We start from the raw sequence: 144,179 nt of genomic DNA on the forward strand, positions 1-144,179 counted from the left end.
TATCCCACCCCCCCTCTCCCAAACCCCCTCCCCCCATCAACCCTCAGTTTGTTTTGTGAGATTAAGAGTCATTTATGGTTTGTCTCCCTCCCAATCCCATCTTGTTTCATTTACTCTTCTCCTACCCCCTTAACCACCATGTTGCATCTCCTCTCCCTCATGAAAGAATTTCAAAACCCAAACTCACTTTTCAACTATCATGGAGATAAAAAAGACCCTCAAATTGCACTTACAATTTTGAGAGTATGATTTATTGCTATTTACATGCATTTTGTGTTTACAATATATATTTGTAATATTTACAAAACCACTTAACATAAAGTCATTGCTTCCCTAAAATCATGAGAGTATAAACTGTTTTGAAAGCTGACAGCTTGTGATGATAATTGTGCAAGCTCCAGTTGTACTAGCTTTATGGTAAAAATAAACAAAGGCTATTGGTGTCTGTTTATGCTGGATTTTATGTTTCTATCTGAACACTAAACTCTCATGGAAGATACACAAAATGAAACAACAGTTCCAAAAAAGGCCTATAGCAAGACTTCTAAGATGTTACATAATTGTGGAGAAATAGAATTTCTCACTAGTTTATCTATGCTGTTGCAAAATAAAGGTATACTTGTAAATTTTTACATGTAACACTATCAGATGCTTTATTTGAGTGGAAAGAAGGAGCATGTTGCATAACGTTAAGCAACCTTTGTCATGACATGGAAATGGCATGGAAGGTATATACACCTATGTATACATATCTGGTTTTTTTTTGTATTTGTTTTGTATTTCGTATTTATCTCAACTCTTTATCTCATCTTTGATAAGGGAAATTGGAGAATGTAGAAATTATTTTCTCTTTTTCTGATGGTTTCTTTTAGTGCTTTAAACAGCACACTTAAATCTATTTCATGATTTGTTAGCTTTGGAAAAGCTATAGTAACTATTTACTGTTGCCACAATGATGGGGATTTAGTACTCTTAACGTGCCTTTATATGTAACCTGTCTCTACCTTCATTGCCAGGCAGGGCATAATATGTAAATAACCTCAGCAACAGATACAGTAGCCTGTTCTCCATGTCCAGAATTTGTTTCTGGGCCTTTTATTTTTATCACAGTCAACCATGTTGTATTATATTTTACATACCGTAGGCTTTATGTCATTTTTTAAAAATATGTGTTTTGTTCCTAGAACTACAACAACTACTAAGCCCCATTACTATATCTTCGTGGATTCAGTGCTCAATGGCATTTCTTTTATAGTGTAACTCTGTATTCCTGAGCTTTCTTATTTGATAAATTTCATAGTTGGTTGGATTCTGGCCACCAAATAGCAGTATTTGCTTCTGTTCTCACTTTTGATTGTCAAATTGTCAAGTCTGTGTACATTGTATAATATTTAAAAATACATATTTATACAAGAAGGACAGTTTAGCTGGAGATCATATTTTGGGAGGCTATATATTCTCCCATTAGTCATTTTAAAGATTTTTTTTTTTTTTTGACGGAGAGAGATCACAAGCAGGCAGAGAGGCAGGCAGAGAGAGGAGGAAGCAGGCTCCCTGCCGAGCAGAGAGCCCGATGTGGGGCTCGATGCGGGGCTCGATCCCAGGACCCTGAGATCATGACATGAGCCGAAGGCAGGGCTTACCCACTGAGCCACCCAGGCGCCCCATCCATTAGTCATTTTAATCACCCTCTAATATCGAAAGGAGTTGGCATACTTCGCTATTTAAATTCCATTTCTTGTTCTTTTTAATGTATTTATTTATTCTGTAATAGTGTAGATGTATGATTAAGTTCCTTTCATAGCTCTGAAATATTTCTTTTATTCCCTTATGTCGTAAAGAAAGTTTACCTTTCTAGTAGGTTTACCCTACTTTTTTTTTTAAACTTTCTTTACTCACTTTTTCTTTCATAGATTTATTTTATTTTATTTTAATGGTACATACTTCTTGAAAAAAGGTGACCTTATTTTTCTTGTGGAAGAGATTTCCAGAGTACCGTGTTCATCTACTTTTTTTATTTTATTGTTTTCTTTAAGGGAGAGAGGATCCTATAATTTAGATTATATTGGAAACATGTGGCTACAGCTTTTAAAGCTATATTTTATGAACTTTAACTGTACTTGCAGCTGATGTCTTTCTTTTCCTTTATAAGCATCTTAAGATTCTATTGCATTTTAGAAGAAGAGCAGCAATATATATATTAACTTTAGAATTTAAGGGTAGTTGACAGACTGCATTTATGGAGTGAAACTGAGAAAAGCTGAAGATAACTCTGCTTATGGAGACAACTCTGGAAAAAAGGCCACTTTGGTTTTTCGGAGACCATATCATTTCCTCACTCATTTTGTCTGTCTGACAGGGATGGTGAATATTCATGGAGAGCATGACTCTGTGGTTAGTGTCATGACTGGGGCAGAAGGATAAGAGCAGAAATGAAATCCAGGTCTCCTGACTAGCAAGCAAGTATACTAAGTAGAGCCTTGTTAAGTGTTGCACCCAATGAGTGAAGATAAATAGTTTTAAAAAGGTTTTTACTCTGTAGAAAGCTGGTGTTTTACACGTACTTAATTATATTTTAGGTCTGAAGATGGATTTTAGTTCTGAAGAAATAATGTAAAAACACTAACAACCCACTTTTGATATCAAGAATAACGCTTCCCAATACCTGTATTATCTAGGTGTAATAGTAATAATCAAATAAGAAACTGAAATTAAAATAGAAAAATGCAAACAAAGAGAACCTCAACATTATATGTAATGTTTTCTTTTTATTCTATTTATTTTTACAAAATAATATATACTTTATATTATTCTAAAACTTGCTTATCATTTTCTATCACATCACTTTCTCTTTGGGGGAAATACTTATAGATTGCACTCATTACCTTTAATACGTTCGATAGCATGCAATAGCATGTATATAGCATAAATCACTCAACTGTTGCCCTATTGATTTATGTTTAGGTATTTATAAATTTTTTACATTTCAAACACTACTTTAGTGTCTTTTTATTCACACTTTTATGCTTAATTGTACCAACAACTTCACTATCATATGTACTGACAATATTTTTCCTAGTCTTTGATTTTTTTCCTAGGGTGAATTTTGTCATACAAAATTTTATTTTAGATGGTGAATTTTTTCAGCATTTTGTTTTATGACATCTGAGTTGCCCATACTTGCTTTAGGCAATGTCTGATACTTGTGAGATTCCAAAATATTTTCCTGTAATATATTTTGTTTTTACTTATTTCATCATATGTCTAATATTTACCATATTCTATTCTTGCATCTCTATTGGATATTTGTAAATATCTAAAAGGTATGTATTAATAATGTATATATATATATACACAATTTTTTCCATCTGGAACTTATTTTGGCATTTTACATGATATTATATATTTTCTTCTTCATTTATATTCAATTACGCCAGCACCATTTAAAACAAACCATCCTTTGGTTTAAATTGCATATCTATCAGGCTGCCTAGGTGGCTCAGCGGATTAAGCCTTGCCTTTTGGCTCAGGTCATGATATCAGGGTCCTGAGTTCAAGCCCCACATAAGCACTCTGCTCAGTGGGGATCCTGCTTCCTCTTTTCTCTCTGCCTGCCTCTCTGCCTACTTTTGATCCCTCTCTCTCTGTCAAATAAATAAATAAAATCTTTTAAAAATTGCATATCTAGCATAAGCATATTAACTCATATTATATCCTCATATTAACTTTGGTGAATTTCTGTACATTATTTTATTCTATTGAATAGTTTTTATACTACTGTGTCAATGCCATAAAGTTTAGTCACTGTAGCACTGTAATGAGTTGTAATATTTGGTGGGATAGTCCTTTTTAATCATTATTTTTAGGAGCAGCATAATATTCTTTTATATTTTGTAATAGCCTTATTTGATGGACATTTAGGTTGTTTCCCATTTTTCTTTCTTATTGTGAATTCCCTTTCCATTGCTCTTTTCAAATTCCTGTATTTTAAGTTTTCCTTTTTTCTTATTTCCTCACTGTTAGAAATTTATCTAGCCTTTCTTACTGAGCAGGTCTGCTGGCAAAAGAATCTTGTAGTTCTCTTTCTGCTCATGATGTTTTTATCTAATGTTCATTTCTGATGGATATTTTCACTAGTTATAAAATTTTAGGTTGAGAGTTATTTTCTTTCAGCATTTGAAAAATGTGCACTATTCTTCTAACCTCCAAAATTCCTGATGAGAAACCCACTGTCATTGCATTTTCAATTCTTCTGTAGCTAGCCCAATGCTTCTCTGAATGCTTTTCTTTTTCTTTCTTTACTTTTAGTTTTCAGAAATATGATGATGTGTTTGGGCATGTATTTTTCTTGATTTATTCCTGTTTGGGATTGCTGAACTTTCTGAAACCTGTGAGTTTTTGTTTCTTATCAATTAGAAGTTTCCAGCTATTATTTCTCAAATAATTTTTGGGCTCCATATTATTTCTCCTCTCCTACTACAATTCTGATGACATATATGTTATATCCATATTATTGTCCCACAGGTCCCTGGAGCTCAGTTCAACTTCTCTCAATTTATTTTCTCTTTGTTGTCCAACTTACATAATTTGTTACTTTGTTTTTTGAGCTAAATGTTTCTTTCCTTTGTTATCTGAATTTTGCTATTGAGCCTGCCAATGTAATTTTATTGCGGTTGGTTGTATGTTAGTTCTAATAATTTCCATTGGTTTCTTCTTTATATATGTCTGTGTATGTGTGTGTGGTTCCGATATAATATTAAGACACACACACACACACACACACACAACTATCAGTTGGTTTCAGGAATGGGACTCTTAGGGATCTGGCTAGGGTTCATACACAGATTTTTTTTTTTTTAGATTTTTTTATTTATTTATTTGACAGAGAGAGATGCACAGTAGATGGAGAGGCAGGCAGAGAGAGGGAGGGAGAAAGAGAGAAGCAGGCTCCCTGCTGAGCAGAGAGCCCGACGCGGGACTTGATCCCAGGGACCTGAGATCATGACCTGAGCCGAAGGCAGCGGCTTAACCCACTGAGCCACCCAGGTGCCCCCATACACAGATTTAATGGATTTCTTTCTCCAACCTCTACTTTTCTATTATCCTTCCCTTAAATCTATAGCTGGGGAAGGGAAGTGCTTTTGCATGCATTTATTTGCTTAATTCAGTCAAGAAATCATCAATATGGTTCCATCCACAATTACTGTTCCACCCAGTTGGGGAGGCAGAGCAGTACCACCTCTACTTGAGTTAGAAAAGGCAGTAATGGTTTAATATTTTATCAAAACTAGACCTGGGGAAAATCTTTCAAAAAGATAGGACTTATTAAATGTGAGTGTCAAGATATATACATAAACAAATATTTATTAAGCATCTACCATTGGGTAGAAAATGTTCTAGGCACTGGGAATATTGTATTAAGCAAAACAGAAAAGTGCCAGTCTCAGTGAATCCTACACACTAATTGAGGGGTCAAAAAATAAACACATGAGTGTTTCACATTTAATCGGTACTATGTATATATATCTATATCTATATCCATATCTATATATATATATTTAAAAAGACAGAATCAAGAAGATTAGAAGTTCGGGGTTGAGGAAGTGTTCATTTTTATAGGGTAGCCAGTGAATACCTCATTAATGTTAATGTATTAGTAGAGATAAGGGAAGTAGGAGAATAAGCAGAGAAAGGGAGTGTATGTTCTAGACGCTGGTTAGAACAAATACAAAGTCTAGAACTGGAAGAATACTTGATATATCCAAGGATTCTAGGAAACAAAAGTGACTGAAACATAGTGAGCAGGAACATAGATAATAGAAGATGAAGTCCGAGAGGCAGGAGGGGACAGGTATATCTGGAAATGGTAGCTCATGTTGTCTTTGGGTTTTTCACTGGGTAAATGGGAAAATACTGAGGTGTTTTAAGAAAGGGAGTAGTACTACCTAGCTTAAATTGTAAAGGAACATTCGTTTTGTGCTGGTGGGGTATCTTATAGAGTATAAGAGTATCTTGAGTTTTTACCCATTCAATTGGAGGTAGAAGTGATGGGAAATGATCACATTTTGGACATACTTTGGATATAGAACCATAAAATATGTTAATGGAATAGGAAGTAAAATAGAGAGAGGTTAAGGATAACAAGTAATCTTGCATGAATAAGAGAAAGAATGGAGTTAGTATTTACTAAGATGGAGTAGACCACAGGACCTGATTTGTGACAGAGATCAGGGGATATTTTCAGAAGTAGTTAATGGATATACACGAATGAATTAAGGGAAGGAAAAGCTGAAACTGAAAATTTATGATTATCAGTATAATAAGGCTATTTAAAGCCAGAGATTAGATGCATTTACTTTCGGAAGATTAGTTTAAGAAAATGCCAGCTCTCAGAATTGATTTCCAGAGCACCCAACATTTAGAACTCTGAAAAATAGAGATTGGCAGGTAAAGGAATCTTAGAAGTCTTAGAAGGTAGTCTAAAAACAAGGAAAGAATCCAGGAAAAGTAAAGTGGTTTCCTACAAGTCAAGATGAATAAAGTATTTTTGGAAGGAGGAAGTGATCAACCATGTCAAATGTGCTAGAGGCCAAATTAGAAGAGGTCTATTAGTTGAGCATTTTACTTGGCAAAATAGAAGGCACTGTTTACATTGACTATGATCTATTTCAGTGGTGGAGATGAAAACAAGTAGAATCAAGAAAAGCAAGAATAACACACAGATCAATGGAACAGAATAGAGAGCCCAGAAATAGACCCTCAACTCTATGGTCAACTAATCTTCGACAAAGCAGGAAAGAATATCCAATGGAAAAAAGACAGCCTCTCCAATAAATGGTGTTGGGAAAATTGGACAGCCACATGCAGAAAAATGAAATTGGACCATTTCCTTACACCACACACGAAAATAGACTCAAAATGGATGAAGGACCTCAATGTGAGAAAAGAATCCATCAAAATCCTTGAGAAGAACACAGGCAGCAACCTCTTCGACCTCAGCCGCAGCAACATCTTCCTAGGAACATCGCCAAGGCAAGGGAAGCAAGGGCAAAAATGAACTATTGGGATTTCATCAAGATCAAAAGCTTTTGCACAGCAAAGGAAACAGTTAACAAAACCAAAGACAACTGACAGAATGGGAGAAGATATTTGCAAATGACACTATCAGACAAAGGGCTAGTGTCCAAAATCTATAAAGAACTTAGCAAACTCAATACCCAAAGAACAGATAATCCAATCGAGAAATGGGCAGAAGACATGAACAGACATTTCTGCAAAGAAGACATCCAGATGGCCAACAGACACATGAAAAAGTGCTCCATTTCACTCGGCATCAGGGAAATACAAATCAAAACCACCATGAGATATCACCTCACACCAGTCAGAATGGCCAAAATTAACAAGTCAGGAAATGACAGATGCTGGCGAGGATGTGGAGGAAGGGAAACCCTCCTACACTGTTGGTGGGAATGCAGGCTGGTGCAACCACTCTGGAAAACAGCATGGAGGTTCCTCAAAATGTTGAAAATAGAACTACCCTACAACCCAGCAATTGCACTACTGGGTATTTACCCTAAAGATACAAACATAGTGGTCTGAAGGGGCACGTGCACCCGAATGTTTATAGCAGCAATGTCTACAATAGCCAACTATGGAAAGAACCTAGATGTCCCATCAACAGAGGAATGGATAAAGAAGATGTGGTATATATACACAATGGAATACTATGCAGCCATCAAAAGAAATGAATCTTGCCATTTGCGACGACGTGGATGGAACTAGGGGTATCATGCTTAGTGAAATAAGTCAACCGGAGAAAGACAACTATCATATGGTCTCCATGATATGAGGGAGAGGAGATGCAACATGGGGGTTAAGGGGTAGGAGAAGAGTAAATGAAACAAGATGGGATTAGGAGGGAGACAAACCATAAGTGACTCTTTTTTTTTTTTTAAAGATTTTATTTATTTATTTGACAGAGAGATCACAAGCAGGCAAGAGGCAGGCAGAGAGAGAGGAGGAAGCAGGCCGATGTGGGACTTGATCCCAGGACTCTGAGATCATGACCTGAGCCGAAGGCAGCGGCTTAACCCACTGAGCCACCCAGGCGCCCCCCATAAGTGACTCTTAATCTCACAAAACAAACTGAGGGTTGATGGGGGGAGGGTGGTTGGGGGGGGTGGGGTTATGGACATTGGGGAGGGTATGTGCTGGGGTGAGTGCTGTGAAGTGTGTAAAGCTGGCGATTCACAGACCTGTACCCCTGGGGATAAAAATATGTTATAAAGAATAAAAATTAAAAAAAAAAAAAAAAGAAAAAAGAAAAGCAAGAATGCATTTTGCTTAGCCCAAGATGATTGTAGTGATAGAGTGTTTGGATATCTCCAATCCTTCTGAAAGGAACTGTAAAAGCAGAACCTAACAATAAAATATAATTTCAAGGAGAGCACCTTCAAAAAGTAGGGACACCAGGTAGATGACTATTGAAATAGATTAAGTTAATAGATTTTTGTGGCTGGAATCTAAATGGTAACAAGGGAGATGATGAGTAATGTTTTGATTCTTGATATCTTTTTTAAGAAGAAATCAACTAACAGAATTTTCTGAAAGGTTGGATGTAGGGTTTAAAGAAAGAGAGAAGTCTAAGATTATCCTGATTTTTTGAACAGAGCATCTGGAACAGTACAGTTACCTTAATTGAAATGATGATGCTCCCTCCCCCCTTTAATGCCCCCCACCCAAAGCAAGTCATATCATAGCAAAGCTGCTTAAAGTTTTCAATAGTTTTTTTCAATTCATTAATTAATGCTACCTTTCCCAAGATTTATCATCAATAGCATATATCAAGATTTACATAAATCTCTTTTAGCAAATAAGGAAATAATATAACAGAAACTCTTGCTTCTATATATCTGGCATCATATAATATGGAAGTAATTTTTAAGTTCAGTGAGTTCTAGAAAGGTAGTGATGTTTCTCTAGACATTTGGTAATAGCTAAGAGACCAGTTTATGTTCTCAGAATACTGGCCAATACATCATTTTTTTCTGACTACAAAATTAGTTTCACGTTTTAGATTTTGACATACAAAGTAGATGAATAAACTAAATGTGGTGATGGGGGAAAACAACATAAAAACAGCAATATATTGTGTTTCCAATGTTATGAGTCACTTGCTTATAGCATGAATAGCAGCATTATAGAAGGTCTCAGTGCAAAATGGGATGAACGAAAAGACACCAGAAATATTTTCATAAGGAGTCTAAACCATTTGCACTTTATGGGACAAAAGCTAATAGGAGGAGATTGCTGATATAGAAAAAAGCAAATTCTTGATTCACCATTCATTTGAAATCACTTATAGATTTATATTTTTATGAAAGAATTGGAAACAAAGGGAAGATAGGACAGTTTCAGCTGGAATAACAAAGGCTCAAAAATCTTATATAGAATTGTCAGATGTTTTAAACATAAAATCTTGAGGAATTTAGCTAAGAGTTGTAAAAAGCAGTTGTTTGTTCTAAAACTAGACTACCAGAACAATAAAACTTCTAAGATAAAAATTAATGAAAGGAAAACTCATAAATATGTCACAAAAAGATAATTATTATCTCAGATATAAGCCAGATGCACTCCTGTGAATTGAATATTAATATTCACAGATAGAAGGTTCTGTTTACACAGAAAGTTTCCATTTGATGGGTTATATATGCAGTTGGTAGAGAAGTTGGCTTGTTGAATTGATGATAATTGGACCATAACAGAATCAAGAGTTTAGATTGGAGATTTATTTGGAGTTTGTTAATCCAATCTGGCTGTAGAACTTGCTTTCCATTTTCAACCATTAATAACCAATCACAGTTTGTGACTTTTGTAAATTATATTTCTGTAGAAGTCATTTCCCCGGTAATGCTTTTAATTTTTTTAAAATTTTTTATTTTTTAAAGATTTTATTTATCAGACAGAGATCAAAAGTAGGGCAGAGAGGCAGGCAGAGAGAGAGGGTTCCGGAAGTAGGCTCCCTGCTGAGCAGACAGCCTGATGCAGGACTCGATCCCAGGACCCTGGATCATGACCTGAGCCGAAGGCAGAGGCTTTAACCCACTGAGCCACCCAGGCGCCCAAGTTTTTGCTTTTTAAACTGAGTTATGACATGAACAACATATGCATATTCATATGGCCTTGTAGTATCATCTGGTTAAAGGAAAATATGTGATCCAAATTTTGCGATTAAATGTAAATAAACTATTAATTATTTAGAATTAGATAAATTCTTTAGAAAACTAAATTCCATTCAATTAAATAGCTCTTTAAATTTCTCAGTATGTGGCCTGAGAAAATGTTAAATAACAGTAGCTCTAGATCAAGGTAACTGATCAGTGATCCTAAGCAAATTAACCCATCAAAAATGAACAAGCTCCCAAATACTGACCAACCAGATGAACATGACTCAATCAACATCAAAATCAATGAGGTGAAAACAGTCTGCCTTCAGTGAAAATCAATGGTGGTGAAAATGGACTTCCTTGAACTTGACTTTTACAGATCTGGTGCCTGTCTTGAATAACAGAAATGTATTTCCATCATAACAGACTCCTGCCTCTTTCTAGTACCTATAATCGGCTAGAATATAGCAATAATTCTATGTTATAGCACCTGGAATCTTTCACTTTAAAACTGAACTAAAACTAGTAATTTCAGATATAAGGAATAAAAATCACCCTACCAGCTTTGGAGAATACATTATCTAAATAGGCACATCATTTAAGAGTCCCTAAATAAATAGTTTACTTATTTAAACTCCCCAGTCACTTACCGCTTTTATGTAGTTCTGGGAAAATGCAGCAAAATATGTTTTTGCAAGGTGGTTCAAAAAAAGACTGTTAGATGACAAGGCCATGTAGAACCATTCTGTACCCTATCTTTGTGCCAAAACAGAATAACTTCATCCAGTTTAATTATAGCACTGATTTTTTAATATTTATTTTAATTTTATTTTATGTTTTAATCTTCATTTAAATTCCAGCTTGTCAACATATAGTGTAATACTATCAGGTGTACAATATAATGAGTCAACACTTCCATACATTACTCGGTGCCATCACAGCAAGCTCCTTCCTTAATCCCATCACCTATTTAACCCAACCCCCAGCTCACCTCCCCTCTGGTAACCATCACTTTGTTCTCTATAGTTAAGAGTCTGTTTCTGGGCTTGCCTCTCTCTCTCTTTTTTTCCCATTTGCTTTCTTGATTTTAAATCTGGACCCTTGAAGAAGGCTTGTGACGGAATGGGGTAGAGGATCTGTGTCCAGTATTCACTTCTCAGCCTGATCTCTTAGCAACTCTGTACCATTCACTCAACTTTATCATTGTCTCCCCTAAAGTCAAACAACACAGTTTTTAAATTTCCTAATACTAAAACCCTGTCATTTGCATACCATGAGAACTATACTTCTTTGTAAAGGCACATACTTTTATATAAGATTTCTAGTTGTCCCTAATATGCAGTCTTGAATAATATTAAGGTCAAAATATAGTACCCCAAATAATGTACCTCTTCACTGGAGTTCTTTGAAAATATGGCTTATAATTTATATTTCCCTAAAGTAGAGGTCAGGAAACCTTTTTCAGTAAGAGGATAGTAAATATTTTAGGCTTTGTTCTATATGATCTCTGGGGAACTACTCAATTTTGCCATGGAAGCTTAAAGATAGCCACAGACAAAACATAAAAGAATGAGCACTGCTATGTCCTAATAAAATTTTAAATTTTATGTAATTTTTATGTATCATAAATTGTTATTCATACTTGATTTTTTCTGCTATGTGAACTATACAATTAATTAGTTGTAGGCTATACAAAAATAGGTGACAGGCCCTATTTGGCCAGTAGGCCATCGTTTACCAACTCCAACTGTAAACATATGAGGTATTTCTATCTACTGATAGGCATACACATGTTTAAGTCCTTGTTATAAATGAGCAAAAAGCCCAAAACCCTTACTTTTTCTGCTTCTATTAAATTTCCTTCTAAAAAGTTTAGAAATTAATATGACATATCATTTTTCCATAATTAGCTACCATTGCTGGTTTACATTTTCTTCAGTGGAAACACTGACTATGTTTTATCATATATTAATCACAATACATAACAGTTATCTAGATAAAGCCAAATAAATAGTTATTATCTTCGAAGATTTCCTATATTAAGCTTTGATATTTCACAATAGATTTATTTCAGATAGATTTTCTGGTCACTCATTGTAATACAACATTAATTAAGCACACTGTAAACCAGCATGACTCCATTTTCATAAAGGTTATCAATCTCTTTTTTTGTGTGTGGTTTTACAGACTGTTGAATTTTTAACAAACCCCTTTTCTAATTAAATATACAACATATAACTGTCAATGACTAGTGTATCTTTATGTTCATTTATCACAAATATCGTAAATTTTATAAACCTTTATTTTTTTACTAATAAGTCATAATTACTATCTCTTCTGCTTAATTTAAAATATTTCTTTGGGGGGGGAATGGTACCTTAAATAAGAGCCTCAGTTGCAATTCTATCCTTTTCACATATAGTTACTGATTTATTCATTCAACAAATATTTTCTTGGTTCCTACATAGCTAGGCGCTATTTGAAGAACTTAATGAAAGTGGCTCTTTGCTCTTGCAAATGGTTAACCCTTTCACTCTGGCAGCTAAGTAGAGGTGAATGAATATTCACAGATACAACCCCAAGGAAAATTTGTGAGAGTTCACTTTTGTGTATAGTGCTATGATAGGGGAAGATTTTTGCTTGTAATGATTTGCAGTTATTTTTGGAACTTTCCTAAAGGGAGTGAATTTTCACCTGGGAAATGAAGAGTTCCTGTATAGATAAGATGTGTTAGGGCCTAGAACGTGAATATTTCTTTTCTTTTCTTTTTTTTTTAAGATTTTATTTATTTATTTGAGAGAGAGTGAGAATAAGAGAGAGAGAGAGCAGGAGAAGGGGGAGGGTCAGAGAGAGAAGTAGACTCCCTGCCGAGCAGGGAGCCCAATGAGGGCCTGGATCCCAGAACTCCAGGATCATGACCTGAGCCAGAGGCAGTAGTACAACAAACTGAGCCACCCCAGATAAATATTTCTTCAGACCAATAAATCACAGGGGTGCCTGGGTGGCTCAGTCAGTTAAGCATCTGATGGCGTTGATTTCTGTTCAGGTCATGATCTCAGGGTGGTGAGATGGAGCCTGCTTAAGATTCTTTCTCTCTCCACTTCTGTACTTCCTGCATCTCTCTCTCTCTCTCTCTCTCTATTAAAAACAACAACAACAACAACAACAACAACAAATCATTAACTAAAGTAGAATTAGAAGTTAATGGTTGGGTGTCACCACAAGACTGCAAAGGTAAAATGGAACTAAATTCTTGCTTTTAGCCAAATGTAAAAGGAAAGTTAACTCACACTGGTGTAAATCATTACAAGGATTTATTTCCTTAAAAAACTGGGAAAAAAATTAAGAGCAGCTATGGTCCAATCAGCCCTATTTCTTGTGATTTTCTGGATTGCTTTCCTTTATGTGTTATTAAATCAATGTGATCCTCGGCAATATATAAAGGGCTTTTCAAATGATTTTCTCTGAAGAGAAAGAAACATGATTTTCTGTAATTCCCCAGTAAAATTCTGTTTCACCACCTCAAACCAGACTAGATAACTCTCTTTAGGAATCCCTGCAGCCATGGGCCCCTGTGATTGGCTTAGGCTTGGGCTTTCTGAGGCAACCACTGGCAAGGACACTGTTGCAGGTGGGTCCTGCATCTTCCTAAGAAAAGGGACTGTTTCTTAGGTAACTGGACGGTTACCTGTAGCCAAATTGGGGTATATCCCATAATGGATAAATGGATGTTGAGGGTTCAGTAAGTGGTAGCCATTCTAAAGTGTCTGGGTTTTTGTCTTCTGAACTAAGTGACATTAAAGGATATCAAACAGAGAGGGATTCAGTATACATAATCATTTTTTTTGTTTTATTTTGTTTAGTATTTTATCTTACCTCCTTTCTTTGCTGGCAGTAAGAAAATATATTTTATATAATCTGATTTCATTTTTTTTCTTTTTGTAAGTAGTTTTTTTGAGATCATTTATATGCATATGATTCACCCAGTTAAAGATGTACAATTCAGTGGTTTTTAGTATATTCACAAATATATGCCATAATTACTGTGGTCAATTTTAGAATATTTTCACCAACTTAAAAGGAAATCCCCTATACTTCAGCTATCTTGATGTCCTAATTATTGACATTTCATATGAATAGAATTTTGTATGTAGTGTGTGATCTTTTGTGATTGGCTTCTTTCACCTAGCATAATATTTTCAAGATTCATCTAAATTGCGGCATGTATCAGTACTTCATTTCTTTTTTTTTTTTTAAGATTTTATTTATTTATTTGAAAGAGAGAGGGCATGCACAAGGGAGGTAAAGGGAAAAAGGGAGAGAGAGGGAAAAACAGACTCCCCGCTGAGCAGGGAGCCATAGGGCTTGATCCAAGGACCCTGGGATCATGAACTGAGCCAAAGGCAGATGCTTAACTGACTGAGCCACTCAGGTGTCCCTTCATTTCTTTTTTTGACTTTGTATGGATATCCTAATTTTATATATATATTTGATCTTTGATGGTCATTTGAGTTGTTTGTACTTTTGGCAGTTGTAAACAGTGCTGCTATAAACATTCATGCACAGTCTTGTTAAAATTGCCCACCTGTTTTCCATTCTCTTAGGTATATATCTGGGAGTGCAATTGCTGGAACATTAGAACATGGCACCTCTATGTTTACTTTTTTTTTTTTTTTGAGTCTTCTCCACACTGGTGGAGCCCAGTGTGGGCCTTGAACTTGTGACCCTGAGATCAGGGCCAGAGCTGAGATCAAGAGTCAGGTTTTTAACCAACTGAGCCACGGAGGTGCCCCTAATTTGAGGAACTGCCCAACTGTTTTCCAAAGTGATTGTATCATTTTATACTCCTATAGGTAGTTTGTGTGGGAGTTCTGATTTCTCCATGTCCTCTCTAAAATTTGTTATCATCTGACCTTTTGATTCTAGCCATCCTACTGGGGATGAGGTAGTATCTCATTGTGGTTTTGATTTTTCATTTTCCTGATGACCAATGAAATTGATCATCTTTTCATGTACTTGTTGTATATATTCCTTGGAGAAGTATTTACTCATATTTTGTTCATTTTATAACTGTATTATGTGTCCTTTTAATATTGAGTCCTAAAAATTCCTCCTATAGTCCAGATATAAGTCCTTAATCAGAAAATACAATTTGTAATATTTTCCCCACCTTCTCACTTTCTTGATGGTCTATTTTAAATCACAAATGTTTTTAATTTTGATGAAACCTAAATTATCCATGTTTTATCTTTTGTTCATCCTTTTGAAGTCATACTCCATGTTTGTATTTCATAAAGATAAATTCATCTATAAATTCTGTATCCATGTTTACCATGTTCTATCTTTTTTTTTTTTTAAAGATTTTATTTATTTATTTGACAGAGAGAAATCACAAGTAAGCAGAGAGGCAGGCAGAGAGAGAGGAGGAAGCAGGCTCCCTGCTGAGCAGAAAGCCCGATGTGGGGCTCGAACCCAGGACCTGGGATCATGACCTGAGCCGAAGGCAGCGGCTTAACCCACTGAGCCACCCAGGAGCCCCACCATGTTCTATCTTTTATCCATTCCTGTATATAAGAGAAATAAGGAACATTTTTGAAAAAATAAACTTATGCATCTTTGAATAGACATTACTTCACAACTGTATCAGTGAGCTTACCTTACAAAAAAGTTAAAAATAAGTTAAGCAGATGTTAGTATCCTAATAGAGAATATTTTAGGCAAAAGAATTATCAGGATCTAATCAAGATACCAGTCTGTAAATATTACATGCACTGATGCCACATCTAGTTTAAGGCAATTAATTGTATAATAAGTATTAATTCACAACCTGTTCACCCTGTCACTCCTGCTTACATAACTCGCTTTATATTTTTTAAATTTCCCTATGAGAAAAATAATAGAAAACAGGCAGAAATACGGACAAGAAAATATAGTAATATTGAAATTGAGTTTTTTGTTTTTTATCTGAATTCAGATAATTATTATTTTTTGGTGGTTTAAATTATTGGAAACCATCACTGAGGAAATGATCATAGTAGTTTGTGTGTGGTGGAGACTTCAGCAAATATTTGTCTAAAAATGATTTTTCAAAATAGTTATGTGGTTGGTTCCTGGGGCTCTAGATAGACGAAGCTGACCACCGGACTGACTATAGCAATTCTTTCATATCATGGAACAATGATTGTAGAAATGAGGTAGTCTACTGAGATAACTATTAATCCAAGCAAGGATAATAATTTAAAAGCTGAGTAAATTTTAAATTTTCAATCAATATAAATCAAAGCCACTTAAGTCATCAACACAATGCCAAAAGTTGTTTAATATTTATACAACTAGCACAACATTTATTCAAAATTCTAGAGTGATACGATGTTGCAATATAATGAAGTTTTCTCTGCTCACCCTGAAGATAGAACATAGACTTCCAGAATAAATACTGCTCTAATGTCAAGATTGCTGATACCATACTTGTAAGATAGCATAAAAACATTTATTGTTTATTTCATTGACATCTCTAGGGAGATCAGGGCAGTCCTCTCAAAACAGATCCAAAATGGTGTGAGAAAGCAGGGAAAGGATACCAGCTCAGGGCTTTCATTGTAGCTTCAAAGGGGTTGGGTTATTGGGTTGCCATGCATGGACAAGAGCTTGAGTCTTCAGAATCTCCTATTGGCCCCAATGGAGAAAGCATCCAGGCTTTCTTGTCAGTTTGCCCCAATGTAGGGCAGAAAATGAGGAGGAAAGAATGTGGCTTAAAAGTTGTTAGCTGGGGACGCCTGGGTGGCTCAGTTGGTTGGGCAGCTGCCTTCGGCTCAGGTCATGATCCCAGCATCCTGGGATCGAGTCCCACATCGGGCTCCTTGCTCATCAGGGAGCCTGCTTCTCCCTCTGCCTCTGCCTGCCATTCTGTCTGCCTGTGCTTGCTCTCTCTCCCTCTCTCTCTCTGACAAATAAATAAATAAAATCTTTAAAAAAAAAAAAAGTTGTTAGCTGTCAGACATCAAAGATGTCTGACAAAGATCAAAGATGATCCAAAGAAACTGTTCTGTCATGTGACCAAAGCAACAGAGAAGACAGATTGTAAAACTTGGATTTGAAACCAGCTCCATCTTTATTTTTAAACCAGTCCATATATAATTGTGCCTCTCCTTAGATGTTCTCCCACTTCTCTTCAGATTTTCACATTTCCTATGGAATTAAGCAGAGATACCTTGGTACAATTTATATTTAAGGTGTGAAGATGTGGACTTTGTCTGAACTTTAGGCTTATTTTAGTCTTCAGTTATGCTGATCTCTTTCCTATCTCCATTTCTTGGTCTTTGTTTCCTCTATTTCAAATCTGCTGGCTGCCTGCAGGACCAGCTACATAATTTGTGGGGCCCAGTTAAAATATGAAAATGCAGGGTCCCTTATTCAAACAGCAAGAAAAAAAGTGCTGTTAATAATACTAAAATATAGGGGTGCCTGGGTGACTCTGTGGGTTAAGCCTCTGCCTTTCGCTCAGGTCATGATCTCAGGGTCCTGGAATCGAGCCCCAAATCAGGCTCTCTGGAGCCTACTTCCCCCACTCTCTCTGCCTGCCTCTCTGCCTACTTGTGATCTCTCTCTCTGTCAAATAGATAAATAAAATCTTAAAAAAAAAATAGTACTAAAATATAAAGCCTTTTTCTTTCTTCTATGGTCTCTCTCTAGACTAGTGTTATATTATGTTATCATTTATTTAGCCTCATAGATATAGCAAATGATATATAATATTTTCATTTGCAAATAATAATATATACATATTATATGTAAGTATTATATATAATATTCAAGCTATATAAATTTGTGGAGATAAATATGGAGATAAATATCCTATTAGGTGGATGTTTCTTTCTATAGACCTGGAGATGAGTGATTTTATTTAATTTTTTACTAACATATAATGTATTATTTGCTCCAGGGGTATAGGTCTGTGACTTGTCAGGCTTATACATTTCATAGCACTCACCACAGTACATACCTTCCCCAATGTCTATAACCCAGCCACCCTATCCCTACCCCTCACCCCCAGCAACTGGCACTTTGTTTCGTGAGATTAAGAGTCCCTTATGGTTTGTCTCCCTCCTGATCCCATCTCGTTTCATTTTTTCCCTCCCTACTATGACCCCCTGCCCTGCCTCTCAAATTCCTCATATCAGAGGGATCATATGATAATTGTCTTGCTCTGATTGACTTACTTTGCTTAACAGAATACTTTCTAGTTCCACCCACATCATTGCAAATGGCAAGATTTCATTTTTGATGGCTGCATAGTATTTCATTGTGTATATATACCACATCTTCTTTATCCATTCATCTGGTGATGGACATCTAGGTTCTTTCCATAGTTTGGCTATTGTGGCCATTGCTGCTATAAACATTCAGGTGCATGCACCCCTTCAGATCACTACATGTGTATCTTTAGGGTAAATACCAAGTAGTGTGATTGCTGGGTCGTAGGGTAGCTCTATTTTCAACTTTTTGAGGAACCTCCATACTGTTTTTCGAGAGTGACTGCACCAGCTTCCATTCCCACAAACATTGTAGGAGGGTTCCCCTTTCTCCAGAGATGAATGATTTTAAAACAGCTTACTCATTTTGCCTAAAAGCCTACTCTACCTTGAATGACGCTTATTTCCCACATGTAGTTTTACACTTATAGGCTAAGTGTAAATATATAATCTTTTAACAGATTGGATATATTTTTCATCTAAAATATTTATTTTAGCAGGAAATCCTATTTCATAGTAAAAGAAACTCTCACCATATTGTGGGAATACATTTTAAAACAGTGTCATACAAATATTTTCAAAACACATCAGGCTGTTAATTTAAAATTAGACCTGGCCTGAAAAACTGAAAGAAAACACAGCTCTCATCATTCAGCTTGGTGCAGTTCTGGCCATAAGATGGGTTGTAGTTAGACCAACTACCTTGCCACTTCAGCCAAAGCCTTACCACCTTCCACCTTTGACATGGAGCAAGTCCCTCTGCTCAAATGGAACTAATGTATGGATTCTTCTAAAACAAATTAAAACACATCAAAAATGCAGTGAACACTCCTTTAACTGGGTTGATCGGTAATTGAAATCGTTTTCGGAAGAACTTGCTACCAAGTTACTACAGGAATAGATAGCAAAGAGTTACTTGTTAACTTTCCTCTGACTTGCATAACAACTAGTTCTGACCTAGATGAAGTTGGAGATTGATTTACTTCTTTATAAGACAGGGAAATAAATACTTAAGATGGAGGGGGAAGAAAGGTAAAAATATATATAGTCCTGGGGTGCCTGGGTGGCTCAGTCAGTTAAGTGTCCAAGTCTTGGTTTTGTTTCAGGCCATGAGATGGAGCCCCTTCACAGACTCCCCATTCAGCAGGGAGTCTGCTTGGGATTCCTTCTCCCCACCTCCCTCTCCTTCTGCTCCTTCTCTTGCTCATGCATGTGCTCCCTGTCTCTCTCTCAAATAAATAAATAAAATCTTAAAAAATATATACATTCCTATTAGCATCATATAGATATAGAGAAGTGTTATTGGTGTTTTTCTACTAATAAAGTAAAGCAGGACCTTTCAAGTAGCTGAAAAGAATGAAAACAGAATTGGGTCTGGCAAGTTTAGATAGACTCCAGGCAAGTGAAACAAGTGACATAAGCAGATAGAAGCCAAGAGCTCTAAGTCATGGATCTTGACACTCCTGATATCTTTTCAGTGTTCCTTAGCTGATACATTGGTGGAAGACCCTTCCTAAGACAGCATTTTCCTTTAGGTATTCAAATACCAGTGGTGACTTTACCATGTTGTCAAATGTCCTCAGCAGTGTAACCTAATCAGAACTGTAGCGAAATCTTGTTAAATGAATCTATTCAGATTTGGCAAGATAAGCAATTCCACGTTATATCTTAATCTAGCCGAGAGTCCCATCAAGCTGTATTCAAGCATTATAATATTTTCATATTGCCCTAAACTAATTAATGCATAAGATGAAAGATTGACTCAATTAAAAATTCTGAAATAAAGTTTTGATTATTCCTTAAAGTACGATCAGATTCTATTCAATATAGCTTTAGCATTAAATTTATTATAGTTTATTGTAGTATGAATATAGGAAATTATCAAAGACAATATTGCATTAAATAGATGTTTTCTTACATCTTTTTACATTAAAAATACGTATATGGTGGATACAAGAACAGTTAATGATATTCTAAACATTATACTTATCCAACTTAATTGAAACCTAATAATACTAAATATTAAGAATGTCCAAGTACATTGAAACATAATGTTAACATATGTGGGAAAAAATAACTTGGTACAATGATAATACATATTATTGGGATGAAATGCCAAATCCTTCTGTGATTACTATTCAAAGCCTTTGGAAAATTATAGATCTGAAAGGTATTTTTAGTTCATTTTCAGTAAAAATATATCTTCACACCCACACATCATTTTTCTTCTATCTAAATGTTTCTTGAAATTATATGGTACAAAAAAATTATAATGGTAAAATCTCAGGTTCATGTTTTAATAGAAATAAAATCATAATATAAACCATATTTGAGAAAAAATGTTAATTTTGTATAAAATGCTGAAATGCTATAAATTATTAGGCAGAGCTCAAGAAAGTCTATGGATTTAAAGTATTTATATATGTGTCATGCATGTATTCATATCAGATTTAAACTCATTTGAAAATTAATATTCACTAACCTACCATAAGATTTTTCCAACAAAACAGATTAATAGCCTTGATTAGAATAATTATCTGATAAAGTAGTATAGAATGATTTTGATATACTGTATAAAAATTTGCATCTCAAAGAATAATATAATAAGGTATTGCAGAATTTTGCATGATATTTATCTTTTATTACAGGCTTTTCAACTGGTGAACAAGGGGAAGCTTCTTTAAAAAAGAGAATTTCTTAAGATAACATACATGGAAAATACTTCTTGTCCATAACCCATTTAAGCCACCTGCTTTGCACCATGGTTTTCTTTTAGGAATGAAACCACTCTGCATTTGCTTTAAATTATTCTGAGGGCAAATGCTCTTTTCATGAAAACCAGCTGTGCTGAGTAAATGCAAATATGTGTCATATCACAATTTACTGAAGGGACAGAGCCAACAGCAAAACCTTTTGCTATACTAATTAATTGTGAATCAAAGCTTCATCAGAGACTATTGTCTGTTACTATGTGAAAATCTTCTAGGTACAAGGAATAGTTTAACAACATGCCAATTATATGAATCTAGAGATATGTGAGAGTTAATAGAGCTCCAGTAAACCACAACCAACTTTAAAAATAGTCATTTTTAATGACTGAAAATACTTCAAATCAAGAGCTTGCATAAGGGTAGATTATAAATTAGTTGTACATCATCCTTTTGGCCTTGAGTGGTGACATCATTAGGAGTACATATCCATGTAAATGGCTGGTAAACACACTTCCTTGTATTTAGCAAGTCATTTCAGCCATACAAAACAAAACAAAACAAAACAAAAAAGCATTTCAGGAAATTTCTATTTTAAGCAGGTTTTACAAATGGATAAGACCGTTCTTTCAATGGCCAGTTCACATTCTTTGAGAACATACAATGTCAAGGTTTCCACATTGCAAAGATTCACCACTTATATAGGTTATGGTTATCATTTCTTTAATGATAACACATACTCTTATGTGAATGGGGTCCTCCAAGGCTGTATGGTACATACTTTGTGTAGCCATATCTGGTGGCTTATTGCAACAGGAACAAATAACTGCTTAGAGACGGCACCCTGAGAATGCAGGAGTAAGAAAAAGAGGATCTACTTTTTTCTGAGAAAAGTAAAAGAAAGCTTTATAAAGGAGGTTATCTTTTTTGCTGTTCTTGAACTGCAAGAAGAGAGTTTTTTCCATACTAAGATGGGAAAGACATTTCAGGCAGAATGTACATTACATGCAAAGACAAGGGAGCTGGATTTATCATATGCTTAAGGCATGGTCTAATAGAGAAGAGTGGGGATAGATAGTGGACTAAGATAGGCAGGGGTTAATTTTGAGGGACTTCTGTAGAATATAACTGGGAGAATGAGGTCATCATTTTTGCAGCCTGGACCAGATATATATATATATATATATATATATATATATATATATATAATCAGTCTGGCCACAGTGGTAAAATGGAATGAAGACACTAGATACGATTAAACAAATCAGAAGGTTTGTCATAGTTGAAGCAAGAAATGAAAAGGGCAGGAACCTTGTCTGTCTTTTTCATCATTATATTCCCAGTAACAAGAATAACAAGAATAGTACTTGGGACATAAAGTTGAGCTAATGAGCAGACAGGAGGAAAGATCCAAGATGTATTTAGAAAATAAAGCTGATAAGACTTGAAATTTCAAAGGATTGGATCAGAACATTTCATACCACATTTTATATCAAGCAATATTAAGTATAACTTAGATGTTACTCAGAATCCAGTCACCATTTTTTTTTTTTTTTTGGTCAAATTATAGTGGCCTGAACACCCAAACTGTTCACTGCTCAAATGTGTTCATTTCACACAAACACATTTAGTAGGTATATCTGAAGTAACCAAAAAGGGCACTCTGATGTTCCCTTATTGATCATCAGTTCCTCTAGAATTAGAGGGCAACTGCTAGCACTTGCCCTGCTCTGCTAGCAGGAGCTTGTACTGACTCACATGCTTTGTTTGCAGGCATCTCTTCCACGTTTTGTTTAACTACTTCATGTTGGTGATTTCAAATCACCCACAGTGCAAGTATTTACACCACAATAATTGGCAAATGTTACAAACCAGTTATTTTTTTCCCCTAAAAGTCAGTTGTAAATATTAATCAGCACACCACTGACAACATGAAATCTGTGCTTCTCTTTTCCTGTCCCTCTTGCTTTCTTCCCACCAGCCACAGTATATGAAAATCCTAGCCAATCCAAATCTTTGTCAATGTTCTTTATTTTCAACATTTCATTCTAGAAACACCTGATTGTATCTTTTATCAGTATTTCTCTAATGATCAATGAGATTGAACGTCTGTTTATATATATTTTTTTGACCAATTGTTCAACCTATTTTTGAATGGTTTAGTCAAGTCCCTTGCTTTTTTCTTACTAGTCATTTCTGTTCGGTTATCTATATATATTTTTTATTCCAGGTCTTTTTTATTAAATTCCAGTTAGCATATAGTATAATATTAGTTTTAGGTGTAGAATTTAGTGATTCATCACTTAGATACAACACCCAGTGTCCATCACAACAAATACCCTCCTTAATACCCATCATCAACATATATTTTTGTTATATATTATTTTTTATGTATTATAACTATCTTTTCTGACTCGTTTCAGAAATTCCTATACTTACCATAGTCCAATTTATCAACTGCTTCCCTTATGGTTAGTGCTTTTTGGAGTCTGACTATCTCATAGTTACGGAGACAGTTCCTCTATAGTCAAGGAGATATTTCCTGTTCTAGAACATTAATTATTCTACTTTTCACTTTTTTTAAAAAAGATTTTATTTTATTTATTTATTTGACAGAGGGAGAGAGATCACAAGTAGGCAGAGAGGCAGGCACAGGGAGAGGAAGGGAAGCAGGCTCCCCGCCGAGCAGAGAGCCTGACGCGGAACTCGATCCCAGGACCCAAAGATCACGACCCAAGCTGAAGGCAGAGGCTTAACCCACTGAGTCACCCTGGCGCCCCTCTACTTTTCACTTTTTGATCAACGATTACCCTGGAACAGTTATTCAAAACAGTGTAAAAGAGAGGTCTGGTTTTATTTCTTCTCTATGTATCCCATCAGTTAACCCAAGACCAATTAGAGAAGAAACTTTTTTTTCATAAATGCTTTACGTATCCACCTATCATCATTATCTATCTATTATCTATTATCTATTTATCATTTATCTACCTGTCTAAATCTGTGTGTCTGCCTATCAGTTTTTGGACCCTCTATTCCATTCCACTGGTCTCTCTTTGTCTCTTTCTTTCCCTACACTATTTGTACTAGTGTCACACTGAAATAATTACTCTTGATTTACTCTTTTTCGATATTTTTTCTTTTTTTTTTTTTTTAGCATTTTAACATTGTTTAACATTTTATATACACAAACCTTCTTTAAGGCTGCACAGTTTTATTTTGCCACATAAATTTTCAAGTTTGCTTTTTTTTATGTCCATAAAAAAACCCTGCTGGTATGTAATAAATCCGTAAATCAATTTAAGAAAAAATGATATATTTGTAATATCAAGTCTTCACAAACATTGAGAGAGCATATCATGTCTTTATTAAGGTCTTCTTTAATTTCTTTAAAATAAATTCTACAACAATGTGTGTAAAGGTCTTACACTCTTCATTAGATTTATTCCTAGCTTTTTTTAAATATTTCAAATTTTTATTTAAATTCTAGTTAGTTAACATATAGTGCAATACTAGTTTCAGGAGTAGAAATTAATGATTCATCATTTACATATAACCCCCAGTGCTCATCGCAAGTGCTCTCTTTAATACTCATTACACATCTAGCCTACCACCCACTATCTCCCCTTTGGTAACACTCAGTTTGTTCCCTATAGTTAAGAGTCTCTTTTATGGTTTGCCTCCCTCTCTCTTGGGTCCTAGCTTTTAATTTTTTTTTTTTATTCTGGCATAAAACCTATTTTTAGAAAGTCATTAACTAATGATCCGTGCCTAATATATAGAATTTTATATATTGATCTTATATCTAGCAAACTTTTAATAGTCAACTATTATAATAGTTTGATCATAGATCTTTTGAATTTTCTACTAGACTCTCAAGTTATTTGTTTATTTTGGAAGTTATATCCTTTCATTTCCTATTGGTGAACAGTATTCCATCAGATTGCACTGTGAATATTCTCCAGTAAAATCTAACATATAAAGCATGGTAGCAGACCTTCTTTTTTATTTTTATTACCTAGGGAAAAACATTCAGATTTTACTTTTAAATATGAACTTTACTGTAGGTTTTTTTTTTTTTTCCTAACATGCTTTATCAGATTAAGAAGAAGTTCCTTATATCTCCAATTTGGTAATGATTTTCATGATGTAGTGTAGTTTATTAGGTGCTCTCTAAATCTGTTGAAAGTTAAATGTTTTCTTTTTGTATTGTGTTAATGTGATTGATTTCTAAACTTACACCAACCACATCTTCCTAAAAAAGGAAAATTGTAAAAACTGACACAAGAGGTTTTAAAACTAATGAGAGCATTAAGATAGTCATAGAATTAAGTATTAGTACTTAGTTATCCTAATAGTTTTAAGTATTGCTAGTATTAATAAAATTAACAAATATGTCTGTAGTCCAAAGCACGAGTTACAAGTATCTGACAAAACATAGTTCAGAATGAAAAGTATATTGAAAGGATGACTCTGCTCTTCACTTTTCCATATAAGAGGCTATCCTAACAGACTATACCATTCCAGGTTTGGGAATTGAGAGATGCTAAATAAATATGATAGTTAAATGTAAGTATCTATAGAAATGAATGATTAATTACCTGCTAAGGATGCATGGAAAGGAGGAACATGCAATATTTCCTAGGCTTCTACTTTCAGCAGCTGTGAAAAAAGTAAAGACATGGTTGGGTAGGAAGCAGAAAGGAAAAAAAAGATAATGAGTTCAATTTGAACATTTAAATTAAGGTGGATCTGAGATACTAAAGAAGTTATCTTTTGCTAGCAAACATACAAATAATTTTTCATTGTTCTGTATTTCCCACTACTCAGAAATTTGCAATGAGCGTATTTTATTTTTGCAATCAGAAAAGGAATTAAATTGACATCAATTAATTGCTTGTCGAATTTCTATGAAATTGTCATAATTCATTTATCACTAAAATAATTATTTTGTTAGGAAAATTATTGACATAGACAAGTAAATAGTGCATAAGAATAATTCTAAGCAAGGGAGAAAATTCTGCCTTCATTACTTACTGTCCGTGTTGTCTTGGAAAACTCCACAAACTTCTCAAAGCATTCTCATCTTTAATATCAGAGAAAATAATAATTATACTACCTCTTTCTGAGAGTGATTTTGAAGGCCAGATCAGCTATACACATAATGATAAGTAACTTATTGCCTGATTAGTAGTTAATCAGAAGAACTATAGAGAAAATGTATAAAATAAAAAGTAAGTTTCCATTTTCCTAAGAAGCATTAAAAGTTGTAAGAATAATTGCTTAAATGTTCTTTGAATTCTGTCATTTCCTTTTCTTAGTAGCATGAAGGGTGTTGGTATTCTATTTTTTCTCTTTAACTATTTTCTTTCCAAATCCATCTAATCTTAAGAGTAATTAAGATGGTAGGAATATTCAGTTTCCATTGTATAAAAAAAAATATATCCCAACTTTGATCTATTATATATATACTCTCAGGTTGTCCCATGAGGTATTTTTTAGCTCTAAGATTTAAAACACTAGGGGCAGGAGTTTATTTAGCATTATGTACTATCCTTCTACTTGTCATGTTGAAAGAAAGTAGTAATATGTTCCCTAAGCTACAGAGACATATACTATTATAAAACAGGTCCAAGGAATGTGTGTTGTATATAAGCAAATATTATAAATAATGGAAAATTATTTTATTTCAAATGTGCATTAATAATTTTCAGAGAATTATAATACTAATTAGAATACTAAATTAGAATACTTAAATGTGTAGCCCCATAACTACACTGAATACATTGTAATTTCTTTGCCTCTCAGAGGATACCTCTATACCTTGGGGTTATCAAAATAATTATTTTGCGTAACTGAAAGAAAATACTAAGGTATGAACATTTTATAGAGTACCATAAAACTAGGTTTACCTTATTTTGTGATTTGGAGAATATATTTTCATCTTGATTTTGGAATCCTAAAAAAAAGTAAACAGTAGTACTGAGTTTGGGGAAGAGTGTAATGTAGTCATTGAGATGTTAGGCTTTGGAGTTATATGGTCTGGGCTTCAGTTCTCACTTCTCTATGTACCAGCTTTATAGCAAAGTTACGTAATGTCTCTCCTCAATATCTCTATTTGTGAAACATTAACTAGACCAGGATATGTGCTTAGCACATTTCTTGGCACAGAATTGAAGTTAATGTTTATTAATCAGATAAATATAGTATATTCTAACTTCTGGGTCTCCCCTTAATCTTCTTACCTAAAGTGGAAAAAAGTATTATATAATAAGAACTTAGAGAAAGCATTTTTTCTTAGGTATTTTTATGATTTTTGTGGTATTTTATGATATAAATGAAAATGTTTTTATTAAATTTTCAAAATTTATAAATTTTATAAGAATAGTACTATATACTAAAATATTTTATATGCATTTTACTCTTTAAAAGATTCCTAACATAAAGTGTGTTTAGATTGAAGATTTAGAACATATGCATGTTATTGCATTTGCTTATTATTGAAGATTTAGAACATATGCATATTATTTAAGATTACAATAGTGAAAGGATGTTGGGAGCCAAATTAGCTACGAAGTTGAAAAAGATCTTCAACACCTAGTAATATTGAAATTCAGAAGTGGAAAAATCAAAGCTCTGTTCATGCATCCCATGGAACTATAACACACATTAATAGAACCCATGTCAATACTAATATTTAAGTTTACAATACATTTATTGACTAAACCTAATGCCAATGTCATAGTGTTGTTATTTTAAGTTGTAAATGTTTCATAAGTGGTTCAGGCCTGGAAATGATTGGAAAGAGATAATACTGCATAAGGGAAAAATTTACACCACATTGTGAAATCTCAGCTATAATAAACCAGTTTGACCCATTACTGAAAATCATTATATAAGGAAAATGAAAAAGAGCAACAACTTAATACATTTGTCATATATAGGGGGAGGTGTAAGTTAGAAAATATGTTATGAAGTTTAACACTGCCCATTTTCCTGTTGTTATTTTGTGGCATTTAATTTTCACAACAGTTTTGCATTTTATTCTATAGCATAAGGTGACATTAAAAATTACAAAGTATCATGTGGATTAAACTTATGTATTCTTGACACTAAATGTTGTTTCATATGCTTTTGTGTTTGTAGTAGTATTAAAGAACCAATAAAAATTCTATAGAGCCACTAATAGTACTATATCTCCTTACGTATATACACATACATTTATTTTTTATTCTTAGTTACTAGATTATTTGGCCAGTGAAAGCTAAAAATAATATCAGATACCATATATCTGATGCCTTCTATGTCCCAAGCACTTTATGTGCATTTTTCTTCACATAGTATCACAAGTAGGAGTTATGAAACGTAGCTACAGATGAAAAAATACGCTATATGATAGTAAGCAATTTGACCAGAACACATAGTTTCTAAATGGCAATGACTGTTATTTCCAGGTAGCATATTCTTTCTCTAAGTAGGTGCATCAAGTGAGATCATGTCATGAAATTTATGACACATTCAAATTAAGTAATTTAAGGACATTTTAATGAAAGGGTTATTTACAAATGTATGGATGGGGTGAGAAAAATTATAGGGGATGGGGGGATATTCTCAGGCTCATAACACAAAAGAAAGCTGTGTGGTAAGAGCCATCAGGCAGAAGCTATAGTCATTAAAAGATGAATGTTATAAACCTATGGTCACCTGCTGGGGAGGCAGCTGAGAAAACAAATATCCTGAACTCCCTCTTCTGCTGGCCTCAGCACCTCCTTCTGGTGCCTCATATTTGCCAATCTGTAGTATAAGGCAGCCCACTGCTAAGTGTATCTAAGGGGACAAAGGATAGCTATTTAATATAGAGGGACAAGTGATAGCTATTTTGGTATATAGTCTATATATAATAATTCCTGTAGAATGAGGATTTTTAGTGAGAAGGTACTCTGTTCTTATGTCATAAGCAAATTATCAATCATGCCTATTTTGGTTCCTGAGATTGTGAATAAAAGGGCTAATCACATCTAAATGTCATATAAAGTACTGGACTTACAAGTTAGCAAATACAAATTAAAGTCCATTAATATAATTGGAAAGAAGAAAAACCACAGACAGCAACAGATTTCAAGTCACATTCAGGAGGGGCACCTGGGTGGCTCACTCATTCCGTGTCTGCATTCTGCTTGGGTCCTGACACCAGGGTCCTGAGCCCACTCAGCGGGGAGTCTGCTCCTCCCTCTCCCTCTGCCTGCCGCTCTACCTACTTGTGTTCTCACCTCTCGATTAAGTAAATAAAATCTTTAATAATAATAATCTGTTAAGAAAAAATCATACCCAGGAAATCAAGAGATGTGCCTTCTGCTTTTCTGCACTAGCTGCCCTTTCTATTCATTTCTCACTTCACTCAAAAACTACAGTTTTACAAATCCCAGAATACATTATTATGTTGGGATGAGGTAGTAAAGTTCCCAGACCTTGCATTCTGAATGTGTTTTTATTTCAGGAATGTTTATAAACTTGGTTAGATAGTAAGGGGCCAGGGGTCAATTATGCCAGTATGTGCATCTTTCATGTACTGTGTTGCACAGTGAAGACCTTCACATTCAATATGACTTTAAAGAGTTGTTAAAGAATCTAACAGCTTAGAGAGTGATCTTATCATATTGTTGTAGCTGCCAACAGTATGACTATATATATATATATACATGAGAAGCAGACAGATGAACTACTAATGAACTACCCGAAGGCTCTAGTAGTCCCAGTGTTTGCTGAGAAAAGGCAAATTGCAAAACATATTTTGTTGTTTGTTGTTGTTGTTGTTGTTTAAAACCTAAGCAAATCTCAACTGTCTTTGAAAAGATTCTGCAAGGAACAGAAAACATGACTTTTTGTCTCTTGGATACTGAGAATAAAATGTTTAGAGTATTTCTGCCATAGAATAGAGTAAAAACTTAGAAAAAAAATAATTATCTTAAAAGTGCAAACTCCTATACCTTCTATAAACTGGCACAAAAACACCCCAGGGTGACATGTATAATAAATGGATGACCGAAATCAAAAGGAGAAAATTAAAGTAGTAGTAAAATTTAATGGGAAGATTCAGATGTACATTGGAGGCAATAAGAGAAGGCACGTCATGGGATGAGGAAGATAAATATAAGTTTTCATATAACAGATGAAAAGAGAAAGAAAATTTTAGAAGTGAAAAAAGAATTAAAAATAACACTAAACTAGGAAAGAGAGACTCGTGTTAAAAATTATAGGTGTGCTGGGCGCCTGGGTGGCTCAGTGGGTTGAGCCGCTGCCTTCGGCTCGGGTCATGATCCCAGGGTCCTGGGATTGAGTCCCGCATCGGGCTCTCTGCTCAGCAGGGAGCCTGCTTCCCTTCCTCTCTCTCTGCCTGCCTCTCTGCCTACTTGTGATCTCTGTCTGTCAAATAAATAAATAAAATCTTAAAAAAAAATAGATGTGCCTATAAAAGATATCAGATAATATGAAAAAAAATTTAAGATGTTTTGAAGAAAATATTATTAAATTTAAGAAAATGGCTTAATTAAGATAATAGCCCTAAGCAGAATAATAGCTTCAGTGAATAAGAATTATTTAAAAAATGCAGATTTACTTATAACCTTTAAAGTTAATGATGAAAGTACAATGTGCAAATATCCAGAAAGAAAATATTTATGTTAACTAAAAAATAAGAGCTAGTCATCCAGCTCTCTTAAATTGTAATGAAAAGTAGGAAGACAGATTCTATGTGTTTTTAAGGGTCACAGATTTTTGACTACAGAATTCTGAACTCACGTAAGTTTTCACAAATAAAGACATCATAATGAACAATGATATTCGCAAAAAATCAAGAAAAGTAACATCATGTTTGTAAAATATATTTGTATATTATAAATAGTGATACGGAATTTAAAAGTCATACTATTTTTTAAGTTTTTATTTAAATTTCAGTTAGTTAACATACAGTGTAATATTAGTTTTAGGTGTACATTTAGTAATTCCACACGTCTATATAGCACCCAGTACTCATTATGAGTGCGCACTTATTTCACCCGTCCCCCCACCCACCTTCCCTCTGGTAACCATCAGTTTGTTATCTATAGTTAAGATTCTGTTGCTTGGTTTGCCTCTTTCTCTCTCTTTTTTTTCTTTTGTTTTGTTTCTTAAATTCCACATGTGAGTGAAATCATATGGTCATAGTTTACATGCTGCTGTAAGACTTGAAATCAATTAGGTACAGGTTTAAACATTTACAATAATTATGAATGTGACTAAAATTAGGTATATTTCTAAAAATGTTTTATAAATAAATATATTTATAAAAATATAAAAATATTGTAAAAGCCTAGGGATGCCTGGGTGGCTCAGTGGGTTAAGCATCTGCCTTCAGCCCAGGTCATTAAAAATTCTGTTGATGCACAGTGGATTGTCACAAAATACCGTGGAGGACAAATAATGCCCTCAGAAATGTATGCTTTATGTGGTACCATCATCTTCATTATTTTAACTAAAACAATGACAAAACTATTGGTATTGAGGGGGGATTGAAAGAGTAGGTGAGTATGTGTTTTTAAAATTCATGGACAGGGGGCGCCTGGGTGGCTCAGTGGGTTGGGCCGCTGCCTTCGGCTCAGGTCATGATCTCAGGGTCCTGGGATCGAGCCCCGCATCGGGCTCTCCACTCAGCAAGGAGCCTGCTTCCTCCTCTCTCTCTGCCTGCCTCTCTGCCTGCTTGTGATCTCTGTCTGTCAAATAAATAAGTAAAATTAAAAAAAAAAAAAAGATTTAAAATTCATGGACAGATTAAAAAATAGCCAAACAAAAATAGGAAGGAGACTGACAATAAATAATGGGGAAAAAGTATTTATTAAGGTAAATGAGGCAATTTTTATTTGATGAAAATTAAAATCTATAACAAAGTAGAAACAGTGATCAATCTCCATTTATCTGTATTATCACCTCAAAATATGAATTAAAATTTTATGAGGATAAATTCATAGAAATGTGCTTTTTTTGACACTTAAATGCACTTCTATGAGTTTATACAGAAATTCATAATTAGTGAATAAATAATTTCAAAGTAGAGAGGCATAATATATCTAACAAGATAAACCTAACAGAGAAGAAATGAGGCTGGTCCCCAGAGGCTTGGTTCCCTTTCTGCATAGGAGACTGCTCAGTCACAATTATTTTCCTTCATTAAATAATTTTAATTCTAGATATCTAAACAAAAGCAATCACTAAAAATGTAGAAAATTTACCCAGCATTGTCAGTTCTAGCATTATTCACATAGCAGAAATTGGAAGCAGTATAAAAGTTTAACATTAATGAAATGAATTATGGTATACACACACAATATAATAATATTCATTAATATTATCACATAGAAACAAAAAATGTTGAATGGCCTGATACTATATTAAAAATAATATAAAGTGGAAAATTAGGATGTAAGCATAATTTCAGTTACATAAAGACAAATTTATAGTTACAAAATCTAGGTTGAAAAAACATTGTACTGGCATATTAATAATGATATTCTCTAGATGTTGTGATCTTAACTTTGTACTTTCTTAAGATATTTCCTAATTTTCTATAACAAATGGATCTTTTATTTTTTTTTTAAGATTTTATTTATTTATTTGACAGAGACAGAGATCACAAGTAAGCAGACAGGCAGGCAGAGAGAGAGGGGGAAGCAGTCTCCCCACTGAGCAGAGAGCCCAATGTGGGGCTTGATCCCAGGACCCTGAGATCATGACCTGATCTGAAGGCAGTGGCTTAACCCACTGAGCCACCCAGGCACCCCGGACCTTTCCTTTTTTTTTTAATTTTTAATTTTTTTTATATACATATAATGCATTTTTATCCCCAGGGGTACAGGTCTGTGAATCTCCAGGTTTACACACTTCACAGCACTCACCATAGCACAAACCCTCCCCAATGTCCATAACCCCAACCCCCCCTCCTGACCCCCCTCCCCCCAGCAACCCTCAGTTTGTTTTGTGAGATTAAGAGTCACTTATGGTTTGTCTCCCTCCCAATCCCATCTTGTTTTATTTACTCTTCTCCTACCCCCTTAACCCCCCATGTTGCATCTCCTCTCCCTCATATCAGGGAGACCATATGATAGTTGTCTTTCTCTAATTGACTTATTTCGCTAAGCATGATGCCCTCTAGTTCCATCCACGTCGTCGCAAATGGCAAGATTTCATTTCTTTTGATGGCTGCATAGTATTCCACTGTGTGTATATACCACATCTTCTTTATCCATTCCTCTGTTGATGGACATCTAGGTTCTTTCCATAGTTTGGCTATTGTAGACATTGCTGCTATAAACATTCAGGTGCACATACCCCTTCGGATCACTATGTTTGTATCTTTCGGGTAAATACCCAGTAGTGCAATTGCCGGGTCATAGGGTAGTTCTATTTTCAACATTTTGAGGAAACTCCATGCTGTTTTCTAGAGTGGTTGCACCAGCTTGCATTCCCATCAACAGTGTAGGAGGGTTCCCCTTTCTCCGCATCCTCGCCAGCATCTGTCATTTCCTGACTTGTTAATTTTAGCCATTCTGACTGGTGTGAGGTGAAATCTCATTGTGGTTTTGATTTGTATTTCCCTGATGCCGAGTGAAATGGAGCACTTTTTCATGTGTCTGTTGGCCATCTGGATGTCTTCTTTGCAGAAATGTCTGTTCATGTCCTCTGCCCATTTCTTGATTGGATTATCTGTTCTTTGGGTGTTGAGTTTGCTAAGTTCTTTATAGATTTTGGACACTAGCCCTTTGTCTGATATGTCATTTGCAAATATCTTCTCCCATTCTGTCAGTTGTCTTTTGGTTTTGTTCACTGTTTCCTTTGCTGTGCAAAAGCTTTTGATCTTGATGAAATCCCAATAGTTCATTTTTGCCCTTGCTTCCCTTGCCTTTGGCGATGTTCCTAGGAAGACGTTGCTGTGGCTGAGGTCGAAGAGGTTGTTGCCTGTATTCTCCTCAAGGATTTTGATGGATTCCTTTCTCACATTGAGGTCCTTCATCCATTTTGAGTCTATTTTCATGTGTGGTGTAAGGAATGGTCCAATTTCATTTTTCTGCATGTGGCTGTCCAATTTTCCCAAAACCATTTATTGAAGAGGCTGTCTTTTTTCCATTGGACATTCTTTCCTGCTTTGTCGAAGATGAGTTGACCATAGAGTTGAGGGTCTATTTCTGGGCTCTCTATTCTGTTCCATTGATCTATGTTTCTGTTTTTGTGCCAGTACCATGCTGTCTTGATGATGACAGCTTTGTAATAGAGCTTGAAGTCCGGAATTGTGATGCCACCAACTTTGGCTTTCTTTTTCAATATTTCTTTGACTATTTGAGGTCTTTCCTGGTTCCATATAAATTTTAGGATTATTTGTTCCATTTCTTTGAAAAAATGGGTGGGATTTTGATAGGGATTGCATTAAATGTGTAGATTGCTTTAGGTAGCATAGACGTTTTCACAATATTTGTTCTTCCAACCCAGGCACATGGAACATTTTTCCATTTCTTTGTGTTTTCCTCAATATCTTTCATGAGTACTTTATAGTTTTCTGAGTATAGATTCTTAGCCTCTTTGGTTAGGTTTATTCCTAGGTATCTTATGGTTCTGGGTGCAATTGTAAATGGGAATGACTCCCTAATTTCTCTTTCTTCTGTCTTGTTGTTGGTGTAGAGAAATGCAACTGATTTCTGTGCATTGATTTTATATCCTGACACTTTACTGAATTCCTGTACAAGTTCTAGCAGTTTTGGAGTGGAGTCTTTTGGGTTTTCCACATATAGTATCATATCATCTGTGAAGAGAGATAGTTTGACTTCTTTGCCGATTTGGACACTTTTTATTTCTTTTTGTTGTCTGATTGCTGAGGCTAGGACTTCTAGTACTATGTTGAATAGCAGTGGTGATAATGGACATCCTTGCTGTGTTCCTGACCTTAGTGGAAAAGCTTTCAGTTTTTCTCCATTGAGAATGATATTTGCAGTGGGTTTTTCATAGATGGCTTTGATAATATTGAGGTATGTGCCCTCTATCCCTACACTTTGAAGAGTTTTGATCAGGAAGGGATGCTGTACTTTGTCAAATGCTTTTTCAGCATCTATGGAGAGTATCATATGGTTCTTGTTCTCTCTTTTATTAAAGTGTTGTATCACATTGATTGATTTGCGGATGTTGAACCAACCTTGCAGCCCTGGAATAAATCCCACTTGGTCGTGGTGAATAATCCTTTTAATGTACTGTTGAATCCTATTGGCTAGTATTTTGGTGAGAATTTTTGCATCTGTGTTCATTTAGGATATTGGTCTGTAATTCTCTTTTTTGACGGGATCCTTGTCTGGTTTTGGGATCAAGGTGATGCTGGCCTCATAAAATGAGTTTGGAAGTTTTCCTTCCATTTCTATTTTTTGGAACAGTTTCAGGAGAATAGGAATTAGTTCTTCTTTAAATGTTTGGTAGAATTCCCCCGGGAAGCCGTCTGGCCCTGGGCTTTTGTTTGTTTGGAGATTTTTGATGACTGTTTCAATCTCCTTACTGGTTATGGGTCTGTTCAGGCTTTCTATTTCTTCCTGGTTCAATTGTGGTAGTTTATATGTCTCTAGGAATGCATCCATTTCTTCCAGATTGTCAAATTTGTTGGCGTAGAGTTGCTCATAGTATGTTCTTATAATTGTCTGTATTTCTTTGGTGTTAGTTGTGATCTCTCCTCTTTCATTCATGATTTTATTTATTTGGGTCCTTTCTCTTTTCTTTTTGATAAGTCTGGCCAGGGCCTTATTGATCTTATTAATTCTTTCAAAGAACCAGCTCCTAGTTTTGTTGATTTGTTCAATTTTTTTTTGTTTCTATTTCATTGATTTCTTCTCTGATCTTTATGATTTCTCTTCTCCTGCTGGGTTTAGGGTTTCTTTCTTGTTCTTTCTCCAGCTCCTTTAGGTGTAGGGTTAGGTTGTGTACCTGAGACCTTTCTTGTTCCTTGAGAAAGGCTTGTACTGCTATATATTTTCCTCTCAGGACTGCCTTTGCTGTGTCCCATGGATTTTGAAGCATTGTGTTTTCATTATCATTTGTTTCCATGAATTTTTTCAATTCTTCTTTAATTTCCTGGTTGACCCATTCATTCTTTAGAAGGATGCTGTTTAGTCTCCATGTATTTGGGTTCTTTCCAAATTTCCTCTTGTGATTGAGTTCTAGCTTCAGAGCATTGTGGTCTGAAAATATGCAGGGAATGATCCCAATCTTTTGATACCGGTTGAGACATGATTTAAGACCGAGGATGTGATCTATTCTGGGGAATGTTCTGTGTGCACTAGAGAAGAATGTGTATTCTGTTGCTTTGGGATGAAATGTTCTGAATATATCTGTGATGTCCATCTGGTCCAGTGTGTCATTTAAGGCCTTGATTTCCTTGTTGATCTTTTGCTTGGATGATCTGTCCATTTCAGTGAGGGGAGTGTTAAAGTCCCCTACTATTGTTGTATTATTGTCAATGTGTCTCTTTGATTTTGTTGTTAATTGGCTTATATAGTTTGCTGCTCCCACGTTAGGGGCATAGATATTTAAAATTGTTAGATCTTCTTGTTGGACAGACCCTTTGAGTATGATATAGTGTCCTTCCTCATCTCTTATTATAGTCTTTGGCTTAAAATCTAATTGATCTGATATAAGGATTGTCACCCCAGCTTTCTTCTGATGTCCATTAGCATGGTAAATTTTTTTCCACCCCCTCACTTTAAATCTGGGGGTGTCTTCAGGTCTAAAATGAGTTTCTTGTAGGCAACATATTGATGGTTTTTTTTTTTTATCCATTCTGATACCTTTTGTCTTTTGATTGGGGCATTTAGCCCATTAACATTCAGGGTAACCATTGAGAGATATAAATTTAGTGCCATTGTATTGCCTGTAAGGTGACTGTTACTGTATATTGTCTCTGTTCCTTTCTGATCTACTATTTTTAGGCTCTCTCTTTGCTTAGAGAACTCCTTTCAATATTTCCTGTACAGCTGGTTTGGTGTTTGCAAATTCTTTCAGTTTTTGTGTGTCCTGGATGCTTTTTATCTTTCCTTCTATTTTCAATGATAGCCTAGCTGGATATAGTATTCTTGGCTGCATGTTTTTCTCGTTTAGTGCTCTGAGTATATCATGCCAGTTCTTTCTGGCCTGCCAGGTCTCTGTGGATAAATCGGCTGCCAATCTAATATTTTTACCTTTGTATGTTACAGACTTCTTTTCCTGGGCTGCTTTCAGGATTTTCTCTTTGTCACTAAGACTTGTAAATTTTACTATTAGGTGAAGGGGTATGGACCTATTATTATTGATTTTGAGGGGGGTTCTCTGAACCTCCTGGATTTTGATGCTTCTTCCCTTTGCCATATTGGGGAAATTCTCTCCAATATACCTTCTGCTCCCCCCTCTCCTTCTTCTTCTGGAATCCCAATTATTCTATTGTTATTTCATCTTATGGTATCACTTATCTCTCGAATTCTCCCCTCGTGGTCCAGTAGCTGTTTATCCCTCTTTTGCTCAGCTTCTTTATTCTCTGTCATTTGGTCTTCTATATCACTAATTCTTTCTTCTGCCTCATTTATCCTAGCAGTAAGAGTGTCCATTTTTGATTGCGCCTCATTAATACCTTTTTTTTTTATTTCAACTTGGTTAGATTTTAGTTCTTTTATTTCTCCAGAAAGGGCTTTTATCTCTCCGAGAGGGTTTCTCTAATATCTTTCATGCCTTTTTCGAGCCCGGCTAGAACCTTGAGAATTGTCATTCTGAACTCTATATCTGACATATTACCAATGTCTGTATTGATTAGGTCACTAGCCTTTGGTACTGCCTCTTGTTCTTTTTCTTTTGGTGAGTTTTTCTGCCTTGTCATTTTGTCCAGATAAGAGTATATGAAGGAGCAAATAAAATACTGAAAGGGTGGCAAAGACCCCAGGAAAATGTGATTTAACCAAATCAGAAGAGACCCCAAATCGTGGGAGGGAGAAAGGGGATAAAAAGAAGTTCTGAAAAAAATTTTTTTTAAAAAGAAAACAAATAAAGAAAAATATAAAAAGGAAAAAAAAAATATATATATATATATTAGATAAACTAGTTAAAAAGTTAAAAAAAGAAAAGGGTAAAAGTTAAAAAAAAATTAGCAGAAGAAAACAAAAATTAAAAAAAATTTAAATTAACCACAAGACTTAAGAATCATGGAGAGAAAGCCATGAGTTCCGTGCTTTGCTTTCTCCTCCACTGGAATTCTGCTGCTCTCCTTGTTAGGTGAACTTTGTCTTGGCCGGATTTCTTGTTGATCTTCTGGTGGAGGGGCGTGTTGTAGTGATTCTCAAGTGTCTTTTCCCGAGGCAGAATTGCACCACCCTTACCAGGGGCCGGGCTAAGTAATCTGCTCAGGTTCGCTTTTGGGAGCTTTTGTCTCCTGAACGCTTTCCGTAGGGTTCCAGAGGACAGGAATGAAAATGGTGGCCTCCCAGACTCTGGCCCAGAGGAGCCGAGAGCTCAGGGCCCCACTCCTCAGTGCACCCTCAGAGAAAAGAGCCCAATCACTCCCATCTCCCTGGCCTCTGGCCACACTCCGATCTCACCCAGCCTGTGACCGGTTCAAGGTAACCCTGAGCTAAGAGCTCATTCCTCGGCTCTGTCTCTATAGCCGGCTTCCCTGGTCTAATACCTGCGAGCTCTGCGACACTCAGACACCCTCCATCCTTCTGTGACCCTGTGGGACCTAGGACCATGCTGGCCCCACGTGGGCTTCACCCCAGTTTAGCCTCTGGAGCTATGTCCCTCAGTGGAGCAGACTTTCAAAAGTCCTGGTTTTGTGCTCTGTTGCTCTGCTGTTTGCCAGGCGGGGGCCCCTCCCCCCGCAGTCTGTCTTCCCGTTGCTTTGGATTCACTTCTCCGCCGGTCCTACCTTTCAGAAAGTCGATTTTCTGTTTCTAGAATTGCTCTTCTTCTTCTCTTCGATTTCCCGTTGGATTTGTAGGTGTTTGCAATGGTTTGATAAGCTATCTAGCTGATCTCCTGCTACCTGATGTAGTCTCAGCCTTCTACTTCTCCACCATCTTGACTCCTCCCCACTGGATCTTTCTTTTTTAATGAAAAGGAAAATTTAATGCAATGATTTAATCTTTATTGTTTGAAAATAAGTCTATATGTCCATATACTTGTTTGTAATTATTTTGCTCTTTTAAACATAGCATATTCCTGAAATCACTCATAAAGAAAATATCAGATATCTAGTTTATTGGGGAGGAGTCATATATTATTATATATACACATATATTTATTTCTTATTATATACATATTGTATATATACATATATATACATATATATAGTTACTATTCCTAAATCTCATTCTCAGTTTGATACCTTTTTTCCATCTTTTAAATGAAATACAAATAGTTCTTAGGATGTGTTGGACCAATCACTTCTATTTGTTTTAACAGCCATTAATACTTAGGCATATTTTTTGTTTATTTTTGAGATTAGGAACAGTTCTTTTGTATTCTCCAATCCTCATAGTAACTATTCAGTTATAATACAATGAAATTTTATGAGTAAATGATTTAGTAAATTTAATATGTTAATATATCAGCATATCTATTATTTAGTAACTGTTATATTAAACAAAGCAAAACCTCAGATATAATTGTTAAATAGAATAGGATTATGTGTGTGGTGGTGGCAAAAATTGTATATGTGTACCTCTTTGTCCTCAGCGGGTCTGAATCAGAAAATAAATTGATTAGCTATTACTTTTAATTTCTAAACAGAAAATGCCACACACATTTTTCAATTTTAGTGGAGGATTTCAGATTATATATGACCGTTCTCCTAAATTACCTTTACAATTTCTTCCTGTTTCCTCTATAATTAACAACATGTGTTTACAATATGATGTGTTTTACAGTTGGCAATTCTATTTGAATCTTACTTTTCCTAACTAAAGCTGTACAAGAAACATCATATAAAATATTGCATAATATTCAAGATACTTTGATTGTATAGCCTCTTCGAATTCCATATGCATACACAGTTTCTATTACCACTAATGATAGTTTTGCATGTGTTTTGAAGAGAACTAGCATCCAGAAATTTTCTGAAAATACACATATTGGTAAGTTCTTCTCCTTTCTTTTTTGCTCCTTTGTTGGTTGTTGAGGAAACAAATTCCTGGGGTATTACAATCTGCAGCTTTCCAAAGGGATGTTCTCAGTGCTTTCAAAATCTAATTATATGACACACGATGGGCCAAAATCACCTCCTCTGGTAATGTAACCCATTAAAAAACAGTTGGTTTAGTAGCTTATTTTTACTATGTAATGATGAGCAATCGTGTCTCATTATCTGTTTCAAATTTGGGATCTCATTAAAGACATCTGCAGCTCTCTTACTGGTCTTCCTAAAAATTATTTTTAATATCTCTCTCTTTCTCTCTCTCTTTTTTACAAATACTGTGAAAATTTTTATAAGGAAAGAAAAAAGTTTTTTTTTTACTGTGATAGCACATGAAATAAAAATAAAATTTGCTAAAGTTTTTATCCAGTTCTCAGCACTGACTGCTCATCAGAGTCATGTGATAAACTTAAATAAAACATTAATGCCTGATCCATGTACCTGACCAATTAAATCCATGTCAGATTCAACTTTGCTCGGGCAAACTCTCAGTTTATGAGCTCCCAGTAATCTAGCTCCAAAATGTGAGTGAGAAATTATATATTGATTTACTCTCATAGGGGATAAAATCATGAAAATTCCCTAAATGATAATTAAATAATTATGTATATGCCTGTTGCATTCTTGCAACCCATGGATTAGACATGGAACTGACAGCAAGTTACTGACTCTTGTTTTTCTGCATTAACTAGGATTAGAGCTAACAGCCATATATATAGCTAAGAAAAGAAATACATTTTATCTCCTTTGAAACAGAGGCTGATTCCATCAGGCAAGATATAATCAAATTGGGGCAAACTGAATCGAATCACATGGAACAGAGTAGCAAAGAAGATTCCCTTTCTTCCACTATAAAATATAGAATAGAAAATCTAGAAAACTGTTTATTAAAAAATCTTGTGTTTCTCCTTCTTCTTTCCAAGTCTAAATGACTAATTAAAGCCATTTTTTTCCCTGAAGAAGTTTTGCAATTTACAGTTTAGCCTTCTCATTCACATGGAAAGGATTGCGAGTCATTAATTTCATTTCATTTACTTATATATCCCCTCCCTTCTTTTTTAAAGTAAGCTTTATGCTCAATGTGGGGCTTGAATTCACCAGTGTGAAATTAAGAGTTGCGTGATCTACTGACAGAGCCAGTCAGGTGCTCCCATCAATTTCATTTTAAAGCTAAAATTGCATATATTAGAATCACTTAAAATTTCATTATGATTGGCAAAATGTTTCCTTTCTCTTTCTACTGTATTTTCAGTTGACATGTCAGGCATAAAACTCAGATTTTCCTGCTTTTAAGAACACATAAGGATTAGAAATGTTAGTGTTGATGGAAGTTGTCAGTCTGTACTCATAAAGTGCTTCACTGACCTTTAATTTTGATATGAATAAAGTTTGTTGTCATGTTCATAAAGATTAAGAGGTTTGTGCTGTTGGAAATGGAAGTTTTATATTGATCCAAAACATTTGGCTTTCTCACAGTGTTAAATTTAACACTTTTTGTTATTTAGAACTTGCTCAATCTGTATTCCTATAATCAAAGATGATTGATCCTTATTTCTAACTAATCACAATCAATATCAAAATTGACTATACTTGTCTTAATTTAAGATGAAGGCTTAATTTCCTGGTAAAAATATTAAGGGGAATATTAAAAGTTTTCAAGAGCTCAACAATAAAGCCAATGACACCTTAAAATAATTACTTTTAGTAGTAATTCATCCTGGAAAAGTTGAAGACTCTGAGGAGGTATGCATATAAAACAGCCCAAGTGGGGGCGCCTGGGTGGCTCAGTGGGTTAAGCCGCTGCCTTCGGCTCAGGTCATGATCCCAGGTCCTGGGTTCGAGCCCCACATCGGGCTTTCTGCTCAGCGGGAAGCCTGCTTCCTCCTCTCTCTCTCTGCCTTGTGATTTCTCTCTGTCAAATAAATAAATAAAATCTTAAAAAAAAAAAAAAAACAGCCCAAGTGCAGGAAGCATCATCCATGGTCTCAGGAAATTTTCTTTCTCTTTATAATCTTTTCCGCCCTGATTATAACCCATAATATGATACCAAATAGTGTTCCCTCTCCAACCCACTCTCGTCTGACACTTCAACTAAGATTGTTTGCTTCATTCTCTCACTTCTGGCTGATTCCTAATTCCACTTCTGTGTAACTTCTGCTTCCAACTGCATCCCAACATCCATTTCCGAACTTAGCATTAATCCTGGTTGGTTAACATTTCTCTTTCATTTGAAAGTTAAGGAACACTTCTATTCTTCAGTTTTCATTATTTTGCATGAACATTAGTAAATTGTATTATAGGGGTGCCTGGGTGGCTCAGTTGGTTAAGGGCCCGACTCTTGGTTTCAGCTCAGTCATGCTCTGATGGGTAGTGGGATTGAGCCCCCAGTGAAGCCCCACATGAGGGTTCATGCTCAGCAGGGAGTCTGCTTAAAGATTCTCTTGTCTGCCCCTACCCCCACCGCAAATAGATAAATAAATCTTTAAAAAAATTGTACTATAATACTGTGCATCTGTAACTAGCATGTTTACCTATACTGTTGGAGTTAGGATGAAACCTGTGTAGCATTTTCATTCTGTTGAAATCACAAACTCTCTTGTACTATATTTAATACTAGTACTTATCCCATGGCCTAAGTATACTTAGTACAGAGCTGAATACCATTAGTAGATTAAAATATCCCTCATTTTATCCTCCAGAAGCCCCAAAGCAAAGACACTATTTATGACACACATGTATGAAATCATTTTTAGTTTTACCTATCAAGATCTGGGGTAGGAGTAAACAAACAAGCAAGTCAGCCATATAGAAGCAGTACAGACTTATCCTGTGAGTTAATATTTGAAAATTAATAAATATCTGAAACACCAAACAGCAATAAAGACAAGCAAATTATTTTCTAGAATAAATAAAAGTGAAGATACAGTTAAGAGTGAAAACAGATACCTCAAGAGCTGAAGGATAGTTCATGATGCATTGCTTCAAGTCTGTTTGTGGACTTCCATGAAAATAAATGAGAATGCATACAAAAGCCTTACTGCTTCCTTGTAAAGACTCCTATTTTGAATGAAGGTACTGTTGTCATATAAACTTATGTAGCTCCTCAGAATTTATTTTTATAACTGCTACTAATACTATTTATACTAATAATTACCCATACATTATAAAGAGAGTGCTATCATCATATGTTTTCACCTTTTAATTTGATTGTGCTAATCATATAAAATTAGGGAATAAGTCTACTAATGATAACAGGTGTGCTTGTTAGCATGCTTCATAGGTATTTTGATTAGTTTATATCCAAAGTATGCAAACATTTTTGATTACCTGTATACAGTACAGCATTATAGCAAAACTCCCAAGATGAAGTCATAAAGATTTTCTGAATTGCAATCTGCAAAATATCCTTCAGGTTAAAGCAATACCTTTAAAAAGGGGGGAACAATAAGATCTGCACTGTATGTCATATTGAGTTTATATTAGAAGACTGATTACCAATTTACAGAACCTGTCAATGAGCTCAGTCAGCAGCCATAGGGGAAAATTGGGAATCTAGTTTTACCTTGTTTCATAATAGAAATATTCATAATGCTCTGTATGTTTAACTTCAAACTGAATGGTGAATTCAGCAGTATTTTCACTCACGTAATTATGGAATACTATTAATCTTTGTTGACAGTCAAAATTTTACAATGATCAGTTTTTCACTGTTATATGAATAAATACTACAGGATTATAAATGCTCTAATCTTGAACTTACTTCTATTTTACTTAAATAATATACCTCATATGTTAAATTTTCTAAGCAATTTTCACTCTTTAGAAATATTTGTTTTTATAGCTTATGTGGTTATGAAATAGTCTCTAGGGAGAAGTGACAGGCTCACAGTTATTATAAAGCTCTACATTTATTGCTATATTAAGCAATAATAGCTTTGCTTATTCTGTAACATCAATCCATTTAACTCAAAAGCAAATTTATTGTGAAAAGTTATTTTTTTATTTTCTCTTTTCTCTCCAAAGTAACATGTTAGTTCAGAGAAGGATATAGGAATATACCACAAATGCTAAAATTTGCTGTACTAAACTTGACCACTTGATCATAAAAGAGAAATTTCTAATCCTGCAAATAACTACCTTTGACAGAACTTTTACTTTGCACTTAGGGAATGCATGAAGCTTTAAATCTTTATGGAAACTGTATGAGATTGATTGTTATGAGACTGAATTTTAGATTTCATTTAATGCTTTGAAAATTGAGGTACAGGGGCACCTGGGTGGCTCAATGGGTTAAGCATCTGCCTTCAGCTCAGGTCATGATCCCAGGGTCCTGGGATTAAGTCCTACATTGTGCTCCCTGCTCAGTGGGGAGCCTGCTTCTCTTCCCTCTGACCCTCTCCCCTGACTCCTGTTCTTACTCACTGTGTGCTCTCTCTCTCTCTCTCTCAAATAAATACAATGAATGAATGTATGAATGAATGAATGAATAAATAAATAAATACATCTTTAAAGGGGAAAAAAAAGAAAACTGAGGTCCAAGGAGATTGCCCACTGATAAAACAAAAACAGCATTTTGAAATCCTGATTATGTCATTACTCGCTTTAGGACATACAAAACTTCTCTCCTTCTTTCATAAAGCCTTCTTATGTGTAAAAGAGGTATAAATCCACTTATTTCATATATGCAAGGATTAGTACATATGCAGGGCTAAAACGCTTGAGATGATCAGTGAGCTGAAGTCATCATTAGTATTATTAGCTTTCCCTGTTGAATTTCCATAATGATTGAGTTATGAGGCTCCAAGAATGTCAGAGCTATCATGGTGAAGTTTGGAGATTTAGTCAGCCAGTATAGAGGGATGTGTTGACTATTGATCCTGCTGTCTTCCTAAAATCATGCCACATAGGAAGTCATTTCTCCTGCTTTTTGTAAGTGTAATATCAAAGTTGCTCCTCAATCAAAAGTGTTAGTCCTTTGCCGAACAGCCATGGTGGACATGCATTCTTAAATAAGTTTAACTGAAAATGTATGTTCCTATCATTGAGATATTTTGTTCCCTGATAAGATCATTTATCAAAAAATGAGTATACATTTCCCATTATCAACACAAATTTGAATCATACTAATGTAATCCTACAAAGAAATCTCTCAAAAGAGACTATTTTAAAATAATCAAGCAAAAAGCAAATAAAATTTGCCTGCATCTGCTGGTCGTACGTAGCAAAGCCCTAAACTATATGAAAAATCAGCTGGGATTTGGGCTTTACAGTTGGGAGACCTTTCTTTTCCTTGCCATTACTTAGCATTTCTCCCTTTTCCCTTTCAGCTTCACCATGCTCATAGTACCCTATAACCCAGGATACTTCCCCCAGAAATCCTAGGTCCTGCTGTTCATGTCTCATATCTGCTGACTGGTTTGTGAAAGATCCTGTAGTAGAAACAATCTCCAGACCCATTCCAGTCTCTCATCCTCAGAGAAACTCAATCACGCTCTAATGAGGGAGTGCTCCTCAAAGGCTAGGTTTTTTCCCTGATAATATTTTATTAGAATTTTGTGTCTAGAAGTCATGATCATTGTCCCAACTTAGGGTTTTTTTTTTCCTTTTCTTTTCTTGAAAGATTTTTTTTTTCTTGTAAGATTTAACTGAATATTAAAAGATTAAGGGAGATCTATTTTAGGAAAGATCTCCATATATATGACCTTATGTAATTTTGGTGGTTTTATGGGGAGATGAGTAGTAGGAAATAAAATTTCAAAACCCAGTTGTGTGATGGAGTATTGAAAAGGGAAATATATCACTCTTTCCAAGATAACACACTTAACAGAAATTGTTGTCTAGAGATTATGTCATATGATTCTATCCCTTCTTTCATTTCTCACAGTTCTTTCTCATACCTGCTGACCCTCTTACAACTTCCATGCCAGGTGGAACCCATAATCCCAGAAAATGGAATTTATCACTAATGGCTTCTCACTAAGATGGGATGGAAATCTCAGTTACTCTCCTAGAGCAATTGGTTGAGGAAACATGAGAACGGTTTTTGTTCTGGACAGGAGTTCTGAAGAATTTTGTCATAATCACTATTATTTTTGGAGCCTCAATTTTGCAATCCTGTCAGTGCAGTGCTACGTTTCATTCATTCAATCATTCTTCCTGTAAAAATTATAGTGTATACAATGATGTCTTAGGGATATGTGTCATCAAAGAGTTTGTATTCTAGTGAGCACAGTCTGACAGTGTGACATGAATGGCCATGACATGAATATGCCACGGTAATGCTAGTGATAATGTACTATGTTCAGTTTTGGAAATTTATAATAGAAACATATGGGTTGGCTTTTAAAATTAAATTATATTGATAGCATTTTCTATAAGAAAAGGTGGTTCAATTTTGAACAGCAAACTAGAAGATTAACTTAAAAAAATAGTTTGTATGATGGAAACTGGAAATCTTGGTTTTTGCCAGACTGTTATTCTTTTCAATTGCATTAAGTAAATTAAATTAAGAACTAATGCAAATATATTTTCATTATAGTATTTAATATTTTAATTATTCAAACTTTGTTCCTCTATTAGTTCATAAAAACACTATATGGATATACTGAGACAGGAAAAAAATTGAGAACAGTAGGAGTATTATGGTCTGCTATTTATCCACATGAGAGAAAAAGTAAAAACAAATGAAGTGAGATTTTCAATTTCACTTTTAATTTATATACCAGGAGTAACTTTTTAAAAAAATTTAAAGAAATGCAAATCTTGGTTGTTAAAAGTCACTTAAAAATGAAGATGGAATTTGAAGATGTCAAAATTGTTACTTATACTGTTTCCTTTTCATGTTAACATCTGCCTCTATTATGATACCTAGACATGGTTTTCAAAGCCATTTTCACTGTACCAATCATTATGCATATTCATTAACATATATAGTGTAGTTTAAAATTTCACTGAATTTTCATAAATATTAAAATATCATGCAAATAAGGGTGTTTGGTTCATCTGAAATAATTATTTCCATTTTAAGAGGAAAGTCACATTGGATATAGATAAATGCATGTACTGCATACATGTGTGTTTACATGAATGCATATTAATCTATGAATACACACACATTCCATTATAATTTAGAATTCTTTTATTACTTGTTTGTTATTGGACTTTATTGACATTTCACCACATGTGAAAAAAAAATTCTGAACATTAAAAGTAAAGTGTAGTGAAGTGAAAAACTAGAAAACTAGTTCCTCTGAGTAGCAGTTATATAATTCGGTCTATTTTTGCTATTCCTTGAAAGAAACTTGTTTAAGTAAGATATTGAATAAGTTATTTTAAGACACTGTAAACAGTTTCTCTATTCTTCCAACATGCAATTTTTGTTGTTGTCATAGATCTGAAATGGTTAATGTCAGTTTGAACAACTCCTGCAATTTTTTTTTTTTTTTTTTTTTTGGGAGATGCAATTTTTTTAATAAAAACACAAACACCTTCTTTAGCTTACTTAGATATGACAGCATTTTCTAAAAGTACTGTAAACATTTTGAGAGAAAAGTACAGGTGATTCTTGGATAAAAATATGTCATTAGATTCATATACTCAAAATATATAATATGTATTATATATTTAATATTTTATGAGTATTATACATAATGTTTAAATATTAATACATAGTGTTTACTTATATGTAAACATAATAACTAATGTTAGGAGTTATAATACAATATTACATATAATGATATGTCATTATATATAATGATATATTCCACAATTTTATGTAATATAAAAGAAATAATGCATTTTATTATGAAAACAGCCATATTTATTTTGATAGGTATATTTCCATACATATTTTTATTGATAAGTATTGGGATCAGATTAATGAAAGGAAATTAATTTATTCTTGCCATTTAGTCTGCTCACTCAGTCATTTCAGTCCCTCTTTGGCTCAACAGTCTTCCCAGAAGGACTTTGCCATTTACTTCTATTTACACAGGCATGCTTTTCTAGTTGGGCACTGGATGCTTGCATGTCCATACTGGCTGAAGTTGTCATGTGAAAACTACACTTAACTGAATCATGGGAAAACACTCCTCAGTGTTTTATATTAATAAATTAAAGTTGTAGGTAAATGAATAACCTCGTGGAACATTGGATCTCATTGATCCTGTTAAGGCCAGCTGGCCTACTAAACTACCAGATTCCTTATCACATGTGCAGGGTGCTATTTTGTGGCCTTAAAACGGTAACTGTCGTCTATACCCACATGTTTTACCTTAGAAGATTCCTTCTATTGGAGTGCGTAGGTGGTGTAGTAGGTTAAGTGTCTGACTCTTATTTTGGCTCAGGTCATAATGTCAGGGTCGTGGGGTCAAACCCCATGTTGGACTCTGCACTCAGCTCAAAGTCTGCTTGTCCCTCTTCCCCTGCACCTCACCCCATGCTCTCTTTCTCTCTCTCAAATAATTAAATAAATAAAATCCTTCAAAAGTATATTTCTTTTATTGTTCCTGGTTACAAAAATAATTTCATCTACTTTCATCACTTCTTAACTTCCTACTTTCATGCTATTCCTAAATTTGGTCAAGTCGTTAACATCTGCCAAGTCATTGAATATGTGTGTGTTTGGAAGAGAGATAGATATAATATATGTATTAGGAAGAGACCAGCGTTGCAGTCCTTTTAAGTCAAAAATTATACATTAATTAATTTAATAATGACTTAATAATTATTAAATATTAGCTATAAATAATTAATTAATAAGAAGACATGATAGCATTTTGAATGATTGTGATGTGCCAAATCTTATACTAAGTTCCTGAGATTTATTGTAAATTCTTCCAAGGACCCCCCCTGATTAATATTATTGGAATCTTCTTTTTATAAATGAGGAAGCTGAGGCATAGGAAGGTGAGTTACTTTGGCTGAGATCATATATTTAGGAAATGGTACAACAAGAAATCAACTCTCAGAAGCTAGGTTCCAAAGTTAGTATTTGATTTTAGCTACATTGACATGACCATTTCTAATGCTTCTAATTACACTTTTTTTTTTTTTTTTTTTTTTTTTTTAGAGAGAGAGAGAGCACGTGCATGCATTATTTTGGTGGGGTGCCGCAGAGGGAGAAAGGCAATCTTATTCAGGCTCCACACCCAGCACAGAGCCCCACGTGGAGCTCGATCTCACCATCCTGAGATCATGACCCCAGCTGAAATTAAGAGCCTGGCTCTTAACTTCATGTGTCATCCAAATACCACTACACTGTTCTTTATAGCACATTTCTGCTTCTCCTCTGAAGGAATATTATGAGAAATTTGTTAGAGAATATGCTGAAATATAGAAAAATATATGTACATGGCCAAATATGTCTTTTAGATAGTATAAATTTAGAATGTGAAAAAAAATAGTGAATGGATGGGTAAATGAATTGGTGAATCCAAAGCATGGTGATTCAATACATAACTCTGAAATTAGATTATTTGGTTTAGAAGTTAATCAGACAGAATGTTTTATTTTTCAAGTACTTATGATGGCTGCTTTTCCTTCTATCCTATTCTAAAACTATGCTTTTATTATCCTGGCTATGAATACTCACTTGGTATTCAAATTGATCTCTATCATTTAAATCTGTAGTTCCCTTGATGTTTTTCTTAAAACCGGAGCATTTATCTATCTCCAGTTTTCCAGCAACTATCCCTTTCCCTGTAATTCTTCAAATATCATAAAGAACACTTTAAAAGAACACTTTAAAAGAACACTTTTAAAACTCTTAACTTGAGTTTTCTCAGTACTCTGGGTACTGAGTACTCATTTGGGCCAAGAGACAAACTTATTTAGAGCAGTTACCTGGCCTCTTACTATCTCCTCGCTTATCACAGACTTCAATTCCCTTTTTCAAAAGTTAGGTCTGCACTTTCAGCCTGATGCTCATTCCCCTTGACAGAAAAGACAGAAGCAAAATAGGGGTTCAGTAATTCTACTTTCTATTATCAACTAACTTTACAGCATGAGCTCTGAATAGCAGACCTGAACTTTCCATTATCTTTACTTTTTTGTTTGTGTTCCAGATATCACTTTTAAAAAGTCTTTTATCATGTCACAAATTCATTCAACGATGTATGGTAAACATTAGGCACTGAATATTATAGGGCAGAAACTCTTTATGCTTAACTGTGGCATCACAGAGCATTATCTGCAGTAAATACAGCACAACTTGAGAAGTTCAATTAAAAAGAAATGAATGAAATTTGAACGAATTTCAATTAAAAAGAAATGAACGAAATTTCCATATATAGGAAGCAATCACTGACTCTGCTAAGGGAATTAGGATGGCTTTAAAGGGAAGGTGACTTGAATCAGATTCAAGTTTTTCCATGTTTTCCTTTCTTTATATATGCTTTGACCTTTGAGACATTATTCTTTTTTTGCTACGATTTTTATATTCACAGCTGGCTATGACGTATAATCATAATCTCTTTGTACGATGGTTCTTTTGACCTCATTAGGACTTGCTGTCTCCATATATTTCAAGGACTCCAGTCTATTTCTCTTCCTTTTTAGTTTAGGTGCATGACTCGCCAGACCTATTTCACTGTTAACAGTACTCTCAAAGTGTTCATGTCCTTTTGTCAATTTGCTACAACCTACTAGCAACACCCACACTCTGGAGGAATGTAAAACATGCATCTCCTAAAATTCACCATTGGAAAGATTGGTGACAATAAATTCATGCACAGCAACTATATTAATTTGTTAGGGCTGCCTTACAAAGTACCACAAACTGGGTGGCTTAAATAACAGAAGCTCATTATCTCACAATCTTGGAATCTAGAAATCCAAAATCAGGGTGTTGCCAGGATTAGTTCCTTTTCAGAGCTGTGGAGTGAGGATCAGTTCCAGGCCTTTCTCCTTGGCTTGTAGATGGCCATCTTTTCCTGGTGTCTTTTCACACCATATTCTCTATGTGTGTGTGTGTGTGTGTGTGTGTGTGTGTGTGTGTGTCTTTGTCCAGGGTTTCCTGTTTATAAGGACAAGTGTCATATGAGGCTAGAGCCTAATCTTATGATTTCATTTTACATGATTTCCTCTGTGAAGACCCAATCTCCAAATAAGGTTGCATTCTGAAGAACTGAGGATGACTACTGTGTATCTTTTGGGTAGGGGCAGGACACACAATTCATCCATAACACTGACTTTAATATTTTCCCTATTGAAGATGTTTATCTGTCTTTAGATTGTCAACCACATCAAACATATTTCAAATATTAATATGCTTCTCTAAATTCAAGGCCCTAAGTTATTTTAGCAGATTATCTTTACTCATGCTTCCAAAAAAAAAAATCGGAAAAAGAAATAAGAAAAGGAAAAATGGGCACACCTATGTAGATCTATCACCAACCTCTTTCTCCTATATTTTTATAATGAAAATAAAAGATATGTTTCTTCTCTCTACAAATAATCTGTTCATCTAAACCCCAAGTGGTATTTCTTTCCACTTTTTAAAAACTCAGTGCTATTGGTTAAATTCCCCCTCTTTTATTTTCAACTTCCTCTTTCCACTGGCCTTTCCCTATTAGCAGGTTAAACGTGCCCTGATATATCTTATTAAAACAATCAACTAATTAGTTAGCTACTTGTCTTTGGTCACTTCTAAAATTTCATTATCTCTAATTTTTACCCTAATGATTCCAGTCTGGATTCCATACTCTCCACTCTTTATAACTCCCTAAAATTTTTAGTGACTATTATGTTACCAAAATCATGCTCTCAATTTATTTACTCTTTGAGCATTATGTGGTGTAATTTAACACCCCATCCTTATAATACTGTCACTGTTTTCTTTCTTATCAGACAAGGCTATGGTTTTCTTCCAAATTTCTGTTCACTTCTATTTCTTTCTTTTCTTTTTTTTTTTTTTTTTTTAAAGATTTTATTTATTTATTTGACAGACAAAGATCACAAGTAGGCAGAGAGGCAGGCAGAGAGAGAGGAGGAAGCAGGCTCCCTGCTGCACAGAGAGCCCGATGTGGGACTCGATCCCAGGACCCTGGGACCATGACCCGAGCCGAAGGCAGCGGCCCAACCCACTGAGCCACCCAGGCATCCAGTGTTCACTTCTATTTCTAAATTCTTTTTCCTAACCAACTATAACTATTGGATTTTTTTTTTTTTCCCCAGCGTGACTTATTTGGTCTTTGGCTTCTTATTTTAGACCCTTTTTTCTTTCAAGACTTTCTTTTTGGAACACCTCTCTCTCCTCTTTTTCCCTCATCATACCACATCTAATTTTTACTCATCTTTCATATTTTAGTTCAAATATAATTTCCATAGGGTTACCTTGCCTAATATCACATTATAATTTCTGCTGATCAAAAAAGATTGTTAAACCTTGACATCCTCTTCTAATTGTGCCATATTTTTTCTTTGTAAGTTTGCATTAAATATTGTCATGACTATCAATGATGGGTAGTTTTGGGAAAATATCTTTTTTTTTTTTAAGATTTTATTTATTTGTCAGAGAGAGAGAGGAGAGCGAGCGAGCACAGGCAGACAGAATTGCAGGCAGAGGCAGAGGGAGAAGCAGGCTCCCCGCCAAGCAAGGAGCCCGATGTGGGACTCGATCCCAGGACGCTGGGATCATGACCTGAGCCAAAGGCAGCTGCTTAACCAACTGAGCCACCCAGGCGTCCCTTGGGAAAATATCTTAATCACCAGTGCCTAAAGTTCCCTTCTCTGATTTTCACAAGCTCTAAGATGACATAGTCACATTCTGAATTGTTTTCATTTCCACTCAATCAATTTCTTGCAATTAATAATGACTCAACAGAAGTATTTTGGTTTAATGCTTTCTATGCCTTCTAAGAAATTAAATGAACTTGTTAAATATCTTAGATTCATTTAAAAAAATGTTTCTAATCTTTCATCAATTAGAGTACAGCCACTATAAAATTCACTTTATAGTGATTTTAAAAACACTTTGTTAACTTTCAATGATGTGGCATCAGGAAACACTGAAACATTTATTAGAATGCCCAACAATTTATAATTTTTTTAAAAAGTCAGATAAAGGAAGTGCATGTAAAAGAAGTTGATATGTTATGAAGCTGACAAAGGAGTACAGAAGCAAGCAAGTGAAAGATTTAAAACAGCTTTGGTTTGGAACTACAGTCCCTAGGTGGTCTAATTCGAGCAGAACATTGCCACAAGGCACAGGACCCCAGCATTGTTAGAAACCACTCAAGTCATCTGCCATTTTGTCAGATGGAGGAGCTTCCCCACCTCGTAGATGAAGCTCATCACTGCCTTGACAACGTTGGGTTCCACATCATTAGTTTCCATTTGATTCTATAGCAACAAAATAAGAGAAAATTAATTATAGTAGATGCTGGAAACCAAATAGTGGAATTAAAATCCCAGCATTCTCATTTAATGGCCAAGAAACAAATTACACTATTACAGCAGAACAGCTTTTTTAACCTCCTGTGCTGGTTTCTGCATTTTGCTCAAAAGTGGAGCTTATACTCTTGAAATAAACAACTTTATTAAAAATGAATCTTGGAACATTGCTGTGGAGAGTTCAGTCAGTGATCCTTTCCAATATGTGAACTCTTATGAAGAAACCACAACTACAATTCTCAGAAAAACAACTTACCTCCTTCTGTTTGCTTAGTAAACAGAGCAACCTTTTTACTTCAAAATCATCTCTTAGATGAACTCAAGCTGGTGGGACAGACTGCCAAACACTGGCACCATCAAATGATTATACATTTCATTCCAATTCCACTCTAAGGCTGATTAAAACAAGGAAGTGTAAACAGATCCCATTTTAAATGGAGCTGATCCAAAATGCTGGCTCAGACTAAGGTCAGAATCAGAAAGGGCTTGAAGGGGAAAGTCTGTAGGTATGTCATGTGGCCAAAGAACCTCTTTGAACAGACAAGAGCCCTCCTTCTTTCACCATAACTATGAAATTGCAAAAGGACAAAGCTTTCAAGAAAGTACTTTATATAAATGACTTCTTGTTTTTATTCCCTACACTTCATTCTCTAATAACACTCTACATTGAGAAACTGCATTATAAGCTTTAGTAGCCATGTGAACACAAGGGTACACTAAATGGCAAATAATATACTCAAGAATGCTTTCAAGCCTGCCACATTCCTTTCAAGTTTTATCTTAAATAAAAAATGTAACACTTCCCAAATGACTGAAATTAGCAATATTTTTGTTATCTATTGTGTGTGTATAATACACACCCACACACATATGTAAATATGGAATATAGACAGGCGGATAGGAGGATATAGCTTTTAGAGGCTATAAAATTACTGTATGGTCGCCTGAAAGACTACATTTAATTTAATTTCTACACAATTTCTCTCTTTTATTTTGCCATTTACTATCATCTTTATACTTCTTTTTTTTTCATGTTTCTGTTATACCACTTACCTCACAGATGTTTACCTATTTGTATACAACTAATATAGTTTCATTATAACTGCTCTGTGACTTTGTGAAGGGTTCTTTCTGTTGAAGATCAATTGTCACGTGTTTCCTTTCCTTGTCTTACTTTCAGCCACATTATAAAAATACATTTTTTTCTTCATTTGGTGTTGTGCAGACAAGGAAAATCATCAGTAATACTTCATACATTCTTCATGAGTATTCTATTAATTACTTGTTTTCTTCATGAATGAAGCTAAGACATGTGTTTTTACTGATCCTAAGACACACATGGTCTGACTTCATTCACAGAAATAGATTTCAAAGACAAGCATTATAAGATTAGTTACAAATGCAATAACATTGGAATGATTATAGTCGGGAATGAAAAACTTGAAATATATGTAAATTAGAGAAATCATGGTTAGGTTACCAACAAGAAAAAAAAATAGAGAACATATGGTTTAAGGGAAATGGGTTTGGCCGTGTATGAAAATAGGGATCAAATGTTCAAACTACTATGTAATAATATTCATAGTGTCATATTTATTGAATAATTTAATCTTCACAGTTAACCTGCAAAGGTTTAACTATTTCCATATTGAAGTCAGAGAAGTTGAATAACCTGTCAAATGTCAGTTATTAGTCATTCTTATATTACTGTATCATTACTAGACAGTGTTATTGTTAGCAGATTGTTTTATAGGAGAACTCTCAGTGTTTTCCTTTTCAGAATTTTCTGGACTCATTTCCTCCCCAAGATATAAGCAAATGTTAGTGAGCTATGGCTAAAAAAAATGATATTGTAGAGATTCAGGTTCACATTTGGTCCGATGCCCTTGATGTTTTTTACTGACCTCCAGTTCTAAGCAAGAAAGTGATTTAGGCAGAATAAACAGACTGGAGTACTTGGAAAGACTTAAATCTCAAATATACTTCTTAGAACACTACGACCTGTACACTAGATACTTGATTATTTAGTGAGATCATAAAACTTATAATATGATGCTTAAATGCATTTTCTCTTTCCAATTTTCTGATATTTAAGAATTTCCATATGCCAACTTTATTTTAGAATATCCGTTTTTGTGGATTCTTCATTAATCTGAGCCTCCTTAGTTGTTTACTTACATACTCTCATACTAATTATTGTTATCTTAGGTCCTTTCGGTGATAAATATACGAATTTTCTTTTTTTTTAAATTTTATTTATTTATTTATCAGAGGGAGAGAGTATGTGTGTGAGAGAGAGAGAGCTCAAGCAGGGGATGTGATAGGCAGAGGGAGACACAGACTCCCCACTGAGCAAGGAGTGCAATGTGGGGCTCCATCCCAGGACCCTGGGATCATGACCTGAACTGAAGACAGACGCTTGACTAACTGAGCCACCCAGGCATCCTAATATAAGAATTTTCTAATGAAACTTTCTGTTTGGACACAATGTAATTAATTTTGAGCATGGAATATTGTGGTTAATCTTGGAAAGATACACAAACACACATGTACTACCACTACCACCACCGCCATCACCACCACCATCAAGGTAATAGCAAAATGAAATGCTGTATAACTACAAAATTCTTACTTTTATGAAGGTTTTAGACAATGCAAGGGCTTATCCTAAAATAAACACTAACATCCTCATATACCTTTCTATTTTGATTAAAAATGCCTTCAGTAAATGTTTAACTTTCCTGTATTAACCCCATAAACTTAACATATTCAAATGAGACTTCTATATTAAATTCCTTAAGCAAGTTATTTTAGTTCAAGGTAATGACAAATTTTTATACATGACCTATGAGTTCAACCCATTATTTTCTAGCCCTGTTTGTATCTTGCAACACTTTTACTCGGATGCAACTAACTGCATGTTGTCACTGCTTCTACCCACTGTAAATTTTGGGGTGGAATGGTAAATGACACTAAAATTGCTAAGTATTTTGAAAATTTCCCTGTAGTTAATAATGCTCCCAGGAAGATGGACTAGTATTTAGGAGGATGGAATTGCTTCATGGCAGAAGGTAAAGAAAACGAATAGTTGACTGTAGTGGTGTGCTTCAGCAGAGTCTGTAATTATACTTTTGCTCTTAAAGTAAGATGATTGAGAAATATTAGGAGCAATGGAATGGCACACTAAATTCATAAAGGAATGCTTTACCAAGAACAACTAAAGAGAGAAACTTGAGCATAGGGAAAGGGTTGGTGTCTCTATACTTCCTACTTAACCCTCCTCCTTAAGAGATAATGGGAGATCCAGCAACAGAACTTCCCAGACTGAAAATGGGACCATAAAATCAGGACTGGAGTCTCAGAGGAATGAGAAGCAGCTTAAGTTTTTGACCCTAGAAATCAATAGAATGAATTGTGACAGCTGCATTTCACATGAAGATCTCTTGTAGACAAAATATTATTTTTCCATACTAAAAAACCAGGATGACTAACAGGGCCATTTTTCTTTCCACTGGTGCTAAATTATCTTTCAGTGTAGTTTGGTAAGAAAACCTTGGTCAGATGGAAATGGAGATCACAGGTACAACCCATGGTTAGGACCATCTACATAACTTGTGAGATTCAGTGACAAAAGAAAATGCAGGGCCTCTTGCTCAAAAAGCAGAGAAAAGTGCTATTAAAAATACTAAAATACAGGGGTGCCTGGGTGGCTCAGTGGGTTAAAGCCTCTGCCTTCGTCTCAGGTCGTGATCTCAGGGTACTGGCATCGAGCCCTCCATCGAGATCTCTGCTCAGAAGTCAGCCTCCTTCCTCCTCTTTCTCTGCCTGCCTCTCTGCCTACCTGTGATCTCTCTCTCTCTCTCTCTCTCTGTCAAATAAATAAATAAAACCTTTAAAAAAAAATACTAAAATACAATTTTTTTTTCTGAGCTTCCTCTCTACTTACTATGGTGATTTTTATTTGCTAACTAATATTCTAAGTAAAGAAAACATATAATTTTAAAGTATTAACATAAATTTTATTGTTCATCTTTGTATTGTGCCATGCTAGTTTTAAATGCAAATATAAGAGCATTTAACTTGCATGTGGAATCACTGAAATTACACAATTTATATTCCATAGCTCAAATATGCATAAGTATTCTGTCTTAATTGAATAATGGAAACACTCTGCAAAACTACCTTAACTGTTTTAATTTCACTTCTTAAAATGCAAACATTTTATAACTCTATACCTTGAGCTTACTGATTAAAGAAATGGACCTAAGGGTTGTTCTATTTTTCTCTTTCCCCTTTTGTCATTCTGAGCATAAGTGTTTAGATAATGTGCGTAGGTAACATGAGTAAGAAAGGATAGAGTTTCTTGGACATTTGTGCTTCTTAAAATGCTGTTGCCCTCTGTCTGCCTTCAAAGCAAGTTCTGGTTCTAATGTAAGCCATGGCCTATCAGGCTTTAAGTTCCTCAGCTTACTCATTGATAGACATGACACACATTGTCTTGCTTTAAGTCTCACTAAACTTGCATGCACTGGGCTCCACTCGAATTCTGTGCTCATGGCACATCATAAATGCTGCTTGTGAATTGGTCAATAATGAGTGGTGGGAGGAATACATATGGTGCGTATCTTCCCTGCTCCTGTCCCATTGGACTTCACTGACAAAACTCAAGTTCAAAGATAAAACAAGAATTTTGAGATGGTAACAGCAAAGCATTAAAACAAACATGGCACCTTTTTGACCATGGAGCTTTGTGTAATCACAGAGGCTGCAAGTCCGTGGCTGGCTCCAAGTGTGGCTGTTTCTTCCATTCACCTCAGTGTGATGTGGTATGAACGTCAACCTTTAACTTTATAAGAAAATACCAAAATATTCTCCAGAGTACCTACACAATTACTGGCATTGTGCAGCAGGAGTTCTGCTTACTCTGGAACCTTGCTTACACATGTATTGGTATTGCCAGGGTTTTTTTCCCTGATCATGATAATAGTTGTGTAATAGTAGTTAATTGCAGTTTTAATTTGCTTTTCCTGAAGACTACTGATACTCTTTCCATTGTGCTTATTTTTCATATGTCTGTCCTCTTTTGTAAAGTGTCTTTTGTCATTTGTCATCTATCTATATCATTTGTATCCTTACTCTTGAGCGTGGAGAGTTCTTTATATAAAATCTCACAATAGCCAGCCCCACCAACATTTGAACAAGCTGAAAGGCTAAAGATACACCTTTCTATTCTTCAAATAAATTGTATATAAAATTTGCAACTTGGGGGGCACCTGGGTGGCTCAGTGGTTAAGCCTCTGCCTTCGGCTCAGGTCATGATCTCAGGGTCCTGGGATCGAGTCCTGCATCGGGTTCTCTGCTCTGCAGGGAGCCTGCTTCCTCCTCTCTCTCTCTCTCTGCTTGCCTCTCTGACCACTTGTGATCTCTCTCTGTCAAATAAATAAAATCTTTTAAAAAAATTTTCATCTTGGTTTTTGTCTACTTAAATTAATAGATTCTGAATACCAACCTTATTAAATTTTTGAAGGCATTGCTAGGTGGGAATTGCAATATTTTAATAAATAAGAAATTACTGTTCTCCACCAAGCTCTTAATCCATGAAGGGAGCTGAAAGATTGTCCTTCTTTAGCTATATCAAGTATTGACTTAGGGAAAACTTTTTAGCTTATCAATGGACAAAATTGGAATTTAAGAAATAATTAAGGGAATATGCTTTGACCCACAAATTGTGGCTGCAGTTAATATTGTCTAGAAGATGCAAATATGTAGTGTGTGTTTATTACTGATAAAATGATTTTCCTATATTAGAAATTATTCAAAAATATAAGTCTGATACAACACAATATTCTCTTGGTGTTTATATATTTTATTTATGTAAATAATCTTATTTATGCACATTTGGGTTGTTTCCAGTTTTACTTTGTTTGCTTTATGAACATGCAAATAAATAAATGTTACTGTGTATCTCTTAATTTATTTCTCCATATAGACTCTTGGAAGTGGAATTATCTTGACAAACAGGCAATTGACCTAAATAATCTATCACTATGCTATAAAATAGACTATTTCAACAACTTTGTCCTTTGTATCATACGTTCTTTATTCTTTCAAATATCAAGAGTAATTACTCTTTATGAAGAAACTGGCATTAATGGTTAAACAATAATTTCAAATTCATTACTACCTTCCATAAAGAGATGCTTCGAACTTCTTTACAAATAGTGTTCACACATTCATATGTGTATTACTTATTCCTTAAATTAGTTAAATCAGTACCTATCAATGTGTACTTCAGAGGTAGCATGGAAACTAGTTAATAGGATCTGGAGACAACCTGAAACAGTTTGAAGCTCTGCTTTCTCAAATAAAAAGGCAAACAATAAAGTATAATTCTAATTCTAGAGGACATACCTTTTATTTTTTATTTTTTATTTTTTTTATTTTTTAATTTGAATTTTACTCAGTGAACATATACTGCGATATTGGTTTCTAGAGTAGAATTCAATGATTTGTCACTGACATAAAATACCCAGTGTTCATGAGGCAAAGTTTTTTTTTTTTATAATTTTTTTTTATTTTTTATAAACATATATTTTTATCCCCAGAGGTACAGGTCTGTGAATCGCCAGGTTTACAAACTTCACAGCACTCACCATAGCACATACCCTCCCCAATATCCATAACCCCACCCCCCTCTCCCAACCCCCTCCCCCCATCAACCCTCAGTTTGTTTTGTGAGATTAAGAGTCACTTATGATTTGTCTCCCTCCCAATCCCATCTTGTTTCATTTACTCTTCTCCTACCCCCTTAACCCCCCATGTTGCATCTCCTCTCCCTCATATCAGGGAGATCATATGATAGTTGTCTTTCTCCGATTGACTTATTTCGCTAAGCATGATACCCTCTAGTTCCATCCACGTCGTCAAAAATGGCAAGATTTCATTTCTTTTGATGGCTGCATAGTATTCCATTGTGTATATATACCACTTCTTCTTTATCCATTCGTCTGTTGATGGACATCTAGGTTCTTTCCATAGTTTGGCTATTGTAGATATTGCTGCTATAAACATTCGGGTGCACGTGCCCCTTCGGATCACTACGTTTGTATCTTTGGGGTAAATACCCAGCAGTGCAATTGCAGGGTCATAGGGTAGTTCTATTTTCAACATTTTGAGGAACCTCCATGCTGTTTTCCAGAGTGGTTGCACCAGCTTGCATTCCCACCAACAGTGTAGGAGGGTTCCCCTTTCTCCGCATCCTCGCCAGCATCTGTCATTTCCTGACTTGTTCATTTTAGCCATTCTGACTGGTGTGAGGTGATATCTCATGGTGGTTTTGATTTGTATTTCCCTGATGCCGAGTGATATGGAGCACTATTTCATGTGTCTGTTGGCCATCTGGATGTCTTCTTTGCAGAAATGTCTGTTCATGTCCTCTGCCCATTTCTTGATTGGATTATTTGTTCTTTGGGTGTAGAGTTTGCTAAGTTCTTTATAGATTTTGGACACTAGCCCTTTATCTGATATGTCATTTGCAAATATCTTCTCCCATTCTGTCAGTTGTCTTTTGGTTTTGTTAACTTTGCTGTGCAAAAGCTTTTGATCTTGATAAAATCCCAATAGTTCATTTTTGCCCTTGCTTCCCTTGCCTTTGGTGATGTTCCTAGGAAGATGATGCTGCGGCTGAGGTCGAAGAGGTTGCTGCCTGTGTTCTCCTCAAGGATTTTGATGGATTCCTTTCTCACATTGAGATCCTTCATCCATTTTGAGTCTATTTTCATGTGTGGTGTAAGGAAATGATCCAATTTCATTTTTCTGCATGTGGCTGTCCGATTTTCCCAACACAATTTATTGAAGAGGCTGTCTTTTTTCCATTGGACATTCTTTCCTGCTTTGTCGAAGATGAGTTGACCATAGAGTTGAGGGTCTATTTTTGGGCTCTCTATTCTGTTCCATTGATCTATGTTTCTGTTTTTGTGCCAGTACCATGCTGTCTTGATGATGACAGCTTTGTAATAGAGCTTGAAGTCTGGAATTGTGATGCCCACCAACGTTGGCTTTCTTTTTCAATATTCCTTTGGCTATTCGAGGTCTTTTCTGGTTCCATATAAATTTTAGGATTATTTGTTCCATTTCTTAGAAAAAAATGGATGGTACTTTGATAGGAATTGCATTAAATGTGTAGATTGCTTTAGGTAGCATAGACATTTTCACAATATTTATTCTTCCAATCCAGGAGCATGGAACATTTTTCCAGTTCTTTGTGTCTTCCTCAATTTCTTTCATGAGTACTTTATAGTTTTCAGTGTATAGATTCTTAGTCTCTTTGGTTAGGTTTATTCCTAGGTATCTTATAGTTTTGGGTGCAATTGTAAATGGGATGGACTCCTTAATTTCTCTTTCTTCTGTCTTGTTGTTGGTGTAGAGAAATGCAACTGATTTCTGTGCATTGATTTTATATCCTGACACTTTACTGAATTCCTGTACAAGTTCTAGCAGTTTTGGAGTGGAGTCTTTTGGGTTTTCCACATAGTGTATCATATCATCTGTGAAGAGTGATAGTTTGACTTCTTCCTTGCCGATTTGGATGCCTTTAATTTCCTTTTGTTGTCTGATTGCTGAGGCTAGGACTTCTAGTACTATATTGAATAGCAGTGGTGATAACGGACATCCCTGCCGTGTTCCTGACCTTAGCGGAAAAGCTTTCAGTTTTTCTCCATTGAGAATGATATTTGCAGTGGGTTTTTCATAGATGGCTTTGATAATATTGAGGTATGTGCCCTCTATCCCTACACTTTGAAGAGTTTTGATCAGGAAGGGATGCTGTACTTTGTCAAATGCTTTTTCAGCATCTATGGAGAGTATCATATGGTTCTTGTTCTCTCTTTTATTAAAGTGTTGTATCACATTGATTGATTTGCGGATGTTGAACCAACCTTGCAGCCCTGGAATAAATCCCAGTTGGTCGTGGTGAATAATCCTTTTAATGTACTGTTGAATCTTATTGGCTAGTATTTTGGCAAGAATTTTTGCATCTGTGTTCATTTAGGATATTGGTCTGTAGTTCTCTTTTTTGATGGGATCCTTGTCTGGTTTTGGGATCAAGGTGATGCTGGCCTCATAAAATGAGTTTGGAAGTTTTCCTTCCATTTCTATTTTTTGGAACAGTTTCAGGAGAATAGGAATTAGTTCTTCTTTAAATGTTTGGTAGAATTCCCCCAGGAAGCCATCTGGCCCTGGGCTTTTGTTTGTTTGGAGATTTTTGATGACTGTTTCAATCTCCTTACTGGTTATGGGTCTGTTCAGGCTTTCTATTTCTTCCTGGTTCAGTTGTGGTAATTTATATGTCTCTAGGAATGCATCCATTTCTTCCGGATTGTCAAATTTGTTGGCATAGAGTTGCTCATAGTATGTTCTTATAATTGTCTGTATTTCTTTGGTGTTCGTTGTGATCTCTCCTCTTTCATTCATGATTTTATTTATTTGGGTCCTTTCTCTTTTCTTTTTGATAAGTCTGGCCAGGGGTTTATCAATCTTATTAATTCTTTCAAAGAACCAGCTCCTAGTTTCGTTGATTTGTTCTATTGTTTTTTTGGTTTCTATTTCATTGATTTCTGCTCTGATCTTTATGATTTCTCTTCTCCTGCTGGGTTTAGGGTTTCTTTCTTGTTCTTTCTCCAGCTCCTTTAGGTGTAGGGTTAGGTTGTGTATTCGAGACCTTTCTTGTTTCCTGAGAAAGGCTTGTACCGCTATATATTTTCCTCTCAGGACTGCCTTTGTTGTGTCCCGTAATTCTGAACCGTTGTGTTTTCATTATCATTTGTTTCCATGAATTTTTTCGATTCTTCTTTAATTTCCTGGTTGACCCATTCATTCTTTAGAAGGATGCTGTTTAGTCTCCATGTATTTGGGTTCTTCCAAATTTCCTCTTGTTATTGAGTTCTGGCTTCAGAGCATTGTGGTCTGAAAATATGCAGGGAATGATCCCAATCTTTTGATACCAGTTGAGACTTCATTTAGGACCAAGAATGTGATCTATTTTGGAGAATGTTCCATGTGCACTAGAGAAGAATGTGTATTCTGTTGCTTTGGGATGAAATGTTCTGAATATATCTGTGATGTCCATCTGGTCCAGTGTGTCATTTAAGGCCTTTATTTCCTTGTTGATCTTTTGCTTGGATGATCTGTCCATTTCAGTGAGGGGAGTGTTAAAATCCCCTACTATTATTGTATTCTTGTCGATGTGTTTCTTTGATTTTGTTATTAATTGGTTTATATAGTTGGCTGCTCCCACATTAGGGGCATAGATATTTAAAATTGTTAGATCTTCTTGTTGGAAAGTTCCTTTGAGTATGATATAGTGTCCTTCCTCATCTCTTATTATAGTCTTTGGCTTAAAATCTAATTGATCTGATATAAGGATTGCCACTCCTGCTTTCTTCTGATGTCCATTAGCATGGTAAATTCTTTTCCACCCCCTCACTTTAAACCTGGAGGTGTCTTCGGGTTTAAGATGAATTTCTTGTAGGCAACATAGAGATGGGTTTTGTTTTTTTATCCATTCTGATACCCTGTGTCTTTTGATTGGGGCATTTAGCCCATTAACATTCAGGGTAACTATTGAGAGATATGAATTTAGTGCCATTGTATTGCCTGTAAGGTGACTGTTATTGTATATTGTCTCTGTTTCTTTCTGATCTACTTCTTTTAGGGTCTCTCTTTGCTTAGAGGACCCCTTTCAATATTTCCTGTAGAGCTGGTTTGGTATTTGCAAATTCTTTCAGTTTTTGTTTGTCCTGGAAGCTTTTAATCTCTCCTTCTATTTTCAATGATAGCCTAGCTGGATATAGTATTCTTGGCTGCATGTTTTTCTCATTTAGTACTCTGAATATATCATGCCAGCTCTTTCTGGCCTGCCAGGTCTCTGTGGATAAGTCTGCTGCCAATCTAATATTTTTACCATTGTATGTTACAGACTTCTTTTCCCGGGCGGCTTTCAGGATCTTTTCTTTGTCACTAAGACTTGTCAATTTTACTATTAGGTGACGGGGTGTGGACCTATTCTTATTGATTTTGAGGGGGGTTCTCTGAACCTCCTGAATTTTGATGCTTGTTCCCTTTGCCATATTGGGGAAATTCTCTCCAATAATTCTCTCCAATATACCTTCTGCTCCCCTCTCTGTTTCCTCTTCTTCTGGAATCCCAATTATTCTATTCTAATGTTGTTTCATCTTATGGTGTCACTTATCTCTCGAATTCTCCCCTCGTGGTCCAGTAGCTGTTTGTCCCTCTTTGTTCAGCTTCTTTATTCTCTGTCATTTGGTCTTCTATATCGCTAATTCTTTCTTCTGCCTCATTTATCCTAGCAGTGAGAGCCTCCATTTTTGATTGCACCTCATTAATAGCTTTTTTGATTTCAACTTGGTTAGATTTTAGTTCTTTTATTTCTCCAGAAACGCTTTTATATCTCCCGAGAGGGTTGCTTTAACATCTTCCATGCCTTTTTCAAGCCCGGCTAGAACCTTGAGAATTGTCATTCTGAACTCTAGATCTGACATATTACCAATGTCTGTATTGATTAGGTCCCTAGCCTTTGGTACTGCCTCTTGTTCTTTTTTTTGTTGTGACTTTTTCCGCCTTGTCATTTTGTCCAGATAAGAGTTTATGAAGGAGCAAGTAAAATATTAAAAGGGTGGCAACAACCCCAGGAAAATATGCTTTAGCCAAATCAGAAGAGATCCCAAATTGTGAGGGGGGAGAAAGGGGATAAAAAGGGGTTCAGAAAGAAAAAAAAAAGAAACTATTAAAAAAAGAAAGCCAATAAAGAAAAAATATAAAAAGTGGAAAAAAAATATATCTATTAGATAAACTATTTAAAAAACGTTAAAAAAGAAAACGGTAAAAGTTAAAAAAATTTAGCAGAAGAAGAGAAAAAGAAAAAAAAATTGAAAAAGAAAAAAAAATTAAATTAACTGCAAGGCTAAAAAATCATGGGGAGAAAGCCATGAGTTCCGTGCTTTGCTTTCTTTCTTCTTGGAATTCTGCCGCTCTCCTTGGTATTGAAACTGCACTCCTTGGTAGGTGAACTTGGTCCTGGCTGGTTTTCCCGTTGATCTTCTGGGGGAGGGGCCTGTTGTAGTGATTCTCAAGCGTCTTTGCCCCAGGCGGAGTTGCACCGCCCTTACCCAGGGCCGGGCTGAGTAATCCGCTTGGGTTTGCTGGGTTTGCTCTCGGGAGCTTTTGTTCCCTGAGCGCTTTCCGTAGAGTTCCGGAGGACGGGAATGAAGATGGCGGCCTCCCGGTCTCCAGCCCGGAGGAGCCAAGAGCCCGGGGCCCCACTCCTCAGTGCGCCCTCAGAGAACAGCGCCCAATGACTCCCGTCACCCTGACCTCTGGCCGCGCTCCGAGCTGACCGAGCCTGCGACCAGTTCAAGGTAACCCCGAGCTGAGAGTCACTCCTCAGCTCTGTCTCTGTAGCCGGCTTCCCCGTTCTAATACCGGTAAGCTCTGTGACACTCAGACACCCCCGATCCTTCTGCGACCCTGCGGGACCTGAGGCCGCGCTGACCCCGCATGGGCTTCACCCCAGTTAAGCCTCTGGAGCGATGTCCCTCAGCGGAACAGACTTTTAAAAGTCCTGATTTTGCTCCGTTGCTCCGCCGCTCGGCGGGAGCCGGCCCCTCCCCCCACGATCTATCTTCCCGTCGCTTTGGATTCACTTCTCCGCCAGTCCTACCTTGCCGATAGTGGTTGATTTTCTGTTTCTAGAATTGCTGTTCTTCTTCTCTTCAATCTCCCGTTGGATTTGTAGGTGTTTGCAATCTTTAGATAAGCTATTTAGCTGATCTCCCACTACCCGAAGTAGTCTCAGCCTGCTACTTCTCTGCCATCTTGACTCCTCAGGACATACCTTTTCTAATGCTCTTTTCTTTTGAGTTTCTGGGATTGCAATTAGGCACTGTTTTGGGGTTGTTTTAGATAATCCAATAAATATTACAAATGACATTCTACCGTACAATCTGCATAGCATGTGTTTCTTGATACAAACTCGTAGCTTTACTTCCTCTTCGCTCCCTAGATTCCTGTTCCCACACCCAAGCTGTGATTCTTGAATGTCAGGACCTGCAATTGATGTTTGCACCTGTGTTAATATCTGTGTTGAAGTGATGTTTGTGTCTGATCAGAGCCAAAATTGTTCTTGTTATTTCCTCTTATTGATAGTTTCCTTTTACTTAGGTTATACCAAATAAATGATATCCATGTATGATAATTACTTAGACACAGAAATGCTCCACTTACTAGTAACTAAATCTGAAAGCTGAGTTCAGTGTTCAAAGTTTCACTATACTGTTTGACTAAGATATTTGAGTCTTTACAGTCTCAAAAACTGGTTGTAAATCTTGCCAAGGGTGGATTACACTATTTCAGTTCTTAACTGTATTAGTTCTTTTTGGAACATAGAAGTGCAAAGGCAAGCACAATTTTTTAATTAAAAAGTCTACTGGACATTTTCAAACCTTCAAAATGGTTCATGTCAGCTTCTGTTCTATAAATGTGAAGCCTATTTTTTTTTCCCCCTTTGGTGGAAGCTGTTCCTTCACCTGTAATTCAACACATAATTTCAGAAGAACTCGGGATCCTATATATCATATGAAAAATCATGGTATGTTTGAACAGATGCCTATATGAGTATATTCTCAGACATATAGATATTATGGAGAGGTTTTTTTTAATTGACTTTAATTTTTTTGGTTTGTCGTAAGTTTATCCTATACACCATTATGGATAAACAGATATAATTGAAATAGGCATATAAATACCACCACCACTCTTTGGCATATTACATCTTAAACATAAGCATTAGTATGCCACTACATCTGATAGGGAAATGGGAATAAAAATGAATGTAGTCAATGTGTTATCATATATGGAAATTCCTTTTTATGCAATAGCAGGCTCCAATTTCCAACATAAGTCTTGGTTTTAGACTGATTTTTCATCTTGTTGGAAAATAGAGAGTCATTGAAACTATGTTCAACATTCTCACTAGTGTGGTTGACTTGTGAAAATCTCTCCATTATTCTTTTTTCAATGACAAGTATTTTTTGTCACATAGTGAATACCAATATATCACCAAATAAGTAAAAAAAAAAAAAAAAAGATGTACATTTTATTCACTCATCATTACATTTGCAAGACTTATATGAGTTGTTGTATGTAGATGCATTTCTTTCATTTTCATCAATCTTTGGCATTCTATTAATTGAATAAACCACAATTTAGTTATCCATTCTCCTCTTTTCCACCATTCTTGAAGTCACAGTTTATGGTATTTGGGTGTGTGCTAGAGAGCTAACAGAGAATGGCATTCAAAATAATGTCACTTCTCTAAGTCTGGCTATAGTTAGCATGCTTACCTGGCCTCTTTATTTTCAGAAATGTATTACTCCTGCATGCAAGACTAACATTGGTTGATTAGGAACTGCCTATGGAATCTGATTTTAAACACCACACTTTAAAATGGTTTGAAGCAGTAAAATTAAGGTAGGATCAAGAAATCTACCAGTTTTACAAACACACAAGGTGATTCTATATCAACAGATATTAAAGTTTGGGAGAAAACACATGACAAAAGAACTTTTAATTTAGAATTTCTTACAGTGCTTAAATCTAAACCAATGAGGCAACTGATTGTCAAAGCAGTAGATTACTCTTGTCCTATTATTCCTATTCATGTCTGATAGTTTTAACCCATTATAGAGTAGTCACCACCCTATCACCATCCAACCCTCCTCTCAAAAGTATCAGTGTCTGGGACATATTTCCTTTATATGGCATATTAAGTCACTTGATGTTAGACTTCTGCTTCTCTAACAGAAAACCATCTTTGCCCAGCAGTATCACTTCTCTTTCATTTATCTCAAGTAAAAACTATTTTTTTCAAATGCTTTCTGTGATTCATGAGTTTAGATTAAAAAATGGTGACCTTTTTTGTCTGTTTGTTTCCACTGCTAATCTCAGGCCATGGCTCATCTTCTGTCATTCATAATCCCTAATATTTTAATCATGTTTTTGAAAAAGTTTCTCTGTCATTGATTGGTGCTGATAATAGAATGGAAAGAAAACATGTTAAGACATCAGTTTATATGCCCATTGCCATTAATTAGTATATACCTTTACCAATTTTCTAATAACAACCCTGTAAGTGTACTTTATCAAATATGCATTTACATGAACATGTTAAATTCTGTGGCTGGTTACTTATCACTGGGATCAGTTAATTATAGAAAGACCAGATTTGTCTGGCATAGTTTACTTTTAACAGAGCCAAGCTGCTTTTCTACCCAGTACCTGTGTTCATCTAGATTATTGCAAATTGATTGTTTAGGATGTGTTCTAATTACTTCGAAGATATCAAAATTAAGACTACTGGTTTTTAAATACTGTAAAAAAGAACCAAGACAATAATTCCAGAATGGAGTCACTTATACTAAGCCCTGTGTCCCCAAACTGAGATTTAATTTAATTACCGTTTTGGCTCTCCCAGAAATGGAGACTTAAGCCATTCAATCAGGAACTGCCTGATGAAGTGCTAGTTAGGTAATCTGCCTGATAGAACTCTGCCAACCCTCAAAGAAAAGTAATCTTGTAATAACCTGATTTTTTGCCTAGTCTAACGTTCTTGTTCCCTCTCCTTTCTGTCTATAAATTCTTTCATTTTGTATAGCTCCTCAGAGTCCCTTTCTATCCACTAGATGGGATGCTGCCCAATTCGAATCAATTTTTGCTCAAAGTTATATAATTTTTATCTTTTAATATTTTTATCTTTTAATATTACCCAAGTCAGCTTTCTCTCCCCTTTAAAAATATGAGCAGAAAGAATGTCTTTCTCTGCTTTTTCAAGTACTTTTCCCCCGTAGTCTCTCCACATTTTAAAAAGAGTTGTAGTTCAGTCATCTAGGAATTTAACAAATCCTTAGATGAAGGCTATTGCTCATCTGATCTAAATGAACTTGTTTTCCTTAGCCAAGAATCCCTTCCCTCCTCTTCTTCATTTGGATTCTGCCTATTCTATTATTGGCAATATTCTCTTTGGACACATGATCACAATTGAATTTATTTATATATACACTTATTGATATAGGTGTTAGTGTAAAATATTAAATAACTTTTGGTGGAGTGAGACAGAAAGGAAGGAACAGGAAGGGGAGAAGTAGGTCTTAAGAGGAATAGTAATAGGGGAGAGGAGAAGGAAGAGAGGAAGCACCTAAACTCAGTTGCATGCAGTTAATAAACTATCTCAGTAATCCCAAGTGGACCATAGAAGAGAGAATTGTTTTCATAATACACAGCTGGTATAAACTTGTCTAAATCAAGGTGAGCTCTTCTAGAATGAACTTCATGCATACTGAGATACATGGGATTACGGGCAGATGGTGAGTGGTTGAATCTGCTCTATGCATGCCACTTTACTGTCAATCACAGAGTTCTCATGCCAACACAGTAATTTTAGCATTATTATTCTCATTTCATGAAAAGAAGACTAAGGTCCAGAAAGGTATTGTAACTTGACCAAACAATCCTTGGGTTTGAAACTAGACGTGCGCAGTTTCCTTGATTCATTTCACCAGACTGTCTCACTTACTATCTTATTTTGTCCTTAGTTTTGTGTATATTTACTCATTGAAGTACAATCTATGTATAAAAAACACAAATCTAACATGTTTGGTTTGAGAAATTACGACCTTTTACAGATCTGAATAGCCACGATCCTACAAAAAAGTATTTACCATTTCTTCACCTGAAAATCCCTGGGGCTCTTTTCCAGTCAATACCCCACCTTCAGGAAACAAACACATTTAATTTGCCTTTCTGTTGTCATGGCACAGTTTTTTTCTGTTCTTGTATTTTATATATATAGATATTGGTATCTCTATATGTAAAGAAACAGTACGTGTTCTTTTCTGTCTTGTTCCTTTTGCTCAACATGATGTTCATGAAGCTCATTAATGTTATTTTGTGTATTATTAGCAGTTTCTGTCTTTCACTGCTCAACTGTAACTCTTTGTGTGATGATATGACTTTCTCCTATTGACGGGCACTTATTTTGTTTCCAGCTTGTAGGTAAATATAGAGATGTGGAATTGCTGGGCCACATTGTAGGTCTATGTTTAGCTTTATACTAAACTATCAAACAGCTTTCCAAAATGCTTGTACCATCTTGCATTTCTACTCACAAATTATAACAAGTTCAGTTGTTCCACATCTTCACCAAAATTCAATAGTGTCAGTTTTTTCCATTATTTTGTTAATTCTGGTGAATGAAATGTTTTCTCAATCTCATTTTAAGACTAAAGATGCTGATAAAATTGTTGTATGATCATTTGCTTTTCCCCCACTTTGTTTTGAAGTGTCGATACAAATGTCATGCCATTATTAAATGCTTATCTTGTCTTTTATTATTGATTTGTAGGAGTTACTCAAATTTCCGAATGTGAATCCTTTTTTAGAAATATGTCTAGAAATAATTTTATGCTATATAATATAATAAACTTACAGATATGAAAGTACATGTATTATATGTCAGAAATATAATTTTCTAAATGGTATCTTTGATAAAAATGTTTAATTTTTATAGAATACAGATTATTGTTAGGTTTTAATTTTGTTGTTAGTGATCTTTATCTTTTGTTTAAAAAACACTACCCTACAATCATGAAATTCTTTTCTATATTTATACCAAAGGTTATATAAAGTTAGCTTTTACATTTTAGTACTCTGATTGAGCTAATTATGTTAAGATTCTCTTTGTTCCATTTGGATATCCTCTTTTTTAAAAATTTTTTATTAAAAAGTCATTACTTATAAAATTGTCTTGGTGCATAGATCAAACGTTTACTAATTCATATACGGGTTGGGGGAGTTGGGATGATATTTAATTGTATTGATGTTCATCTATCCTTATTTCAGTGTTAATCTCTTTTTATCACTGTAGTCTTACACTAAGTTTTGAGATTAGGTAAATCTTACTTTGGTCTTCTTCAAGAGTGTTTTGACTATTCTAGATCTTCTGCATCTCCATATAAATTTTAATCAACTTGAAGTTGGTTATTTTTCCGATACACAAACAAAAGCCTGATGATATTTTTTTGGATGTTATCTAATCAGAAACAAAATCTTAAAGATTTTGAGTACATGTACTCAGTATATCTAGTTACAGCTTTTAAAAAACATTTATTTGTGGGGCGCCTGGGTGGCTCAGTGGGTTAAAGCCTCTGCCTTCAGCTCCAGTCATGATCCCAGCGTCCTTGGATCGAGCCCCGCATTGAGCCCCGCATTGAGCCCCGCATTGAGCCCTGCATCGAGCCCCCGCATCGGGCTCTCTGCTCAGCAGGGAGCCTGCTTCCTCCTCTCTCTCTGCCTGCCTCTCTGCCTACTTGTGATCTCTGTCTGTCAAATAAATAAATAAGATCTTTAAAAAAAAACATTTATTCATGTATTTATTTTATTCAGATATCACTGACATATAACATATTAATTTCAGTTATACAACAACTTTTGATATTCTGTGTATTGCAAAGAGATCACCACAGTAAGTCTAGTTGACATTTGTCAATATATATAGATATAAATATTTTTTTCTTGTGATAAGAACTTCTGATATCTATTTTCTTAGCAACTTTCAAAATATATTTTCAATATCTTTTTAAATGTACTATTTGTTTTTACTACTGTAACCAAAACAAAATAGCCTATTAATATATTTTCCTGCTTTTTAAAATATATTCATAAGATTTTTTAACAATTATGATAATAGAATATGTGTGTGCATGTGTATATTATATATGTATATATATATATGTAGAGTTTGTAGAATTGCCTAGAAGTAGAGTTTTCTGTTGCCTAGAAGTAAGATTTTTTTAACAATTATGATAATAGAACATGTGTGTGCATGTGTACATTATATATATATATATGTATATATATATATATATATATATATATTGCCTAGAAGTAGAGTTTGTCAGTGTAAAAACTAAAATTGAAACTAAGTTTTCTGGTAATAATATTATAATAATTTCCTAATTTTAATTTTTATTTCTAAGATATATCAAATATAGGGGAGCCTGGGTGGCTCAGTCAATTAAGTGTCTGCCTTCAACTGGGGTCCCTGGGATCCAGCCCTGCATAGGCTCACTGCTCAGCAGGGGATTGAATCTCAGCATAGTCTCTCTTCTTCTCCCTCTGCCCCTCCCCCTGCTCATGCTTTCTTGCACACATGCGCACACTCTCACTCTCTCTGAAATAAATAAAATCTTTAAAAAATTTAAAAAGTGGGGCGCCTGGGTGGCTCAGTGGGTTAAGCCGCTGCCTTTGGCTCAGGTCATGATCTCAGGGTCCTGGGATCGAGTCCCACATCGGGCTCTCTGCTCAGCAAGAAGCCTGCTTCCCTCTCTCTCTCTCTCTGCCTGCCTCTCCGTCTACTTGTGATCTCTCTCTGTCAAATAAATAAATAAAATCTTAAAAAAAAAAAAGAAAAAGAAAAATTTAAAAAGTGATTTATTAAATATATAATTTAGGGGCACCTGTGTGATTTAGTCAATTAAGTGTCTGACTCTTGGTTTCAGGTGAGGTTGGGATCTCAGTCAGGGTCATGAGATCAAGCCCCACATTGGGATCCTGCTTAGTGGGGAATCCGTTTGAGATTCTCCCACTCCCTCTTCCTCTGCCCCTCCCCTCATTCTCTCTCTCTCAAATAAATAAAATATTAAAAATAAATGATCTATATATAATTTAATAGTCTAATATATTTATAGTGAGTAAATCAGAAAAGGGAATCATGATAGGCTATAAAGTACATAAAAGATTTTAGACAGCTTATAAAAGCATACCATAAACATTTTCTGTAACTTTTATACAAAATAGACTTTATATATGTGGATCATGCCCATTGGTTTTAATAGAATCATGCTCACATTTTAAAAAAGAAAATAAAAATCTGCATTCATTTTTATAACCTATTTTTGCTTCATGATATAAAATAGTAATCATTAAAAATCAATAAAAAGCTTTCAGATTAAAGTAATATTAAATGATGTGCAGTGTTTATTTCCCATTTCTATCAGATGTGAATAATTAATTTTTAGCCTTAAATATGGGCACAGGAAGAGTTCTTTAAGTAAATGAAATCCAAACTAGCACTTGGATCATCACCTTCAAAGGTGAAACTCTAATAATTAGTTGTCTGCTGCTGCTTAATTTCATAATTCTGAAGGCAATAACACTGATAACAGTTTCACAATTTTCAGAACTTAAATTAATTAATTACTGCAATGTGATTGACAGAATGAGGAAGGAGTATTGTCTATACTGGTTTTTGTTGCCAGGCAAAAAGCCAGAGATCCTGGGCCTAAACAGAAGGAGAGGAAGTAGAAACAAATGAGGTAAAATATTTTTAATTAGGTTGTGGATATATTCTGCTTCTCATAAATTCTGTCCAAAAAAAAAAAAAAAAAAGAAACACCAAAGATAAGACCTACAAAAAATAAACTTTAATTGAAGAAGGTTCAAGCAGAGTAGGGAGCCCATAGTGATTCTCAGAGATCTCAAGAAACTATTTAGGATGTTCTGTCTCCCTCTGTCCCTTATAAGTTCATGTCTATACTGATATATTATTTATGCATATGATATAATATTTAGACCTTTTGATTAAGTATGGGGCTTGAGGCAGATTTGGGAAGTAAGAATTGGTAGAAGTGAGAAAGTCAGGGAGAAAACAATTCCCATTTAAATTTTTATTTTTTGAGTAATAATGAGATATTTAAATTAATCATGAAAAATAGAGTAGATTATTATTATTGAAAAATTTTAAAGTCTATATGTTAATGTAGTTCTTGGTGCCTTGTGATAAGATGCTCTGTAAGGGACTTTAATGATTCTCAGAATATCTGATACCCGTGCAACAAAGTAAATCTTAACTAAGGAAACACACATTCTCTTTCTGATTTTTCCCTCAAGCTCACAAGAATCTCTAGGTCCAGAAGGACATGGCCTTTCCTCGGTGCATGTGTACAAAAGGAGAGAACAAGATTTCTGGTGTCTCTTCTTATAAGGGGATCATCATGATGTCCCCACCTTCATGACCTCATCTAAACCTGCTTATCCCCAAGGTCTCATTTCCAAATACCGTCATCACATTATGGGTTAGGGCTTCCACTTATTAATTTTGAGGGATGCAATTTGGCATGAAACACTGTGGCTCTATTTCATAAGCATGTATTTACTTTAGGATTGAATCATCACTAGTATATATTGAAAATGTTAGATTTTCTGAAATTACTTAGAGATATCCCTTGTATAGCCTAAAATACTATTATAAGGCAGCAGTGCAAAGAGACACCCTTTTTCATTTCTAGCAAAAGTCAACATAGGAAAGTTGTTCTGTGAGTGAATCTTAGGAGTTCTCATCGCAAAAATATATTTTTTTTCTTTTTCTTTCTCTTTATTGTATCTATGACAAAGATGGATGTTAGCGGAACCTATTGTGGTAATCATTTCACAGTATATGTAAATCAAACCATTATGCTCTACCTCTAAATTTACACAGTGATATGTGTCAATTATTTCTGAATAAAACTGGGAAAAAACTCAAATTAATATTTTCAGTATTTTTTTTAAAGATTTTATTTATTTATTTGACAGAGAGATCACAAGTAGACGGAGAGGCAGGCAGAGAGAGAGAGAGAGAGGGAAGCAGGCTTCTTACCGAGCAGAGAGCCCGATGCGGGACTCGATCCCAGGACCCTGAGATCATGACCTGAGCCGAAGGCAGCGGCTTAACCCACTGAGCCACCCAGGTGCCCCTATTTTCAGTATTTTAGTGGATATTCTGTCTCTGCTTTAGTGGGTATACATGAGTTTACATCATTTTTAAATGGCTTCTTCATAGCATCCACAAAACTTCTCTGGTTCTTAAAGTCTACTTATTTAGATATACCTAAATTAGGGTTTTCATGTCAGCATATCTCATCAGAATAAGCTAGCAAAGTTATCCTGAGCTTTTCCATATACTTCTATCAGAGAGTATAAAAAACAAAGGTGGAGCAGAGGAAGAAGTTGAACTACAAGATAGGTAAAACAGTGACCCCAGCCAATTCCTTGAAGAAGTTTGTATCTGGAGTGTCCTTTCAGAGTTTTCCCCAATTGAGTAAAGGATCCCAATCTAGGGGACCATGGGGTGCCCATATTGACCAGCTATGGGATGCAGGCTTCCCCTAGGCAGGAAATGTAATTTTAAGCAAACCATGACTTTTCAGTGGAGGCCAGTTCCTGAAGAGTGATTCAGCTGTGAGTTTTCAGCAACCAACACTTGAAATGGATGGAAAATGAATAACTATGCTTGGTGGAAATGGTCTGTTGAACCTCAGATTTGCTCTCGGAGTACCAGCTAAATTCCCCTGCAAGGCTGCATTTACTGAACACTGTTTTAAAAATTCCAGCAAGACCAGCTTTTCCTTGCACAGAAAATGATTTTTCCTTGGATTGGAACCTATCTTAATAGTAAACTGACTTCTTTTGCTAAAAAGACAAAATTTTACTATGAAAAGAGCTCTGTATTTAGAACCAGAAAACTAGTCTTTAGTTTTATTGCTTCTTTTTGACAAGGGTGTTGATCTACATCTGTAATGATTATTATTTGCTAATACTATTAAAATATAAGGATATACATTGTAAAAAAATCCAGGCCTAATAAAATAAATAAGATAAAAAATATCAGCTGAATAAGAAGTCAGTCAGCCAATCAACCAAGCAAATGAAATGCAAATGTAAAAATTCTACAGTACAACAAAAATAATCCTAAAACAAATGGATGGAAAAGATCTACTCACAATAGAAACAAAAACAATCTAATATCAAGGGAAAGCAAGGAAGTAAGACCTATGTGAGGGTAAGTATAAAACTTTATCAAATGACATAAAAGAAAGCCTAAATATATATGGAGACGTTTATGTATATATACACACACACACATATGTACACATGCACATATACATATATATGCACATATATATGTGTATATATGTATGTTCTTAGATGCAGTGCATTATAAAGATGCCAATACTTTATAAAACTATATAAATACACTGAAGTTTCTGTCTCTGTCTTTTATTGCATTTCAAGAAAATATTCAGACTTTAATCAAATAAGATTAATTTGGAATCATAGAAAATACGGGCATGTGTGAATGTGTGCATGAAGGGAGTTAAAGGTTTCCTTCTGAAGTGAATTGTTTTGGTAAATGGATAGAGAAAATACATAGTGATTTCAAATGTAAACCCTGAAGAAAACATTGTCAAGTCAGGAAATTATGAATTTTAGATCTGATCTCTAATTAGACTTTTCTTACATTAGCAACTCCATGTGATCAAGTCCAGCATGAATCGTTGCTAGGAATTATGCATTTTTATAATCCAGGTTAATAACTTTTGGAGCAATGCCAATACTGACCAACAATTACTTTATACATTCTGTACAACCTAATGATGACCTTATCAGGAATTTCAGAATAATCAATAGAACAGTTTGCTAAATGACAACATCTCCTTTTAGGTTGCCTTGCAGTGAGCTAACTGGGATTATGACTTTCTCTTCTTCCCAACAGGAAGGGCTTTTTTCTGGATCAGCCTTTGCATCTTCCATGCTATTTGTATACAATTCTTCTCTCATTTTTTTTGACATACAGTTTCAGACAATTTGTAGCCCAAGTATACCAGACTATTTTTTACAGGAATTATGGAATGGGAGAATAAGAGCAGGGTACTGTACTGTTCTTGCAACACAGACCCACAGCACATGTAGCTACATCCAGGAGTAGGTGTACCTCTGCAGGATGGCACATTCATGTCTTGTTCTAATGGCCATCTGCTTGCTATTTTTTCCCAATAATATTTTACTTTTCTATGATATCACTTATAGAATGGCAAAATTAAATCTTTATAGTCTCCGACTCCTTACATTGTCTATTGCTCTGAGCAGTAAAGAGAGTCTGATTCCTTCCTGAGGGGCATGGCAGATCTTATTTCTAGAACATGAAAAACTCTATTCTTTGGAAGTAGGAAAAAAAATGGAAGGGTAAGCAATGTCTTTTCTCTCTTCTAGATATGGACAGACCAGTTAACTCATGCCCTACTGTAGGAAGATAAGTTGGATTGCTTTCTGAATGATCCAAGTGTTTTTTTTTTTTTTTCCTGACTTCTAACACTGGTCATTTTTTTTTTCCCTGTACCTGCCAGTGGGGGGACCTATAAAATCTCAGTGTTCTTCTAATGTCTCCAGATGCTATCCCTACAGTTGCCCAGCTCTATGTATGTTCATTGTTCCCCTAAACAGCTAATATTCAACATGTGCAAAACCACTATCACAAGATAGGCCAGTGAAAATAGAGAGCAGAGGACAGCTTTCTTTGCTGCAGCACAGTATAAGTGTTTCCAGCAGCAGGAAGCACTCCTTCTTGCTGACCCTCTGCTCAAAAGTTTCCTCTAATAAGTTGATTTTATCTTGCACACATGTCATTGTTGTGTTTGTCTTCCCTTGTGACTACATAGGACTTTATTATTCTAAATTTTATTTTGGAGAATATATTAGTTCACCATTGAAGTGTAACAGATTACAACAGTGGCTTAAAGCAGGACAGATTTACCTATTATGGCACTTTTTTTCATGTCAGAAATTTAGGCACAGCTTAGTTATAGTTTAGCTGGGTCTGCTCAGGGTCTCACAAGGCTGAAATTAAAATGTTGAACTATATTATTATCTGGAGGCTTGTGTTAGGGAGAATTAGGTTCCAAGATCATTCATGTTGTTGGCAGAATCCATCTGTGGCTGGTTCCTTGCTGAATGTCAGCTGGATTCCACTCAGTTTTTTGGAGGACGACCTACTTCCTTACCACCAGGCCCTTTTGCAATGTGGTAGATTATTTCTTCAAAGCCAGTAATGGAGTGTCTTTCAATCCAGTCTGCTGAAATGGAGTCTTATACACCATGATGTAATCATGGGAGTGATATCCCATGACCTTTGCCATATTCTCTGGGGTAAAAGAAAGTCATAGCTTTTTTCTTCACTTAAATGGAGGGATTTATATGAAATCATAAGGGATCAATTTAGGATGTGGCTGCCACAGAGATTAAGTATGAACAAATAGCAATACATTTTTGAAAACAAGAAAAACAATGAGGAGTATGTTGTCTTATTTTACCTCAAAATATGCCATAGGATATTTTTTTCCAGAAGGCAAAGCCTGCTTTTATTATTTTCCCCAGTTTTTGTTTTTTTGTTTCAAGCTTTTATTTAAATTCTAGTTAGTTAACATACAGAGTAATACTGGTTTCAAGGGTAGAAATGAGTGATTTATCACTTACATATAACACCCAGAGCTCATTCCAACAAGTGCCCTCCTTAATACCCATCACCTATTTAGCCCAAGCACTGCCCACCTCCCTCTATCAATGTTCACTTTGTTCTTTGTGGTTAAGATTCTCTTATGGTTTGCTTCTTTTTTTTTCCCCTGCCCCAATGTTCATCTGTTTTGTTTCTTAAGTTCTACATATGAGTAAGTCATGTGGTATTTGTCTTTCTCTGACTGACTTATTTTGCTTAGGATAATACACTATAGCTCCATCCATGTCACATTTTTTCACAAAGCTAGAACAAACAGTCCAAAAATTTGTATGGAACCACAAAAGACCCCCAATTGCCAAAACAACCTTAAAAAAGGAAAACAATGCTGGGGGTGTCACAATTCCAGACTTTAAGCTATATTATAAAGCTATAGTCATGAAGACAGTATGGTATTGGTACAAAAATAAACACATAGATCAATGGGTCAGAACAGAAAACCGAAGAATGGACCCACAACTATATGATCAACTAATCTTCAACAAAGCAAGAAAGAATATCCAATGGACAAAAGTTTCCTTAACAAATGGTGTTGGGAAAACTTGACAGCAACATGCAGAAGAATGAAACTGGACCACTTTCTTACACCATACAAAAAAAAAAAAAAAAGTTCGAAATGGATGAAAAACCTCAATGTGGAACAGGATACCATCAAAATCCTAGAGAACAAAATCAGTAACCTCTTTGAAATGGGCTGTAGTGATTTCTTACCATTTATGTCTCCTGAGGCAAGGGAAACAAAAGCAAAAATAAATACTGGGATTTCATCAAGATAAAAACCTTCCACAGTGAAAGAAACAATCAGTAAAACCTTTTAAAAGACAACTTTTGGAATAGGAGAAGTTATTTTCAAATGACACATTTGATAAAGGGTTAGTATCCACAGTCCATAAAGAACTTATCAAAATCAACACCCCCCAAAATAAACAATCCAGTTAAGAAATAGGCAGAAGACATGAACAGATTTCCCCCACCAAAAAAAGACATACAAATGGGTAACAGACGCATGAAAAGATCCTCAACATCACTCATCATCAGGGAAATAGAAATCAAAATGACAATGAGATACCACCTCCCACCTGTCAAAATGGCTAAAATTAACAACCCAGGAAACAACAGATGTTGGCAAGGATGTGGAGAAAGGGAAACCCTCTTACACTGTTGGTGGGGATGCAAACTGGTACAACCACTTTGGAAAACAGTATTGAGGTTCCTCAAAAAGTTAAAGATAGAGTTACTCTATGACCCAGAATTACTCTATAACCCAACAATTGCCCTGCTGGGTATTTGCCCAAAGGATACAAAAACACTGACTTGAAGGGGCACAGAGTCATTAACAATAGCCAAATTATGGAAAGAGCCCAAATGTCCATCATCTGAAGAATAAATATGGACGATGTGGTGTATATAATGGAATATTACTCAGCCATCAAAAATAATGTAATCTTGCCATTTGCCATAGGATTTGCTCAATTAATTTACTGTGGTAAAAACAGTGAGTGGAAGCAGGGGGAAAAAAAAAGGAGGGGGCAATAGAACAGAACTGACAGTCCATAAGCAGATTTACATTTATCTTGATATATGGAATATTGAAAAAAAAATAACTACTAGCCAGTGATGTTGAAATAATAGGATACCACAATGGGGAAAGCAGTAAGATAAAGGTTATCTTAAGAGCAAAAAGATTGTTACTATTTATAATAAAATTAATAATGATGATTCAAGTTAAAAGAGAGATTAATTTCAAGAGAAATATTTGGAATCAGATATGGAGTAGCAGCTTATATGACCGGTTATCACTTGTATGATTATTCCCATGTAGACTTATGATTCATTTTTTCCCTCTTGGTTCTTCATTGTGAGAGTCCACATCTACTCCATTCAGAGGATTTTACACATAAGAATATATTTCATTCTATTATTTTATTTTATAAAGAGCTTCTTGTTAATATGGACATTTATTTTTGGACCACTTTCTTTCTATCCTTCTTATGTCTTAAACCTAATTACTTCTTTTCTATTTTATGACACAATTGCATGAATTAAAGATTATTATTCTGTAATGTTTTAAATGTTCATGAGAGTTGAGTACAAAGCACGAGAAAAAAATGTTTTATGGAATACTTTTGATACATTGTAGAGTTGGCCCTAGAAGGGATTCAGTCAATCGATAATTTCCTGAACCTCTATTTTCTGCTCTTATTGCTGATTCCTTTTGAGTGTAATTTATTTTCACATAATTATTAAACTATAATTAAACTATAATTTGTCCAAATATAAAGTATGATAGAATAGCTATTCTTTCTTTGAACAACATGGATTTTATTATTCAGTGGAAAATGCTTCCTGCATAAGATCAAGAAAATCTCACTGAGTATCTTAGAAAAAATCCTATAAATACACAAAAGTTCTCATTAGGTTTTTAGTTCATTAAGCACTTATTAGTCCCACTGCTCACTATATTCCAGTCAATCTGAGCACACACTGCCTTCTCCCACGTCATATGCGTTCATACCATCTTGCTCACACACACCTCACTTGCGCAGAAAATCACAAACATATAAATATATTTACACACACATAATCAAAGACTAACTTTTTTGAATGTAGTTGAAAGGGAACAAAGATATGCAAAAACTCCAAGGTAAGGATATTCTTTGTAACTAAAAGCCAAGCTATAAATGACTTCTAGTAGCAGAAGAAATTGAATTTTTTAAAGGGCACATAAGCAATGAGGTTACTACCTTTTACAAAACACATTGGCTTCATCTCTGTGCATCCAATTATCTATTTGTCTTTCAAACTTCTCAAACTGAAAATAAAGAAAAACAAAAGCCACCAAGGGTAAAACCTTGCTTATCATCCAGGGACTATACAAATTAGACACAAAAGATCATTTAAAAAATATCAAAGCTCTCAAAAGCGTTCCATCAGAAAAACTATTTAGAAATCAGCAATGAATTAAATCAATGGTCCTGTCAAACTGATGAAGGAATTGTATGCTCTGTTTTCATGACAAACACATCATTAGTGTACATACATTTGAACTGATTATTTCATTCAGCACAAGGGACTTTAGGGTTAGAGTTATATAAAAACTCAAATCATACTTGATGTTACCCAAATATCATGCTTTGTGTGGCCTAATCAAGATTTCATCAAATGTTTTATTAAGCTCTGTCACAGGAACCCAGCTGAAGCCAGATGATCCCTTATTATTAAGCAAAAGTAAATTACATTCATTTTTGCTCTGAATTTCAATGAAATGGTTCCTAAAATACTTGGGAAATACACAGAGGTCACTTGTAATACCACCAAAATGCTACAGTGTATTCATGTAGCAGGAGAGCTGGAAGAAATGATGACGTGTAAAAGTGGGAGTTTTGAAGAAAAATCAGATATTACGCATATACAAATATTTGCATTATCATGAATTGTATCATGAATTATTAGGGAGAGGTGGATGAACTTTTACTTTTACTACAGTTTTGAATTTATCCTATTTCTGGTGCAACCATAAAATCAAGGAAATAGCTAATTATTGTTAAAAAGAAAGCAAATTATTTTTAAGGTAACCTCAACTATTATATTATGTTGAAACATCTTGAAAATTAAAGATACATTCTTTTTTATTTTCTTGAGAGAACGAGTGAGCATGTGCATGAGTGGATAGGGGGATGGGGGGGAAGGGGCAAAGGGAGAGGGATAGAAAATCTCAGGCAGACTTCACAGCCAGCACAGAGCCTAATGTGGGTTTTGATCTCAAAACCCTGAGATTGTGACCTGAGCCAAAATCAAGAGTCCAACGCTTAACAGATTGTGCCACCCAGGTGCCCCTAAAAATGCCTTATAATATCAAAATATACATTAATGATGTCAAAAAGATAATATTTTAACAAAATCATTCTAAGCTCTAGAGTATGTTCAAAATTGAAGTTCTATGCAAAATCCTGCAGGTCAGGATCATGTATAACCATGTAACCCAGTCTGTCTCAGACAGTCGCATTTTATGTCTGGTGTTATGCTGGTACTATTAATTATGTTCCCTTTTACTCTCTAAGAGCTCTCATTTAGCTTATAATAAATTGTGTGGCCATTTTCCTCCATTCTAATTAATATAGATAAGATATAGCAGTGTTCTTTCTACTGACCAGGAAAGCAGTAGGTCCTCATTGTCTTGTTTTAAGATTATTATGCCTCCTCCCATCTTTCCCTCATAGCCCAGAGCCAACAAAAATATCTTGACATTCCTAGAACATTATGCTAGTTCCTTATATTGATGGAATTATGCGAATTATACCTGATGTGTAAAAGTCCTATACACTTTTATAGATAGCAGACATGACGCATGATGATAATAAGCCCCACCAAGGGCATTTACAATGGAGAAATATCTAGAAGTTCAATAGTCCAGAGCATGTTGCGATATTCCCTCTGAAATGAAATACAAGTTTCTGCCCTTTGTTGCTTGGCAAACTCTGGATTTTGGAGGCAACACTTGTCATATTTGGATGTGAATTGCTGATCAATTTATTGAGTAACATGAAAGCCTTTTGAGAGGGGCTCAGAGGAAGACAGGACTCTCCCAAAGACCTTTATACTGTGATTTCTCTATACTGCAGTATAAGCAACCCTGCCAGTTGACCATAGTGACACAGTATCCCAAATGTTGCTTAGTGTCTGTAGTAGTCAGCATGCTTTATAACACCTCTGGCAAGTCTTAACTAGAGAAACACTTGGAAACCTCTAGGGTTTTAGAGTATCGTGTATCCTCTTCTGCCAACAATTACTCTTCAACTGAGAAGCAGTTCCAAGCTTACTAACTGATAGAAAATAAAGGTCTATGAAACACTAAGTATGTGATCTGATCTCACTGCCATGAACAGGATGATATTTAAATGAAATCATCAAATCTAAACTCTGTCAGGAGAATTCTGTCACTAAATGGGAATGGTATCTATAAAACTAGCCAAAAACCGATTCAGAAAACAAAAATAAATCATGTCTGGGTGCCTTAGGCTACTATTATTACACACTACTTTTGCTTTGCTACCTTTCCCTCAACTCATACCAATGAATTATGATAAGAAAAAAAAATACAAGCCTCCTTTGTCTGTGCTTCTTCATGGTATTCTAACATGGATAGGGAAAAGCTGTGGTGGTACAGCTTTACTAAGGAGTGTCTCTAAAAGACAGTAATTAAAGAAATCTGGTGGATAGAAATATGAACAGCCTACCAACCTTAACTTATGGAGAATAGCTAATGAGTTGGATAAGAAGCTTGGAAAAACTAAGATTGAAAGATTATTGACAAAGAGATCTGGGTAAAACAAATGTGAAGAATTAATGGTGAATATAAGTGTACCCCAAACATGCTAAAAAAATCAGATGGGTTTAGACGACCCATTGTGTGAATGTTAGGCTTTTACTATTGCCACCCCAATGTTTGATGAATGCATTCAAGTAATCCAAGTGCCATGACTGCAGGGACAAAGGTTATGCAGGGGCTCAAAAGTTTGGAATTCCTCTCATCAAGGCTTGTCTTTACATAACTATTGCTAAGTGCTTAACCTTCTTTAGTAGAGGCCAACATTGAACCCATACATGATAACATTTTCCAGGAAGATTAATCAATCTGGTGACAAATCGATACTCTGAACACTTTCTACCATGGAGGGGGCAGTTGTGTTTTGTTTTTGTTTCTTTCATGGGAATAGAGACGTAGTACAAATACAGATTTTCCTTTCTTGTCTATAACACTGTGTCAAAAATACCACCTGCAGACTTTTAGAATGCCTGAGTTAACACTATGATAGTTGACAAAATAGTATTTCTGACCAAGAAACTAATTTTACAGCAAAATAACCATGACAATAGACTCACTCCCATTGAATTGATTGGTCATATTAAATATTCCAGATGTCAGAATCAATAGGCTTTACAGAATCGTATACTGAAAGCTCTTGTGACTCCTGGGAGTTAAAACTTTGTGAAGTTGATGTACTGGTCTACGAAAGATAATATATACTTTGAACTAGTTACAAATGTGTGGTATAATTTTCCCAAGAGCTAGAATTTGTGTCTAAGAACAAAAGGAATCAAAGTGGCAAATGTTCTCTCACTAATACATGTAATGACTAACTTAGAAAATATCTTCTTCCCATTTTGGGTTCAATAGTCCTACTTCCTGAGGGAGAAAGACTTCATTCAAGGAACAAAGCCATAATTCTACTAAATCAAAAGATGTGATGTCCTATTGGTCTATTAGATTTTCCTATAACTGTGAACCAACAGTGAACCAACAGGCATAGAAAAGGTTTAATCTACTGTCTGGGGTGATGGATCCTGATTATTGAGGAAACTGGGTTGATGTGAAATAATGGATCAAAGGGAATCATGTCCAGGGTACTTCTTTGAATTCACTAGTTCAATAATAAGCACCACTGGAAAAAATTTCAATATGATAAAGGCAGGATTATTAAGGACTCACATCCTTACAGAATGAAAGTTTTGGGTCAACCTCTCAGATATAGAATTTCAGTCAAATGAAATATTGTTGGGGGTTTCAAGACACATTAAATGGAGATGAAAAATCCTCTTGCTTAGCTATTGAGATGTGAGTAGAGCTGCTATGTATATTTTGTGTTATACAATTTTGTCTTCTTGCCATCTTGTATAAAGAATGCTAGATTACAATTCAGTTTCTGTTGGGAGAATTACTGAATTGATATCATCCTTCCTGAAAGGTGGCTGACCTCTGTGTGTATAGCCTCTATGTCCTCTGTATTAGAATTTGAGAACTTCTGAACAAAGAATAAGAATGGAGACTGAGAGACAAAAAAGCAAACTCTGCTGGGCATTCTTATTTTACTGGTAACCTCCATCATTTCTCTCACTCTTCTCTGCTTTGCTCAGAGTCCCTAGAGGCTAACATCTTTAGATTTTATCAGCCTTGTTCTCCTGATGGTTAGTGGTTGGATTTGGCTCAGGGGGAGGTATCAAAAGGACAGTAAAAGTTAAGAGAAAAAAGAATGTTGAGTTGTTTTGGTGTTTTTTTTTTTTTTTCCTGCTCCTTACATCCCCCATTAACCCCAGCTATGTGAGTTAGGTCCTCCAAGCACTCACTCCTGCTATTTAACCCTCCTCTATATGGTTCCAGTACTACACTATTGCTAGTTCTACCCCCCAACCTGTTCTTTACCATCCCTCATTTATTTCCTTAACCTTGACCACACTTTTATAAACAGTCCCCTTTTAAAAGTTTCTTCAGCTTAACTATTTGGAATGAATTCTGTTTTCTGCGCTTACTGACTGAACCAGATGGATTCTCAGTTTATTTTACACAGGCATCCATAACTATTTTCTCTTAATGCCCACTGAATTTAGCAAAATGCTTAACTATCTACAAAATACTGCTTTAATGTTAAAAGAATAAATGAATGAGTGAATTAATTTATTATTATTATTAATTTATTATTAATTTATTAGAGTGGTTTAATGTAGCTGGGAGAACTCATCTTGCTATAAGACCAGGAACATGCCTATAGGGATATGAGGCTCCAATAGATTATTAATCTTCCTCATGAGAGTATGCTTCTGGTCAAAAGGGAAAAGCAGATTATTGGTACATTAGCAATCACAAATCCCTAACTAACTTCTGTTGACCATAGCCAAAATAAAAGCCTGAATTATTGTACAATTTGATGGTCTGAGTAACATGAGACAGAGAATGATCAGGATATATTAAATACCTTCTATTAATATAACTCTCTTTAAATATGTGAGGATTATAGTATATGTATGAAGGTCATTTTACTGGTTAAAACTTAAAGTGAATTGCCCAACATAACACTTCTGGCATGTTGTAGGACCAAGACTAACATGTAAGTCTTTTGTCAATTATTCTGTGCCATTCCTGGAAAAAACATTTATACTATTTGACACACATAGTTACCCATTCATTTCATGTTACATCGATTAACTGTATCAAAACAATTGCTATACCATGAGGTTTATAAGGAAGTGGAAAAATGTATACAGATTTTTCATTTATATGTGATAGGAGTACAGAAGAGATAAATTGGATCTAAATTGAGAATGCATCAGATTATAATGGTGAGAATACCAATCAAGCCAGACCCATATCTCTGAATTATTGTCTATCCTACAGTTTTATTCTTTGTGCCTCTGGAAGCCATGATATATGCAATTGTTTAATTATGAGCATCTCAAGGTTAAGTAATATTACTCCCTTTTATAATAGTGCAGAATAAAGGTTATAGATGTTTTATGATGAGATATTTTAGGAAATAGTCTGACAGCCATCCTGGTAAAGAATATGGTAGTGCTTTCAACCAGAAGGAATCAATTGTGTCCAGTACTTGTAAAATAGTGGGAAAACTTTGGATTTCTGACTCATTTAATGATAACATAAGCCATAAGTAGTCATGTCGGATCACTGTCACTGGTCTATCAGCTGGTTTTATTGGAATGTTACATAAGGTAATTGCATAATGACATACTTATATAACATAGTTGCATCAGTGATTTTAAATTTTATAATTATTCACATATAAGATTTAAGGACCTTCAAGAATAAAAAGAATCTGTAGTGTTTAAAGTGTAACAACATACTTCATTGTGATTGTTTGTTTTCAAATTTTCTTTATTCTTTCTGTTCTGATACTGTTAAAGTCATAGGAATTGTTGGTCTCATGCAGTTGTCTGAGATACTATTAAGCATAATGCTTTGTGCCTGTGATGTTTTCAATATTTAGTCCATTATATTCAGCTGGGTATATATATAATTCATTATACTTTTATAGCAGTTACACATTCTTCCATGTAGTGAGCTTCATCAGAAATGGAATAAAACTATAGTATCAGATTAATTACTAGCACCACCCCACTGGAATGGTCTCATGCAAAGGATTTGTGCCCAAAATAAAAAAAACAACATGAGGTAGATTGCATGTTCTGAATAGTTTGTTTATTAAAAAACATCTTTACAATCCCACTGTTATTCTTTTCCCTATATTTAAAAATTTGACTTAAGATGGAAAATATTAGATGTCTGATAGCAATCAAAGGCAGATACATTTTGGTTTTAATAGAAGAATTATTTAATATATAACTTTAACATCCCAGATGAAAATGAAGAGTTTCTTAATTAATAGTTCATGTATATTTTCAGGAATCATTCAGTCAGTAAGAGGGAAATGCTGAAAAAATTGTTGCAACAAATTATAGAATAACTGAAAATTTTTTCTTATGCCAGTCATTTTTTAAACTGTTCTGTAAACATCTATATATCTATTGTATTTGTTTTAAATAAAGCTTCACAACTTCATGGTTTTGTCCATTCCTCAAAAGGATCTTTAAATTTCTAATAATTTCCAGAATCTGATAAATTAGGTAATTTATGACCCTATCTACAGAAGAACAGATAGTTTACTTTTTTGGTTCTTTTGAGGGTGATCTTCTTGTATATCATGAATTTGTGAGTCACTCATGTATTCAACAAGAAGTATCTATTCATCAAAATTGTGGGACATCATTGTTTAAGTACAGTTTCCATGGCTACCTTGTATCTTCATCATGTAACACTAAGATAAATGTTCTTATTTCTTAGAGTGGTATTATTTACAAAGAATAAGACACTATGTAGACAGCTTTTAGAATCTTGTCATATTTCTCACATAAAGTTTTTATTCATTGAAAATACCACAGTGCCTGGGTGGCTTAGTTGGTTAAACATCCAACTCTTGGTTTTGGCTCAGGTCATGAACTCAGGGTCATGAGATCAAGGCCCACATCCAGCTTCATGCTCAGCACAGAGACTGCTAGAGATACTCTCTCTCCCTCTCCCTCTGCCCCTCCCCCACCACATTCTCTCTCTCTCTCTCAAATAAATACATCTTAAAAAATTACTATGGCCATACTTGAAAATATATTTTAGGTGCAATTTGATTATAGGTTCCTTTCTCTCAAAAATGGGTGTTTATAAGTAGAGTTTCCTGAATCCATTATGTAAGTTTTATCAGATCAACTCTAAAATTTTTAATCTATCCTTTTATTCCCCAACTCTTTCTTATCTGTTCAACATTATCTCTCATGTTTTTCCAAGATCAGTCCATTTCTCCAGTCAGGTGATTCTTCTCAAAAAAAAAAATTATTCTAGTCTTAATGAATTTTATCCTTATTATTTTCTCTTACATAACATGGTTTGCAATCTTGCCTCCAACATTGCAAATTTCACCAGTGAATCTTCCTTGTAGAATCACCTTTTACCTTTTCAATGAAGCTTCCTGCACCCTAACCTTAAAGTGTCACCAAAAAAAAGACAAAGAACTGTAATTCCTTGGGATAGGACACCATCAAGTAGGTAGGCAAACTTGGCATGGCGTGGCTCTTCACATGTGCCTACTCTGAGGTCTCTTTTAGGCAGTCTCCCAAAGTACCCAAAGGAATCAAGTCAAATTCCTCAAAAATGAATCCTTGAATTAGATAAACCAGAGTTTCAATTTGGGGTCTAATACTTGTGAGGTGAATTCTGATTGTCATTTATATTAATAGAAATATATATCATATTATGGGAATGTTGTTGGGATACAATGCAGGTGCATACCTTGATCTATATCTGATTCATGATTTGGCCAATATGGCAACTACTGTGTCTTCAATCTGGTACCTAAGATGGTTCCTTCTTTTCTCCCTCTGATTTCTCTCAACGGGGAACTAGTGAGCTGAAACTTTATTGCTAGTGCTTTAAGCTCAAATGAGATTGTGATCTTATAGGAGGAATATGTGCCACAAATTGGATGTCAGGCAATCACCTGAGGTAGGGCAAGAGAGTCCAGCTCTCTTCTTAGTTGAACTGCTGCAAAAGTGACCTTCAGTAAGCTAGTCAACCTTTTTATTCATTAGCTTCTCTCTTGTCAAAGTAAGTAGCTAAAAATATATGACTACCAATTGTGCATGACCACAGTAAAGTGAAACAGAAAAATTAGAACCCTAAGAAATGGAGATAACTGCAGAAATATTCTATGTATGTAGAAATTTTAATTGTCTACAATGTTTTATTTGTGATTGAGCTTAAATGGGTGATGCTTATGTGTTTTTGTCAGTTTTGGTTTGTTGCTTATTTTAGTCTCATGCAAGACTATTTCACAAAATAGATTAGATTTTAAGATATCTTTCCACTTAAAGGAAGCAGATAGTTACATGGCTGGTTTCACCTAACAGAGAGATTTATTGTCATGCTGAAGTGAAAACGTGATGAATGTATTTCCTAATTCAAACTTTTCCCAATCTGCATATTTCATATTTCAATCAAGTCCAAATGCCTACCAAGCAATGATTTTATGCACTTCAATTACATCTACAATGGTAGAAATATAAATATTAAGAAGATCAAGCTATAAGTAAAATGATATTAATTCTGGGAACCAACTACTTGACTTTTGCACTATCATATTGAAATTAAAAAAAAAAATACAAGAAAATGCCAGTTCTGGGGCACCTGGGTGGCTCAGTGGGTTAAGCCTCTGCCTTCAGCTCAGGTCATGATCTCAGGGTCCTGGGATCGAGCCCCGCATCGGGCTCTCTGCTCAGCAGTAAAGCCTGCTTCCTCCTCTCTCTGCCTGCCTCTCTGCCTACTTGTGATCTCTCTATCTGTCAAATAAAAAAAAAAAATCTAAAAAAAAAAAAAATGCCAGTTCTTTCAGAGATGAAATCTAATGTGTATCATCTCTAAACAAGAAAGTTAGCATAAATTTAGAAACTAAGGAAAGAAATTACATATGTTCAGATATCATTGAATTACTGTACTCTTTACCATTTTGTATTTTTCTTCTTTACTTTTCATCTACTGTTCACTGAATCAATGATTAGCATTACCCAAAACTCAGGTTATTGATTATTTATGAAAAGTTTATTCTTCTGATGGGGGTCTGGACAAAAAGTAAGGTAATGTTAATTATAAAAAAGGAAGGTTGAAGTTAGTACACCTGCTGTAGAAACAAGAAGAAGAGTATATTTACAAAATTATCAATTAACATGTATTTAAAATAAGTAAATACTATAGTACACTGTTGTGTAAAGAGAAATGAAACTAGGAGACTAGAAGTGGGATAATTTCCTGAGTGTTGTTGATAACCTAGTTTCCTGGCTTCACTTTCTTATCCTAAAAATAGGTTTGGAATTAGATGATCTAGAAGGTTCCTTTAAACACTAAGATTCTATGATTTTTCTATATTGTTACTCATTTGCTATAGCAAGTTCATAAATAGAGCAAGTTCATAAATAGACTCAGGTTAATTTAGCTTTGAGAAAAGACTATCAATCTGTCTAGATTAATGGAGAGGCTTGAATCAGTAAAAGAAGGCTCCTTTTGTAAGCCTGTCAAGTCCTCACTATTTAAATCTTACATATAAGATTTTCTCACAGGGATAGATAGTCACGAAGACATTATCTCCTGGGATTTTACTATTTACTGCTCACTGTTTCAAATTATTTAAATATATATATATATCTACATATAGATATATATATATATGGCTTTCATCCTGAGAAACTCATGACCAAAGGGGATCACTTTGAATCGTATCTATTTGTAGCTACAATTCTGAGATCTGTTCCATCCAGTCAACTGCTTATCAACACTATCACTAGTAGATCTACTTCAGTATTTATTTTTATAAAAGAAATCTAGACTACGCCATGTTTAAAGTTAATTAATTGTTAATATAAATATTTGAAAAGAGTTTCAAATGATAGCAAGTATTTTCTTTAATTTGACTTGCTTATTAATACATAAATAAATAACAAGCAATTGTGAAATTCTCAATTTCTGCACATACTGAATTTCTGTAAATACTGAAATAATGAAATTTGATTTAGTAACACCCGGAAAATTAAATGTTTAAGTCTTTAACAAATAAGATACAAAAATAATCTAAATGAGATTAATAAATGCTTAGCATACCACTTAAAATCAGCAGTTATGACATCTTATGATTTTCATTTTCAAAAAAGCAATGAGATCAACTAAATTTTATCTTAGCATGTTTAAAGAAGAAATGACGGCATTTTTTCACAGATCAAGATAAAAAATAGGTCAAAGATATTAGGTAAAGCACAGTGTATTTTTAAAAGTTTCCACAACTCTGAACATTAGGTTATATTTTCAAAACCTAAATTGAAAAAAGGACAAGGCAAAATGAGAATCAGTGAGTTCGAAGAAAGTACTAACAATGCATCCAGCATCAATTCTGTACAACCCTCCACCTCTTATTTTATTAATTTCAATATAAACACTGAGGAGCCCTAAGATGTGTAAACAGTGAAAAATGCTGAATTGGTGAAGTCATTGAGGAGTTTCAGCCATTTTATAAGCAAGTTCTTAGTTTATTAATTTATCCCTTGTATAGCTGTCCATTTAGGTCTACTAACACACAAACATAACCAACCAAAACAACAATGACATCAATAAAACCCAGAAAACTAAGGGCCCCCTAATATAGTTTTAAAAATTTGTGCAGACTATTATGTGTGTGAGTGTAAAGGTGTAGAAATCCAGAAATTATAAAATAAAAGATAAAATGATAGTTTTGCATATTATGTCAAGAATAACAAAACATAAATTAGTAAAAAAAATAAAACTTTTAAAAGAAACCAAATTTAATTTTCCACTTAAATTCCAAAATTATTCAGAAAGATAGTAAGGATTTTACAGCTTAGAAATGATTTCATTTATATAACAGTTCCTTTTATAGATAAGGGAACCCTATACATAGCCCTCACTCTAAACTTCAGCAATAAAAGATTTTTTCAAAATATCATGTGTGATTGAAAGATTAGAGTCTGGTAAGTTATTTGCATGTTCCTTAATGAAGGTGTGCATTGATTATAAGGAGGCAGACAATGTAATAAGTGAATATAATAAGCAAATAATAAGCAAAGAAGGGGGGAAAAAAGAAGGGAGAAAACTTAACCTTTGTTCTCAATTTCTAGGCAACATTGGAGAACAGAGCAAAAGGGTATTGATACTTTTGTCTTAGGTTCATGGATTAAATAATGTTTCTTAAAACCATAATTTGATGTTTGTGTTTATAACTAAGAATAACAAAGAAAAGAACCCTAAAAGCAGTCCTCAATTCCCAATAGCTTCAAGGATTCAACAAAGATTGTCTAACTAAAACAAATAAATAAAAAAAGAAAGAAAGAAAGAAAGAAAGAAAGAAAAGCTTTGGCAAGAGTTGGTATTACTATTTTGACTATACACAAGCTCTGAATTATGTTAAATAATTTTGTTAACTAGCATAATGGCTTTCTGTATATTTACTATTAAATAAAGCAATTCTATCAGCATTGTTTAAATCTATTTATACCCAATGCATTTAGAAAACATCACTGTTTGCAATACTATGACTCTCCAACTCCAATTGTCAGACTGTTGCTACAATATTCATCTGACTAGCTTACAATAAAAATAGTGGTAACTTATGGTTACTGAATGCTTGGTTGAATACTCAGCACTGTGAAATTTTTGTTCATTGTTAGACAGGATGCATAATAATCAGAACACCTGAGGCTTTAGTTCAATGCTGGTGGAAATATAAAATGGTACAAACCACTCTAGAAAAACAGTTGGACAATTTTTTAAAAGGTTAAGCATATACTTATTACATGGCCTAGCATTTCAACTTTTGGTTTTTACATAGAGGAAGGAAAACATGAAATACTTGAACATGGATTTTCATAGTAGTTTTATTTGTAATATCCCCACACTTGAAAAAACTCAAATAGCCATCAAGAGGTGAATAAACACAGTGGGATAGGGCTGTATAGTAAAGAGTGGAGTACTGCTATATATAAACAACAAAATGGATACATAAGCAACATGTTGATTCTCAAAATCATCATGCTGAGCAAAAGTTGCCATGCACAAAAGAATATAGATTCTATGATTCCATCAATTTCAAATCCTAGCATAGGAAAAACTAATCAATATTGCAGAAAGCAGAACCATGGTTGTTTGGGGCCAGTGGTCTTGGGAAGATTTACTGCAAAGGCCAGCAGTGAACTCTTTGAGATTGATGACTATGTTTTATATCTGCCTTTGGTCAGACTGCACAGGTGTATACATTTGCTGAAGCCCAGGGAAAAGCTCTTCACTCAAAATAAGTGTTTATTTTTTGTAAAACATACCTCAATAAAGTTAGCTTTTAAAATTGAATTGTCGGGGCTCCTGGGTGGCTCAGTGGGTTAAAGCCTCTGCCTTCGGCTCAGGTCATGATCCCGGGGTCCTGGGATCGAGCCCCACATTGGGCTTTCTGCTTGGCGGGGAGCCTGCTTCCTCCTCTCTCTCTGCCTGCCTCTCTGCCTACTTGTGATCTCTGTCAAATGGATAAATAAAATATTAAAAAAAAACAAATAAAATTGAATTGTTTTAATTGGATTTCTTTTCTAAAAGAAGTATGACTATTTAATGCAGTGTAATCATTTAAAGCTAATGGTTTTGAGATTTCAAGATCACATTAAATATAATCACATATTATTGTCTCCATACAGGAAAAAATTGTAGAAGATATAACTATATATATATATATATATATATATATATATATATATATATATATGAATATTATTCATCCATAAAAGTGAAATAAAAATGAAGTTGTGCTATTTACAATGACATGGATGGAGCTGGAGAGTATCATGCTAAGTGAAATAAGTCAGGAAAAGACAAATACCATATGATTTCACTCATATGTGGAATTTAAGAAACAAAGCAAATGAGCAAAGGGAAAAAACAAAGAGAGGCAAACCAAGAAACAGACTTGTAACTATAGAGAAAAAAATCGATAGTTATCAGAGGGGAGGTGGGTGGGGTAAAGGGGGAATAGGTAATGGAGATTAAGGAGTGCACTTGTACTAAGCACCAGTGTTGTATGGAAGTGTTGAATCACTATATCGTACACCTGAAATAAATACTACACTGAGGTTAACTGGCTGGGATTTAAATATAAATTTAAAAAAAAAGAAATATAAGGGATAACTACATAATGTTAAAAGTTCAATTTCTTCAAGAAATTGTAATGATTCTAAAATGGATACATTGAAAATATTATCTCAAAATATATAAATCAAAAAGAACATATTTACCAAAAGAAGCAGAGAAATCAACAACCTCCATGGAAGGAGTTAGAAAAACTTAGACAATTACCTTTTAAAGTAAAGAGAACATCAGTGAAAATGTAGATGAGGAAGGACACTATCTTATAGTTAAAGGGTCTATCTAATGAGAAGACCTTAACAAATGTAAATATTTATGTCCGTAACATGGGATCAGCCAATTATATAAACCAATTAATAACTAAATTAAAGAAACATGTAGATAATAATAAAATAATAGTAGGGGGATTGCAAGGACTGTAATGGACTGATCATCTAAGCAGAAGATCAACAAGGAAAAATGACTTTGAATGACACACTGGACAATATGGACTTCACAGATGTATGCAGAGCATTCCATACTAAAGCAACAGAATGCACATTCTTCTTGAGTGCACATGGAACATTCTCCAGAATAGATCACATACTGGCTCACAAAACAGGTTTCAACTGGTACCAAAGAACTGGAATTATTCCCTGCAGATTTTCAGATCACAATGCTTTGAAACTAGAATTCAATCACATAAAGAAAGTTGGAAAGAACTTAAATACATGGAGGCTAAAGAGCACCCTATTAAAGAATGAATGGGTCATCCAAGAAATTAGAGAAGAATTAAAATGATTCATGGGAACAAATGAAAATGAAAACACAACCGTTCAAAACCTTTGGGATGTAGGCAGTCCTAAGAGGGACGTATATAGCACTAAAGCCTTTCTCAAGAAACAAGAAAGTCCTCAAATATACAACCTAACCTTACACCTAAAAGAGCAGTAGAAATAACAGCAAATAAAGCCTAAGGGGAAGAGAATTAATAAAGATTAGAGCAGAAATCAGTGAAATAGAAACCAAAAAACTAGTAGAACAGATCAACAAAACTAGAAGCTGGTTCTTTGAAAGATTAGTAAGATTGATAAACCCCTAGCCAGACTTATCAAAAAGAAAAGAGAAAGGACCCAAATAAAATCATGAATGAAAGAGGTGAGATCACAACCAACACCAAAGAGATACAAACAATTATAAGAACATATTATGAGCAACTGTATGCCAACAAAATAGGCAATCTGAAAGAGATGAATGCATTCCTAGAGATGTATAAACTACCAAAACTGAACCAGAAAGAAATAGAAAATCTGAACAGACCCACAATCAGCAAGGAGATTGAAGCAGCCATCAAAAATCTCCCAACAAACAAGAGCACGGGGCCGGACAACTTCCCAGGGGAATTCTACCGAACATTTAAGGAAGAATTAATACCTATTCTCCTGAAACTGTTCCAAAAAAGATAGAAATTGTAAGAAAGCTTCCAAAATTTTCTGTGGCACCAGCATTACCTTGATTCCAAAACCAGACAAAGACCCCACCAAAAAGAATTACAGACCAATATCCCTGATGGACATGGATGAAAAATTGTTACCAAGATACTAGCCAATAGGATCCAACAGTACAGTAAAAGGATTATTCATCATGACCAAGTGAGATTTATTTCTGGGCTGCAAATGTGGTTCAACCCCTGTAAATCAATCAATATGATACACTACATTAAGAAAAGAAAGGACAAGAACCCTATGATTCTCTCAATAGATGCAGAAAAAGCATTTGACAAAGTACAACATCCTTTCTTGATTAAAACTCTTCCCAGTGTACGGATAGGGGGGAACATACCTCAATACCATAAAAGTTATATATAAAAAGCCTATGAGGAGACAAGATGGCGGGGAAGTAGGAGGAGGTGCCATTTCAACCTGTACCCTAAAGTGAGCTGAACTCTGATCATCCATTAAATCAGCCTGAGATCAGAATTGTACACGTCTGGATCTCTACAGGGGCAGAAGATGCCAGTGGGCAGGTAAAGCGGAGTGGGAACTTCGGACTGATATTGGAAGATAAACAAAAGGGGGAGAGAGCCACCAGAGGTGACCGATTGGAAAGTAATACCCCAATATGAGAGTCCCCTGCATCTGGAGACCAGCATTAACTTGGAGTCTGGTTGAAAGCACCCAAAAAGAGCAAAGAATCACGGGGGGAAATTGTGGGAATTGGGGCGGTGAGGGACGGGGCTTAAGTCCCCGGACCCAGGACAGCCTCCCCTGGCACTGAGCCAGAGGGAGTGTGGCAGAGAAACCAGGTCTTGGTCCCTGAGCCACCAGCACGCCCAAGAACGCATGGGGTCCAGCCCCCATGAGGGGCTGGGAGCCTCGCCAGAAGGCAGAACGCCACGCCGTGCTATCAGAGCCTGAGACGCATGCGCCCCACACCCTTCCCTAAGAGAGGTGAGCACAGGCACTAGCGTGGCGCTCTTAGACCCGCACCTTGCTATCAGAGCCTGAGACGTGCACACCCCACACCCTCCCCTGAGAGAGGTGTGCACAAGCCCGGCGCTCTCAGACCCGGAAAGACCAGGCACTCCCAGCCTGGGCCAGCAGGAGAATCTCAGTGTGCAATCGCTGCTTGGAACCTCTCTGGTGGTCTGGAGCTGCCCAGTCAGCCACCACTACCGTGGTTTTGGGTACAAGCAGGAGATCCTACGTCTCCAGGGACCGTGACTCGGAACCTGCTCTGCCAGCGGCCGAGGGGAAACTTAATGTGCTCTGGAGACCCAGAGGGGAACAGACTGAGGCTTCTCTCTGAGAGGGAGGTCGGGGTGCAGTTTGCTTTCCTCTAAACCTCCAAAAACCATCAAAAGCTATCAAGGCGAGAGAACAAATGATCAAACATAAAAACCTCCAGAGAACAAAAGCCTGAAAAACTGGTTTCCTCAGAGCCCACCGCCTTGAGGGGGGTGGGAGGGCTTAACTCTGGGAACATCATTGACTGAAAACCCACGTGGCAGGTCCCTCCCCCAGAAAACCAACCAGGAAAGGGAAAAAAAAAAAAAAAAAAGACTACAAGAGAACAACCACCACTACTTCATAGATACAACTTTTTATTTTTAACTCGTTCCCACTATTCTGGTTCATTTTTCTTTAATATAGATAATTTTTTAACCTCTTTACCATCACAGTGAGATGTCCAGTACATCAAATTCCATAATAACCTTCTAACCTGAACTTTTTGATACATACACCCATGTTTTTCTTTTGCTTTTCTATTTTTTAAATTTTTTAAAAAATTTTAGTTTAGTCTACTTTATTCTTTTTTTATTTTTATTTTCTAATATTCATATAGAGTTAAATTTCAAGGTAATCCCCTTTCCCCAATCAATGCTACCCCTATAGGTAAATGAGTTTTTAATCCCCCTTTATCTTAGGAAAGTTGAGTCCTTTAACGAAGATATCGAGATACATCCAGGAAGAATCAAAATAACCTTCCTCACCCACACTGAGAATTTATAACCACTCTCCCATCTTTTTCTTCCACCAGTGTTTCTGTGTATTTGTGTTTGTCCTGATAGTATACAAATCTTATACTTGGGGTTCTTTTTGACAAGATTCTTCTCTTTTTTTGCTTATATATATATATATATATTTTTCTCTTCTCATATACTTTTATCAGTCTTTTTGTTTGTCTGTTTTTGTTTGTATACTTCATAAATCTTACCTCGGGACCCATTTGGGCTGAGCCTTCTCTTTTATCTTCCCTTTTTTTCCTCTCTCTCTCTCTTTTTTTTTCCTTCTTTTTCTTTTCTTTTTTCTCTCATTTGGGTGGAGAATCCTGATTGCTCAGAAGTGTTCCAGGGTGCACCTTAACTGCACCACAGTCGATACATCCAGCTACATCCATTCAGTCATCTCTCACCAAAATGACTAGGAGGAGGAATGCCCAACAGAAGAAAAATAGAGAGGATGGGCCTTCTACAACAGAGCTAATGGCTATCAACATAGACAATATGTCAGAAAGGGAATTCAGGCTAAGAATTATCCAGGCAATAGCTAGGTTGGAGAAAGCCATGGATGACCAAATGGAATTGATTAGGGCAGAACTGAAAGCCACCAGGGATGATGTTCACAGTGTTAGGGCAGAACTGAAAGCCACCAGAGATGATGTTCACAATGCTCTCAATGAGTTCCAATCTAATCTAAATTCTCTAAAAGCTAGGGTAACTGAGACAGAAGATAGAATTAGTGATCTGGAGGACAAACAGATAGAGAGAAAGGATCAGGATGAAGCCTGAAACAAACAGCTTAGAAGCCATGAAAACAGAATCAGGGAAATAAATGATGCCATGAAACATTCCAACATCAGAATTATTGGAATCCCTGAAGCGGGGGGGGGGGGGGGGGGAGTCTAGAAGATATAGTGGAACAAGTTGTCCATGAAAATTTTCCCAATCTCGTGAATGGAATGAGCGTTCATGTACTAGAGGGAGAATAGTTTCCCCTCAAGATTATAGATTCTCAAAAGCCCTCGAGATACCTAATAGTAAGAGTGAAGAAGTATAATTGTAGGCAGACCCTCTTGAAAGCAGCTAGGAGAAAGAAAATCCTTATGTACAGAGGAAAGCCCATCAGAATAACGTCAGACCTATCCACAGAGACCTGGCAAGCCAGAAAGGGCTGGCAAGATATATTCAGGGCACTAAATGAGAAGAACATGCATCCAAGAATACTTTATCCAGCAAGACTGACATTCAATATGGATGGAGAGATAAAGAATTTCCAAGACCAGCAAGGCTTAAAAGAGTGTGCGACCACCAAGCCAACACTGCAAGAAATATTAAGGGGGGTTCTATAAAAGAGAAAAAAATCCTAAAAATATCATTGAACAGAAATATTGTCTCTATATTTCTACAGAAAGAAAGACTTCAAAGGTAACACGATGTCAATAAAAACGTATCTCTCAATAATCACTCTAATGTGAATGGCCCAAATGTGCCCATAAAATGACACAAGGTTGCAGATTGGATAAAACAGCAGGACCCATCCATATGTTGTCTACAAGAGACCCATTTTGAACCTAAGGATACACCCAGACTGAAAGTGAAGGGATGGAGAAGCATCTTTCATGCCAATAGGCCTCAAAAGAATGCCGGGGTAGCAATTCTCATATTAGATAAATTAGATTTTAAACTAAAGACTGTAGTCAGAGATACAGAAGGACACTACATAATTCTTAAAGGGACTATCCACCAAGATGATCTAACAACTGTAAATATCTACATCCCCAATATGGGAGCGGCCAATTACATAAGAAAACTATTAACCAAGATAAAGAGTCATATTGATATGAATACATTAATAGTAGGAGATCTTAACATGCCTCTCTCAGTAATAGACAGATCATTGAAGCAGAAAATCAATAAAGAAACAAGAGCATTGAATGACACATTGGACTAGATGGACCTCATAGATATATACAGAACATTCCACCCTAAAACAACAGAATACTCATTCTTCTCAAGTGCGCATGGAACCTTCTCCAGAATAGACCACATACTGGGTCACAAATCAGGGCTCAACCCATACCAAAAGACTGAGATTATTCCCTGCATATTCTCAGATCACAATGCTTTGAAACTGGAGCTCAATCACAAGGAAAAGTTTGGAAGGAACTCAAACACCTGGAAGCTAAAGACCACCCTGCTTAAGAATGCTTGGATCAACCAGGAGATCAAAGAAGAACTTAAACAATTCATGGAAACCTATGAGAATAAAGACACTTCGGTCCAAAACCTATGGGATACAGCAAAGGCTGTCCTAAGGGGGAAATACATAGCCATCCAAGCCTCCCTCAAAAAAAAATGAAAAATCCAGAATATACCAGCTGTCTCTACATCTTAAAGAACTGGAGAATCAACAACAAATCAAACCAACTCCACACATAAGAAGGGAAATAATCAAGATTAGAGCATAGATCAATGAGGTGGAAACCAGAGATACAGTAGAACGTATCAATGAAACTAGAAGCTGGTTTTTTGAAAGAATCAATAAGATCGATAAACCGTTGGCCACACTAATCCAAAAGAAAAGAGAGAAAGCCCAAATTAATAAAATTATGAATGAAAAGGGAGAGATCACAACTAACACCAAGGAAGTAGAAACAATCATCAGAAGTTATTATCAACAGTTATATGCCAATAAGATAAGCAAACTAGATGAAATGGATACATTCCTGGAAAACTATAAACTCCCAAAATTGAACCAGGAAGAAACTGACAACCTGAATAGACCAATATCTAGTAACAAGATTGAAGCAGTGATCAAAACCTCCCAAAAAACAAGAGCCCAGGACCTGATGGATTCCCTGGGGGAATTCTAACAAACTTTCAAAGAAGAAATAACACCTATTCTCCTGAAGCTATTTCAAAAAATTGAAGCAGAAGGAAAATTTCTAGACTCTTTTTATGAAACCAGCATTACCCTGATCCCCAAACCAGGCAAATACTCTACCAAAAAGAAGAATTTCAGACCAATATCACTGATGAATATGGATGCTAAGATTCTCAACAAGATCCTAGCTAATAGAATCCAACAACACATTAAAAAGATTATCCACCATGACCAAGTGGGATACTTCCCTGGGTTACAAGGATGGTTCAACATCCACAAATCAATCAATGTGATAGAACAAATCAATAAGAGAAGAGAGAAGAATCACATGGTCCACAAGAGAGAAGAACCAATTGGTGCAGAAAAACCATTTGACAAAATCCAGCATCTGTTCCTGATTAAAACGCTTCAAAGTATAGGGATAGAGGGAACATTCCTGAACTTCATAAAATCTATCTATGAAAGACTCACATCAAATATCATCTTGAATAGGAAAAAGCTTGCAGCCTTCCCATTGAGATCAGGAACACGAAAAGGAGGCCCACCCTCACCACTCTTGTTCAACATAGTATTAGAAGACCTAGCAACAACAATCAGACAACAAAGACAAATAAAAGGTATCCAAATTGGCAATGAAGAAGTCAAACTCTCTCTCTTAGCAGATGACATGATTCTTTATATGGAAAACCCAAAAGACTCCACCCCCAAACTACTAGAATTCATACAGCAATTCAGTAACGTGGCAGGATACAAAGTCAATGTACAGAAATCAGTGGCTTTCTTATACACTAACAGTGAAAATATAGAAAGGGAAATTAGAGAATCGATTCCATTTACTATAGCATCAAGAACCATAAGATACCTGGGAATAAACCTAATGAAAGAGGTAAAGGATCTGTACTCGAAGAACTACAGAACACTCATGAAAGAAATTGAAGAAGACACAAAAAGATGGAAGACCATTCCATGCTTTTGGATTGGAAGAATAAACATTGTTAAAATGTTTATACTGCCTAGAGCAATCTATACTTTTAATGCCATTCCAATCAAAATTCCACTGGTATTTTTCAAAGAGCTGGAGCAAACAATCCTAAAATTTGTATGGGATCAGAAGAGAACCCGAATTGCTAAGGAAATGTTGAAAAATAAAAATAAAACTGGGGGCATCACATTACCTGATTTCAAGCTTTACTACAAAGCTGTGATCACCAAGACAGCATGGTACTGGCATAAAAACAGACACATAGGCCAGTGGAACAGAGTAGAGAGCCCAGATATGGACCCTCAACTCTATGGTCAGTTAATCTTCGACAAAACAGGAAAAAATATACAGTGGAAAAAAGACAGTCTCTTCAATAAATGGTGCTGGGAAAACTGGGCAGCTATATGTAGAAGAATGAAACTCAACCATTCTCTTACACCGTACACAAAGATAAACTCAAAATGGATAAAAGACCTCAACGTGAGACAGGAATCCATCAGATTCTAGAGGAGAACATAGGCAGTCACCTCTTCGATATCAGCCACAGCAACTTCTTTCAAGATATGTCTCCAAAGGCAAAGGAAACAAAACCGAAAATAAACTTTTGGGACTTCATCAAGATCAAAAGCTTCTGCACAGCAAAGGAAACAGTCAACAAAACAAAGAGGCAACCCACGGAATGGGAGAAGATATTTGCAAATGACAGTACAGACAAAAGGTTGATATCCAGGATCTATAAAGAACTCCCCAAACTCAACACATAGAAAACAGATAATCATATCAAAAAATGGGCAAAAGATATGAACAGACACTTCTCCAATGAAGACATACAAATGGCTATCAGACACATGAAAAAGTGTTCATCATCACTAGCCATCAGGGAGATTCAAATTAAAAACCACATTGAGATACCACCTTACACCCGTTAGAATAGCCAAAATTAGCAAGACAGGAAACAACATGTGTTGGAGAGGATGTGAAGAAAGGGGAACACTCTTACACTGTTGGTGGGAATGCAAGTTGGTGCAGCCACTTTGGAGAACAGTGTGGAGATTCCTTAAGAAATTAAAAATAGAGCTTCCCTATGACCCTGCCATTGCACTACTGGGTGTTTACCCCAAAGATACAGATGTAGTGAAAAGAAGGGCCATCTGTACCCCAATGATTATAGCAGCAATGGCCACAGTCACCAAACTGTGGAAAGAGCCAAGATGCACTTCAACAGACGAATGGATAAGGAAGATGTGGTCCATATACACTATGGAGTATTATGCCTCCATCAGAAAGGATGAATACCCAACTTTTGTAGCAACATGGACGGGACTGGAAGAGATTATGCTGAGTGAAATAAGTCAAGCAGAGAGAGTCAATTATCATATGGTTTCACTTATTTGTGGAGCATAACAAATAACATGGAGGACATGGGAAGATGGAGAGGAGAAGGGAGTTGAGGGAAATTGGAAGGGGAGGTTAACCATGAGAGACTATGGACTCTGAAAAACAACCTGAGGGTTTTGAAGGGGCGGGGGGTGGGAGGTTAAGGGAACTAGGTGGTGGGTATTGGGGAGGGCACATATTGCATGTTGCACTGGGTATGGTGCAAAAAAAATGAATACTGGTACACTGAAAAGAAATTAAAAAAAATAATTTAAAAAAAGATAGGAGATTGGAGGAGGAGTCAAGATGGCGGAGAAGTAGCAGGCTGAGACTACTTCAGGTAGCGGGAGATCAGCTAGATAGCTTATCTAAAGATTGCAAACACCTACAAATCCAATGGGAGATTGAAGAGAAGAACAGCAACTCTAGAAACAGAAAATCAACCACTTTCTGAAAGGTAGGACTGGCGGAGAAGTGAATCCAAAGCGACAGGAAGATAGACCGCGGGGGGAGGGGCCGGCTCCCGGCAAGTGGCGGAGCAACGGAGCACAAAATCGGGACTTTTAAAAGTCTGTTCCGCTGAGGGACATCACTCCAGAGGCTTAACCGGGGTGAAGCCCGCGCGGGGTCAGCGTGGCCTCAGGTCCTGCAGGGTCGCAGAAGGATCGGGGTGTCTGAGTGTCACAGAGCTCACAGGTATTAGAACAGGGAAGCCGGCTACAGAGACAGAGCCTAGGAGTGACTCTCAGCTCGGGGTTACCTTGAACCAGTCTCAGGCTCAGTCAGCTCGGAGCGCAGCCGGAGGCCAGGGTGGCCGGAGTTATTGGGCGCTGTTCTCTGGGGATGCACTGAGGAGTGGGGCCCGGGGCTCTTGGCTCCTCCGGGCCGGAGACTGGGAGGCCACCATCTTCATTCCCGCCCTCCTGAACTCTACGGAAAGCGCTCAGGGAACAAAAGCTCCCGAAAGCAAACCCGAGCGGATTACTCAGCCCGGCCCCGGGTAAGGGCGGTGCAACTCCACCTGGGGCAAAGGCGCTTGAGAATCACTACAACAGGCCCCTCCCCCAGAAGATCAGCAAGAAACCCAGCCAGGACGAAGTTCACCTACCAAGGAGTGCAGTTTCAATACAATGGAGAGCAGTGGAATTCCAGAGGAGGAGAAAGCAAAGCACGGAACTCATGGCTTTCTCCCCATGATACTTTAGCCTTGCAGTTAATTTAATTTTTTTTTTTCAATTTTTTTCTTCTTCTGCTAAATTTTTTTAACTTTTAATCTTTTCTTTTTTTAACATTTTTTAACTAGTTTATCTAATATATATATATATATATTTTTCCTTTTTATACTTTTTCTTTATTGGTTTTCTTTTTAAAATTTTTTTGTTCTTTCTTTCTGAACCTCTTTTTATCCCCTTTCTCCCCCCTCACAATTTGGGATCTCTTCTGATTTGGCTAAAGCATATTTTCCTGGGGTTGTTGCCACCTTTTAGTATTTTACTTGCTCCTTCATAAACTCTTATCTGGACAAAATGACAAGGCAGAAAAATTCACCACAAAAAAAAAGAACAAGAGGCAGTACCAAAGGCTAGGGACCTAATCAATACAGACATTGGTAATATGTCAGATCCAGAGTTCAGAATGACGATTCTCAAAGTTGTAGCCGGGCTTGAAAAAGGCATGGAAGATATTAGAGAAACCCTCTTGGGAGATATAAAAACCCTTTCTGGAGAAACAAAAGAACTAAAATCTAACCAAGTTGAAATCAAAAAAGCTATTAATGAGGTGCAAACAAAAATGGAGGCTCAGACTGCTAGAATAAATGAGGCAGAAGAAAGAATTAGTGATATAGAAGACCAAATGACAGAGAATAAAGAAGCTGAGCAAAAGAGGGACAAACAGCTACTGGACCACAAGGGGAGAATTCGAGAGATAAGTGACACCATAACATGAAACAACATTAGAATAATTGGGATTTTAGAAGAAGAGGAAACAGAGAGGGGAGCAGAAGGTATATTGGAGAGAATTATTGGAGAGAATTTCCCCAATATGGCAAAGGGAACAAGCATCAAAATCCAGGAGGTTCAGAGAACCCCCCTCAAGATAAATAAGAATAGGTCCACACCCCGTCACCTAATAGTAAAATTACAAGTCTTAGTGACAAAGAAAAGATCCTGAAAGCCGCCCGGGAAAAGAAGTCTGTAACGTACAATGGTAAAAATATTAGATTGGCAGCAGACTTATCCACAGAGAACTGGCAGGCCAGAAAGAGCTGGCATGATATATTCAGAGTACTAAATGAGAAAAACATGCAGCCAAGAATACTATATCCAGCTAGGCTATCATTGAAAATAGAAGGAGAGATTAAAAGCTTCCAGGACAAACAAAACCTGAAAGAATTTGCAAATACCAAACCAGCTCTACAGGAAATATTGAAAGGGGTCCTCTAAGCAAAGAGAGACCCTAAAAGAAGTAGATCAGAAAGAAACAGAGACAATATACAATAACAGTCACCTTACAGGCAATACAATGGCACTAAATTCATATCTCTCAATAGTTACCCTGAATGTTAATGGGCTAAATGCCCCAATCAAAAGACACAGGGTATCAGAATGGATAAAAAAACAAAACCCATCTCTATGTTGCCTACAAGAAACTCATCTTAAACCCGAAGACACCTCCAGGTTTAAAGTGAGGGGGTGGAAAAGAATTTACCATGCTAATGGACATCAGAAGAAAGCAGGAGTGGCAATCCTTATATCAGATCAATTAGATTTTAAGCCAAAGACTATAATAAGAGATGAGGAAGGACACTATATCATACTCAAAGGAACTGTCCAACAAGAAGATCTAACAATTTTAAATATCTATGCCCGTAACGTGGGAGCAGCCAACTATATAAACCAACTAAGAACAAAATCAAAGAAACATATCGACAATAATACAATAATAGTAGGGGACTTTAACACTCCCCTCACTGAAATGGACAGATCATCCAAGCAAAAGATCAACAAGGAAATCAAGGCCTTAAATGACACACTGGACCAGATGGACATCACAGATATATTCGGAACATTTCATCCCAAAGCAACAGAATACACATTCTTCTCTAGTGCACATGGAACATTCTCCAGAATAGATCACATTCTTGGTCCTAAATCAGGTCTCAACCGTTATCAAAAGATTGGGATCATTCCCTGCATATTTTCAGACCACAATGCTCTGAAGCTCGAACTCAATCACAAGAGGAAATTTGGAAAGTACCCAAATACATGGAGACTAAACAGCATCCTTCTAAAGAATGAATGGGTCAACCAGGAAATTAAAGAAGAATTGAAAAAATTCATGGAAACAAATGATAATGAAAACACAATGGTTCAAAATCTGTGGGACACAACAAAGGCAGTCCTGAGAGGAAAATATATAGCTGTACAAGCCTTTCTCAAGAAACAAGAAAGGTCTCAGGTACACAACCTAACCCTACACCTAAAGGAGCTGGAGAAAGAACAAGAAAGAAACCCTAAACTCAGCAGGAGAAGAGAAATCATAAAGATCAGAGCAGAAATCAATGAAATAGAAACCAAAAAACCCAATAGAACAAATCAATGAAACTAGGAGCTGGTTCTTTGAAAGAATTAATAAGATTGATAAGCCCCTGGTCAGACTTATCAAAAAGAAAAGAGAGAGGACTCAAATAAATAAAATCATGAATGAAAGAGGAGAGATCACAAAGAACACCAAAGAAATAGATACAATTATAAGAACATACTATGAGCAACTCTACGCCAATAAATTTGACAATCTGGAAGAAATGGATGCATTCCTAGAGACATATAAACTACCACAACTGAACCAGGAAGAAATAGAAAGCCTCAAAATACCCATAACCAGTAAGGAGATTGAAACAGTCATCAAAAATCTCCAAACAAACAAAAGCCCAGGGCCAGACGGCTTCCTAGGGAAATTCTACCAAACATTTAAAGAAGAACTAATTCCTATTCTCCTGAAACTGTTCCAAAAAATAGAAATGGAAGGAAAACTTCCAAACTCATTTTATGAGGCCAGCATCACCTTGATCCCAAAACCAGACAAGGATCCCATCAAAAAAGAGAACTACAGACCAATATCCATGATGAACACAGATGCAAAAATTCTCGCCAAAATACTAGCCAATAGGATTCAACAGTACATTAAAAGGATTATTCACCACGACCAACTGGGATTTATTCCAGGGCTGCAAGTTTGGTTCAACATCTGCAAATCAATCAATGTGATACAACACATTAATAAAAGAAAGAACAAGAACCATATGATACTCTCCATAGATGCTGAAAAAGCATTTGACAAACTACAGCATCCCTTCCTGATCAAAACTCTTCAAAGTGTAGGGATAGACGGCACATACCTCAATATTATCAAAGCCATCTATGAAAAACCCACCGCAAATATCATTCTCAATGGAGAAAAACTGAAAGCTTTTCCGCTAAGGTCAGGAACTCGGCAGGGATGTCCGTTATCACCACTGCTATTCAACATAGTACTAGAAGTCCTAGCCTCAGCAATCAGACAACAAAAGGAAATTAAAGGCATCCAAATCGGCAAGGAAGAAGTCAAACTATCACTCTTCGCAGATGATATGATACTCTATGTGGAAAACCCAAAAGACTCCACTCCAAAACTGCTAGAACTTGTACAGGAATTCAGTACAGTGTCAGGATATAAAATCAATGCACAGAAATCAGTTGCATTTCTCTACACCAACAACAAGACAGAAGAAAGAGAAATTAAGGAGTCCATCCCATTTTTCAATTGCACCCAAAACTATAAGATACCTAGGAATAAACCTAACCAAAGAGACTAAGAATCTATACACAGAAAACTATAAAGTACTCATGAAAGAAATTGAGGAAGACACAAAGAACTGGAAAAATGTTCCATGCTCCTGGATTGGAAGAATAAATATTGTGAAAATGTCTATGCTACCTAAAGCAATCTACACATTTAATGCAATTCCTATCAAAGTACCATCCATTTTTTTCAAAGAAATGGAACAAATAATCCTAAAGTTTATATGGAACCAGAAAAGACCTCGAATAGCCAAAGAAATATTGAAAAAGAAATCCAAAGTTGGTGGCATCACAATTCCGGACTTCAAGCTCTATTATAAAGCTGTCATCATCAAGACAGTATGGTACTGGCACAAAAACAGAAACATAGATCAATGGAACAGAATAGAGAGCTCAGAAATCGACCCTCAACTCTATGGTCAACTAATCTTCGACAAAGCAGGAAAGAATGTTCAACGGAAAAAAGACAGCCTCTTCAATAAATGGTGTTGGAAAAATTGGACAGCCACATGCAGAAAAATGAATTTGGATCATTTCCTTACACCACACACGAAAATAGACTCAAAATGGATGAAGGATCTCAATGTGAGAAAGGAATCCATCAAAATCCTTGAGGAGAACACAGGCAACAAACTCTTTGACCTCAGCCACAGCAACATCTTCCTAGGAACATCGCCAAAGGCAAGGGAAGCAAGGGCAAAAATGAACTATTGGGATTTTATCAAGATCAAAAGCTTTTGCACAGCAAAGGAAACAGTTAACAAAACCAAAAGACAACTGACAGAATGGGAGAAGATATTTGCAAATGACATATCAGATAAAGGTCTAGTGTCCAAAATCTATAAAGAACTTAGCAAACTCAACACCCAAAGAACAAATAATCCAATCAAGAAATGGGCAGAGGACATGAACAGACATTTCTGCAAAGAAGACATCCAAATGGCCAACAGACACATGAAAAAGTGCTCCACATCACTCGGCATCAGGGAAATACAAATCAAAACCACAATGAGATTTCACCTCACACCAGTCAGAATGGCTAAAATTAACAAGTCAGGAAATGACAGATGCTGGCGAGGATGCGGAGAAAGGGGAACCCTCCTACACTGTTGGTGGGAATGCAAGCTGGTGCAACCACTCTGGAAAACAGCATGGAGGTTCCTCAAAATGTTGAAAATAGAACTACCCTATGACCCTGCAATTGCACTGCTGGGTATTTACCCTAAAGATACAAACGTAGTGATCCGAAGGGGCACGTGCACCCGAATGTTTATAGCAGCAATGTCTACAATAGCCAAACTATGGAAAGAACCTAGATGTCCATCTACAGACGAATGGATAAAGAAGATGTGGTATATATACACAATGGAATACTATGCAGCCATCAAAAGAAATGAAATCTTGCCATTTGCGACGACGTGGATGGAACTAGAGGGTATCATGCTTAGCGAAATAAGTCAATCGGAGAAAGACAACTATCATATGATCTCCCTGATATGAGGGAGAGGAGATGCAACATGGGGGGTTGAGGGGGTAGGAGAAGAGTAAATGAAACAAGATGGCATTGGGAGGGAGACAAACCATTAGTGACTCTTAATCTCACAAAACAAACTGAGGGTTGATGGGGGGAGGGGGTTGGGAGAGGGGGTGGGGTTATGGATATTGGGGAGGGTATGTGCTATGGTGAGTGTTGTGAAGTGTGTAAACCTGGCGATTCGCAGACCTGTACCCCTGGGGATAAAAATATATATTTATAAAGCTGTTAAAAAAAAAAAAAGAAAGAAAGAAAGAAAGAAAGGATGAATACCCAAGTTTTGTAGCAACATGTACGGGACTGGAAGAGATTATGCTGAGTGAAATAAGTCAAGCAGAGAGAGTCAATTATCATATGGTTTCACTTATTTGTGGAGCATAACAAATAGCATGGAGGACAAGGGGAGATGGAGAGGAGAAGGGAGTTGAGGGAAATTGGAAGGGGAGGTGAACCATGAGAGACTATGGACTCTGAAAAACGATCTGAGAATTTTGAAGGGGTGGGGGGTGGGAGGTTGGGGGCACCAGGTGGTGGGTATTGTAGAGGGCACAGATTGCATGGAGCACTGGGTGTGGTGCAAAAATAATGAATACTGTTATGCTGAAAAAAAAAAAAAAATTAAAAAAAAAAAAAAAAAAAAAAAAAAAAAAAAGAAGAGGTGGTATATATACACAATGGAATACTATGCAGCCATCAAAAGAAATGTAATCTTGCCATTTGCGATGACGTGGATGGAACTAGAGGGTATCATGCTTAGCGAAATAAGTCAATCGGAGAAAGACAACTATCATATGATCTCCCTGATATGAGGGAGAGGAGATGCGGCATGGGGGGTTGAGGGGGTAGGAAAAGAGTAAATGAAACAAGATGGGATTGGGAGGGAGACAAACCATAAGTGACTCTTAATCTCAGAAAACAAACTGAGGGTTGATGGGGGGAGGGGGTTGGGAGGGGGGTTGGATTATGGACACTGGGGAGGGTATGTGCTATGGTGAGTGCTGTGAAGTTTGTAAAGCTGGCGATTCACAGACCTGTACCCCTGGGGATAAAAATATATTATATGTTTATAAAAAATAAAATTTAAAAAAAAGATAGTTAAGGAGCACCTGGGTGGCTTAGTCAGTTAAGTGTAAAAAAAAAAAAAAAAAAAGCCTATACTGAATATCATTCTCAATGGGGAGAAACTGAGAGCTTTTCCCCTAAGGTGAAAAACACAGCAGAGATGTACACTATCACTAGTGCTATTCAACATAATACTAGAATTCGTAGCCTCAGCAATCGGACAATATAAATATGAATAAATAAATAAATGTATATATATAAATCGCATCCGAATCAGCAAAAAAGTCAAGTTCTCACTCTTGCCAGGTGATATACTTGAGATGGAAAACCCAAAAGACTCCACCCCAGAGTTTCTAGAATTCATACAGGAATTCAGCAAAGTGACAAGATGTAAAATCAGTGCACAGAAGTCAATTGCATTTCTATATACTAACAATGAGACAGAAGAAAGAGAAATTAAGGAGTTTATGCCATTTACAATTGTACCCCAAAACCATAAGATACTTAGGAATAAGCCTAACCAAAGAGGCAAAGGATCTGTACTCAGAAAACTACAGAACACTCATCAAAGAAATTGAGGAAGACACAAAGAAATGGAAAAACATTCCATGCTCATAGATTAGAAGAACAAATGCTGTTAAAATGTGTATGCTATCTAGAGCTATCTATTCAATGCAATCCATATTTTTCACAGAAGTGGAACAAATAATCCTAAAAATTTGTATGGAACCAGAAAAGACCCTGAATAACCAGAAGAATGTTGAAAAAGAAAGCCAAAGCTTGTAGCTTCACAATTCCAGAACTTCAAGCTCTATTACAAAGCTGTAATCATTAAGACAGTATGATATTGGTAGAAAAACAGACATATAGATCAATGGAACAGAATAGAGAGCCCTAAAAATGGTCCCTCAACTCTATGGTCAACTAATATTTGACAAAGTAGGAAAGAATATCCAAAGGAAAAAAGGCAGTCTCTTCAATAAATGGTGTTGGAAAAATTGGACAGCCACATGCAGAAGAATGAAACTGGACCATTTCCTTACACCACACACAAAAAGACTCAAAATGGATGAAAACCCTCAATGTGAGACAGGAATCCATCAAACTCCTAGAGGAGAACACAGGCAACAACTTCTGTGACCTTGGCCACAGCAACTTCTTCTTAGACACCTCTCCAAAGGCAAGGGAAACGATGGCAAAAATGAACTATTGGGAATTCAGGAAGAAAAAAGTTTTGGGACAGCAAAAGAAACAGTCAACAAAACCAAATGACAATTGACAGAATGGGAGAAAATATTTGCAAATCTCTTATCAGATAAAGGGCTAGTATCCAAAATCTGCAAAGAACTTACCAAACTCAACACCCAAAGAACAAACAATCCAATCAAGAAATGGGCAGAAGACATGAACAGATACTTCTCCAAAACATCCAAATGGCCAAGAAACACATGAAAAAATGCTCCACATCACTTGGTATCAGAGAAATAAAAATCAAAACCCCAATAAGATGCCACCTCATATCATTCAGAATGGCTAAAATAACAGGTCAGGAAATGACAGATGTTGGCAAGGATTCAGAGAAAGGGGAGCCCTCTTACACTGTTGGTGGGAATGCAAACTGATGCAGCTACTCTGGAAAGCAGTATGGAGGTTCCTCAAAAAAGTTGAAAATAGAGTTACCCTATGACCCAGTGATTGCACTACTAGATATTTACCCCAAAGATACAAATGTAGTGATCTGAGAGGGCCTCTGTACTCCAATGTTTACAGCAGTAATGTCCACAATATGGAAAGAGCCTAGATGTCCATTGACAGATGAATGGATAAAGAAGGAGTATGTATACACAATAGAATATTACTTAGCCATCAAAAAATGAAACCTTGCCATTTTCAGTGAGGTGAATGGAACTAGATGGTATTAAGGTAAGTGAAATAAGTCTATCAGAAGAAGACAGTTATGATCTCACTCATATGTGGAATTTAAGAAACAGGATCATAGGGGAAGAAGAGGAAAAAATAAAAGGCAAAATCTGAGAGTGAGACAAACCATAAGAGACTTTTAATCATAGGAAACAACTGAGGGTTGCTGGATGGGAGGGAGTTGGGGGGATGGAGTAACTGGGTGATGGACATTAAGGCAGGCATGTGATATAATGAGCACTGGGTATTATATAAGATTGGTGAATCATTAAAAAAAAACTGGTGAATCATTGACGTCTACCTCTGAAACTAATAATACATTATATCTTAATTAATTGAATTTAAATAAAAACACAATAAAATTTTAAAAAGAATTAAAAATTCCTGTTAGTTAACATATTATCTGATTTTTATTTATTGTGTATCCAGCGACATTACTAGTTCCCTTATTAATTGTGAAGTCTGTTTATACATTGTTGGAATTTTTTACACAATAATGTGTGCATATAATGTCAGTTTTCTCTCTTTAAATACTTACACTTTTAATTATTTTATTAAAAAATCTGTGATATCCAGTAGCCATAGTGAACAGAATTGGCAATTAAATGCTTTTTAATATCATTCCTGATAACAGGGAAAATATTTTCAGTAGTTCAAAATTAAGTATGATATTCATGTAGAATTTTTACAGACCTCTTATCACATCAAGAAAGAGCTATTATCTTCATGGTATATTACAGACTTTTATTATGAATGTGTATTGAATTTCATCAATTACTTTTTCATAACCATTACCATAATCATAGTTTTCTGCTTATTGTTTTAATTTATAATTATTATATTTTATAATCTCTAGGATCAGAAATGATGACTTTTGTTCATTCTTGATATTGTATATTGTACATGGTCTCTTAACTTGTTAGGCATTTAATAACTTTATTGGTCATTTCAAAGAACTAAACTTAGTCTTTGGTATTTTCTTTCACTAAAGATTTATTCTTGGTTTTATTTATTTTTATTATCTTCATAATTTGGTAATTTCCACTCTTTTGTTTAATTTTCTGAGGTGATTTTTCCTAATTTCACATGTGTCTATTAAGTTGGCTCTTTACATGGTCTGTTTTTTCAGCAGGTTTGATATATCATATTTTCTTTTATTATTAATTTAAAATATTTCCTAACATTTCTCATCTCCATATTGATATGCTCTTTGACATATTACTTATATAGAGCATATTTCTTAAAAATTTAGTGTATTGTAATTATTATTTATTTTATTGTTTTGAGCTTAATTTAGTTTATTTCATTCTGATCAGAGAACATATTCTGAATAACTTAAAATATTTAAAAGTATTTTAATTAGTTGAGACTTACTTTACAGTGGTATAGTTCCAAAAAATAATCTATGAGCAGGTGCAAAAAATATATGTATTCCACAGGGTGTTAATTTCCTATTGCCTCTGTAACATATTACCAGATATTTAGTGATTTAAAGTAATACAAATTTATTATCTTATAATTCTGGAAATCAGAAATATAAAATGAGTCAATGAGAATACTTATTTTTCCCCTAGGTGCTATAGGGAGAATCTGTTTCTTTGTCTGTTTTAGACTCTAGAGATTGTCTACATCCCTTGGATCCTGGCTCCATCCTTTAGCTTCAAAACTTATCAGTATAAATTCTTCTTCCAAACTCTTCTCTCCTTCTGTCATCACATTGCCTTCCCCCCCCCCCCCGCCCCCACATTGCCTTTTCATGACTGGCTCTACCGTCTTTCCCTTCTTAGGATCTTTGTGATTACAGATAATCTGGGGTAAACTTCTTATTCCAAAATTCCTAATTTAATCACTTATGCAAAGTTTTGTTTTAAAAAGAAGATGAAGAGGGCCCCTGGGTGGGTGAGTCGGTTAAGCAGCTGCCTTCAGTTCAGGTTGTGATTTCAGGGTCATGGAAATGAATCCCACATTGGGTTCCCTGCTCAGCGGGGAGTCTTCTTCTCACTCTCCATCTGCCTGCTACTCCCCTGCTTGTGCTCTCTTTCTGTGTCAAATAAATTAAAAAAAAAAAACTTTAAAAAAATGAGAATTAAAATTAAAAGAAGATGAAGAAACATATATAGATAAAAATAAAACTGTTTCTTTACAATTAAGTATAGATTAAGAGGGGGAGGGGTAATGATATAGGAAAACCATCACAATAAAACTCCCCCGTAGCTTTGAAAATTATGCGGGTAAATTCTAAACATTTAAAGTTAAGGTTACATTTTGTGGAATGTCCTTTTTCTTATAATATTTATACCTTTATATCTTCTGAAATATATGTACACCTGACAATATTTAAGGCATATACATAATGATTATGCTATTATTGTCATATACTTTAATACTAAGTGATCTCTCTTGAGATCTATTTCATGCCTCCTTCTAGAATAATTTTGTCTGCTTTGAAAATTCCCTTTTGCATATTTTTAAAAATTTTGGTCTGATGTTGATAAACTCTCTCTTATGCTTTGTCTGAAAGTGTCTTCACTTCGACTTTTGAAGAATCTTTTTCTATAGATCTAGACTTTTACATACATAATTTTCTTTCAATGTCTTGAAAGTTTTTCATCATTGTATTTAATGTTTCCGCATCCCTGTTAACAATGAAACTGTCCTCTTATTGTATATTAGAAGATACCATATCTGTTGTAACGTTGTATACTAGAAGATAATTTTTTTAAATGTGGTGTTTTTAAAAATTTTTGTATTTTATTTCCAGGTGTTTTTAGACTTGTATATGTGATTTTCTTTTTGGTAATTCTGATAGATTTTTTCCTTCCCTTTTATTAATTTTTAAATGTCTTTAGCTTTCATGTCTTCTTCTACTGTTCCTGCACTGTTAATCCCCTTTTCCTAGGACTAAAATTACTTGGATTCTAGGCTTTTCTTCTGGATCTCACGTATCCCTTCTCTTCTTTTATATTCATTTTCCGTCATTCTGCATATTTTATAATTACATATTTTTTAAAAATTATTTCTTTTTATTTAAATATCTTTTCTGTGTTTGATGGGCTTTAAGACCATCTCTTGAGTTCTTCATTTCTGTGATTTTTTTAATGTTCTACTTGACTATTTTATGGATCATAAGGGTTTTTTAAAATATTTATTTATTTATTTCAAAGAGACAGAGAGAGCGCAAGGTCAGGAGGAGCAGAGGGAGAAAAAGGGAGAGACTTTAGCAGACTCTGTGCTAAGCATGGAGCCCTATGTGGGGGTCTCGATCCCACCACCCCAAGATCATGATCTGAGCCAAAACCAAGAGTTGGGTGCTTAACCCAATGTGCCATGCAGGCACCTGAAACATAAGTTTTTGTTTTAAACTCTTATCTTGTCAGCACTTTTTTTTTTTTTTTTAAGATTTTATTTATTTTTTTGACAGAGAGAAATCACAAGTAGGCAGAGAGGCAGGCAGAGAGAGAGAGAGGAGGAAGCAGGCTCCCTGCAGATCAGAGATCCCAATGCAGGGCTCGATCCCAGGACCCTGAGATCATGACCTGAGCTGAAGGCAGAGGCTTAACCCACTGAGCCACCCAGGCACCCTTGTCAGCACTTTTATTTTATATATTAATAAGAGTTAAGATGTAAGTCATCTAAACATTCTATAAATAAGTCAAATTTAGATACTAAAATATGTAGAGTGGTTCAATAAATTATTGTAGGTCCTATAAATTTAGTGTGAAATTTTAATACCTAAAAAGGAAATTGAGCAATAATAAAAATGAGGGGAAAATTAATACATTTCATCTTTGCATAAAATGATAAAAATTGTCACCAAGGAGTAGAAAATTTATATTAAGATGAAAAATTTTATAACATAACAGTAGAGTTTTTTTTTTTTTGCCTTTGGAAATTTCCTTCAATGTAATTTTAAATAAGACCACTTTAGATATTTTTTGTTTAGTATAAGGAATAGTAAGCAATCAAAAATAATCAAATCAAAATTTCCTACTAATACATATTTCTGGAGGGGAGATTGTTGCAAAAATGTTGTGGCTTTCCTTTTCATTTTTATAATTCATTCTTTATCTATCTTCCCTTGTGTCCTAGAGAACCACTTCCAATGTATCTGCCCCATTTTAATAGTATAATATAGACATTATTATAAACAAAGATAAGACTTTGAAATTATTTCACCAAAAGCATTACTACATTGAGGGCAATAACTGAATATTGTAATATTTATGACAATGACAATTATAATTATGAAAGCTTAAAATTATTCAACGTTTATTTTGTGCCACATACCATGCTAGATGATTAACATTCATTATCCAATCTCCACAACAGACCTATACAATTCTAGAGCTTGAACAAGTTAAGTCACTTGCTCAATATGATTTAACTAATATTTGGGGAAGTTGAAGCTTCATTCAGCACTGTCAGAATCCAGAAATGGCATCCTAAACATTTCACAATTTCACTATGGTAGTATGTTATTTACCAAAATATATAAATAAATTTAATTCTCCATCAGGTAATATTGAAAAAGGTCCAAGGACATTTTGAAGTCATATTTGGTTTTCTATTTTTTTTTAAATTTATTTACTTGACAGAGAGAGATCACAAGAAGGCAGAGAGACAGGCAGAGAGAGGAGGGAAAGCAGGCTCCCTGCTGAGCAGAGAGCCCAATGCAGGTCTTGATCCCAGGACCCTGGGATTGTGACCTGAGCTGAATGCAGAGGCTTTAGCCCACAGAGCCATCCAGGTGCCCAACCCCATGAGTTTTAATGAATATATTAAAATATCTCTAACTTCATTGTACTTTAATTAATAAAATCACCCATGTACTTCATCAGGTCATAGAACTGTTTGACTAAAATTATTTCTGGCTAGTGCTATCTCCATTGGGTCACTTAAATGACTTCCCTTGAGCATCCAAATATGGCATTGCAGCCCGAAATCAGTATCAAAAATGAATTCTCGGGCACTGGGTGGCTCAGTGGGTTAAAGCTTCCACCTTTGGCTCAGGTCATGATCCCAGGGTCCTGGGATTGAGCCCCACATCATGCTCTCTGCTCGGCGGGGAGGCTGCTTCCCCCCACCCCGCTGCCCCCACCTCTCTGTCTGCCTCTCTGCCTTCTTATGATCTCTGTCTGTCAAATAAATAAATAAAATCTTTAAAAAAAAAAGAATTCTCTGAGAATTGCCCAAACTTTTTATATTATTCTTTTCTCATTCACACATTGAAAAAAACAGAATCAAAATATGTATGCTTTCTTCTTATCATTGACCAAAGGTTCTTATTCCATATAATTCTTTTAATTTCATTCCTTGACAAAAGGATTTCTCTTCATTGTGTTCTCAACCTTACCCAGCTCATCTGTAACCCACCCAGAGATGTACACAATGTTTTATGACTGTGAAATTGTGATGTGAAATGTAGTATGTAAAAGAATATTCAACAACAAAAGTATTGTGAGGGGGAGATAATATATTTGCACTACAAAATGTAAGTCATTGTTTTCAAAGGAACTAAATATTAAAAGAGAATAATGATTAGCAGTTATTTCCTTATAGAAATAAAACATAAAGAGCACATATATTTGGCTAACACTGACACTCCTCAGATAGCTGTATATTGTCAACCACCTACTCCATTTGTTATCTGCTCTTAGAAATGGTCAGGCACCCTAGTTTATTGGAAAGTTTTTCTCTTCCCCATATTCTGAAAAGAAATATTCATCAGCTTAAAGACATGAACAGTCGGTTCTGAGTTATAAAGAAGTAAATGTTCTACTGACATATCAATGACTTTCATTTTTAAAATGTGAATTATACCCAGAAGCAAATACATCTATTACATATGGGGACAAAATCAGTGTTCAGAGAAAGCTACTTACAGTTTATTTCAAAGATCATGAATTATAACAAAAATATAAATGATAAGAAAAAGAACTTATGATAAAACCATTGTAGCGTTACAGTGAATTTTAAGAATAGAGCAAGTTTTTCAGAAAGACCTTATATTTAATGCATGACAGTCATATATACTTTATAAAATACCTTTTTATTTCTTTAATAATGAGAAATTTACTCTACGTCTGGATCAGAAGCTCTATTTTTCATCTCCAAAATAATTCTACCCCAGCTAAGAGTACATTTAAAATTGAAGCTTTAAAACACAGTATATGTTAGCCTGTTACTAGTGTTTTCTTTACAGGAAAGGACTTGGTTTTTGTAAAGATAAGATAAAATCTTTATTTTCTTTCCTAATATTCTTAAATGACTTTTGGGGCACCTAGGTGGCTCCATTGGCTAAGCGGTTGCCCTCAGCTCTGGTCCTGGGATCCCAAGGTCCTGGGATCAAGCCCCACATCAGGCTAACTGCTCAGCAGAGAGCCTGGTTCTCCTTCTCCCTCTGCCTGTGGCTCTGCCTATGTGTGCTCTCTCTTTGTCAAATAAATAAAAAAAATCTAAAACACACACACACACACACACACAAACCCACAAAACTTTTAAAAGGGCACAAGATATTTTAGAAAGATGTACTGTCCTCATCATTAGTAATCAACAGTTCTAGAGAAATAGAAAAAAAGAGATTGTATTAATAAAATGATAAACCATGTCATTTTCCAGGTAAATTATAAATGGTAATGTATTTCAAAAGGTTATTTATTATTTTCACCTACATTATTTTAATATTTTGTTAAAGTTGGTGAGAAAGGTAACATTATTTCATTAACAAAATATTTCTGTTTTATTTTACTCAATATAATTTGGTATGTAGAAAACCCTAGAACTGAGATTTGAAAGTGACTCTGTCAAAGAGTGATCTTCTTATATAGGGGCCATCATGAAGAGCATAGAATTGAGTCCATTAGCCTCCTATCCTGTATTTATTTATTTTAATTTCTAGCAATTAGTTCAGAAGATAAGTTTTGCCCAAATTCTAAAACAAATGAAGGTGGAGCAAGAATTTGAACCAATGTCTGTGTAACTATAAAATCTATGCTTTTCCTATTATGATAAATGAAATAATGGGTGTTAGGACATAATCATCTGCTATTCCAAAGATATGTGGTCCTAACCTCCACCTTTGGAGGAAATATGCATTTCTATAACAATGTACAGTTAAAATGAAAAGATACCAGGGCTCTTTTGAAACCAAGAACATTTGTGGGGCCTACATATCTTCCCATGCTTGTTAATCTTCAATGTTCATAATTATCAAATATTCTGTCTATGTAAATTTTTTTGCCCTAAACCTATATTATTGGTGGTTAACTAGCTTTGCATTAAATGTGAACTTTCCCAAAATCCTTTCCAAATTGGATTTCAATTTAGGAAACTAATTGTGATGCACAGTGTGGTGTTTATACACCAAGTTTCTTTAAAGTTGTAGGTTAATATTTTTTTCAACAATTATTTATTAACACCTACTAATTATTAGCAATATAATATATAGTGATTAGCATGGGATATTTTAGAAAGATTTGCTGTCCTCATCATTAGTAATCAACAGTTCTAAGAGGGTTTCATGTGGATAACCATAAGACTTATTATTACATCTGATGACTGTACATTCAAGTTTAATTAACACAATCATTTTTGACTTGACTAAATCGTGCTGCACAACAGAGACCTCTCCTAGTCATTGATTTAACTTCTCTGAAGTTACATTTTTTGCACCTTCTAAAAGGAGAATATAATGAGGGGTGATGTCAAAGGCTGTTCAAAACGTTGAGGATGTTGGAATTTTCAAATAACTTGGGGAAATAATATGGACCTTGTGCCATGAATTCTCACAGGGAAAAAACAAAACAAAATATTGTTTGGGTCGGATGGTTTGTTTCTACTTTTGGCTATCTGTTCATTTCAAACTCTGAAAACTAAATTTTTTAAAATTATGAAATATTCTTTCTTACCATTCAAGTGTGGTCTCCACTACAAAGCATTTCACGTGATATTTAGTTCATAGCATTGCAATCAATCTTACTAAACAAAATATTTGGACTAACATATTATAATCCAACCCAGAGTTCTGCTTGGAGTTTTAGGTATCTTTTTTTAAAAATTTTTATTTCAATTCCAGTTAGTTAACATACAAGATAGTATTATTTTTAGGTATACAATATAGTGATTTAGCACTTCCTTACATCACTCAGTGCTCATCACAAGTGCACTCCTTAATCCCCATCTCCTATTTGACCCGTCCCACTACCCATCTCCTCTCCAGTAATCCTCAGTTTGTTCTCTATGATTAAGAGTCTGTGTCTTGGTTTGCCTCTCACTCTTTTTTTCCCCCTTTCACTCATTTGTTTTGTTTCTTAAAACCCACATATGAGTGAAATCATATGGTATTTGTCTTTCTCTGACTGACTTATTTTGCTTTAGCTTACTACTCTCTAGCTCCATCCTTTTTTATTCTACTTGGAGGCTGCATTTAAGCTTCCTGAAAAACTGCCTTAGTTCTCAGAAAGATCCTGGGATCAGTATAAGTATTCCTCCAAATGACAATATCTTTATTACAGCCCAAGAAATATTTTTTTTAAAGAAACACTTTGAAAATTCTATCAGAGCTCTAAAATTGAAGAGGAAATCTGTTTTCCAGCCTTTTTGTTAGTCATGCTAAGAATGTCCTTTGTTGAGTTACAGATTGAAATAGAGAATTACTGGGCATCCTATATGGCCAGTGTAAAGTCAGGGAAAAGCTAAAATTGAAGAATTAAGAAGTAAGAAATCCCTGTCCTCGATAGACTCGGATCCCTTCGCAAGTTATTTTTGCCGCCCTGCAATAAATACTGCCTATCTCATGCTTTGTGTTCATACCATATCCAATTTTACAGACATTTTACTAGGCACACAGAAAAATACGGTTCTTTCTCTCAAAGATTGTATGGTCAGGTGGAGCAGAGGCAGCAGAGGCAAAGGAGGAAGCAATTATATAATCACTATGGTAGAGGAAGACCCAAAGTCCTACTGTTACTCTGAATCCCCACATGGGTATGTCAAGGAAGATGACAAGAGCTGAATCATGAATTATTTGACATTAGAAAGATGAAGAAGTAATGGAGCTAAGAAACATGGTTAGAGAAGGGTTCTATTTGTGAATGCATAGAAGTTTAGGCAACTATCTGTAAATTATTATTTGAAACACAGATAATGACCTAGCATGAGATGAGGAGGACATTTTGTGACTTGCTAAAATGATTTTATTCCAAAAATTATGCAGGAACAATTGATGAACTTTTATCCAGGAGGGGAATAAGCATTCACATATTTCCAGATATGCCTATATGAATTTCTGTTATTCACATTCTCTCAGATCCAGTTATTAGCACATAACAAATAAGGTGTTATGTGCCCCTTTATCCATTGCTATCTGTGTTTTTTGAAATGCCTTAAAGCTTACAAGATGGATTTGCTAATGGTGTAGATAATTAGATCATAATAAATATTCAGAGATGTTTCAGAGCAGCATGATGGCTCTACCACAAACTAGCTCACTCGAGGGTGAAGTAGGTCACCTGTTTTGATCACCCATGTGGGCAGCCCTACTTTTACATTTACATGAAAGATATAGGGTCGGTGCTGAATAGAGTACTAATGTTAATTCATAATATTGGATCATGAACATTAAGGCACATTCAGTATTTTGATTACCATGTACCCAAATGAAAAGGAACAGGAGAAATAAGAAGCAGAGGTAATTGAATTGAAAATGCTTACCTATTATACTCATTGCATTGGAAAGATTTCTAGATTAGGCCAGAGGTAAATGATACAGCTTCTCATGATTATTAAATATACATAATTTAAACCCAGGGGAAAACTCTCCAAATAAGGTAGCATTGAAGTTGAAAAATGATTTCCTCCTATTCTTCTGAATTCTTTGCTGAGACCCCTATCATAAAAGATAGTTGTACAAGAGAAAAACAGCAGTTTTCCAACTTGTATACCTCATTTATATATGGGAGCTATCCACAGGAAAATGCCTAACTCCATGATATAACTTAGAATTCAGGATTAAATACCATCTTAACTGGGAAGGGGAAGGAACAATCTCAGCCTCATAGAAGACTATAAATGACTTTTAGAAAGGATGAATGGGCCCTTAGCAGAATAGATGGAGGGGTATGATAGTTTGTAGCAAAGTTTGTCTAGGTGGGTGTCGACTACCAGTTTCCTTTCTCGTGACTAGAGTCCGTCTTTCCTGGTTGATGAACTTTCTGGGGAAGGGATTATGAACAATTAAATCCTTTTGGAGGATTTGTCTTTAGGCAGATAAGGGGTATTCAGAGAAAGCTTCTGCCTGCAATTGCTGTTCTTTAAGTACTTACAGCTCAAAATAATATACCAAAGCAGCACATTTTGGGGTGGCATGTCCTCATCTTTTCAGTCATATTTTGGGGTAGCATATTCTGCTATCCTTCTGTAGTTAACACTACTGGTCACAATGCACAAAGGGACAAAGTGTTTTTAATATAGCTTCTATCTCTACTGTGGTTATAAAGAAGAATAATTTTACATCTGTTAAATTTTAAAGTATTTTTTAACATTGAATAGAAATAGCAGGAGAAAATATAATAAAAATATACAGAAATTAAAATGTTTTATAGCTACTATCAAGTATAAATATAACATGGAAATACATCTAAGCTACAGGAAGAAAGTATGATTTTTTAATTTCAATTTGTATATTAAAAAAAGTTAGAAAACAGTCACATAAAACATTGAAAATGGAAACAGTGAATAGGTTCCCTACTAGCAGAATTGTAAAAGAAAACATTCAACTCACAACAGCAGTCATTGACTCTTCAAAAACAATGACTCTTACTTGGACACCAGTTTGAGCTAACATGAAGGATTTTTTTGTGAAGAGATGATATGTGCATAAATCGCCTCTGATGGGAAGAAAACATGACTGTGAGTGTGTGTGTGTGTGTGTGTGTGTTCACAATATGGTAATATGTAGAGTGCTTTTGTTTAGCAAAGAATATATTCACTTGAAATATGTCTAGTGTAATGAGCTGACTTTTAAAAACTTTATTTAATGTTAATTACAATATATAAACTGAAACAGTGTGTTATGGGTAGAACTGTGCCCTCCCCGCCCCCCCAAGTCATATATTGAAATCCTAATCCCCAGTATCTCAGAATATAACTAATAAGGAGATAAGACTTTGGAAGTTTTTAAAGAGGAAATGGAGTTAAAATGAGATCATACGGATGGACCTAATCCAATCAGTCTGGTGTTCTAGTAAGAAGTGGAGATTAGAACACAGATACACACAGAGGGAAGATCTTGTGAAGACATAGGGAGAAGACAACCATCTAAAAGCTAAGGAGAAAGCTTAGACTAAAAGCAGGCCTGTTGACACCTTGATCTTGGACATGTAGGCTCCGGATTTGTGAGAAAACAAATTTCTGTGGTGCTTTGTTCACCCAGCCTGATACTTTTTTATGGCAATTTAGCAAACTAATACATAGTGTAGAATGTATTTCTGTTAAATGCAATTTGATCATTTTATAAGACTGCATTTCACTTTAACAACTGAAAGTTTGACATCCAAATTGGAGTGTGCTTTATGTTTAAAACACACACTGGACTTGAAAGACACACACACATATATGTATATATATATATATACACACTTTTTGTAGTGATTACATATAAAAATCACAATATTTCTATGTATCATATATTTATTATATTAGGTTAAATATGTTATACTTAAGGTCACTTTTTTCTTTTTCTTTTTTTTTTTAAGATTTTATTTATTTATTTGACAGAGAGAGATCACAAGTAGACAGAGAGGCAGGCAGAGAGAGAGAGGGAAGCAGGCTTCTTGCTGAGCAGAGAGCCCGATGCGGGACTCGATCCCAGGACCCTGAGATCATGACCTGAGCCGAAGGCAGCGGCTTAACCCACTGAGCCACCCAGGCGCCCACTTTTTTTCTTTTTTAATGTAACTTTTTACCCTTTTAATATGGCTACTAGAAAATTTAAAATCACTTTTATTGCTTACATTATATTTCTATTGCAAAGCTATGTTCTAGGTATTCCTCTTCACTATAATGTTAGGGAAAAAAGTAGCTAAAGAGTAAGGATGAGTTCAGATGACAAATTTTTAGGGTTAGCATGGATTTTAAAGTAATATTTCACCACTAATTTAAAGGGTTTTTGTCATACACAGATGCCAAATAAGTATCCCATTTTCTGTATAATTTTTCCCTGATCCAGACTAATGGCCACTACTTGTATTTTTCTAGCATCTTTTTCTGATGTACATGGTAAAGAAATTTAAATCATTTCTAACTTTTGGAGTGCCTGGGTGGCTCAGTGGGTTAGGGCCTCTGCCTTCAGCTCAGGTCATGATCCCAGGGTCCTGGGATCGAGCCCCGCATCGGGCTCTCTGCTCCGCAGGGAGCCTGCTTCCTCCTGCCTCTCTGCCTAGTTGTGATTTCTCTCTGTCAAATAAATAAAATATTTAAAAAATCATTTCTAACTTTTTAACCAAATAATTAAGCTTGAAATATTTTCTATTTAAGCCTATTATTGGTTTCCAAATCCAAGATAATAAATTAATACATAAACAGAATTTTACATGTCTATTTACCAAAAAGCAAATAGTATTCTTATTTTAATTATTTAAAACATCAAAAATCTCCGTGAAATCATGCCCTTCTAATTACATCCTCCAACAATGGACTAAAATAGAGTGAAACTAAACTTTTCTACTAACATGAAGGATGGAAACAACTATGGTTAAAGAAAAAAGTCCCTTGATTTTAAACCAGAAAAAGCTAACCATTTAAAAATAAAAGAACCTAAGAACAAAGTTTAAAGGACAATATTTTAAACTAGCAGATTGCTCATTGTATGCCATTTTCAAGCTCTTAATAAAAGGCAAACATTTGAAATTCTCAAAATGATTTATACATAGGTTATTTTTTAACAAATGCAATGTCTCAAAATAAGATAAAATTTTAAGTATCAGTTCTTTCTGCAGGAAAGTCTAGTAAAATATTATTAACATTAACTTTTTTCTAGTTATATTGGAGAATGGACCTAGGTAAAGTATCCAAACAATTATACCTTGTAATCCCTATGACCTTCTACTCTATTAATTTAAAAAAAAATGGCTTTCACTCTTTTTGATAAACTTCACACATGGTCTATTTTGGGCCCACTGAACATTTTACATGGATAAATCAGGTGTAATGAGTTCCAGTTCACAGATGGAGCCTTTGGGTCTTTGGCAAATTTCCTAAAAAGATCACCAGACATTACACAGGTAATGATGCAATAATACATTACTCTGATCTTTCGTTTGGAAGCTCAGGAACTATATCTATCTGTCTAAAGACTGAGAATTTCCAAGTATCTACCTCATGCTTTAATAATATAAAATATATTTAATGTCTATTTGCATTGCAGTGAAATATGTAAGGGGAGAAGCTGGTATGGAAGGCCAATTTGTTAAACTCATTTGTCCAGAAATGACAAGACCTACCTACTTGTTGTAGACTCAGTGATGGTGATAGGGCTCCATGAACAAAATAACGACAAATAGGCTATTTAGCAAGTAATACATTTACAACTTGAGACTTAAGGGGGAATATTTTCATTAGAGGAGTCCTTGAGGTAGCAATGTTGGTCCTTACTAATCTAGCTGAACCATCTCAGATCTGGCTGTGAGTAACATTGGCTTCATATTCATATTCTATTTAACTTTTTACAAATGTCTTTTTTTAAGAATGATAATTTTTTTAAAAGATTTTATTTATTTATTTGACAGACAGATCACAAGTAGGCAGAGAGGCAGGCAGAGAGGGAGGTGGAAACAGGCTCCTGCTGAGTAGAGAGCCCGGTGCAGGGCTCAATCCCAGGAACCTGGGATCATGACCTGAACTGAAGGCAGACGCTTTAACCCACTGAGCCACCCAGGTGCCCCAAGAATGATAATTTTTAATCACAATATTTTGTATGAATGCAAATGCTTCATTTTTTTAAATTATTTTTTTTTTATTTTTTTAATTGCTTATTAACATACAGTGTATCATTTGCTTCAGGGGTACAGGTCTGTGAATCATCAGTCTCACACAATTCACACCACTCACCATAGCACATACCCTCCCCAATGTCCATAACCCAGGAACCCTATTCTTCCCCACCAACCCCCAGCAATCCTCAGTTTGTTTCCTGAGATTAAGAGTCTCTTATGGTTTGTCTCTCTATCTGGTCCTTTAAAACAAAGTTATCATCCTTGCTCTGTACTTTTATTACCAAACAGGCATAAGTAGTTTAGGAACAGGGGTGAATAAAGTTAGTAAAATAAAAAAAACTATGACCAATAATATTTGTTGGTGAGATGCAAAATTTGATGAAATTTATAGATTAAGGGTAATACTATCTCAGCTTTAAGGACACACATATATTAGAGAAAATAAATTTTATGTCCCAAATGAGAGATAAAGAAGGTATATGTATGTATATATACATTATATATATGAAAATTCATGAGGAAGATAAAACAATTGTAAATATATATGTACCAAATGTTAGAGCACACAAATATATTATGCAAATCTAAGAGATTTGAAAGAAGACATAGACAACAATATAATGGTATTTTACCCTACTTTCAACAATGGAGAGATAATCTAGACAGAAAATTAATAAAGAATCATTAATCTTATACCATACTGAGACTAAATAGACCTAACAGATGTATAGAATATTTCATCCAACAGCACTAGAATATACATTTTCTCAAACATGTATGGAATATTCTCTAGAAGAGATCATATCATGGGCCACAAAGCAAGTATTAGTAAATTTTAAGAAGATTGAAATTATACCAGGTATATTTTCCAACCACAGTGGTACGAAATTAAGAAAGGAAAAATAGCTCAATATCCTTGATGAATATAAATGCAAATATTCTCAACAAAATATTAACAAACTGAATTCAACAACTTATTAAAAGGACCAGAGACATCATCAAACCAGATTTATTACTGGGATACAAGGATAGTTCAATATATGCAAATAAACCAATGTGGTACATCACATTAATAGAATGAAAGATAAAAATCATAAGAAGTTAACAGATGCACAATAAGCTTTTGGCAAAGTGTAACATTGATTCATGATAAAAAGCCTTAACAAACTGGATATAGAAGGAACATATGTCAACATAATAAAGTCCATATATAAGTCCACAGCTAACATACTCAGTAGTGAAAGGTTGAAAACTTGTCCTCTAAGATCAGGAACAAGACAAGAGTATCCAGCCTTACTACTTCTATTCAACATAATACTGGAAGTTTTGGCCATATCAATCAGAATATATATATATATACACACACACACACACACATACATATTATATACATATATAATATATAGTATATATAATATATAAATAAATAATATATAAATAATAAAATAATAAAAATCAGACTCTCTCTCTCTCTCTCTCTCTCTCTCTCTATATATATATATATATATATATATATATATATTTATTTATTTATAATAAGATAAAACCAGAGAGGGAGACTAAACAGAAGAAACTCTTAACTATAGGAAACAAACTGAGGGTTGCCGTAGGGGAGGTGGGTGGGGGAATGGAGTAATTCAGTGATGGGCATTAAGGAGGGGAAGTGATATAATGAGCACTGGGTATTATATGCAACTGTTGAATCACTACACTAAATTCTACCCCTGAAGCTAATAATACACCATATGTTAACTAAGTTGAATTTAAATTAAAAAAAAGAAAAAAGAATGACTATCAACAAAAAGGCAAGATAGAATTATTGACAAAGATGTGGAAAAAAGGGAACCATTGTGCACTGTTAGTGGGAATGTAAATTGGTACAGCCACTATGAGATGCAGCATGCAGATTCATCAAACAATTAAAAATTAAACTACCATATTACCCAGAAATTTCACTTCTTGCATTTAACCAATTGAAATGACAATAAGATCTCAAAAGATATCTGTGCTTCTGTGTTTATTGTAGTATTATTCACAATAGCCAAAATATGAAAACAACCTAAGTGTCTGTCAACATAGGAGTGAATAAAGATGTGGTATGTGGGTGTGTGTAGCATTATTATTTTATTATTATAGTATTAAACCATGAGAAAGAAAGAATTCTTGACATTTCTGACAATATTGATGTCATATTTGCATAAGTCAGACAAAGACAAATAGCGTATGATATCACTTTTATATGGAATTTTAAAAACAGGACCTTGTAGAAACAGAGAGTAGAATGGTGGTTACCAGGGGTTAGGAGGTAGGGCAAATGGGGAGATGCTGGCCAATGGGTACACACTTCCAGTTAGAAGATGAATAAGTTCTGGGGACATACAACTTTGGGAATATGTAATAATGTTCTATATACTGTTGAAAGTTGCTAAGAGAGTAGATTTCAAATGTTTTCACCAGGAAAAAGGAATGGAATTATGTGATTTGATCGAGGTCTTAGCTAATGCTATGGTAGTAATCATATTGCAATATATGTGTACCAAATCTATACTTTGTACATCTTAAACTTATATGGTGATATATGTCAATTATGTCCCAATAGATGGGGGGGGGGCGGAGAGAACAAAAATAAAGAACAGAGTTCTGTGGTATTTGCTTCTTATTTTCATTCGTAACATATTCTATTTGAAAGACAAAGGCAAGCTATATATCTTCTACTTCCTTTTTCACAATAGAAGTATTCTCAAAGTTAGGAAAAACTCATTTTACTGGTAAGTTGAATTATAATTTAAACGCATTAAAGGTGCTCACTAAAGGAAGCATGCCATAAATATAATGAAACTCACCATCTATTCTGAACATTTGAATTTCATATACTCTGAGTTTCTCAAAGGAGAACACATCTGTATTTCTATTAATCATTCATTAAGTGTAAAATGATTCCTATGCTGGTGAAAACAGGAATACCTAGGGGGTAATTGTTTGAAGTTTCAGGCTTTCCTGACTTAACTTCTGTGTTTCTGGGTCCTCTAGGAAAGGAAGTCATAATTATTGAAATGGGGACACATTTTGCCAACTTATCATTCATTAAGGAGTTGATAAATTGTAATACTTAGGGCTTGTAGGTATTAAATTAAAAGAGAAAAGATATTAATGGATACTGTGTCAGAAGTGAGTAAAGATTTCTTTAATCTGATTCCTAAGTATGGATGGTGACATGAAGGATCCTTCAAGGTCAGAAATACACTCTTGGTCAAAGTGTTGTGGTTTAATAGCCAGTAGTAGCCAGGGCAAATCATCATTACAGTGAGACATACGGTGGAAGGATATAAGAGAGCACTTTGTCTAGGTGCACCAGGACTGCAGGAAGATTTTCAGGAATTCTTTTCTTTATGGGGCAAGTGCTTGGAAATTTGAAGGGTGTCAGTTCTGAGCTGTAATTTCAAGAAGGCATATTTGTAAATGTGGAGAACAAAGAAAAAAACTAGGAATTGTTTCCTATCCTGAGCCTTCCTCTCCTGTTTTTCTTTCCATATTTGCTTCTATCATAGCATATGACACAAAGCATAGTAATGGACACAAAGTCAATTCACACACTTCACAGTTCTCTATCTGGCAGTATTAATCATTAGGGACCTATTTAAACAATGCATTATTTACTTTGTTCTGGTTCCCCTCTCCTTCCTCCACCCTCCTCCATTTTACTGATTACTCAGTCTCACCAGGAATCACTGTTGATATATGGAAGAGTGGTGTCTGGAGGTGGCACCTGCTTTGTGTAAAGCATCCTGATTCAGTTCTAAGGCATGAGTTTGCTCCCAATCACGTATCACCAAATATTCCATGACTTGCTCATTTTTACATCTTATTTTTTGAGCTTGGAGTTCCTCCGGAAAATTCCTACACTTGAATCTCATAGAGTTCTGTCATCCATGTAGCTCAGAGGTGAAACCTGGGCTAGTTGATCTTTCTCCTTCCGATACTTCAATTCCTTCTACTCTACAAGCAGAGAAGCTCCTTCAACATGTGGGAACTTTGCTATTTCCAGGCTTTCAGGACTATACATGTCTTTTGGTCTTTTTTTTTTTTTCACATTTCTTTAATCATTTCAGTGGGATTTGGGGAGAGTAGAATAAATATGTGAGTTCAATCTCCCTCATTGCTTTTAGGATAAGACTCAAATCACAAGTAGGGCTTACAAAGTTCTTCATCACGTGACTCATCTCATTTACTCTTACATCACACTCTTGCACTGCTGCCTTCAGTCCCTCAAATGTGCCAGGCTTTTTCAACTCTTTAGGTCTCTGAACCTGCAGCTCTCCCTGCCAACAACCACATTAATCTTGTTCATCACTGAATATCTAAAATCTAGGACAATGTCTAGTAAGAATGAGAAACTCAATAAATATCTATTGAATGAAACATCTTTGCATAATATAATTTGAATAATATTGTATAGTAGATTAAAAAACATCTCAGTATAACTTCTTCAGTATAATTTTCTAATAGCACCTATTCAGCCTAGACTCTAAAGTGGTATTTACTTATACCAAAGTATAATGTGAACTACGATACAGAATATTTTATGGGTATAACTTTAAAAGAATGGAATGGATTTGGAAAACCATACAGAAAATCAGTTATATTGTCAGTTATCCAAGAGACAAGTTCATTTTGGGATCTCTTGATGGGATGCTAATGACTTACCACAATTATATATTATACATTTTATACAATATATTCATCAGTATGACAGTTCTATAATATAGCTTTAGGCATACATTCCTTTGAACATCTGTTTATTTTGGCTTCATGATATACTAATTCACTGCCCAGTGTAAGCTTCCCTTTCTCACCTCAACTGGGCTGTACTATTGACTGGTTGTTTTTCTGTATGTTTTGGTATAGCTCCCAATCCAGTTGTCCTCATCTGCAATCCTAGGAAGGAATGCATTATCTGTACCTATGTTTTAATGATGATCGACACTAAAAATTGGTGAGTTGAACTCTAGAGAATTTATGATACTAATCTCTGGATGGAAAATAACCAGCTTTAACTGAGATGTATATTTCATACATGCATTATTTTTCCACTAGTTGCATCAGAGCAAGAGAAGAGGTTGTAAGAATGCAAGTGGTTTAGATTTTGAAGAGCTTTTTCCCTATGTTGAGGAACATGAACTTTATCATGTAATAAGTGAATATCCTTTAGGAACTGAGTCAGCACTTTTGCTATTTGTACAACCTTCTTTCATAAAGGAACGATCTTACAGAAATATCATCCAATACTTTTTCATTAGCTAAATAAGTTAGCACACACACAGTATTTGACTCAGTTCTATTTACACTTCCAAGTTCTTTAACTCTACTAAAACATATAATCTTCACAATGACCCTTTGAGTTAGGTGTTAATTTTAATCTCCATTTCACTAATGAGAAAATAGAGACACACATACTATGGCTGGTTGGTGCCATAGTTGGATCTAAACCCATGCAATCTGGATCTAGAGTCCATATTCTTTGCCACCATGCTACAATGCCTCTGTTGTTTTATGGGTAATGCTTTAAATACAGAAAGAAATTTTTCAATAAACTGGCAGAGGCAACAATACATTATATTATTTGAATCTTGTATTTGATGCATTTGTGCATAGTCATTAAATCTCAAATGATTACAAAGTAACATACATTTCTTTTACGTATGTGACCAGTCTCCCAGTCCTGGCTCTTCTCTACCTCTTTAATTTCACCTCTCAACTTGCTTCTATTTGCATCTCCCCTCCAATCAAATCTAACTTGGCCTGTTATCCCTTTCTTTACCTTCAGCCTGTGCTATGGCCTGCCCCAAAGCATAGCTTTTCAAATTTTATTCATAAACATAAACACTTCTATAAAGTATTTATTGACTTTCAAGATTGAGTTGATACTTTTCTCTTTTGTGTTCCATGTATAGAGTATTATCATCATGCCTATTACATTTTATTGAACACATCTTTTTTCATACATCTGTCTCTATCAATTTTACTGTGAATAAATGAGGGTTGGAACTCTGTCTTATTATATTTTGCATTTCTAGCACTGTTACTAACACAGTTTGGTAGGAAGTAGATTCTAGGCTAATGCACGAACAAATGAATACATGCATGTGAGATGTATATGTCTAGGGCACTATCACTGGGATGTAATAGAATGCCCCAGTGTGCAAATACAAAACATGGATTATTAATGGTACCTGTCCTAGTTTGGCTAAAAAGGGTTGACATCAGTGATGTTATTTATGCTAGCAGAGCTCAAGCAGTCCTAGAGTTCTTTTTTGTTAAAAAGTTTCTTTCAACAGGGGAGAGTAACTGTAAAGACAGTATTTGTTAGTTGTTTGCAGGATCATGAGCTCACAGGACCTGGACAATCCCTTCTATTACTGTTTCAGTAATCATCCTTCCTCCCTATTGGAAACTGATAATACCAGGAGAAAGGCAGAAGCTGGTTTTATAATCTACATTCATTCTCATCCTTTTATAATCCAAGGCAAGAGCAGAATAGTGAAAGTATGTTCCTTAGAGTCAGGAAACTTACTTGTCTCTGCTAAAGGAGTGCATTAGTCTTGCTCCAGCTAAATTCAATTAGAACCCCTGTGTGAAATTCTAACTATTATAGAATTTTCTTCCCTCCAAATTAACTTCTGGTAGATTGTTTCTTTTAACAAGGTGAAAATAAGTGCATTATAGTTTACTCAGTGACTTAGGTAGTTTTTAATAACAGAAATGTATATTCAACAGATTCTAATGTTTGAAAGGGCAGGGGGTGGGAGTTTGGGAGAACCAGGTGGTGGGTATTGTGGAGGGCACGTATTGCATGGAGCACTGGGTATGGTGCATAAACAGTGAATTCTGTTACGCTAAAAAGAAATAAAAAGAAAAGAAAGTTCTAAATAGCAAATTTCTTACTTGGAAAAGTTTTATGAGATAAAATATTAGCCTAATGGATGTAATGTAAAATTTAGGATTCTCATATTTCTTGATCAAAACAGAATATAAAACTGAGGACTTAGCCTTCACAGTAATGTAAAAATTCCAAAGTTGTTTTCATATAAATACAAGTGTTTAAAGTAAAGTATTTTGGGAAAATGCCAACTTAATTAATTACATTCTGCCTTCCTAAATTCTGGTGATTGTTAAAAGTACAGTTCTTTAGAAAAACTCATTTTTATTAAATAGTGATTCATGAGATTTTAAACTAAAATTAAATCAGCAAAAATAACTCCCAACTGCCATAATTCTATATCCATATCAAAATAATTGGTTATTACTTCCTTTTGTTAATGAAATACCTGTTACTTTTCCATATGAAAATTCAGGAGTACACATTACATCTTGTGATCACAGAGTATTAATGAATATGAGTAATGTAGTGATTATAATAATATTTTCAATTACAACCATCTCAGAGCATTTTTAAAAAATCCCTCCAACCCCAATTTAACCAGTGTGAATCTAAACTTATTTTTCCTCACTTTCAACCACTGTTTTTCCTTCAATTTATCATCAAACATTTGAAAGAGCAATGTAAGGCATTTTGACACTGGCAAGCCTCACACAGCTCAACAAAATCAACATATTTGAGACTGAAATTGTCTTCTCCCATCCCAAAGTTTCTCCTCCATTTGTGCACTTCCAGTCCCCAAGGTAAACTCCTCCCCCTCCCCCAGATAAACTTTTGTGGTCATAGTAAACCCTCCTACTTATCTCCCACTCTCCCAACTCTGGGCAATTATAACTTCTAAATTACATGTAAACTTGTAATTCCTATTCTCATTGTCATAGCTTAGGTCACCATTTCCCACCTAGACTACTGAAAAAGCCCCTTAAGCCGCTTCCCATTCTCCTTGAGCTTCCCATTCTCCTTGAGTTATTGTGATTCATATCTGTCATACTTATATTAATTTTCTTAAACATTTTAAGAGTAAACAATGAGGTTTAAAGGTATAAAAGGCTTATACTTCAAAGGGCTTTTTGCCTGTACTAAGGAAAGTGGATTTTATCCTGTCAGACCGAATATTTTTAAGGACGTAAACATGAGCAAATTTTGTTTTCAATAGGATTACATTGACAGAAGTAAAAAAGCTATCTTAAAATGAGAGAAAATCCAAGAGGAGAGAAAAGCTAAGAAACTATTTCAAAAGACTACATGCTATAGGGAGGATGTTATTATTTTTCAATAAACACGTGGTTTAAAGTTCTAGTATAATGTCAGTGTTCCACAAGTTGAAGACCATCATTACAAGATAATACTTCATTATCTGTATTCATATGGTAAAAAATATACCTTTCAGAACATAATGACTTTTAAAATAAAAACTCAACAGCAGTTAACCTATATAGCAGGAGGTAATGCTATCCTTTCAACTTCGCATTATGGTGAAATTTCCCTTGAAATAAGGATATTTACTATAATTGTTCTTTATAAAAATGACCTTTCTCTTTCTTCCAACAAAACTAATCAAGTCAGCTGAACTTGGCCATTCTTATAATAGCCACTTTGTGAAGAAAATAATAACTAAGCATGAAGTCACAAAATAAATCTTAAGAAGTTATTTCTATTTCCAATTTTAAGAAAGAAACTCAAAACCTTGCTCTCTTTCTCCTTGCTCTACATCCCTTGATTATTACGCCATTTATCTTCTGTTTTGTAATCAGTTTTGTAAGTTTCAAACTCCTTGTCATTTAGTGGAATTGATATATATAATTGATATATGGATTTAGATTTAGACTTATTCAGTGATTGTTTTTACAGTAGGTAAATACAGGACCGTATTTGGACCTAAAAGGGGTCTAATTTTCTCCACACATAGTAGGGCCTAGAAAGACTGTTTTCTTCTCAAGAGAATGATAGAGATTGAAAAATATTTTCATAATAAAACTTAAAAATTACTAAGGTTGATATAATCACAACTTTTATCAAAACATCTATCAGTTTACAGGATCTGAAATGAAAAACAATAACATTTATAGAGGTTATTTAATGACAAAGGTCAGCACAATTGAAAGAGGTGTGTTAGAAGGAGGTTGGTTAAAAGATAAAATGTTACAGATACTACCAGTTTAAATATGTGTATTCCATTTTCTGCCAGCAGAGCCCATTAAGTGTGAGACTCTCCAGATAGGACTGTGTTGTTTTATATGTTTTATATTATATAATACACATATTATAATATACACATGCATATATAAAAAATTATATGTTGCTAACATAGACAAATGTTTTATATGTGTGTGTTTTGTTTTTTAAAACAGCTTAATTTAGAAATAATATATAAATAATATATAGAAATTATATAGGATATATAATTAATATATAAATATATTATTATTTATATTAATACATAATATTTATATTATTATTTATATTAATATATGATACTATATATAGAAGTAATGTATAATGTGTAATGTAATGTATAATAAGCTGTACTTATTTAAAATATAGAGTTTGATAATTTGTAAGTCTGGTCGTGTGTATACACAGATGAAACCACTGTCACTATCAAGATAGTAATCATAAACATTCCTCCAGAAGTTTTCTTGTCCTCTTTTTTGTAGTCCCTCAATTCCACACTTCCCTGCTCCCCCACCCATTCCCAGATAATCACTGATCTTCTTTCTGTCACTAGGAATGAGTTTGAATTTTTGAGAATTTTATATAAATGGAATTTAAAAGTATGTACTCTTGTCTAGTTTCTTTCCCTCAGAAAATTATGAGACACAACCATGTTGATGCAGGTATCGACAGATCTTCACATTTTATTGCCAAACTAGCATTCTGTTGTAAGGATACACCACAATATCTTCACCCATTCATCTGTTAACATGCAGTTAGGTTATTTCTAGGGTTTGGCTAGTGTAACTAAAGCTGCTAAGACTCATTCGTGTTTGTCTAAGATTTCATATGGGCATTTGCTTTTATTTCTTTTGGGTTAAAAAGCTAGGAGAGAATAGGCTGGATCCTTTGGTTAGATGTATCTTTAACTTTTTAAGAAGCTGTCAAACTGGTGCAAAGTGGTTGCATCATTTTTCACTCCCACCAACATAGTATAAGGCTGCCACTTTCCCCGCATCCTTGCCAACTTGATATGGCCAGGTTTGTTTGTTTGTTTAACACTTCAGTAGGCTTCTCGTGTCATCTCATTTTTAATTCTATTTCCCTTGCAACTAATAATGTTGAGCATATTTCATACACTCGTCATCTATCTTATTTGCTGAAATATTTCTGCACATACTTTGCCGATATGTTATTATTGGATTGTTGCTTTATTTATTTTTTAAGTTTTGAAGGCTTTTTCGTATATTCTGAAGACAAGTCCTTGTCAGATCTGTGCTTTGCAAATGTTGTTTCCAGTTTGCTATTTATTGTTCATTTTCTTTTTTTTTTAAAGATTTTATTTATTTATTTGACAGAGAGAGATCACAAGTAGATGGAGAGGCAGGCAGAGAGAGAGAGAGAGAGGGAAGCAGGCTTCTTGCTGAGCAGAGAGCCCGATGTGGGACTCGATCCCAGGACCCTGAGATCATGACCTGAGCCGAAGGCAGCGGCTTAACCCACTGAGCCACCCAGGCGCCCCTATTGTTCATTTTCTTAACCACTAATGCCTTTAGAAAAATAGTTTTGCAGTTTGAAGATCAGTTTATCATTTTTGTTTCAGTTATGGATCATTCTTTAGTGCTCTCTGTAAGAATTCCCCGCTTAACCCAGAATAGTAACTAGAAATGTTAAAAGTTGTTTTACAGTTTTATAATTCTGTTTATGTCTGTGATCCATTTAGGATCATTTATGCATGTGGTTCAAGGTACAGGTCAAATAACTTTTTTTTTTTTTAAACTTATGAGTACCCAGTTATTCTAGCACCATTTGTTGAGAAAACCTTCTTTTTCCTACCGAATTCTGAACATTTGCAGAAGTTTGCAAAATTAAATCATTTGAACACACATTCCTAGATCTACTTCTGGACTCATTTTTGTGTTCTTTTGGTCTATTTATCCATCTTGACATTAATCTCACACTCTCTGTAAACTGTGGCTTTATTTTTTTTTAAAGATTTTATTTATTTATTTGACAGAGATCACAATTAGGCAGAGAGGCAGGCAGACAGAGAGAGAGAGAGAGAGGAGGAAGCAGGCTCCCTACTGAGCAGAGAGCCCGATATGGGGCTCGATCCCAGGACTCTGGGATCATGACCTGAGCTGAAGGCAGAGGCTTTAACCCACTGAGCCACCCAGGTGCCCCTAAACTGTGGCTTTAAATACAATTCTTGGGGCATCTGGGGAGCTCAGTTGGTAAGCATCTGACTCTTGGTTTTGGCTCATGTCATGTGTCAGGGTTCTAAGTTTGAGCCCCACATCAGGCTTTGAGCTGGGCATGGGACCTGCTTGAGATTTTCTCTCTCCCTCTCCCTGTACTCCTTCCACCCCCCAACCCCCACTCCCGCTCCTGCATGTGCACACATACCCTCACTCTCTCTTTAAAAAATAAATAAATAAAAAGTCTTGAAAGTAAGTAGTGTTATTCCTTCAATTTTATTTTTCTTCGAAGTTATTTTGGCTTTTCTAAGACCTTTGATTTTCCATATGAAATTTAAAGTCAGTTTTATAATTTGAACAAAAAGCACAGTTGGGATATTGATTTGTGTTGCTGTGAAACTACAGATCAAATTGTGAGAATTGGAATTACAAGTGTTGAGTCTCCCTACCCAGGTACTTGATCTAGCTCCCCAATTATATAGGTTCTTAAAAGTTTAAGCAGTATTTGTTGTATTTTCATATAGGTTTTGAACATCTTTTGTCAGTTTTATCCCTAAGTATTTCAAACATTTTATGTGATACTGTAAGAGATTGTTATTTTTATTTTAATTTATGATTATTTTTTGCTAGTACATAGAATTCCAATTAATTTTTGTATGGTCCTGACCACCTGCTAAACTTATCTATTCATTTAAGTGACTTTAAAAAATGCATCCCCATAGATTTCTATAGAGACATGTTATATTTCATAAATATATTTGTAATATATATATTTTTTACTTCTTTTATAATCTTCTTTTCTAATTTTTCTGTTGTTTTTCTCATTCGTATTTCATTGATTACCAATGTGATTTTTTTCCTTTCTTCTGCAACTTTGTGCAATTTACTTTTTAATTCTCATTTCTGAAGATGGAAACTGAGATTATTACTTTGAGAACTTTCTTCTTTTCTAACAGAATACAATAATATAAAGTTGCTCATATGAATTATGTAGTTAGCATCAAATATGATGTGTTTCATTTTTGTGTAATTCAAAACTTTCTAATTTCAATTTTGGTTTCTTTGCTGACTTACAGTTTTTTGAAAATATGCTATTTAATTTTCAAAATGTGGGGATTTTCCAGATAATATTCAGTTGCTTATTTCTAATTTAATTTATTTGCAATCAGAAAACAGACTTTATAACAATAAAACAGACTATAAAATGGACTTTTATAGATTTAAATTCCTTTAATTTTTTTACATTTAGTTCTATAGAATGTCATGTGTTAAATGTTCCATTGCACTTGCAGAGAAGGTGTAGTTTGTTTATTATGGGATGGAATGATTTATAAAAATTAAATGGGTCAAGTTGGTAAATAGTTTCATTGAAGTCTTAAGTCTTATTTGCTTTTTTTTTTTGATTGCACAATCAGCATTTGAGAGGAGATTACAATTTTTTGAGTCCTGAATTTGTCTATTTGTCCTTTCCATTCTCTCAATTTTTGATACATTTATTTTGAAACTCATATTACATACATTAATGGTAAAGATCATTATGTCATCTTGATGAATTAACTTTCTTAACATTAGCAATAACCTTCCTTATGACTACTAATATTCTTTGTTCTCAAACTTACTTTGTCTGTTACTAATACAACCATTCCAACTTTCTCTTGGTTTGTGTTAACATAATATATCTTTTTCTGATATTAATATAATCATTTACAATATTCTCTTCATTGTGTTAACATAATATATCTTTTTCCATTTTTCTTACTCTTTATCATTTTTTTTAATTTAAAGTATGTTTATTAGAGGTAGCACGTATTTTGGTCTTTTTTTTATCCAATCTGTCAATCTCTTGACTTTTAATTGTTGTGTTTGTTTAATGCATTTACATTTAATGGGAATATTGCCAGCGTTTGGTTTAAGTCTATCATCTTGTTATTTGTTTCTTATTCATTTTATTTTTTCTTTGTTCCCCTTTTCCTCTTTTTCTATCTTCTTTTTTGTTCATTATTTTTATGATTTTATTTATGAGTCTTTGTTGACTGAGTTAAAATTCTTTGTTATTTTAGGGGCTACTTTAGGATTCTATATATATTATTGCACTCTTCCTCAAGTTATAATAAATCACATTTAGTATGGGAAACTTAAATAGTATACTTAAATTTCTAGTCTCTCAGATGTTATTCTGTTGTTAATATTTCAATCACATATATTATAATCCATATTGCTTTATTATTACTTTTTGTTTAAATAACCAAATATTTTTAACATGATTTAAATAATAGAAATATATTAAATATTTACCTCTATATTTACTATTTCCAGTGTTCATACTCATTTGTGCTGTTCTATATTTACATTCAGTATGATTTTCCTCTTAAGAAGGGCTTTCTTAACATTTTTTAGAGTGGTGCATACCCACTTCTGATTAAGTACTCCAGGTTTTATGTACCTGAAAAAAGTATGCTAATCTAATCCTTGTATTTTAAAAATATTTTTGCTGAGTGTAGAAGCCCAGATTGCCAGGTTCCCCCCACTTCTAGTTCCAGTACTTTACAAATTATTTTGTCTTTTTATTTTCAATTTTCATTGTTTGTGATGGGAAATGTACTATTATCTTTGTCTTTGTTATGCATAACACATCTTCTTTCCCTGGATACTTTACAGATTTTATCTTTAGCTCTTGATTTGAGTTATGTGATTGTGAGTTACCTTTATATGGTTTTCTTCACATTCCTGCATTTGCTGAGTTTCTTGGACCTATGGATTTAGAGTTTTACAGCTTTCATCAAATTTGGTAGAAAGTTCAGTCATTATTTCTTGAAATATTTTTTCTTCTCTTTTGTATTCTCTAAAATTGCATGCATATTAAGCAGTTTGAATTGATCCACTGTCCACTGATGCTTTTTTCATATTGACTTTCTGTTTTATTTTGGATATTTTTTGTAGCTATACTTTCATGTTAACTAATCTTTCTTCTTTTTGTCTAATCTTCTGTAAATCTCATCCAGTATATTATTTTCAATTATTTTACATTCCACCTCTAAAAGTATGATTTTTTAAAATATCTCCATATCTCTACTTTGCTCTTTAAACATATACAAAAAATATATATACAAAGATGGGTGCTAGACATTGTGTATTTAATCTTATATTTACTGGATATAAATTCTTACAAATATTCTTGAGCTTTATTTTGTTATAGCTATGTTATTATCTTTTTCTGGAAGTAGGAACATAGCAGTGCTTAATCTATGGTTCTTTTTTCCCCTGTTACTCAGGCAATACTTTAATACTTGAAATATTCTTCTGAATACCAATACTCTTATGAATACTCTCTGAATATCCAATGTCTGTTACTTATGAGGTTTTCTGGTAAGGCTGGTAGAGGTATACACTAATCATAGGTCTTTTTGAGATCTTAGCATTGCTGCCTGTAACCCATTTGCATGGTTCTTTAGCCCACATTAGGTAATTTCTTCAGGTACATGAATGATCAGTACTCACCTAAATACTCAAAAGGGGCGATCTTCTCATCTCAGCAGTTTGCAATGAAACTAATTTCCTCCAATGTTCTGTTTTGTAAACTCTGGCAATCTCGGTCTCTTTGGACTTTCAATTCTATCTTTTCAACTCAAGGATTCCACAAGATTTTGTGTATGTTCCCTTTTTCCACATTTTGCCCTAGATACTCTACTCTTTGTTTAAGCTGGGCCACATGCAGGGTTCACATCATTCCCTCCCCCTCTGTCAGTAATCATTATTCTTCATTGTCTAGTATCTTGTATCTTGAAAACCACTCTCTCCTATTGTCCATTTTTCCTTGTTTATTTGTTTTTGTTTCACATGAAAAGGTAAATCTAGTCTTCTGTTACTCCATTTTAGACAGAAAAGGTAATCCTTTATAAGGGTTTTAGTTGCCATTAGGTAATCACAATATTAGGTAACAGTTTCATGCACTTTTCAAATGCTGTTTCAAACACTTAGCTAAAATGCATATGTCTGGAATGTAGGACCTAAATGGGAAATATAGGAATTCACTAAACTCCAAGAGGAGAACACAGGTAGTAACCTCTGTGACCTCAGCCACAGAAACTTCTTGCTAGACATGTCTCCAAAGGCAAGGGAAACAAAGGCAAAAGTGAACCATTGGGATTTCATCAAGATAAAAAGTTCTTGCACAACAAAGGAAACAGTTGACAAAACCAAAAGACAACTGACAGGATAGGAGAAGATATTGCAAATATCTTAACAGATAAAGAGCTAGTATCCAAAATCTATAAAGAACTTATTAAACTCAACACCCCAAAAAACAAATAATCCAATCAAGAAATGGGCAGAAGACATGAATAGACATTTCTGCAAAGAAAACATCCAAATGACCAACAGTCACATGAAAAAACACTCCACATCACTCAGTATCAGAGAAATACAAATCAAAACCACAATAAGATACCACTTCACACCAGTCAGAAAGGCTAGAGTTAACAAGTTAGGAAATGACAGATGCTGGCCAGGATGCAGAAAAAGAAGAGCCCTCTTACTCTGTTGGTGGGGATGCAAGCTGGTGAAGCCACTCTGGAGAGTAGTATGTAGGTTCCTCAAAAAGTTGAAAATAGAGCTACCCTATGACCCAGCAATTGCTCTACTAGGTATTTACACCAAAGATACAATGTAGTGATCCAAGAGGTCATCTGCATCCTAATGTTTATAGCAGCAATGTCCACAATAACCAAACTATGGAAAGCCCAGCTGTCCATCAACAGATGAATGGATAAAGAAGAAGGGGTATATATATACACAGTGCAATACTACTCTGCCATCAAAAAAAATAAAAAAAAAAAAAGAAATCTTGTCATTTGCAACAGCGTGGATGGAACTGGAGGGTATTATGCTAAGTGAAATAAGTCCATCAGAGAAAGACATTTATCATATGATCTCACTCAAATGTGGAATTTAAGAAACAAAACAGAGGATCATAGGGGAAGGTAGGGAAAAATACAACAAGACAAAATCAGAGAGGGAGACAAACCATGAGAGACACTTAATCATATGAAACAAACTGAGGGTTGCTGGATGGGAAAAGGGTGAGAGGATGGGGTAACTGGGTGATGGACATTGAGGAGAGCACATGATGTAATGAGCATGGAGCACTAATTAAGACTGATGAATCACTGAATGCTACCTCTAAAACTAATAATATACTATATGTTAAATAATTGAATTTAAATTTAAAAAAGGAATGAATGAATGAATGTAAAAAAATAAAAAGAAAAAAATGCATATGTCCAAGTCACGGGTAAAACCTTGATTTCGATGAAAATCCTGCATCTTTACTATCTAATTTATTCTACTCAATTAAAAAGGAACAAAAACAAGCAAATTAAAAAAAAATCCACTCTGATTAATCCCTGTACTCAGGCCATTCTACATTAATATAAATATGTTATGCTAAATACAATACACAGTTTATTATAAACAAAGAGAAAAAAGTTGTTTTTGTTGTTGTTGTTTCTTTTTTTTTTTTTTTGGTATTCAGTTTATCCTTAAGTAGAACATAACCAGATTTTGTTTTCTGTAAAATTCTCCCTATCAGGCCTTTTTAGAATTAAGTCATAGGTATATTCT

The 144,179-nt window shown here is 35.1% G+C and overlaps 2 long non-coding RNA genes across 2 annotated transcripts; both read right to left on the reverse strand.

Moving 5' to 3' along the window:
• Positions 1–53,054: 53,054 nt before the first annotated feature.
• On the reverse strand, positions 53,055–104,744 carry LOC125081436 (uncharacterized). Its single transcript, XR_007121683.1, has 3 exons — positions 104,684–104,744; positions 81,926–81,993; positions 53,055–53,674 (listed from the first exon to the last, which is right to left on the reverse strand). It is a non-coding gene; the product is annotated as an uncharacterized LOC125081436 (long non-coding RNA).
• LOC125081437 (uncharacterized) lies at positions 57,421–73,258 on the reverse strand. The gene is made up of 2 exons (XR_007121684.1): positions 73,211–73,258; positions 57,421–57,566 (listed from the first exon to the last, which is right to left on the reverse strand). It is a non-coding gene; the product is annotated as an uncharacterized LOC125081437 (long non-coding RNA).
• Positions 104,745–144,179: the final 39,435 nt, after the last annotated feature.

This window comes from Lutra lutra, chromosome 11 (genome assembly GCF_902655055.1).
Source record: "Lutra lutra chromosome 11, mLutLut1.2, whole genome shotgun sequence".
Classification (NCBI taxonomy): domain Eukaryota; kingdom Metazoa; phylum Chordata; class Mammalia; order Carnivora; family Mustelidae; genus Lutra; species Lutra lutra.